Raw genomic sequence first — 144,179 nt, forward strand, 5'->3', positions numbered from 1 at the left:
CTTCCATGTCCTTCTGCAATCATTTTTGTGCCTCCTCCCATTCTGTGGACGGGTGATTTATTTTTCTCCCCTGACATACGTCTCCACTCTCTTTCAAGTTTGTTTTCAATCCTCTTATTTCCAAAGTTCCTATTCTTAGATCATTTAGGGCATTACATTCAGAACATCTCTATGATCAGACTGTTTCAATACTCTTGTAAGTCAGAAAGAGCTCTGCTGTCAACATATTCTTTTCTTGCTGATAGTGAAATATCAAATGCAAATTCATGTTTTCTCCAATTCTCCTGCTACTACAGCTGTGCACTGAAAGGTGGCAACGCAATAAAAAACCCAACATTGCTTCTTTTCCCACAAAACTTGGTTAGAATTCCAACATTTAAAAATAGGAACTCTGAGGTGACTGTGAAGAACAACTGCTGCATCAGTATCAGGATGCACTGCTGGTTTAGAAACTTAGCATCAAACTTCAGGTTTCCCTAATCCAGGCTCAGGCTCTAATTCCATAAACTGCACAACAAAGGACATTTTAAAAGGAAGCAAGAATTATACAGTATAAGGAAGGGCACTTTCCAATATCAATCAGAACATTACCATGAAGACTTTAAAAAAACCCAGAAACTATCTTCAGTAAATCTAACTTCCTCTAAATTTGTGTTCTCATTCTTTTTGTACCAGGCTCCTATATTACTGTTGACCCAAAAAAGGAGAAAAATCAAAGATCACTCATTTGGAATACTGCTCAATTAAAAGTTAACTTATGGCACTGTACTAGCCCATTTAAAGTTTAGCATCAAGAACAACATGTGTCAGCATATTTGTGTATATGTTTGTATCTGACATTTTCCAATACTTGCAAACAAGGTACCGATTATGTTTTTTGGAAGGCATTCTTATAGCTCACCATTGAATTTACATGCATTATATTATAAACACACAGGAATTATATTACTATAGGGACACAGACACACGTGCCTACATGGACTGCCCTCTTGTCTCCCCCATCCTACTTCAGACAGGAAGTTTCTCTGTTGTTAATTTCTCGTAGGTAAATACTATATAGCATCAAATACTACAACTACCATCACATCCTGAAATATGATTATACTTAAGTCTGTGCTTCTGAAACTTCACTTACAAAGGACATCATTAAAAATTCCACCTGAAATGACTGCAATAATTGGAAAAGAACACCTCCAGTATTAGTAAATCCAATTAGTGCACATTTGAAAAAATCTCCACCATTTCATAAACAATGGCCTGCTCCGCAAGACACTTTTCAAAGACTTCTGTAGGAATCCTGCATGGAACTTGCCTGCAGAGAGGAAAAAGTATGAAGAACTGCAAAAATATTAAGTAATAGCAAAAGCCTTTTAAGTAACAAACACTGAACAGATTTACTAAAATTCTAGCCTACAAAAGCAGTGAAACCGAACACGGAACACCTGACAGAAAACACTACTTCTCCTTTCTTGAACAAGACTGAGAAAATTGAGAACTCACAATTCAAAGGAGAAAGGCCAACACACATGTAGGTGGCAGTCATACTGAAGAAGGGAGAGTTGTTGGCTGTAGCATGAAACAAAACCGGCACCCTCCTTTATTTAATACTGCACTGGTACGTATTGGGAATTGGTTTAAGAGGAGCTATGGGTTGATACTTTATCGTACAGAGCGCCTGTAAAATGAATCAGTCAACACTTAAAGCTCACACAATATTTAACAATGGGGCCATAAATTCCTGTGCCTACCACAAATTCCAATTTGGAATAATTACAGGCTATCTACCTACATTCTCCTGACATTTTCAAATATGTACACTTTTTGAACTGTTCTGCAACGTTGCTTTGCACTTTTGGGCTATCTGCCACATTTAAAGCTGTCCCACAGGCTATACTTAATGGAATGGGAACCTTTTGCTATAATTTACTGCAGGCATCAGTTTGGATGATAAATACTCAAGAGTCTGCTGCATTAAATGTTAGCAGCTTAAAGATGTGTCTTCAAACATGGTTTGATGGCCTGTTACAAAACTTCTAAATTAAAAAATAAATGATCAGAGCAAAACAATTTTATGCAAAATAAAATTCAATATGCTAATTCAGGTATTGTGGTCTGAAGGTCGGTATTAGGATATATTTACTTTTACAAAATTCATGAGAATTTTATATGATAAATACTCTAAATGCCAATCTGTTTTCAGAAAGAATGTTCTGATAGCTTCTCTAAGAAATTCTTAAACTTTTATATTAGCATTTTCATCTCCATTCCTCTCAGAGACATTTATTTTAATTTCTCTCTAGACATAAGAAGGTTACACATTTGTAAATGATCACTTAAAAAAATTGCTTATGGCTTTTTCATTTCTTATTACCTCCTTTCCTAGAGGAATCTAGAGGTTCAACACAAACATGGCCTTCGGACAATCTTTTATACACTTCAATAAATACTAAATTTTCATTTGCAACCTTCTTAGTTATGTACCTCCATTTCACATCATTCAATCACCAAAAAAATAATAGTATCAATTTTAATTGAAAAGCCTCATATTAATACAATATTATATCATAGCTTGCTTATTTTTCCATGTAATACAAAAGCCCTGAAGTTCCTTTCATTATTTTATAAACAGAAACAAGAAAAATGACTTTCCTCCTTCGAGTGCCGGAGACTGAAGGTGGTATTAGTAAATAGTGGTATGATCCCGAATGAAAGCAACTTCTGAGTTTTCATAGCAATGCAATATATATATTTCTACACGGATCGATGTTCTGCATCCTTCTTTCAACTGAAAAGCAGCTTTTCCAATCACAGTCTAACACCACAATAATACATATGGAATAATCTACAGTAATTCAGTTTCATACTGAGGTCAGGGATCTATCTTGCATGAAGCACTGTACAAAACAGAGCCTTACTGCCCAGGTTTGTACAGCATTACTGTGAAAAAAAGTTTCCGACTGATTTATTCTAAATTTCCCAAAATAATTAAAATCTAATCCAAATCACTGTCCACATTAGCATGCTATCCTGTATCAGAAAGCAACACAAACAACACCAGGTGTTTTATCTATTAAATCTCAGTCAACTAAAATGCTTAAACACACATTTACAAGTTTCATACCACTCTTTTCAAACCTGCTGTCAAAGACTCTACACCCTTGAAAGGATACAACCAGCTAAACTTTAATGCATGCTTATGTTTGATTTTCTTTTCCTCATCTTTTTGCTTTGAATATCAGACTTATTTTAGTCACGGCAGAATAGTGCAGCTATAAAGAATACATGGATTTGAACCGGCAGCTTGGAAAGAAATATAGATCAGATAATATGTCATTAAAGTTATTATATAAATCAGACATGCTTTACGGTGTACTCAGTTATTATGTCACCTCGGTTAAAAGACTACTTATTCTTTCTTTTAAAGAGCATGGATGGATTTTTGACAACCAAGAGCTCTGTAATTGCAAGGGCAGACCTCATAAAGACTCAAAATTCAGTTTCCAAGCTATTTTAATTAAATCCCAAGTCCAAAAAGTCTCCACAACAAAGCAGACAGGAAGAATATTAGCTGGAAATATGAAGCTCTATGACACTAATACCAGAGATGAACCTACAGTGCTTTAATGGCTGAAGAACAGGCTTTTGTTTCAAACTCTTAAAAAGATGGAACAGCTACGAAGTAAATCTCCCTAAAAGTTCACGTTGTTTAGAACCTCTGTCTCCAGTTTCAGGTTCACCTCTGATAAATATTAGTACTTTCTCTTAATTACCCATACATATACAAAATTGTAAGTTTTCACACAAAAGGAGCAAGAACCAATAATCAAGAATACACGTAGCAGTCCGTACAGTTGTGGGGGACTGGGTTGGAACACCATCAAAATGACTCTCTGAAGTATCAAGAGATGCTTTTTCCAGCATGTTTTAAAATGAAATACAAATGTCCTCAAGTCTCCCTCACCTTTGACTTATGTCTCAGATAATACACAATTTATAGGAAAAAAGTCCCTTCCATTGTGAATCTGTCAGCTTTCTCACATGCTCTCATTTCAGGAGGAAAGCGCTAATCTTAGTTATCGTTTTAAAGCTATTATACTTTTTAAATAACTGTTTGAAATAGTAAAATCTGAGTAAGAATTTTAACAGAACATTCTTACACGCAAGTTTTTTACAGATTCAGCATTCCAATAATCTAAATATTGCAAGATGAATTCTAACTTGAGTGGTGTTCACAATACTTTCTTCAGTATTGAGCTTACATCAACCCACTGCATTCATATGTTTCTAGCTCCACTGTTTGTAAAGTGAAAACAGAGATTCCTACTGTACCATTACTTGCTATTATGACACTGAAACAGTGATTTCATTGTCACGGGTGATGGGATTGAGAATGTCTGTGTAACTCCGCTCCCCTAACAGGTACAGTAATAAGCTGTTAGTTCTTTAGGCAAAAGACGTGAATCTGTTGAATAAAGGCTTCATTCTCTGCCGGTAATCAGTAACTTGAGGGCCTTCTGTAGATTCTGCACAGCAGTGCTCACATCTTCATATTGCAAAGCACTGCCAGCATATTTGCAATATTTTTGAGCTCTGGCAAAGTCCTCTGGAGTCAAACGGACTTCCCCTGCAAAAACATAAGTATTACCAAGTTACTATAAAAGAAATCTGACTGAGGCTTTCTTTCACGTGATTTCTGTGTTTTACTTATATTTGCGATAATATTATGAAAACCAGGCAAATATTTGTGGTAATATTACAAAGACCAAGCTACAGGGTTTCTTCTATTCATTTTTCTTCCCATTCGCATAATGCTTAACTTCTTTGCTGCTGGCATTTGAAAAATATAAGAGGATCTTTCTAAACACTGGTATTTGTATGCCCAGTGCCTTTCAAAAGTAAGTCAATACCTTTGAGAAAGATCTGCTCTTCATCTAAGGCAGCAAAGGAGAGCTTTTCAACAACAATAAGTTAGCTGTAATCATACTACAACCCGCAAGAAACAAGGACAGTGTTTTTTGTGTTAACAGTATCGTTACTTTGCCCTTTTCTTCAGGAATGATACATAGTTAGAAACTGTTCCTTCTCAACCGGAACAACCTTTCAAAACGTAGAAGCATTTCTCACTGGCATGTTTGTGCACATTTTATATTTCTCTTTTATCCAAGTAATGTTTATATTTCCAATTTTATGTAAGGTGACTGAGAACAACATTGATCTCATTAAATGTGCCCATTTTTGTAATACCAGAGAACACTAGCAAAAAATATTTTCACAATATACTATAAAACCATTAACTGTTACTTGTTAATCAGAATATTTTCTTGACATAAGTTAAAAAATTGGGAATTCTGTAATGCTCAAACACCTGCATTCAGTCTTATAGAAAGCACAGAAGGGACTTATGCCCTAACTGGCAGAAGATTTAATATATGAATAGCATCACTGATGTGTGCATAAAATAAAGCAGCTATGTTACTGTCCCGCCTTCCACCCACAAATTCACTGGGAATTTTAAGACTAATCCCATGCCACCCCAATAATCTATGGATAAATTATAAAACCTTTACTTGTGTTCTTTCAGAACAACTTAACTTGTAAAAGACTGATTTTTATGGACATGGATAAATAATTATATGCAATACTAAAGAATTATGTATTTATTTAATAGGCTTCCCCACAGTATCTTATAAGCAATGAACAGATTTCACAGATAAAGGAAAAAAAAATGCATTTTATAATGCACCATAGATTTCATATAAAATTGGTTAAACAAAGATTTAGCTCTCTAAGTACAGCTTTCTAATTTTAAGCAAGGACATGAATATACTTAAATGCATTTTTGTTACAATTTCAGTTAGCTGGATCCCTTTCTTTCAAAATAAAACCGTGGCTAGCAATACTGTGAGAATTTTTACTAAGGAATCTCAGTTCTTATCAGAAAATGTCTATTATATTTGCTTTTCCTTTTCCCACTCTTATTATTTAAGAACAGCTTTTAAACAAATAAAACGGAAAACCTGGGAATATTAAAAACTTGACTGGTCTGCTGTTTTTCAAAACAACCCTACCCCAATAAAAAGCAGAAAGGTAGGTGCTCTTAACATAAATTTTATCGATTTTTAAAATATAATCTACAAGTCTACTTATTTTCCCTTCAATAAATAAGTATAACCACAAAATAACTGTTGAATATTGAGGCACATGACAACCTAGTGGGCTCATTATCATTGCAATGTGTATTAGTTTACTGTCGAATAAGTCAAGTCACATTAAATCTCTCAAAATACATCTGTGAGTATGTGAGTAAATACACGTGAGAGTGTACAAACACAAGCACACACCTAAGTTATTTTGTAACCTAAATAAAGCCACAGACTAAAAGCAGCTGGGGTCAATCTGCGACCACATTACTGAACATCTTTAAGAAATTAAAAAGACCAAGTTCCCCTCAAAGTGGCTTTATGCTCTGATGCCAAAAGAAACTACAAAATCATTCTTTAAAAACTGGCCAAGGCATCAGTCCAGTATTCAACTGATTTATTGGAAGGAAGCCTAAATTCACCAGTCTAATCTTATTTTTACAGTATCAGCTCCATTAATGTTTTGCTGGCATGAAGCCTTATTTATTATGAAATCTACTTCAGATGCTATTATGACATAACTTGAGGGGAAAAAAGTTAACAATTTTAAATTTATAAACCAAAGTTTACACAGTAAGGGTGTTGATCGTTTGATGTGCTCAGTGGCCTCAGCTCCTATTGAAGTCAGCACCTCACAATGGACAAGCAGAATAGAAATAAAACAGCTCTGTGTTCTTAAGTTTTCAAAATAGTGTGAAACTTAACTGTAATGTCTGTACTTACATCAAAGGTACAACCACAAAAGTTAGTAACTGACTTCAATTTACATATTCTAGGGGTTAAGCAGCTTTGGAGAAAAGGAAAGCAGCTTTGCAGAAAAAAAACTGGGTGTCCTGGTGGACATAATTTCTCCATGAGCCAACGATCTGCCCTTGTGGCGAAGGGGGCTAATGGCATCCTGGGCTGCATTAGGAAGAGCGTTGCCAGCAGGTGGAGGGATGTTCAGCGCTAGTGAGGCCAAAGGTGGAGTACTGTGTCCAATTGTGGGCTCCTCAGTGCAAGAGAGAGACTGACATCCTGGAGAGCGTTCAGTGAAGGGCCAAAGATGATGAAGGGACTGGAACACCTTACATAATGAGGAAAGGCCAAGAGAGCTGGGACTGTTCAGCCTGGAGAATAGAAGGCTCAGGGGGATGTCATCAATGTATATAAATACCTGAAGGAAGGGTGCATAGAGGATGGAGCCTGGCTCTTCAGTGGTGCTCAGTGACAGGACCAGAGGTGGTGGGCACAAACTGAAACACAGGAGGGTCCTGTCTGAACACCAGGAAACATTTTTTACTGCGAGGGTGACTGAGCATTGGCACAGGTTGCCCAGAGATGTTTTGGAGTCTCCTTCCTGGGAAAGATTCAAAAGCTGTCTTGGTGCTGCAAATTAAACCATGGGGAAAGAGCAGGGGCAGGGGGAGACACAAAGGACTTGGTCCAGAGCAACCGGTTTTGCTTGAGCAGAGGGGTTAGAACAGGTGATCTCCAGAGATCCCTTCCAACCTCAACCACCCTGTGATTCTCAGCTCTAAAAAGCACAACACTGAGATGGGAAAAGTATACTGTATTTATCCTGAAACAAACCTGCTTCTGTGTTAATCTGAAATTATTAGCCCAATAGTTAAAGAATAGAATAATAGAATGGTTTGGGTTGGAAGGGACCTTTGAAAGTCACCTAGTCCAGCTGCCCCTGCAATGACCAGGGACATCTTCAACTAGATCAGGTTGCTCAGAGCCCTAACCAACTGACCTTGAATGTTCCCAGGGATCAGGCATCTACCACCTCTCTGAGCAACCTGTGCCAGTGTTTCACCACCCTTATTGTAAAAAATTTCTTCCTTGTATCTAGTCTAAATTTACATTCTTTATTTTAAAGCTATTACCCTTTGGCCTATCACAACAGGCTCTGCTAAAGAGTTTGTGCCCATCTTTCCTGTAGCCCCCTTTACGTACTGGAAGGTGGCTGTAAGGTCTCCCTGGAGCCTTCTCTTCTCCAGGCTGAACAACCTCATCTCTCTCAGCCTGTCCTCATAGGAGAGGTGCTCCAGCCCCCTTATCATCTTCGTGGCCCTCCTCTAGACCTGCTCCAACAGGTCCATGTCTTTCCTGTGCTGAGGGCTCCAGAGCTGGATGCAGTACTCCAGGTGGGGTCTCACTAGAATAGAGTAGAGGGTCAGAATCACCTTCCTCGACCTGCTGGCCACGCTTCATTTGATACAGCCCAGAATATGGTTGGCTTTCTGGGCTGCAAGTGCACATTGTTGGCTCATGTCCAGTTTTTCATCCGCCAGTACCCCCAAGTCCTTCTCCGCGTGGCTAATCTCAATCCCTTCATCCCCCAGGCTATATTGATGCTGGGGATTGCCCTGACCCAGGTGCAGGACCCTGCACCTCACCTTGTTGAACCTCATGAGGTTCACACAGGCCATTATTACTGAAATGTGACAAGCATAAGGAATATGTAACTAATGTCAACAAGCATGACTCTTTTAGTTTAAGAGGAACACAAAGTGAAAACCAAAAGGTGATTTGACTAGAGATGCTGAAAATCATGCTGGGGAAAAAAAGCAGTTTTAGAATAAAAATAATGTGTATTTTACAAGATATATCTGCTTCTCCCTGGTATCCCTTTTCTATCCATCAGATGTTTTTCCTTTTTATGAAGCTGCCCACATACAAGGCAACTGATTTAAGAACATTTTAACAATGCAACTTGGTATATAAAAACAGTGATAGCAAAGGTAACTGAAATGATTTTTGAAACAAGATGCTCTTTTTTTCCCCCATTAAGGCACTTAAGATATTTGAAATATATATCCTCAAAGATTTCTTCTTAAAATCATGAAAACATCTAGAATGTCAAATTATTATTTCTACTTTGTGTGTAGAAAACCAAACATTATTATACACACAACTAGAATGGACAAATGGTTTCTCTATACCATGCCACCTGTGGAAGGGAGCATACGGTAACATAAGAAGATTTTACAATAACTCTGTGTAGCACAACCATAAATGGATTTAGTGTTAGCAAAATCTAGCGGTAATACATTTTTTAAGGGAACTACAGCAGAGCAGTGCACGCACACATTATACAAAGTTGCTGTGTAACTCTACATCCTGTTGTCAGAGACGTTAACCAATGCTTAATTGCATAAGCTTTGACGCTTTCAAAAGTCAATGTTAAACTCTGAAACCTGTTCCCACAGGACAGGACAGGACAATTATTGGAGGATTCACCCTCATTAAAATCAAAGGAACACTGTTACTTTAATGTAATTCTCTTTTGATAAAATATTCCACTCTTCTCCACAGAAAGTTTCTCTCCCATCATAGCATTAATCAAATTGCTTCTCCCATGTTATGGGAAGGAAAGAAAATATATAATTTATTTTAAAAATATACATTTGATCTTCTACTAGAAAGAGTCTTGCAGGAATACGTGGAATATCCTGTTTGGTTATGACTATACTAGTACATTCAACAGTGCCAGGGAATTCGTCTCAGCACTCAAACTTGACTGTCTACACTGTCAAACTGCTGGAACAGACTCCTGTATGGTTTTGGCCCACGCAAACCAGCACTTTCCCAAACAATTCCTGGGCACGACTTGTGGTTAGAGCAGGCTAGAGACCATTCAATATTGGCAGCCTTCATAAAATACCTTGTTTAGAAGGTTTAAAAGTTTAATAGTATGGATGCGAGTGGTTCTGTGCCAGCTGTTCTCAGTGGCAAATATTTACAGGCATGTTTAATTTATTAGTATAGACACAGACATCGTGTCTAAATCATGGAGCAAGTGTACTTTACACTGTGCTAGCTCTATGGATCTACTGGGGGGCAACACCGATCCCTCCTTTCCATCCAAAAGAAACTTCAGTTCCATAGGAATAGTGCATACCAAAGTCTAACCTCAATATACAGCCAGGATCTAGCCCGAATATACATATTGCAACTCAGGAATGGAGGAGAGCTCTTGGGTCCCACAGTTCAGTACATCCATTGTGAGGTACAGGCATTTCTACATCTCCTTAGAGGTCAGGGAACAAGGCTACTGTGGAACAGAGTACTGTTGGCATGAAAAGGACTCCTCAGCAGCATGAGTAGGAGAACGGTATTTGCTGTTACTCTTACACGTAGAGCTGAAGGGACGATGTTTTGGGTAATGACCAGGCATGCATGACAGGATGGTGACAGGCAAGACAAACCCTTTCCATTTCTCTTAAGCTTCTTAATTCTATGTATGCAAACAAAACTGTTACTATATCTCTGCTGACTGACATACCCCTTACGCCCTCTCAAACTCCTGCGTAACTGACAGCGTATTTTCTAAGCTTTCAGAACCGAGCACCTGTATGAGCCGTAGCACTTCTCAGGGTGTGCTTCTGCAAAACTCCCTCACACTTTAAGCTGTTACAAGACCCAAACTTGTAGTGACACAACAGATGTGCAGAGGAGGAATGCAGGTATGCAAATACTCAGGTTAGATCAAGTTAGAGATTCATCACTGTGCTAGCAAGGGTCTTAATCTCTTAATTACATGATAGTAGTTATTATGAATTCTCACAAACACGGGGTACCTTAATTCGCTCCATTCCTTTTTATTTATATTTATATACTTACTAAATCAGGTTATCACAGGTAAGTGGCTAGAGGGAGCAATGCACAGACATTATCCAGATACTGAACAATGGAATTTCTACTACTTGATGAAAAATTATCTTTTAAATCAAAATTATGACATTTTTGACAACTAGAATTAAACATTCAATCCAAGAAACAATGATGACTAGAATTTTCAGAGTAGTTATCCAAAAACCTTGCATGAGACATTATAGTAACATGCCAGACAAACAACAGGTGTGCCTTTTGTTCTTCAAGAGAAGACTAAAGGTTAATCTGTCTCTATCAAAGATAAATTTTGTTATTTTTATTTTTTTAAGACATCTACAAAAAAGGCTTCCTGATATATTAAGAGAGACACAGCCCCCAGGCATTCTTATGACAGCAGACTAAAGTCAAGCTAAACACTGAATTCCTATTATAGCATTCAATTGAATAAAAAATGCTTTTTCAATAAAGGTGGTATTTTAATATAGACATCCTCTTCAACAACATAATAAACAAAAATATCTAACTATTTTTAAGTTACAATATACACAAATATACCTATCTAAACTTGGTAGTCGTAACAGGCAACATTGGACTGTATCTAGTACTGGAACTTAAAACATGAATTACATATACTATTAGCTTTCCCTGGTGAGGATAAACTGTAGGGTAGAACGTGAACAGATTTCACACCAGGACTTCTAGACCTCTTCCTCACTCAACATACATGTTGCCAACAAAAATCTGATTACTACAAATAGGTATAACTTATCTTTTTATTATCTCTATTCCACAGTCAGAAAAATTCCTAGAAAACAGTTAATAATTTGTCCAAATTAGAATCTAGGATGATTCCAGCTTTATTGTCAGTCACTACTCTTTCCCAGGCCATGGTTTCTCTAAGGTAAGCATTTATGTGTGCACTTCAAAGCATGATATATGCAAGCAGACATAAAATACATGTAATATAGGTTATCAGTGATTTTAACATCAAAGACAGATGGCATTTTAAAAGATAAAAGCCTTGATTACATGGTACATCAAAATGACATCATTAGCAGTACCTTATAAATTATTTAATTTAATACAGGTACTACTTAGAATCAACAAGCACACATAACAATTATGCTGCTACAGAAAACACCACTGGAATGGTTTGATTATTTAATGAATTAAATAAATAACTTATAATTTCTTATACAGGGTCAGTACGTAAGTAAAGGGAATGTGTATTACCAAAAATATAATTTAGCAAGGCCATCATAGGCTTTGCTACGTATATCGGAACCTCATCTGAGAAGCAAGAACATAATAAAATAAAAAGCCTAACACGGTCTTGCTGGTTCGAAAAAGTCAGACAACACTAATCATACACTGTGGCAAAGCTTTCAGAAACTGTTAAACTCTTAGCAACACAATGTTTAGATTATGTCCATTCTTTTTAGGATTTCTGCATTAGTAGCGTTCAGATAGTAACAACGTTATTTCTCAAACTTCTTCCTTCAGTACAGGGGAGACGCACAGGACACAGCACATCCATGTCCAGACAATACAAATGCCACCACCTTACCTGCAGATTGAGCACTGTAAAGGGAAGGATCGACTAGAGGAATATTCTGAGGAGCAGGCTGAATGGTGTTACTTGTCACTCCTGCAAATCAATGCAAAAAATTGGACTTAGGTTATTTGTATTTATAGACTTTAAAAATAAGCAGACAAAATACGAAAACAGAACAGGTAAACCTAATGACTCAATGATTTTTAAGTTAAGCATCTGACAGCTTCCCAATTCTGAAAGTTTGTAACAAATAATTTTAAAGTCCTCACTTCAGACTATGAAAGTTTTACAAAATAATGCAGAAGAATTTACATGCTGTCATTCATTTTATCAGTACAGCATTTCACAGAAATTTAATTTCAAGCATTAAAAAAAAAATAAAAAAAGAACATATTAGTCCAATAGCCACTGGTTATCCTAGAGTGCTGAGGAAAATCTGTTAAAGAAGAGTAGGAGTAAACTTATATTTGAAGCCTAAATTCTGCCTTCTAATATCAGAGAGAGTCTCCGTTATTGTATTTTTAAAGACCCATGCCTGCCATCTCACATCTGCAAACTATGTCCTTTCTAATTCCTTCGATAACAGTTGCTGAGAATAAAAAAGCTAGCTGGATTTTAAAGGGAAATGGTGATGCTAGAAAAAGAAACAGCACTTTACGCTGTGAAGCATTCTTGTATCCGTGTTCACGTTTTAGACACTCTCATTTGCATTGATCCAAAACTATATTTTTGCAGTATGTCCAGAATACGCCAGACTAACCTAAAGTTATTTCTACAACATCTGCTACGTAGAAAGATGGTATAACCACTTTTCTAAATTATCTGTTATTTCATGGAATGACTGATGGGCTTAAAACTATGTAATGCAAAGAATTCTTGTATTCCAACAAGGTACATATTCCATAATTTTCAGATCTGGTAAAAACAAAGAGCTAAGCATTTAGCGAGGCTGAATGCAAAAACAACACTCTCCCCCTCCCAGACCCAAAAAACCCCACCTATCTGAAGGATTTCCCTTTGATAAAGCTGAAAAAAAGAGCATCCTGAACTTTTCATAGGGTGAGGCATTTCTAAAATGAGAAATCAAAAGAAAAGGAGGAGCTGTGTGACAAAAACATCTCATATGTTCTATAATAAAAAAAAGTATCTGAAAAATCAAATGATCATCAGGATTGAAATCAAGAGCTTTTAATTTTTTAGTCTTACGAAAAATCATTGTAAAAAGGTAGAATGAAAAGAAAAAGTTCTATTCACAAATAATATAACTTTTTTATTATTATTTTTTTTTATAAATACAGCAACTGGGAAGAAGTATGGATTTTTAAGAACTTGGGTTTGGTCCAAAAATGACAAAGAAGAAGAAGAAGGATGTAGGGGCCAATATGTTTAGCAGTAGGGACAAAATTTCTATTATTACTATTGTTTGAGGTCAATCACACTACTGTGCTTGCATGGGAAAAGGAGCATAAACTACAAACGGTACATCAGGCATGACTGTTATAGTGTTGTTGTAACGGTTCCGACCCCATGTCAGATACGTTCCCACATAAAGAGCAGCAGTCTATCTGCATAGGGAAAGCTAAATATGGATGAAGCAATATAATTTCATCTATCAAGTGAAAGATTCAAATGGTGCTTCACAGTACGGATGTTGTAATGCATGATTCTAGGGAAGAAAAAAAACATTCTGTCTGCAGGAACACCCACTCTTTCAGTCCATATATCTCTTCTGGCAAAATGCTCAAAAGTATGAATTACATACTTTAAAAAGCATAAAAACATAAAAAATATTTCTGATGGCATTTTTACAATGTTAATTTATGAAGTTGCCTCTGCCATAGAATAGCTATATTATTTTACTTTGTAGTGGAAAGAGGGCTAGAATTCGCCTCTCAATAAAGGCATGAATTTTTTGGGTGTGATATGGACATACCTGTGTTATGAGGTACTTCAGCTGGAGTGTTGGCTGGTGCATGGGCACCTGGTGGTATATGTATGCCAGTGTAATTACTAGTTGGTATGTTGTTAGCTTCATACGTGGATGATGATGCTGGTTGAGTTGTTCCACTATGGAGAGAAGATGACCCTGCTTCTTCCCTTTCAACATCTGCTAAGATGACACAAAAGAGGAGTTACTGCAACTCTTCTGTACAAACATTTGAAAACTTAGGCTTTCTTCCACCTTCCAAATTTTTGTTAGTAGAAAAATTACAACCACAGTGTGACATAAAACACTTATCAACCCAAACCACATACGGTTGATTTGACAAACTAAAAAAGCAATATACCATAGGAAAGAGATCTAGAAACTCGCATATGTTCAAAGATCTCTTCTGTTTAAACTGAAGGATCATCTCATTATTGGTCTGAATATAAGCACTTTGTCTCATAAGTACAATTCTTTATACTTCTGTGTACTGCATCCACATTAGCTGACCCAAGATAATACAAACATGAAGTAATCTATATTTTAATACATACATGAACCAGAATATGAAAAACTGTATTTGCCTTGCAAACTCTTCATAAAAAGAAAGACAGTGCCAATCCTTTAGCCTATATCAATTAAGCAAACCACAAATAAATAACAAAAAAGAGGTACTCTGGGAAAGTAATACCAAGCAAGAAAATGAAATGCAGCTTAGCTGAGTCATAACTGTATATAGAACAGTTAGAGTACACAATGCACTACAAGAATAACGAGATTCAATATATCCCATAGCATGTACAAAGAACATACACACTATTTTTCAATCTAGTCACGTTCCTAAGGTTCTGGTCTAGTTTAGTCAATGTTGCTTTGAAGACTGCAAAAGTAATGGTCCAATTTTATTATGTTAACAATGTAGATAATTTAGAATATGGTTGATTTCTGCTCCTTAATTTGAACCATAGAATACATGAATTCAGTTCAATTTAAAAAAGTTAATTTTCTTTTACAGCGTATGTGTTTATCTCCATCAATAATGTCAGGTGGAAAGAGCAGAGTTTTGGGAATGGCTTTGTTAACAGTCATTTTTTGAAAGGGAGCAAAACGAATATGGGAGCACAAAACTTGTATGTGTCTAGAGCCAGCAAAATAGATATTTTTTCTTTATGAAATCCACACTGATCTTCAACTATACAAGATTATGTTATGCAAACACCTCTACTGCTTAATAATTAAACAGGCTACTATTACAAATATCAGAATTTTTCTTGTGTAAGGTCCTCTTCCCCCCCAAAAAAGTTCAGTTACTACCTTTACCAAAAACGACTAAACACCTTCTGATTCACAATATGATTTACTACAATAAAAGGCTATAATGCAGAGTAAAATCAACGGTATTGTCATTAGGGCTTTTCACTGGACTTTAATAAATACACAGTTAAAGAATATATTTTTATTTTATATTGCAAAGTTGTACTTTCATTCAGAACATCCAAGTACAAATAAATTCACAAATCCCCCAAATACACAGTCCAAAACCAAGAATCTTTATTTAAAAGTATTAAAAAGTAAAGAAACCTAGAAGCAAAGTTCTGTCACGAGTGTCAAGAACTGCTAGCAAAATTAATACAAAAACACAGAACACTGTAAAATGTATGTTATTCTTGTGAAAGTGACTTTCACTTGCTGCAACCAGTAACTCAGGCTGTGGTTTTATGAAGCTATTTCTGACATATGCAAACAAACATTTGGCAGATTTCTGGAAGGCAAAGGATATCTTAAGGTGCCAGATTTTTCCTTTGCTGTATTTTCTGCTAATATCTCATACTGCAATATCATGTGGCTAATGTGCATGGAAGTAAAATTAAACGTGTTAAAGCTGGCAAAAAAACAGTGAGATTCAAAAGTAAACACCAGATATGCTACCTTTTAAATAATAATGTAATAATAGGAATAAGCCATTGGTCAAATGCTATATTTTTCTGTGGTGTTGGTGTTAATCAAAAAAATTATTTTAAGAGTTTCAGAAAATAAAATTTAGTTTAACGAAATCCCAGAGACTTAATACACGTAAGATTAAGGAAATAGGTACGCAAAACACTCATCATGCTGTCTGAAGACAAGGCTACCCAAATTTACTTGTACCACTGTTATCAATTATTTATAGCTTGGTCAAATTGTAGCCATAAAGATGGATTTTCCATGTTGGGTGTCTGCCTGAAGCAAGTATTTTGGGAAAGCTGTTGTAAAAATTGCTAAGCCACTTTTGAGAATGAGGGAGCAGGAGAAAACACGCTCTCATTGTACTTAGTATCTCAATTAAGAGAAATTACCTGTAAGTTCTTGCCCAGGCTTAAACTGTTAATGCATTTATTCCTTTATTCTGCTCCCTGCAGCTTCCTGTTGCCCTGATCTGGCTCTTCAGTCCCATTCCGATTTCTCTCTGTACCAGGACTTCATATCCCGTATCTGCAACCCCATGCCCCATACTTGGGTCTGTCTTGCACTGTCTCCCAATCTTCTTGACAACACATTCCCAGATTCAGCTTCAAACTTCCTCACTGGGCAGTTCATGGTTTCTAGTCACTCCTATAAAAGTGCAATGCTGTAGGCAACACTGGTCATGGATGATATGAACTCAAACAGTTAAAGTCTGGTAATATTATAAACAAAAAAACCAACCCCAAAAAAGTGCTAGAAGTGCTGACCACCCTTAATAACAGTGCCTGTAAGAGGCAAACTCACAAAAAGGTGATATACTTTTTAATCAGGTATATGTAGCAAAAGATCAGGCTCAACTGTTTGGTTTGCTCATTATGCAATTGCCAAATGCTAAACTGTATTAAACATAAAAGTTGCTTTGTTTAAATTAACTCTTCTGAGGTGTTTAAAGTGCCCAAATGTCATCAAAGCATTGTAACTATTCTTTCTGCAAAGTAAATATTTAAAATATTTGTTATCAAAGATTAAAGTATTAGAACCATTTTTGAGATATGTGCTTGCAGTATTTGTGAAGAGTTTTAACAGTAGTGCTAAATAAAAGGATTTCAGGCTGCTGAAAAAGAACTTTTAAGTCAACAAACTGTTTTTAAGCTCTGTGGTTAGAACATCCGTAACATTACTGGAAAACAATTCTTTTCCATGGAATGGGAATGAATGCTAGAAAAATTAAGCGAATTAATTTCTCATAAAGCAGTAATAACCTAGAATTTAAAGTTCCTTGCCATTTGCTTAAGAATGCTGAAATAGTGGGCTGTGAAACAGGGACACAATTGTTTCACATTCAGTTTCAGCTCCAGCTGAGTTTCTTGTCTTGGAACCTCATCAGCCTTTGTGCTTGGATCCCAGCATAATGAATCCATGTGCTCTTTAGATTTTCCTCAGAGATATAGTATACCCAGACTAACTGTTTGGTTGTTTGTTTTAAATTATTATTTATTTATTGAAGGCAAGACTTTGTGGAATAAGGCTGTCCAAAGATACTTTCACATAAATAGAGAACTGTTAAGGCTTAATGGCCTTGTCTAGTGTAAGGAAGCACCAATTATGACTGAACTTCAGCAGCCCACAGCACTAAATTTAAACTAGCAAAATTTTTATTTTTAAGGAGTCTAGACTGCTCCAATTCTCTGGACCCCTATTTTTAGGGAATCCAGAAAATTAAAAAGGTAATCTATTAATTATAATTTTAAAATATTTTCTTTTTCTCATTCTGCTGCACTGCTTCCCTTTAGCTTGAGATGTTGCTAAAAGATGTACAATGTAAGGTTGTATTGGAGCTGCTTTTTTAAAAAAAAAAAAAAAGTATATTTTTTTCCACAATATTGAGAAATGGACCCAAAAATCCATCAACTTATCATACACTCTTCTTTCTACTAGTTGGAACTATAAAGGTTTCCTGGAATTACAAAATATAAATGTAGAAGACATATCATATATTGCAATGAAAGTGGTGACATTTAATGTATTTTACTATGGCTATACCATGACCATTTAGGAACTTTTTCATATTTGAAATTATATTTTTAATTTTTTTCCATTAGTATAAAATCTTGCTGGATGACCTAGGGCTACTGCTAAGTGACCTTTATGTGTACTCTAAGACTTGTATTCTAACTGCATTAATAAATCAAGCATGTCATTTTAATGTTTCCATGGTGGCATCCTGACAAAAGCATCCATAAATCCAACAGCAGAACTACATAACGCATGCCTATGTTACTGTAAAAACATCTCCAAGAGTTACAGTATGGTTTTCAAGAATCACAAAGAAAATAACACTTTGGAAAAAAATGGTAATTTGTCAAGCTACAGAGACCTAGTTTCACTCTGTTTAAACAGACTTTTTCCACTTGCGAGGGGAGGAAGAAAATGAGCAAGCAGAAAGGAATGGGGAAGGTTCAGTCGTACATTCAAACAATGCTGCTTTTCTTCTTATGATGCACAAAGCAAGAATTGACACTTTTTTTAACTATTCTTCTAATAAAAATTAATTTGCATAAAAATTTTGTCCTGGTTGTGTAAAGCATTATGGACACCTACACTATGGAGTTAATTTCCAAAAATAATCATCAAAAAGTATTTTTCATTTTGTTGCTGAGAAAATCAGAGTGCGAAAAATTCTCTTACTACATGAAATAAAATTCAACAAATAAAAATATATTGCCAAATTATAGATATTGCAGGCTCCCTATCAATAAGGATGCTGAAATTTTGGCTCACTCATCATTTGCATCCCTTAGAAGTTGCAGACATAACTTGCTAATGAAAGCAACAGTCTTCACCTATTCACACGACTGCTTGTAATGACCTGCAACAAATACTAAGGATTCGAATTAAGTCTGAATTCTACTTTCCCTCCTACAAGAGTTTCTTTTGCAGTCTTGAGCAAGTCGGTTACCTTTGCCTCCACATTAATAAAATGAAGAAAGAGACTATTTGTTGCTGCTGAGGAACAATTACTGTTTCTACACAAGCTGCGTATACAGAATTTTAGCAAAAGCTCTGTAATCACACAGTCAGATGAGCTTTGTAAACATTACCGCACTATGAGACAGAGCACTAAAGCGCAGTCATTTAAAGCTAGAAATATTTAATTGGGCTATTTATTACATTCACTATAACAAAAGATATTTTCCCATAGGTTGTCTTCTCCATTGAATTATCAAACTGGTGTAATTTGACTTACAAAGATGTGGTGATGTTTGCAGCTGGAGTTGCATAGAATCATAGAATGCTTTGGGTTGGAAGGGACCTTAAAGATCATCTAGTTCCAAGCCCCCTGCCATGGGCAGGGACACCTCCCACTAGACCAGGTTGCCCAAAGCCCCATCCATCCTGGCCTTGAACACCTCCAGGGATGGCACATCCACAAATTCTCCAAGTAAACTGTTTCGGTGTCTCATCACCCTCACAGTAAAGAATTTCTTACTAATATCTGACCTAAATCTGCCCTCTTCCAGTTCGAAGCCATCACCCCTTGTCTTATCACTAGACTCCCTGAAAAACAGTCCCTCCCCATCTTTCCTGTAGGTACTGGAAGGTACCTTTAGGTACCTTTAGGTACTGGAAGGCCACTGTAAGGTCTCCCCCGAGCCTTCTCTTCTCCAGGCTGAACAACCCCAGCTCTCTCAGCCTGTCTTCATAGGAGAGATGCTCCAGCCCTCTGATCACCCTAAGTTTCTCTTGCTACAGCTGCACCAGCAGTTAAGAAAACTGCCTTGAAAAAGGTGGTACGTTGAAGAAGAAATCAGTTTGTTAATGCTCCACTTCAAATATAGCTGTGCCTAGACTGGAGCTTATTTCAGTGGGTAAGGTAGCCATTCCAGTGCTTAAGTCTGTAGGGCATCTTCAGGTAAGAAAAACATTATAACAAGAATAAACCAGTAGCTTGGAAATCAAGTTGTATTGTGCTCATTATTTGTTCACAAATATTTGAATTTACTTATGTTGTAGTATTTCTAGGGTATTAATACCCAAACAGTATTTCATCCAGAAATAATAACTGGCACCCAGGCTTTTAGACACTTTTGTTTACTTTTAACAGAAATTAGTAATTTTTGCATATCTTCTGCTTTTATCAATAACTGAAAAGCACGATCAGTTTATACACAGAACAGTAATACTATTATCTGTTTCAGCAGTTTAAACTCAGCACATATCTGAAGTCTGTGGATCTATACTTTACAAACTGGGTGACATTAGTAAGTTTAGAAATAATATGGCAGCTCTGATTCGATTGTTTAAATTATTTTTAGTAAATATACACATGATGAAATAACAGAACGGAGCTGTCTTTCTCGGAATAGGTTAGGCTGTGACCTATGTGCTCTTGTAAGAGAGAGTCTGCTTAGTATGTGTTCTGTTACTTCATGGAGAGGCTGGCTTGTGTTTGCTCACAGTGGCAATGTTTGTTTTTAAAAAGCTCCACATGAGAAAGGTTTGTATATCCCTGATGTTTCTTACTAAAGAGCTACGACTTTTAAATTAGCAGCAGAGTTTAGACAGGTCTGAATGCATTAAATAGAAGAGAGTAAAATTTACAATTTGCGAGGTTTAAAACAACCTGTTCTGATACACATTCATTCTGGTAAGCGGGTGTCCTTGGAAATCAATTTTTAGCTAATGCTTAAGGAGGTAACGTCGAGGAATCCAGTAGAGGAAAGTCAGGTAGCCAGAAGAACACAGGGAGTGACTAAAAACACGAGGAAAAAGGGGATGAGTGACGAAGTGGCAGGAAATCCAATCTAAAAAGAATAGGCCATAAATCTGTTTTGAAAACCACATTTTTATACAGGAGGAAGGGGCTGTCACACAGTCATGTGTTTGCTTTAAAGCTGAATTCACCTACAATCAAACCATTTTTGACTCCTATTTAACTTCTGAGAGAGGATCAACTGGCAAAGGGATTCTAACTTCACAGAACATATTTCAAAGGAGGACTGTGGGTAGTGTTAAAGAAATGCATGATCCTGGCCTAAAGGTGACAATGCCTTCTTAGACAGTATCTGTATTCAAAATAGTAATCTCCACTACAGAGGAAAGAAAAAAAAAATATTTAATAAATAAGTTAATCAAATAGCAAGGTCCAATAAAAATAACAGTAGGAGAAGCAGAAAATAAAAAGCAGAAGGCAGCCCATCGTGAATGGAACATTAAACAGGGAAGCTGTGCTTCCTGTGGGGTGCTCCCTGCAGTACTGTGCATACCACGATTTTGGTTTTGGCTCAGCCCTCTGCTCTTCTAAAAAGAAAAGGGAAACACATACCAAAGCTCTCTCCTTCCATTCCAATCGGCCCCGGCTGAGGAGTCTCTCCATTCTTCAAGCAGTTATGAATGTATGCTGCCTTCCACCTGGCGTACTTCCTGTGCTGGGCGTTCTGGGGAAGGGAAAAGGCCAGTCATTTTAACTACTCACATTAATGCATTCAAAACAGAAATATAAGCAGGTTTTTCACCCCGAGATTATAAAACTAAGCTGCTTTCTCTACTACCATTAGACACCAGTTTAAAGATAAACAACACATGTGAAATTAATTGGTGAATTTAAAAATAATATAAAAAGAAAAGAAGAGCTCAAACAGGATCTCAGCATGAAAGGAAAACGTGGCAATCTTCAATTAGTGCAGCATGTCAGGAAAAGGAAATAAATTACACCAGGACCACCTTGTGTGAAAGACTGAGCACTGTGTAGTAATTACTGATGTGAAATAATAACGAAAACTTCTATCACCTTAAAACTTAGATGATTATTTACTTTATATATACGTATCTGAAACCTAAAATGCTACTCCTGCTGACCAATAATATAATTTTTCTCATAACATTATTTTAAATTTTAAAAATGTATTTAAAAGCATGAATACAGAAAAGGTGCTGTAGTTGCAGATTAATGTATTTTCAGTTTCTGGGGAAAAGGAATTGAGGAAAAGCATTTCACTTGCGTTTTCATAGATTCTTCTTTTCGCAAAACATGAGTGATTGAAATAAATGTCAGAATCTCAACTATTTTGAGATTTTCCATTTCACTTTTTAAAATAAACTTTACTGTTCCCAGCTACAAGTTTAATATGTCAAAACATGAAATGAAGATTGGCCACTTTTTATCTCCCAGGACTGTTACAATAGTGTTTTTTTTTTAATCCAGGACGAGTTCTCAATTGTTATGAAAAATCTTAAACTGATTATGCAAATCAACTACTTTGTAAAAAGTGGAAAGAGAAATAACCAAATCTGATAGTCATGAGGAAATATATTTCAAGGAGGAAGGCTGATAATAAACAGAGAAGAGAAATGTGGAAGGATGAGTGGAATAATTTGGTCAAGTGACCAATGACGGTTGATACCATGTTTCACATCAGCATCATCACCTCCAATAAAGTGAAATTCCAAATTGTACTTCACAAAGTCTATCACACTGTCATCTAGAATAGGGTAGAGAGCGACAGTATAATGGATATCTCTAGCTTGCTATTGTAAGCATGGTACCCTATAACACTCAAGCATGTGAGAAAGAAAATAATATTCATAGACTACCTGTGTGGATTTAGGTGTCCTGAGACATATTCAGCACCTACGTGATCAGCACTTCCTGATTTTGTCTCAGATTGTTTAGCATCGTTGCTGTTTCTTATTTGTTTTTCCAGGTATTTCAACCTCTCTTTAACAATGTTTGAAACTTTTCTTCACGAGCCAGTAGCACCTTTTGCCATTTTTTTTTTCTTTGCCAGTAGTTATGATCTATATCATTACGTTTTCAAAATGAGCTTCTCATTCATTAATTTAACAATTTCACAAGGAAACCTCACTTTTAATTTTGAGAACAAGGAGTACTTTATTAAGAGTACCTGCTCCTCTATATCTGAGATTTGGGGCATGAATAATAAAGAGCAGCTGACCATGCACCTAATAGAAAAGTTTGTTTTAAAACAGACCAAGAGATTATTCTACTGTGTTCCTTAATAAAAGTAATCATGTCCTTGTTCAGTCAACTCTGGAATACTTGTTTCATTTAAAGATTTCCTGCCACAAAGAGCAATGTGTTAGTTACTTCAGTAGATAATTTTTTGAATTAAAACATCCATGTCCTAATGGCCAGACAGCAAGCCATTTTTCATTAAGTAAATTCATATTCTTCCAACTTAACATATCACCTTTTAAAAGTGGGGTTTGTTGCAAACCCAAAAATATTTATTCTAACTAAAACTGTACACAATTCCACCTCGACTACTAGCACTAAAGTTCTGGCTTGCAGGGTGAAAAAAGCGAAGGTGGAAAAAGCCAGGAACCTTGCATCATTTTTCCCTATAATCATTCCTACTTGCTCAATGTAATGCTATGTTTTCCATAGTAATAATCAGACTTTGAATTTCTAACTGATATTTAAGTCATGAAGCATCTGCTAAAAGATAACAGTTATCTAGTATTTCACATATAATTTATTTGAAATACTTAGCACAATTCCTTATGACTTACTAACATGTATTTGGCTACACAATTAGAATCTGTGTTCTTTGAAGTTCATGTTCACAAATTATAAAAACAACTTTACAGAACTAAACCAGTAATTTGCACCTGTGCTAGGAAAAGCAATCAGATAATACACTGATACCCCTAACACCTACCTCTTCAGAGAGCTCCCCAAATACTGTCAGAACGTCTATCAGGAGACTTGCAGTATAAAAGGATTTTATCATATTTCTGTAAAAAAGAAAACATGTCATTAACTTTGTAATGTCAGTCACTCGGGATCACACTTTAGAAGTTGGCATTTTAGCTCATACCGGCTTATTTCAAGATAATCATCACTAACTTTTTTTCTTTTAATCTGATGTTACAGAACTTACTTCACAATGTTTAAATTTAGCAATATATTGACTAGTCTCCTGACTACTATGCAGAAAGTTTTCAGTATTTTTTAAAGCTGGTCATGTGTTCTGCACCTAGTTTCTAGTTTAGAATGTTCAATATAGGACATAGGACATCCTATATTATCTTAGAAAAAGCCTAGCAAAGTCATCAACATGCTGTAGTAATTGCTGTAAGTCAAACCACATAATGTATCATAACAACTATTTTAATATCACTGGACAGTAGAAATTATAACTTGCTTGATGTCAAGCTCAATATTAGCCTGGGGTTTTAGAAGGCTTGCCCAGTAGGTGAGCAACCTCTTAAAGAACACAAGGAGGAGGATACCAGTTAACATGTGAAGTTAAAGACATAGAAGTAGTAACATATCAAGTTTTCTGAAACAGAAATTAATGCATTAAAGCCCAATTCTTGTTTCTAGTCAAATGAAAGACAGTTTGGTTATTCAAATTTCCTGACCGGTATCTTAATTCAGATAAAAAACCCCAAGATTTTCACCTACTTATGAAATTGCCCGGCTCTGTCTTCATTGTCTGCATACAAAAACATTTTCAAAGCATAATTCTCCACATGAGCAGAACCAACAATTTCCTGAGTAATTGCTTCATTATCACCAAATTGCTTTTTCATCTGAAAAAAGTTGAAAAAAATACATTAATTACCTTATTAGACCCTAGCAATTCTGCAGTCTAGTTCAAACACAAAAAGAAGCTGCTAATTTAGACATAGCCAAACACAATTTAAAAAAGAAACAACATACATTTTACAAATCTCCAGCTTCTGACATAACAAATGCTATAAGTAACACACTAAAGAGAAAACACGTTCGTTTGGAAGGAGAAATATTATGAATAAGTAGCTCTGAATACCATCCTCAATCACAAAATACTTAAAAAAACCCAAACCAAACAAACCCATTAAAAATAAACACAACTACAACATTGTGAAGGAATAGCTACAGATATTTTTCCCCTTACTATCCGAAAGACCCAGCATTCTGAAGCCTGTGTCGGGATTCAATACAGTTGAATTGATAAAATAATGCATGCTTTATAAAGATACTGTAGGTCAGAGCGAATATGTATCTTCTCTCTTGTAAGGTTATTTCACTGCAGTTCATTACATCTTTCAAAGCGTTTGAACCCTACCATGACTGGTTTAGTGACCTATGGACTTACTGGAATTTTCAGTGTAAGCAGTGTACTGCGATTCAAAGACCTCTTTTCAAAGACGTTAGAGTACAAGAATCCTCAGGTTTCCTAATAAAAATCAGTAAAGCAAATAACTCTCTAACACTTACAACAGGTGGATTTACAGCTTCTGAATAGGGCTACTGTTGGCACATAAGGAAACCTCAGGTTATCCTTAGAGAACAAAAACAGGAACACTGCATGATACTAACCTGCAGCCTTTATTTTGCCAAAAGATTTAAAAACAATCTCTGAATAGCAGTTATTTTTCATTGTGCGTGTGAAGAAAATTTAATCGTGCAGGCTGCATTTCCGTATTTTTTACATTGCTGCCAATTTTTTAACACATAGAATGTTGCCAGAAAAATTACTTGATTTCAGTAGTGAAATACAAACTTTCTAAATAGAACTATAAATTTGAAGACTTTTGTCAAACACATACTCTACATAGTTTTCAAAAATATTTGCATTTTACAAAGTGTAATTGGTTTTTTTGGGAGCATATCACAATTTGTAAGTTGCAAGATATAGAACTGGAATGAAACACTGAAGCTGACGAAGAAAATGATTTTTTATATATATATATATATATATTTCATCAGCCTATAAATACATCTTACACTCAGAAAATAACTTATTACTATACTTGATCTGATGTTCAATGGAGATTTCAAATTCACAAATCATAGAATGGTTTGGGTTGGAAGGGACCTTAAAGATCATCTAGTTCCAACCCCCCTTCCATGGGCAGGGACAACGACAAATGACAGCCAGTTACGTAAGCTTCTAAAAATATTAAAGTTAAAAAAGTTTTTTACTTTTGTAACTACCCATCACTCTGTGATTCAGTACAGCATGTTTTAAATGACGATTCATAATGTGAACGTAAAATCAAGCAAATTTGGTTTAACTTTACTAAAAACATTTAAATGAACCAGTTACCTATTGGAAAAGAAAAATAACATAATCATATATAAAAATATTTCTGACAGAAACATGCATTTTTGGATACAAAATCACTGTATTTGATTAATTCACATATTTGGAATATTATGAAATTTCTTGCAAAGAAGACACCTGGTAATTTCCGGATATATCCACACTTTTATTCTTTGCTACTATAAAGTTCAGGATTGTTTGTAAGCTTCAGTCTAAACCTTTAAAATAATCAGTTGGGGCAACATACAGAACGCTGTAAGAAACACTTAGCAGAGCCCTGCAGCACCCCTTTGTGCCCCCTGCTGGTTAAGGGCAGACTGAAAATGGCTGCTGCTATCGAATTACTGCAGAGTAGTGAATTACTGCAACTTCTCAATATACCCAAGCTTCCTAGCCCCCCAAAATGCTGTATTAGACCTGCTCAGAACTGCTCTCCCCATCCTTCCACCACTTGGCTACGTAGAAGGAACTTCAATACCTAAGCATCAGTTGTCACGCAGACTACCTTACCAGCAACTGAAAGATGAAACCATGGACTTTTGATGGTTTTCTAGTCTTTTCAAATTTGAAACAAAAAGGGCAGCTGAACACTGCAGGCAAATTAGTTGCTGCAGTACCACAAGGGTATTTTTAACAATTTTAACAACTCTTAGGGAATGAAGAGGAAAATCTGGAGTTTTAATGTCATCTGTCCTGCCACCTCTCTTTCCTTCTGAGCATGGAAATCTCATGCTCATGCTTCGCGCATTATAGATGTTAAAATTTTATGAAATAACACACCAATAACACACTGGATTTTCCATTGCTAAAAAATGAGAGATAAAACATAGCAAGATTCACAAAGTATGAATAAAAGACAAATGGTTCATATTTCATTTTTTTTCCCTGAAGAGTTGAAGGCTGTTGCACTAGTTTCACGCAAGCTCTACAGGCATTGTTATGGCTAGATTTTGGATGGAATCCTTAATGCTAAACACAAAAAGAACTGATGCTTCATTTTTCAATGTTACTTTCTGCTTCCAAATGAGCACTTAAAGTCCACACACTACTTCCTTTGAGACTATTGAAAACTACAGCATATGAACACAAACAGCTCCTAGAACTTTGACCATCTGTACAATGACTTTACCTTTCTTTAACTCTGTTCTATTCAAGGTTGTTCGCTTTTTAATACTATCAGGTCCACTCAAAAGAGCATGGCACAGCTATCCCTTACCCACACAGTTAAGACTATGCTTACAAAAATTCCTAGTATAGAACTCCCAATCTCTAACAGAGGATATGATCAAAAGTACCTTTATGTTTCAGATAATGTTTTAAAAAACTGCCTGGGTACAACAGTTTAGGTCAAAAATTTCAAAAGCACCAAGAACTAGGCTAGCCAGTCCTATAGCAGTGAAAATAACTCACAATCTTCAAGGAAGCAAGGAAAAATCAATAAAAAAAGTCTTCTAGAACTCCTGCATTTATTTCATAATGAATTATGATTTCTCATGAGAATATGTATGAATAAAGTATTGCAATTCGTGTTGTCTAGACAAAACCTTAGGGCAAATGTCTACTGTATGAAATTTCAGTTATGTTTGTGCATGCATACATACATATAAACATAAATACACATATAGCTTGATCTCCTTTCAGTCCTTCTGCCAATTTATTATACACAGCTTCATTCATACGCTATGCCTGCATACAGAATAGCTGCATCAATGACTGATGACAGAGGAAAGATAGTATTTTCAGAAGCTTAGATAAAAATTAAAGTAACATCATGAATCATTTTAGAGAAGAGCAATACATTCTACTTACAGCTTCCAATTGATCCATAAGTTTAGATAAAAATTTACGGCATTCTGGGGTTTTACTATCAATCTTCATCCCTGTTTGCATTGCATACAAACGACCTTTAAAGCACACAAAGCACACAAAAAAATCAGAAGTTATTATTTAAGACAAAACCCATAAGCAAACAAAGCAATGCCACCCCCAACACATCTGAACGACAAACTCATCTTGTGGTTTAACAATGTACTGCTACAGTACTAATAAGCAATGACAGCGAAATCTAGATACATTCAATATACAAGCAGATATTTTTCTAAGATTTATGCTTTATTTTTCTCAGACAGTACTTCTGCTGATTACAGGTTGACGCATGCACCACTATGATGCAATATTAAGTGCTTTTGTAAATAATCACCATCCTCATTTGCAATTCTCGAATAGGAACAAATTGATTTTTATCCCTAATTATGCATGAATAATTTTCATATGATTTACATATATGTATAGAGTGTATGGATATATCTCAGAAATGGAACTTAATGTAGCAGGAATTTATGTAGCTTAAAAACTCCACTTTAACAAATAGAATTAAGCACCTATTATATCCATGTATATGCATACATATAATCAAAAGACACAAGACACAAACCTGATCTTTAAATCAGACAAGACAGACTTTACTAAACTTTTCATGCAAGTAAAGTTGCCAGTTTTTCATATTATCTTGAAAATGAATGATTAACATCTTCTGATTAAAAATTATCTTTTTAATACCAAAAATCTATGGATATTTGATATGCACGTGGCAGAACTTTATACGCTTCAGGAAATTGTGGGTAAAACCAAACAACTATTATTTACTAGGATTAACACACACACAGAAGGGAAAATGGACAAAACCATTCAGAAACAAAATGCAGAACGTTTTTCATAAAAAAAACAAACATTCCACTAACTCTCACTCCTGACCCTCAAGGGAGTCCTATAAAACACCTTCAAATGCAGAGCTTAAGAACTAAAAGCTGTAACTCTACCAAATACTATCATGAGATAGTTACTATGGCATACCCCAATGCCCTTCCTCCTGCAGGACACAGAATTCTCTGCAAGAGATCCTTACTTGCTTCACAGCTTTACTATCTCTCTCCTTCCAAGCATCTCTTCATGCACTAGAGATAGCCTTTCCCTTCAAATTGTCTCAGTAAATATGAATATAACACAGCTTCTCTGCCTTTTCCATCTATTATCAGTCTGTCTAATAAAAGTAGAAAACTTACTTTACTCTCTAGAAAACTTACCTAGGTTCTGCTGGTGAGCATCATAACTAATTTTTCTGGATTTTAAAAGTAATATTTCACTTTTCACATACAATTGATTATTCAGACCAGACAGAGTGTATATTCTTTATTTGGGACTGCAAAGCTGCCGAATTATTTAATGTTAAAGCTGTTGGGCTGCCCAACCATTTAAAGACTCCCAAAAATAAAACACTTGTGCCCTCCAACACCTCTCTACTTCTACATTTACAATTTATAAAACAACCTAGCACCTTTGTATTCAAGTTTTCAGCAAAGAATAACCAAATAAAAGTCTACTCTGAGCGAAACTACAGGAATGAATAAATGCTATGAACACAGGCACCCTGGCGGTAGAAGACACAGAGAAGGCAGTACTGAATGCCTTCTTTGCTTCAGTCTTCACTGCTAAAGCTGTCCCTCATGAATCCCAGGCCCTGGAGGCAAGGGGGAAGGTCTGGAGAGAGGAAGAGTTTTCCCCAGAAGAGGAAGATCAGGTTAGAGACCACTTGGCCAAACTGGACATCCGTAAAGTCCACGGGCCCTGATGAGATGCACCCGCGAGTGCTGAGAGAGCTGGCAGATGTTATTGTTTGGCCAATCTCCATCATCTTTGAAAGGTCGTGGAGAACAGCAGAGGTGCCTGAGGATTGGAAGAAGGCCAATATCACTCCAGTCTTCAAAAAGGCCAAGAAGGTGGACCCAGGGAACTACAGACTGGTTACTCTCACCTCCATCCCTGGGAAAGTAATGGAGTGACTCGTTCTGGATGTCATATCCAAGCATGTTCAGCAGCAGGAAGTTATTGGAAGTGGTCAACATGGATTTACCAAGAGTAAATCAGGCTTGACCAATCTCATAGCCTTCTATGATATAACCAGTTGGCTGGATGAGGGCAGAGCAGCAGATGTCATCTACCTTGACTTCATCAAGGCTTTTGACACTGTCTCTCATAACATCCTCCTTAGGAAACTGAGGAAGTGTGGACTAGACGAAGTGACAGTGAGGTGGATTGAGAGCTGGCTGTGTGACAGAACTCAGAGGGTTGTGATTAATGGAGCAGGGTCAAGTCGGAGTTGGAGGCCTGTAACCAGTGATGTCCCCCAGGGGTCAATACTTGGACCAGTATTGTTTAACACATTCATCAACGACCTGGACGAGGGTACAGAGTGTATCCTCAGCAAGTTCGCTGATGATACCAAACTGGGTGGGGTGGCTGACACCTCAGAGGGCCGTGCTGCCATCCAGCGTGACCTAGACAGGCTGGAGAGCTGGGCTGAGAAGAACCTAATGAGGTTCAAACAAGGACAAGTGTAGAGTCCTGCACCTGGGGAGGAAAAATGTCAGGGACTAATAGAGGTTAGGGGTGGACCTGCTGGAAAACAGTTCTGAAGAAAAGGATCTGGGGGTCTTGGTAGACAGTAAATTATCCATGAGTAAGCAATGCGCCCTTGTCGCCAAGAAGGCCAACAGAATTCTGGGCTGCACAGGGAAGAGTGTGGCCAGCAGGTCAAGGGAGGTCATCCTCCCCCTCTACTCTGCACTGGTGAGGCCACAACTGGAATACTGTGTCCAGTTCTGGGCTCCCCAGTTCAAGAGAGACATTGAGGGACTGGAGCATCTCCCTTATGAGGAAAGGCTGAGAGAGCTGGGACTCTTTAGCCTGGAGAAGAGAAGGCTGAGCGGAGACCTTATTAATGTTTACAGGTATCTAAAGGGTGGGTCTAAGGAGGATGGAGCCAGACTCTTTTCAGTGGTTCCCCGTAACCCCAGGACGAGGGGTAACAGGCACAAGCTGGAACACAGGAAGTTCCAATCAAACATAAGAAAAAACTTCTTTATGATGAGGGTGACAGAGCACTGGAACAGGCTGCTCTAAGCAATCCTGCTTTAGCAGGGAAGTTGGACTAGATGATCTCTAGAGGTCCCTTCCAACTCTGAAATTCTGTGAAATTCAGTGAAACTACAACAACTGACCATGACAAATGAAAGACAGCAAGTTTAACAAAAATTGCTATGTAGGTTCTACGCTATGTAGGTTTCATCAAGTGACAAAACTAATATTAAGCTAATTACTGATATGTACTTTCAAGCTCACCTTATTTACCTTCAGGATGTTGACATGTTAATATTAAAAATTAGGAAAACAGTACATGCAAACTTGAAATTATGCTTCAAAGGAATCCAAACACAGAAAAATACAGAGATTTTTTATCTAAGGCACTCAAATTAATTTAAGTCTGCTGCCTATTAAAGTACCACAATCCCATGAGTTAATACTTACATTCTTCATTTAAACTGACTTTTAAAGACATACTTGATTGTAAGCTTCCCTGAACAGATTTCATGGTATGATTTAATAATGTAAAATGTAGGAATTAACATAATGGATGCTAGACCTACAGGCCCATCCAGATCAGTTATTTCTTTTTGACAGATGCAAATATCAGACATTTTCAGAGGAAAGTAAATTAATTTTAGACTGATACGAGCTAGGGCAACATAAATTCAGAATACCCTTGGTCATTACTGGATATAGATTTATCCTACTTGCTGAAGTATGCATATTCATATATCTTCCAAAATTCATTTACATAAAAAGAATTCTGTTTCCATATAAATGGAAATCTTGCAAATGTATTTACTCTTCAGGATCAGATCTGCTTATTTGTTATCTGCTTAATTGTTACTATTCTGTTACCTATACGTGGCTTTTTTCCGCATTCATTGCAAATACATTCATTTAAATAGTGAAAGCAAGATTTTTGTTCCTCAATAATATCCAAATGGGTGTATTTACAGGACTGTGACATTTGTATGCTTTGTAGGCAGCCCTAAAAAGCCAGCCCTCTCCCCTCTTTGCATTTCACAGACGGAGAAAAACTCAAAGACTCCTTCAGGCATTCCAATGAATAAATACAGAAGTCTTGAACACACAGACGATACAGGTCAAAGAACAATAGTAACAGATAAGAAACATGTTTTTCTTGTCTAGATATAAATTTACACTGTGGGTAACATCAAACAGTGTTCCATACCAACACTGCTTTTCTGCTAACAAAAGACTCTAGGACCGAGGTGCCCAAGAGTCCTCAGGTCATTCAAGATCAAAGGACTATTATCCAAACGTACTGACCCTCAAGAAAACATGAAGGTGCTCTAGCAGCAGATATTAAGAACAGAGACATCCTACAGACCGACCATTAACGTCACCTGAACTAAGATTAAACGTGTTGCACCTGTCACAGCAATTACATCTCTGTACCACACAACTGACAATATGAGACAGTTACCACACCTAGCCGTCAAACCCCGATTTGTATCAACATCTATATAAATTGGAAAGGAGATTTCCTGCATGATCTTATTAACTAGTAAAAAGTCAAAGCACACTTAAGTTACCCTAACAACAGAGTCTACTGCAATCTGTAAGAATTTTCAAAGTTCAGACTTTGTGCACGCTCACTTCTTCAATAACGTGTTCAAAAGGAGTACTGAATAAAAAAACCTGCCCAGAGACAGGCCTCTGATGAGGCAATTATTGAGGTAAGGGCAAAAGCTATTGCTTCTTTCTCAAGTAAGTGGTGATCAAGGAAAAGTATGATGTTTGTGAAAACTACTATTGACAGAGAATGACTACCTAATAGCATTCAGTACTGAAAGGGAGTCTTGACTCAAATACCTTTGATAAAACAACCTGATTGCAATGAAGAACTAGGCAACCTGCAGGTCAGAAAATGCAAACCATATCCTATCAGTCAAAATCTCCTGGAACGTCAATTTCAACTGATGAACTGAAGATACAGAAGGAGAGTATACTCTCCAGTGTGTGAAACTCATCAGTGACAAACAAAATGTTGTTAAGTACATTTAGGCACACTTAGTGGGGCTTGGGGGTTGAAAACCTCTATCCACAATCATTAAACTTATCAAGCAGACAGCAAGTGAAATAGTTGAAAAATGAAAGAACTAGGGATTTCTCTGACAGAAACAGAATAGGAAAAAGAGAAAATAATTTGGTATTTGCCTCTACAGACACAACTGAAATAAAAATAATATTCTTTTAATGTTTTGAAATTTTGCTTTTGAAATTATCTGTATGAAGAACAGTATGTGAGTGAATCTGAAAACAGTAAGTAATCCCTTGCCTTATTACAGACAACAGGAGAAAGCGTCTATTAGTTCTACTCTTTGCATTATTTTTTTTTAATTATTATTACATCTCATTCCTATGGCAAAGAATCTTAACTTATTTCCAAACACAAGTTTTTCCATGTCTACATCTTTTGTCATCCTTCTCTCTGCTCTCTCTAATTTTGAAATGTCACAAGTATTCTATATGAAGGTTGATTTGTGTTGGTTTTGCCAACCACCTTTGCCAATTAAGGTGTCAGAAGTCTCTTACATATCTTTTAGTTTTGTGTGTAGTTTATCACACAAATATTACTTACAGTAAGGATACCTGATAGTAACTGAAAGATATGTTTTGGTCTAGTCAAGGAGATATATTATGTCCTTTTCCTTGCAGAAAACTCAGTTTGTTACTGAATTTTCAGCAGCAATGAGCAAAACATAATTTCCCTGTGTTAATATCATCAGCGAAATTTTGAACTGGCCAACAGTCAAAGAGCTTTGGTCAAAGAACTGGCCTCCATGTTTATGTTGACAGGTAATCTCAGTAGCAAAGAATTCATAAGCAAGAGGCCAAAAGTTCACAGCCTCCAACATCTCTGTTGAGAAAGCCTAATGTAACATGAGTTCAGTTTCCCCTCCCATATATCTGAAAGAAAACAGAGTAATTATGTACATTCCTTTAAATACAGCTGTTTTGGATTCTATAATATTGTAAAAGCAGTGGAATGTATTATTACTGTGCTTGCTAAGTCACAAAAATTTTGCTTTAATGCAAGTGGTTCAATTTCTAATAAGTAGGTTAATCTCCTGAATGGTACGAACACTACAGAAAGAAAACTTCTCAGTGTTCTGTATTACAATTGCACTATTACACCTTTTAAAAATACTGCGCTTGAGATGTCATTTTACATCAAAATTATTTCAGAGCTCATCTCTTCAGAACTTCTCTCTACACACTGAAAAATGTTTAAAGTGCACGCCCCTAACGACCACAGAAATATACCGTAAAACTAAGCAACTAGGCTTGCAGGAGACATTTATTTGGTAACTTTTCACAAAAAAATTCCCCTAGGAAAAGCCAAGCTACTGAAAATTCTGACACAAAAAGGCAACTAAAGCCATACATTGTTCCTGCAAAAGTTTTCAAGTTTTTAAAGCCTAAATGAAGTATTAGAAGAATGTAGACAATCTTGGAAATAAGCGACCTGTAATTCTCATGATGAAGATCTGGAATACCTGGAAACAAATAGGTGAATGCCATTATTGGTTCTTTTTAAGCTTGTTTTGTGTACTTGGCTTCATCACAGATAAAACCTACATTTTCTGCCCCCTTTATCCAAATCAAGCAGCAAAAAGGATTTTTGTGTGGCCAACAACAGTAGTATACACATAAAGTAAAGCACTAAGGAGGCAAAGGAGGCTACACAGAGCTAATGTCTACATATTAATTAATATTGAAAGTAGAGCTCAAGTCACTTGTAATCTTTTATGCACAAAGACAGAACTGTTTTGCCAATTATTAACTAAAAGAGGGTTTGCTCTCAGTTTGCGGACAGGACATTTATCTTCAAATTTATAAAGACTTGGCAAGTAATCATTCTCAGAAAAATGTTTTGCCAAGACAACTACAAAATTTATGTCCCGATTTGTTGCCCTTAATCTTTGTTCAGCAAATACTAAGTGTGGGTGTGCTGGAAGGAATTATACAGTAAGCTTTACAGAAACTTCTCTGCTTTTATTTATGTCACGTAATACCACGTTATTTTTCCTTTGCTAATACACAGCACGATTTCAGAGTGAGTATTTTGTCTTTAGTACATGCCAGACATTCATTCCTAATACGTAGCAAGTTATTCCAGATTTATGTTTGGATAACAACTGGAACTCCCCTCACTCCCATTTTAAACTAACTCCGTGCCAAGTAAAAATACTGGAGAACAAAAGTTCCAGCCAGCAAGCATGCACAATAGGTTGATTCTATCTTCTAAATTCTGTCCTACTATCCATCTTTTTTTCTTGGTCTAACAGGATCAAAAGATTACAGTTCTTTTTCCCCATGAGTATTTAATTCTCTAGTATAGAAAAAAAATTGTTAGGAACTGGAATATTTTTGACATTTAATAGTAACAAATTGACATTAAATAGTAACAAAAAACATCGCCGTAAACTTTAGCCATATTTTGATTCTGATTAAGGGATGAAAGCTTTTTCAGGCTGTAATTTATTACTTACTCACATTCTACACCTTCCTCTTCCCTTTGTCAGAACACTGCCAGAAAAACGTTTGTTAACTGCTTGGTACAGAAAGACAACAGTTGGAATACAAATGTGGGAAGCAAGGAATACAAAAACATGAAATGGGATTGTACTCAAACTACTGCAAATATATTTTCATAAAGAATGCATCTGCAAACAAAACTAAAAAAATAATGCTTGCTTTCATGAACACTAATGTGTCATACTTCACGTAATTTCTGCATGCAGATCATAAATATATGCTATTCTACACGGCTCAGCCTAAGTTGTCTAAATTCCAGGACTTTTAAAAACAGATTCAAAAGCACTGACAAACAAACTTTGAAAAGCCTTATACTTCTTTTTCATTATGTGATGCTGAAGGAAACTGGCAAAAGACAAGGTAAGTATTAGGCTAGAATCATTAATTAAAAATCGGGAATTTTACCGAGAAAAAAAATTATTTTAAATACTTCTTTTTGGGTAAAATTAGTTTAAGGAGAAATGCAAGAAAAAAAATAATCTGAGATAAAAGTGGGAGGGAGGAAGGAAGGCTACACACAAATTTAATTAAGCAACTCAAAACCAAAAAAGCATAGTATCAAGATCCCTTCTTCCCATCAGAATCTTTCATAGTATTCTAACTCCTACAGAGGAAAATGGATTGATAACTGTATATTTCAAGGTCATGTTACATGCCAGACAAACTTTGTCAAGTAAAAACTATCTCAAATTAAATACATCTTACTTAAAATTACTGAAAGCTACAGTAAATTACATTAGAATTCACTGTTATTTGAATAGGAACTCGTAAACAAACTGAATCGGTGAAACAAAATTTGCAGTTACAAACAAGAGTGGTAATTACTAAGGTTAGATGATAAAACAAGTAATCGAATATCTATTATGAATCCTAGGAAATCACTCAGTATTCTACACTGCCATTCTTCAGTGCAGTTTAAGAACCAAGTTTGGTCTTGTAAAATTTGAGTAAGAGATCTGTAAGTGGAATTCATAGGTTTCTAAGCTCTGGCACAGTATTTTAACCAGCAGTATTTTTCAAAGCTTGTCTCTATAGTCTAATAAAGAAAGTGATACATTTCTAATTAAAACAGAAAAACTACCTTAACTGTAGGATTTATAGTAATTGAGATCTCAAGAAGGCAAAAGGAGAAGGCAGCTACTCTGGATTAGTTATGGTCAAGTCATGCAGATAAAACAGGTTGTAGTGATTAGAGCACAAATTTGAAGCACTCCTGTGGAACACCCTCCAGTTTAGTTTAAACTGGAAGAAACCTATTTCATGCTCACAAACTCTTCTGTGAGGTGAACCAAAGCACCCTTGATGGGCATGACCATGAGGTAAGTTCCCGAAGTGTACTCCTGACCTTAACTGCTAACAGCTTCCAGGGCTGCATTAGGAGACACATTGCCAGTAGGTTGAGGGAGGTGATCTTTCCCTTCTACTCAGCACTGGTGTGACACTCCTGCAGTGCTGGGTCCAATTCTGGGCTCCCAGTATGAGAGACATGGGAAAGGCCACAAAGATAACAAAGGGCTAGGGACATCTGTCATACCAGGAGACAAAGAGAGCTGGGACTGTTTAGTCTTTAAAAGAGAAGGCCCAATGAGTCTTACTAATGTGCATAAATACCTGATGTGGGTAGGGGGGGCGGTGAGGAGTGAAGACAAAGCCAGACCCATCTCAGTGGTGCACAGGGACAGGACAAGAGGCAATGAGCACAAAATGAAATACAGGAAATCCCATTTAAACATAAGGAAAATTTTCTCCTGTGAGGATAATCACACACTGGAATAGGTTGCTCCCAGCAGCTGTGGACTCTCCATCCCGTCCTTGGGAATATTCAGAACTTGCCTGGACATAGTCCTGACCAACCTGCACTAGTGATCATGCTTTGAGCAGGGGATTGGACTAGATGATGTACAAAGTTCCCTTCAACCTCAACGATACTGTGATTCTGCAAATTAGAATGCTGATATTGATGCATCCCTTCTTCAGAAGCAGCAGCAAACCTCAGGCAGGCAAATGTAGTTCTTAATTCTACTTCCAGAGGTTCAAGTTGAACAAAGATCCTCCAAAAAACTGTGAATTATCTGGTGGAAAAATGCATGATAGTACATTTACACTGTACAATTGAAGTTTAGGAGTTTTATACAAATACAAGTACCTCAGAAATAAAGTTTCAATCTCTGAAGTACCCTTGGTTCTATTTTATGTTCTCATTCCTAGCTCTGTCAGAGCAGATTATTTTTAATTACCACCTATGTAATCAAAGCAAGCGCCCAAAATTCTACAAAACAGTTAACATCATCTTTAATTTTTGCTTTTTATGTATTTATCACAGAATGGTAGGGGTTGGAAGGGACCTCTGGAGATCATCTAGTCCAACCCCCCTGCCACAGCAGGGTCACCTAGAGTAGGTTGCACAGGAATGCGTCCAGGCGGGTTTTGAATGTCTCCAGAAATGGAGACTCCACCACCTCTCTGGGCAGCCTGTTCTGGTGCTTTGCCACCCTCAAAGGAAAGAAGTTCCTCCTCATGTTTAGGTGGAACTTCCAATGCTCAAGTTTGTGCCCATTACCTCTTGCCCTGTGGCCGGGCATCACTGAAGAGCCTGGCCCCATCCTCCTCACACCCACCCTTTAAGTATTTATACGTGTTGATAAGATCCCCCCGCAGACGTCTTTTTTCCAGACTGAAGAGACCCAAATCCCTCAGTCTTTCTTCATAAGGGAGGTGTTCCAGTTCCCTAATCATCTTGGTAGCCCTTTGCTGCACCCTCTCCAGCAGTTCCCTGTCCTTCTTGACCCAGGGAGCCCAGAACTGGACACAGTACTCCAGATGCGGCCTCACCAGGGCAGAGTAGAGGGGGAGGATGACCTCCCTCGACCTGCTGGCCATGCTCTTCCTGATGCACCCCAGGATGCCATTGGCCTTCTTGGCCACAAGGGCACATTGCTGGCTCATGGTCATCCTGTTGTCCACCAGGACTCCCAGGTCTCTTTCCACTGAGCTGCTCTCCAGCAGGTCAGCCCCCAACCTGTACTGGTGCATGGGGTTATTCCTCCCCAGGTGCTTTGTTATTCTTTGTTATAATCTTTGTTATTCCAATCACTTCTCACTGTTTGTCTCTCTACACAGAAAAAACAGAGTTTTAAGAGTACAGTTTTCCCACTTACAAATCTTTGAAAAAAAATCAGAGCAAACAAGCTAAGAGAGAAAACAGAAAAAAAAGAAAGCACAGCGGGGAAAAAAAAAATTGAAAAATATTTTGTTTATACTCACAGCACAATCAAAACAAGTCTCATAATACCCTATGAAATGGATATCTATTTCTTAAATATTTGACTATTTCAACTAATTTATCCTGAATAAAGAACAGATTAAACCTATTCTTCAGTATGTAATCTCTAATAACAGGCTTTAAATGGTGTAGTATTGTTGGTAGCACACAAAACAGTTTTCTGCCACCACCAAGAACAGAATATGGAAAATGTACTTTTACAAATGGATTATATAAAACTAGTACAAAACCCCCGAATATTTAAACTGGAAAGCTCAGGAATATTATCTTATTAGATAAGGAATGTTATAAGAACATTATTTTATGCATTTCAATTCTACAATGTCCCAGTTAAATGAATTCAGTAAGCACATGCAGAACCTCCGCAGTGAAATACTGCAAATACCAGCTGCTTTTATTTCCATTAATACTTCTGAATTACATGCATCTTGTAAATTAGTAATTCAGAATTCATCATGATACAATAAGAAGTTGAATAAATTAAAAGCTCATTTAAAATATTTGTCCGTTATTAGTTCTCTGCTTTGAGGAAGGCTCAGTAAAAGATTAACAGTATTTCAGTTGAAAAATTACACGGTAACTACATTTCCCAAGTTCTGAGTCAGGCCATTAACTTTATTTGTTGTCTTCTTTCTTTTTTTTTTAGAAAAAAAAAGTCTTATAATTGGTATGCGGTGAGAAGCTTGCTTCACTGATGTCTGACTAAGCTTGAAAGTAAAAAGCCAGTCACATTTAACAGATGGGTATTTCTGTTAAAAGCTGAATGACACTTGATTCAAGAGGTTGTCAACTAATTGAGGGAAAAAAAACGTCTCTTGCTTTTCTCTTCTGCTTGATCCCACAGAAACAGAAATGTCAACACAATAGTGAGATGCTTCAGGAGGATTTCGCTGATGCTTTTTTATGTCAAGAATTTGAGAATTGTAGATTTTCTTCGTACCTTTTTTAAACAGATCAAGTCTACTGATCTCACATGAATGTTTTCTGATGTTAAGCAGACTGTAAAGCAAAAACCATCACAGCCTTGCTTTTCGAAAGTTACTAGAACCATAATTTTTCATGTTGCATTCACTGGATATCCAAATACTGGTGGGTGTTAGGATGTTATATATCACGAAACATACATGCTTTTCTGGCAACTCACTGGTATTCTCTCAATACTTTCGAATTAGAACATCAACGGCCAGTAGGTACATAAGTATAAAATAAACTACCAATCATCTTTGAAAAGAGCTTAACACCACTACTGAAAGGCTGAAACAACAGCTATTAAGGAAAATCTTGCTTTAAACACTAAACCAGAAGCTTTCAGAAGACAAAACTACCTCTCAAACCTTGCAATTTTTCAAAAAATAACTTCTCAGTCAAATTGCCTGTGGCACAGTTAGAGATACAATTTCTTTAGTTATTACACAGGCCAGATTTTTTTTTTATCAAAGCCTGCCTCCTTGTGTTTGCAGAATAACATCTCAAAGTAGTCAAACAGGCAGACTCATGTAAGTTTTTAACATAAGGAATCACCAAACACTTATTTTCCTTTTGCTAGGCAATCAATGTAGCATCCTTTACTGGTATTCCCTTCTATCTATTGAATCGGACAACCTTTACTGAACCTAAAATAGCTACATACTTAACGACAATTTAACAAAATAATATGAAATGTGAGAAAAAGTATCATATGGGGAGGTAAGCATTTTAAAAGAAGGTGGTAGGTTACCGCAGTGCTGAACAATTACATTAAAATGTCTAATCCCTTTAAAAGGAGAATTATTTTGTGAGATCACGTCCTGTACAACTTAAAAAAAAAACCCCAGCAACTTGGTTTCTTTATTTCTCTGCAGTCTACTTAGACTGTAGAGAATTTTAGAACGAAGTAAACTTATGGCACATTACCAACAAAACTGTACAAATTTTACAACCAAGTAAACTTACGGCACATACTGTCAGGAAGTAAATGTATTTTAATTGCTTCAACCAATTATGTCCATCTACTAAGAGTGGCCAGGGCTAAAAAAATTAACAGTTTACAAACAACATATAAAGCTACTGATTATAGGCTGCTTTGAATTTGAATACCTAAAAATGGAGTTAAGCCTGAAGGCTTTGTAAGGAATACACAGCACTACCAGAACTAAAACCATTTTTTAATTTTTGCAATGTTTCTAGCAAGTACCACAACAAAAAGCATCTGTGATGTGTTATGGTACACGAGAGCATCAACGTTGCTCTTCAGTGGTACACGGCAGTTGAAAAACACAAATCATCCCTGCTGTAGCTATCCATATTATGTAAAACAGAGATTAATGTTAATCAAATTACAGATTCTTTAAATCAACATATGCCAGCAATACCAAAAAAGCAGGAGTCCTGACTTCACCCCAAGCCACTGCGTCTTGTTCCTTGTCTTTGTCTGTATGGGAACACAGCTGTTTAAGCGGTAGTGAATTGGCCTGGCTGAAAAATAGCTTATTGTTGGTTTTCATCATACGATTACATCAATGTTTGCTTCTGAAGCACATTAGGGTTGGGAATGAGAGGCTAGAGAAGGACTACAGTATCTTCTTTAGGTGGCAGTGCTGATTTATGCTAGTTTAACACTTCATATCAACTACACTCAAAAAACATGAGAAAAAATTTTAAAATGGTGTATACAATGTGCAACTGTCATTCAAATTCCCAGCTCTGAGAGCATACCTCTGGCACCAGTGGATGCTGATGAGAGACAAAAATATTAACGCGAGGAGTAAGTAGTTCCTCCCAACAATTTTATTGCTAAGCTATAGAAAGTAATATTTTAGGTTGCAAACACACCTTACCAGAGTTCACTTGCATCTGATATTCAAATTAGTTTGTGTTGCAGCTCTTATTATCAGAAATATACAAGTGAAATTGAACTAAAATGCACATAAATCAAAACCTAGCAAACATACATCCATGCTGAAAACTACCGTGCAGTGGAAACATTAATATTAGGACTAAAGTTTTTTTTCTAGTGATGAATCACTTCTGGCAACATTCCAAAGTTATAAACATTTTACTCTTTTCTTCAAATTGGTAGTTACATCCATCATAAGACCAAAATTCAGATGTTCCCCCTCACGCAGTGGCTGTGCAAGCAGACCTGTGACAAAACACGCAGCACTCTCCCATCAGATCACCTTTCACTGCAGGGTCCACTTGGCGGGCTGCTGTGCCACGCCACCCTCCTGGTCCCATCACATGTGCAGTGCCAGGCACAGGCCTGCAGACGTGGCTGGCAGAGGAGCACAGGCACAGAGAACACAACATGTTCCGGCACACACCAAGCTTTCCTCACACTATTCCTTCCACAAAATACATTATAGCAAATGTACAGAGTTCCTCAAACACATTTCAAAGGCTCAACAAAGAGATGTTTAGGTTTTTTCCATCGACACACCTAATGAGAAACATTGCTTTCAAATACTGAAAAGTATCCTGAAAATTTTTTGTATACTCAGACTTACACTTTAAATAACCTACGTTTTTAGGAAAGCTTTTATTATTGATAGCATGCAAGAAGTATGTACAGTATATTTTTTGACAGTAGCAATATTAATACTTCAGGATTCCACACAATTTTTCCAAACCCACAATGTTCAAAATTAATGGTTCATAAACCTTATTTTTGCTTTAAAGCCAGAATTAAACTAACAAAAAAATTCCTATGAAACAGGAATTCCGCATTTTAGTCAATCCAGACAAAGTCATCAACCATGGGAGAAAGTAAGTGTCATCAGAGGAACAGTGGTGAAAATTAATTCTTCTCCTTTGTGCATTTAAAAGAACAAAGGATCCAAGCAAGACCTGTCTTGTAAAAGAAGTGTCACTGCTTTTTACTTTATCTAATGAGAAAAGTATCTCTAGAACAGTCTTCACTACACTCAGTAATGAATCGGACGTGCTGAAGTACTCAAATGAAAAAATAAGATATGCAAATTTTCAGGCTAATGAGGACAGAGAATGAAAAGGACTTTACAGAAAACGGTAATTATTCAACACAGTTATTTTTTTCCTGTACACTAAGGCTTACATTAAGTTGCAGAATGTAAAAGACATTAAGAAAAATAGAGATCAGCCACCAAAACATTTCTGTTTTAAAATATAGACTTGTATTTTGTTACCTACACTAAATGCTAGCTTTTATTGTACAGCCAGACAGGGCTTCACATCCAGAAAAAAAACCCACAGAAATAAAGAAAAATAAGAAAACAGTGCAATTTGACCTAGCTGGTGCTTCCTGCCACAAAAAGTCCTGTGATTTTCCAGTAAAAAAAAGCAAGTATGACTGAGAACATCCAGTGTTCTAATATGTGGCTATCCTACTTCTCTGGTGTCACTTTTCCACATTAGCACGGTATTCCTGCATAACACCTAAAAATTAAAATTATTCTTGTGACACTGAGCTGACAGTTTTTTCAGAGCTTTCTGAAGTCTGAATTTCATGAGTTCATCCTTCTAAACTTAAGATTCCCTTACAAATTAAACTACCAGTTCTACCTCTATTTTTTTACCTATTTTTGAAGACAAACTATTGCCAAGTGAACTCCCCAAACAACGTCCTCATATATCAATACAAACAAAAAAATAAAAATAAACACACATTCCTGCTGATCTGCTTAGAAGTCTTAGAAGTTTTCCGAGTGTGGCGATTAACTGTGACAGGAATTTAAGACTACTAACAGGCTTGCATTTCTTAATTAACCATGGAAAAATCTTTTAGAAAGGCTCATAGACCATCCTAACCCCATAAGTTAGCTTGAAAAATTTACATATTAATTTGAAAGATTTACAGTAAGATTTAGCTGTGTTCATTTCAATGAAACAAACAAAAAACGAGCCACCCGCTCTGCTCCTTAAGAGAACCCTAAGAAGTGACAGCGCTTCACAAAAAAATAAAATCAACGCTATTAAAAGAATTAAAAACTCTCAAACCCAAATTGCTTACTCGGGTACAGGACAGAAAGAAGGTCTTTTCAGCAGGAGAAAAACTCTGAAAAGACTCTCCAATGTTAGCCTTTTGTGACGCTTATTAGGACTATCCCAACGCAGAAGCCCTGACTTTACACACGCGCGTACAATCACGTTTTTAGGCTGCTGGCATATCCACCACGACTGCAAAGAGGCTTAACTCTGCAAAAATAGAGCCCACGAGAGACGGGCTGGGGCTCGCAGCTGAAGCAGCCCACAGGGAAGACCGTGAACACCCCGTACCGCCCCAAGAGGTGGGGCTTCCCCCCTACCTCCCCCCGCTCCCACTTCTCAGTACAGCCGACGGGCGCTCGGCGCAACCCAACAACCCAGCCGGACGGCGGGAGGGGCGCGCGGCGACTGCTGGCCGGGGGGGCAAGTAGCAGGGCAGGGCAGGGCAGGGCAGGACGGGCCGGGCCGCGACGGGCCGGGCTCGGGGTCCAGCGGGGCGGGGCAGCGCTGCGGCCGCCTCACTCACAGTAATACGCCACCACCGGCTCTCGCTTGTCCAGCTCCTGCGCGGTTCGCAGATGGTGCTGGATGCTCTTGAACTGCGGCGGCAGCGGGGGAAGCGCCGTGGCCGCCATCACGGGGGCGACAACACGCAACGGCAACAACAGGCGGCCGACAGCGACTCCGGCTCCCGAGCCTGGCGCCGGCCGCTTCCGCTTCCGGCAGGGGACGCCAGGGCGCCTGCGCGGTGGGCGGGCGGCCGCCTGTGGCGGGGCGCTCTGGGAAGAGCGCCCCCTGCTGAGCGGGAGGGGTGGGGGACGGAGCCGGGGTCCGGGCGGCTTCGCCGGGCAGGTTGGCCCGTCGCCGCGACAGCCTCCCCGTCTCTGGGGCCGTACAGCCTCACGCGTCTCCTGCGTGGCTCGTCAGTGTTGGAAGCGTGTCCCACAGCCGCCGCGCGGAGGGGACTGCAGACCCCGGAGGCGGCCCGGGCTTCCCCGGGCCCTGCCGGCGGAATGGCGGCCTGGCCCCGCTTCTGTGGCCGCCCCAGCCCTCCTCTGCCCATTCCTTTGGCACGTCAGCCCAAAGAGCCGTGGGGACCTTGCCCTTGGAGGTGGAGCTGCAAGAAAAATCCCTTTTTCAGGTTGAAAAACCTTCCCCTTGAGCTGCCCCGAGGCTCGCCAGAGGTACGGGAGGGCCCGAAGCGCCGAAGCCCACCTCTGCTCCTGGGCCTCAGCCCTTCCTCCCGCTGCCACTCGCTGGAGAAGCCTTGTCCCCCCGTGGCCTGGCTAATAGCGTGTTCACCGGGCTGCGCCGCTTCCCGGCAGCGAGTCCCCTAACCTGGGAAAGCACATCTTGCAGGATCACCGCTTCCCACAAAACTTTCTCAGAGGAACCTCCCAAGGATTTCTCTTTGTGCTGGGAGGGGATAGGAACAGCAAAAGAAATGGGAGCAGCTGAAGCAAAATGGTTTCAAATGGATCTCAAAATTTGCAAAATTACTATTATTATTGCAGTGTTGTCATGGTTTAGGCTGGTTTGGCCACTAAATGAACAACAGGTGCTCTCGTTAACCTCTCCCTTCCCAGAAGAGAAGGGAGAGAGAGTAAGACAGATTTACGGATTGAAAAAGAAACTAAACAACTTTAATGAAATATTAATAATAAAAAAAATATTAAAATAATGAAATACGTATGATATATACAAAACCAGTATCAAGCTCCCAGGTTGACGATCACATCACCAGCAGGCACTGGGAAAGTTTCAGGCTGGACTCAGTGATAGAGGGGATCTGGATTCAGGAATGCACGGATTAGGATCAAAGACAGATGAACAGAGTCCTCCTCAGACACTGGCCATTGAAGAATGAGGCTGACCCCTTTGATCCCTCAGCTTTATACCAAGCATGAGGCAGTTGGGATGGAATACCCTGTTGGTCAGTTTTTGGTCACTTGTCTTGTCCTCTCCTCCCCACAGGTGCAACCCCTCTACGCTTTTCTGCTTCCACCACTCCAACTTGATACCTCACAAAGTCAGCTGACCTTGGTTGTTAGAGCAATAAGTGTAAGCAGGAGCCTCTTCATACCATTCCTTGGTATTAACTATAAACATCTGAGGTTATCTGCTAGAAGCAGACACTGTCTGAAAAATACACTGTTAATTTTAGGGAGTTAGTTAGTTAGAAGAGACTTAACTGAAAAGTAGAATTACTGAAAAGAAAATTGGTTCTGTTTTACCTCAAACCAGGACAAGTGTCTGTCATCTTCTCATTCTGACAGCATAGTTAAATGATTTTTTAATTTCTTTTAAATGGCCCTGTTGCCAAACCTCCGCCTCATCTCAAAATGGCTGTCTACAAGACAGGAGAATGTCAATGCTCCAAGGCATAAAGAAAGATGCGTGTTGGAGGGAGGCACGGGGTAGGACAGGTGGTTGCGTTGTCTCATTGCTATCATGGGAGAGTGCTGAAAAGAGAACAGGAGGGAAATGATGGCTGAACAGAAGAAAGGAATACAAGAAAGGAACAGAACAAGGAGTGGTTATAGGACTGGGATGTTGTGGTGGTGTACTAGAAGTTGGCTGGCCCAGAGCAGCTATACCTTTGATGTAAAGGCAATCTCATCACTTACTGGGTGTATTTAGCCTGTTTCATTGAAGATGATGGAGGGAACAATTAACGGCTCTTTGTTAAGTGAGAACTTAAATGGGCATGATGACTGGCTAGAGACAAAACTGACTGTAAATGCATGAGCTGGGGATTGCTTTGAGTGCAAAATGAGGCAGCTAGAGTATGGTGGAAAACAATGACAAAGTCAAAGAAGCACTTATAACGTGACCCTGATGTAAGCAACAAAAATACTTCCTACTGTGTTCAGGGAGACAGGACTTCGCGTTCGCTGTGTAAAGAAATAGAATTGAATCAAAGAATCCCCAAGTGTGTTACATAATTCCTTTCACAATGGCAAAAAAAGCCTTCAGGATCATCTCAAATATTTGCTCAGCATTTGAGCTAAAATCAGTGCAACACTGAGAAATGCACGCAGGCATGTTATAAATCTCAGAGGGAGTAAGGGTGGAAGGAAGCTGATAGAAAGTAATGTAAATGAGGACAATAGTGGTGGGAGTTTGGAAGACTAAGAGAAAGAAAAATTTACAGACACTTGAGAATACAATGAGTGCCAGGAAAAAAAATGGCAAATCTAGGAAAGAGAAGTGTTGACAACCATGGGGAAATGGTTTCTTTACATGGACATAATATCTCCATCAACGTGTTCCAGAAACCAATGACGGAATCAGTCACAGAAAAACATTTGCACTAAAAGGCAATAATACGCATTTTTTTTTTAAATGAAAAACTGAAACTGAGGAATTTGACAATTTTAATTTCATAGAAATTGCAGAAAAAATCTGCATTGTATCTGATTAGGAAGAAGAACACATTTTGATTGGTCCAGGTTTTGACTGCCAAGGGAAAGGGCATGGTGGTGGGTAATCCAGCCCCTAGAGCACCCCCTCCCAGGGATCCTCAGACAGTCCCATGCCAGTCCTGGCTCTGCAAGGCTCTTGATGGCAATAGGGAAGTCCCCTGAGGGGCTGGGGGTTTTGGCACTCCTCTGACCTTGCTGAAGTGTTTTGAAATCTGCAGAACAACAAGCGATGCAAATATTAAGCACCAGGGAAAATACTGACAAGGTTGTGGTGAAGTTATTTTATTATTATACAAACATCTGATTAAGTGTGATTTGAGTACAGTTGGTCATGACTATACCTAGCACATGGAAGTAAATTCTTTTTAGTAGTAATATATATATTGTATGTTATGTATAAATAAAAAGATGGGGTTTTTTTACCTGAGATTTAGAAGTTTAAATTGCAAAGAATAATTCCAGATAGAGCATAGAATTCTAGAATTGTTTTGGTTGGAAGAGACCTTTAAGATCATCAAGTCCAATTAACACTGCCAAGTTACCACTGGACCATGTCCCTCAACACTACATCTACATACTGATGTATACAACAGAAAATTAAGCATTTATTAGGCAAAGTACATGGCATGTTATGCAACCAAGAAGTTAGCACAGTGATTCTTATTCCATTTGTAATGCTTGCAAATACCAAATAACTAGTTTAATATTGCACAAATCTGATAGTATTGACTGGACATAGGTTTAAGACAACATAACATATTCTGCAGGGAAAAAATAACACAACATTAATGCTTTAATACAGTGAATGTATTGAAATTTATAATTTTCTTCTTGATTGGCATATTAAAAAAATCACACATCTAGTTATGACCCACTTTGATTTAAATGGCCCAGAATCAATCAAATCCAAGACACCTAAGTCATGCAGCTCCATTTATGTCATGAGGACTGCTTTTTTGGGTAAGGATTACAAAGTTCCTATAACTCAGCCTTGTTTGGGATGGCTTAACTAGTGGTTGGTGCTAAAAGATTTTGTAGTAATTTTTCTAGAATTTTCCAAGTATTCCTGGAAGGACCCAAACTTAATTCAAGAAGCAAAGATGTTCTTCCCTTTAGTGTTAGAGGCCTCAAACTGTGTCCAAAGATGCTGATGGATTCCTCTTGACTTTGCTGATTCCTGGATCACTGTTAGAGGAGTGATGAGTCTGAGTCTCTCATTTCACTGAGATTCGGAACAGAAGTTGTTCAATTTAGTAGCTGTAGAAAATGCTGAAAGAGGAAGACACCTTTTTTTTTTTTTCCTAGAAATTTATGAGAATTGAAAAACAAATGGAAAAAAGCTAATTGTTATGATTGCTATTTGTACATATTTTATACAGTAAACTACCTCCTCCTTTCTTTCCAGTTCTGAAATCTTTTTTTTTGCCATTACCTCACTTCAGCACAAAGAATTAAATAATTTCTAAGTTTAAGATGTCTGCTAGTCCTTAAGAAGAAACCGTCGCACAGAAAAACATCTGATATCTATATAAAGTTCAAGACCTAACCTATACAAATACACTTATTGCATGGAATAATTTTAGTATGCAGACATCTTTTTAACTGTTATTCTAGCAACTTTAGTCAGAGCAATCAGAAGTTAGATGTGACACACACAGCAAAAAATTCTGTGGGCCCAATTCCGCAGTCACACACAAGCAAAACTCTCACTGAAATCAAGGCATGACTGGACCCAGAAAAGGCTTTTCTTCAAGATTTTCTTTTGATACTACCCTGCAGCGGTAATCATGAGTGCAGTTCTCTTCTGCAATCATTGTTATAAAACTGCAGGTGGGCAGGGTGGTAAATTACTAGGAGTGATTGACATCATTGAGTTTTTAAGAAACCTAGCCTTCTACATGAGATCTCAAAAATTTCGGCAACACACAAGACCACTGTAATCACAGTAAATGTGTACATCGCAATAAGAAAAATTGTCTTTTCGAAGTGCTCTGGCACCATGCACCGGGTAATGTTAAACTTTTTTTCAAATGCTCCCATATCACACATGTAGATTGCATTCACTTTGAAACCAAAGAGCTGAATCTGAAGCCAAAAAGCCACAGCTTCAAGGATAACCCTTAAGAAAACAGAGAAGACATAAAAACTGCTGTAGAATGACTTTTGGAGGATATCTTCTTGTTTGATGCTCTTACACGCAGCATAAAGGTGAAAAAAGGCTCCGGGTACCAGCACAATCACCAGCTGTAACGCCCAGAATACCTAAAATGTAGCAGAAACGTAGCTGTCAGGTCATTTACAACTGCATCAGGACAGCTAAAACATGCACATATTGGAACATTTTGCAAGTCTGTTTTTATATGTGTATCAAATGTATAGACACTTAGACGACAATAAAGGTAAAAATCACTGTTATGTTTTAATTGGAAAAGTTCAGTTGGTTTCTGAAAAGTGAGGGTTGTTGGTATGATGGATAGAAAGCACAACTCCTTATTTAGTCACAGATGAAAGGTTATTAAAAAGAAAATATTAATGAAAAAGCTAAGTGATAATTAGCCCAATCAGTTGCTACTTCTTATATGGAACAATTATGTTTAATTTTTTCGGTTCGTTTTCTTAACATTGGATTTCTACAATAAAAAAAAAAAAAAAGAGAATTACCTGAGGAGTTATAGGCCTGAACTGGTTGTAACAGAAAAGATTAACCTCTCTCTTGTCTGGGTCACAGCTGAAATGCAAGGCCTCATTTCCATAAACAGCAAAGCCCAAAACGCCAAGGAAAAACATGCGGACTGAGCCAAAGAAAAGAGTATGGAATTGGCCAATTACCGTTGGTGGCCTGAGCTGCAAATCACAGGGTTATTCAACATGAAAACAAAAATGAACAGCATTACTGTTGGAGGCCTACTTGCTCTTTTTCATTATCCAAAATATTTATTTCATTCTCTTTGTTTGAAAAGCAGTTTGCCTATGAAGGCTGCAGTAGCTTTCTAAAATAATAATGGCTTAGAGCACTTTATTGTTGCTACTAATTTTATAAAAAACATTCATCTGTCTAGCACTTAGCAGTTAATTTCTTTCGCTGCCTTTATCTGTGTTCTGCTGTGGCAGAATGCACCCAATGGAGCTCATCGCTTGGACGGAAAGTCCGTTCATTTTGCTGTTGTATCGATTTGCGTGATGTCAGATGACGGCAACATAAGGACCACCATGTCGTTAACCGTCGTTAACGCTAATTAGGCTTGCAAATTAAATTTCAGCTTCCCCAAAGGGGCATTGCTGGCGCCCAGGCAGGCCTCTTTCGGTGGCCGTCGAGTCCCTCCCGGGGAGCCCCAGCGGCCGAGCGGGCCGTGACGGGCGGAAGACATCCCGCACCGCCGCTCGGGGATGGGGGACGCGGAGCCGCTCCCTGCCGCTTTGAGGCCGGACCCCTCGCTCCCGGCTCCGGCCCCGGGGCCGCCCCGGCGTACTCACACATCCCTCCGAGAAGCTCCGCATATAGTTGGGGGACATGTCCGGGGAAGGCGCCCTGAGCCGGCGGCGGCGGCCGGACCCAGCCCCCGGCCCCGGATCGCTCCGCCCTTTGCCGCCGGGCGGTCCCCGGCTCTCGGGCAGGGAGCGGGCTCGGCGACAGCGGGGCCGCCGGCGCCGGGCGGTAATCCCCGGCCAGCACCGTCAGCAGCGGCGGCCGCCGCCTCCGCCGCGCCGCCGCCGGGTGCTCCCCTGCCCCTGCCCCGCCGCCTTCACCCCCCCCTCGGGGAGCACGCTGTACCCACCGGCCCGGCCCCGGCAGCAGGGCCGCCCCCCGCGTTGCCTCTCTCCCGCCCCGGTCCCTGTCCCGGCCCCGGGCGGGGGTAACCGGCATCCGCACACCCGCCACGGAGCTCTCGGGGCTGCTGCCGGCGGAAGAAGCCGGGTCCCCGCCAGCCGGGGCACAGCGGCAGCCTCCTGGGCTGCTGACAGGTTCAATTTGCACCATCTAGAGCTTAATAACTTATTTTTAGCTGAGTCCAATAAAAAGTAAAGATGCAGCCAAACTTGGAAGCTGCAGGAACAAAATTCTGAATTCAAAGAAGTAACAGCAATTCAATTAAAACGAATAATGCTAACCACTCCAATACAGGTACAAATAACTTAATGGCAATAATTGCTATTAATAATTTGCCAGCCTACAACATATGCGCAGTTGAAAGGAATCCAGAAGACCTGTGCGTGAGACCTCATGCATGCGCCAGGGACTCCTGCTGGGAAACAGCTGCAGGGACCTACATTGGGTTTGAACCTAGTGGGAGTTTTCGGAGAAGGTGGAGAGAGAAAGGATGGGGATGGGAAACCAGAGGAGGGGAAGAGGCAGCTCATCATTCAGGCACTGCTGCGCGGTAGCTTATTCAGTGTTCTGAAGAGGATGCACAGGAAAGTGAAATCCACCAAATCTAAGAGGGACATTTAGTCTTTTGCCTCCAAACTCAGGAGAGATCCTCCCTTGGAATTGGTTGCAGCATGACTTCAAGCTGATGTAACAAGAAGTATTGCCCCTGCTGTGATGTATGCTCATAGGCATGGAAACATAGGCAGGAGGAGGGAAGAGATGGGAATCAGGGCTCATTTTATGTGTGGCTTTAGCTGCTGTGGCAGTAAAAGGTACCACAATGACTGTATTAATGCCATGATTAGAGTAACTGTTGCAAGACATCAGAATACCCTTTGTAAGGGGAACCTGCCCTGCATCTGCTGAAGTAGCTCGAGTACAAAGGTGAAATGCCCTTCAGTAAGTGTGTCTTATTTACTACAGCTCCTTTTTCAGGCAGTTAATTAAATGTCTATTTATCTCCTGGAGGCCTGTAAAAGGTGCTGTATTAGTAGCACGGAGACTGGGTTTCTAAGCATTTTTTAATGCAAACTGCCACTCCACTGCATGGAGAGAATGCTGAGCTTTGTATGTATTGAATGAACTGAAAGCAATAATGTCTCATGGTGGTATGTAATCTGCAATAAAATACTGGGGTTCTCAGGATGTGTGACTAACCTTCACAAAAAAGCAATAATTGTGGTTACAGTGAGTTGTTTTTCTTCTGCTTGTAATACATATGGAGCTTAATTATCATCCAAACCCAATTTTTAATGTTCCCACAATACTATAAAATTACTAAATTACCTCAGCATGCTGGACAGATGTTTAATATCAGTAATATTTTAATCATTTAATTCTTTTAAAATGTGAATTGCTGTTGAAAACCTACTGTTGAAGGTACTTCAAGAACACTTGTATTGGCATTTTTTATGATCTCTTTAAACAGAAATGTTTAAAAGGCAATAATGGGAAAACTGAAAAGCTCCTGGTTTCTAACCTGAGATAAATCTTTCAATACTTTTCATTATGCTTAGTATCATAGCAATTATTTTTACGTTAACTGATCAACATGAACCCACAATAATCATTAAGTTTGGTCAGAAAGCATTTGATTTTGCTATAGGTAGAAAAAATATTTAAGAACACATTTTAGGTAAAAAGCTTCACTATACAAATGCTACTTTGTATCTTCTTATTGTTAAGTGAGGATAACATAATTACTTACCTGACCAGATCGTCTAATCTAACACAATCTCTGTATGACCTCGGTAACATTATGGATACTTGAATTCCTGTCCTGTGATAAAAATGCTAAAATAAGAGTTAGCTGTCAATGCTCTGCTTTAGTTCTGGGAACACATAAGGGATACAACTGCACTGAAATAAAAACCGAATTCTGGAGAGGTTGTCAAATAAACCCAATACAAACCCCATGGGTGTCTGCACCCAAACCCCACTGAGTGTGATGAATGGCCCCACAATAAAAGTGTTGGTTTCTTTGAAGTGGCTCAGTACCTGTCCTGTGAGCTGAAGCACAGGAAGGCCATTATCTTTGCATGAGGAGGAACTAATAGCAATGTTTTTCTTTTGTCATGTGTGTTCAATAGTGTGCTTCGTAACACCACATTAAGAGGATGACTTGAGTAGAGTAAGCTGGCATTGTGCATTCCTTTTGAATGCAGTCTGCTAAGGCAACTCAAGCTGTTCCTTGGGACTTTCTTGACAGAAAATCATTATTTGTTTTGAGTCTGCAGGAGTGGCTGTCTGTTGGTTTCCTCTCATGCGCAAATGCAATGGAAGATGTTGATATCACACTTGCTTCTAAGTGAGTCCTAAGCCTGGCTTTCAGCTCAAGGTTGCAACTGAGCAGTGCGCTCTTTAACCTTTTAATGAGTTGAAGTTCTACTAAGTAATCACAGTTAAACAAATGGAAAATAAATACATGCATGAAGATGCACTTGTGCTTAGTGGGATGAGCGGCGTGTTTAACAGTAAGCACCCTGATCATTGCTTAACTAGTGTGGTTAAATGTAGTGGCACCTATTATACTTGGGTCATGAAAATGGCACAAAATGAAATGGCACAAAAAACGAACTGCTGTCAATACGGTAAGTTTTTGTCTGCCAAAAGACAGCTTGCATGCCTAAATCTTGGAGAACAACCTCTTCTGCCAGCTTTTCAGGAAGCACCTGAATTTCCCTTTTGGTTTGCAGAGTTCCCCACGTCGAAGCTTAGGCCCAGTAAAGGCCTCTAATAGCTGCAGACTGGTGCCTCCACTGCAATTTGCACCTGAGATGGAGGTTGCCTCACCTTCAGCTAGGGCAGGTGGCGTGGGAGGCAAGTGCCTTCCACAGATCCTCCTGGCTGCCTGATGGTTTGTTTATGTTTAGCACAAAGAGTGGCGGGCGGGATGCAAAATCTGGGAGTTGAGAAGGATGGACTAAAGAAAGTCTGGGTTTATGGCACAGGGGTATGGGCTCAGTCATGGTGCTCAGTGTGGGGAGATGAGTGTCACACATAAAGCTTCTTCACCACTTCTTTGTGGTTTTTTTTGTTGTTTTGGTCTTGGTTTTGGTTTTGTTTTTGTTTTGCTTGTTTGGGTTTGATTTTTTTTTTAATTACTGCAAAGTCTGTTCAATGTAAAAAGCATATTTTGAAAAATTAAGAAATAGGCATGATGAATCACTTTAGCTTTCTTTTCTAGAGTCACGCTGTCCAGTCATGCAGACTTAATGAAGAGGAATTTCCATATTGGTGTTCATGGCAGCTTTACCAGGCCTGGGAGGCCACAAACTCCTGCTTGCAGCCACTGCTCCAAGGACATTGTACTGCTGGTGGACACAGCTCAGCTCTGACCACAGAATGAAGCTACTTCTTCTGTTATCTGGAGTCTAGAAGGGGAAAGGGCTGCATGATGTCTTTTCTATTGGTTGGCTGCTGCTTAGAAGTAATCCCTGAGCAGCTGTGGTTGAACTCAGCATTTCATTTTTTAAGATATCTAGTTTGCTATCTTATGTCATTTGTGACATTCTCTACACAAATCCACAACAGTTCTTCTTTTTAGATTAATTCTGCTCATATCAATTTCTCCTAGGGAATGCATTAGCAGTGCCTATGAGCTGATTAACTTTCAGTGCTATTTTACTAGTAAGAGTCATAGAGGTTTGATGTCAAGATGTCTAACCTTAGAGTCTGAGGTCTGGCCTAAGAGATGTGGTCTTAGCAGCTGAACATTTGTCCTCCTTGGAGGCTCCACGACATGGAGTGTTTCATACCCAGGTAGACAACCCTCCTTTCTCCAACTCTGCCTGCTGTTCCCAGCTGCTTCTTGAGTCCACTTCCAGCTACCCACATAGTAGCAACAGCAAATCCTATTATGTATTCTGAAATGAGGGGATAGGGGAAATGATCTGTTTCTGTATTCTCTTGTCCTTTAAATAGAGCGCCTGACTCAAGAAGCTGAAAGGAATGGAGGTCTCTGCCTAAAACCCCCTCCACCAAATTAAGAAAGCCTGTATTCAAGTAACAACAAAGAAGACACGACTTACTTAAGATTATTGTACATCTAACTGTCTGGGGGAAGTCACTCTCTCGTACAATGCATCTTCACTTTTTCCAACTGTATCTGCTGGTCTAATGTGTGATACTACAAGAATTTCTCTCAGGTTTGTTTCCTAATGCTCAGTTTTTAAAATCAAATAGTATTTGTTCCTTTTTTGTTGCCTTGTTTCTTTTTAATGCATGACTGATATCAGGCCTTCAAACATGATTACTTTCAGGGTTGCATTTGAACACAGTTCTCCTTTAGTTTGCAAGCACGCATACTTAATTAAAGGCTACTTACTGCAGGTAATTTTTGTGGCAGATATGCTTGGCTCTTCATGGGACTACACAAAGTTTGTCGTGATGTGCAAATCTGGAATTAGCCCTGGAATTATCAAGTGCCTTGAGCTGCACAAACACGTGAAAGGAGCCTTTTCCCCTCTTAGAAGCAGTTCTCGGTAGAGGGCGTTTGTGAGATGAGTGGAATTCCTCATTCCTACACAGACTGGTATTTCCTTCCTACATTTGGGAATTACCGATGAGGCAGATTTGCCTCCCACCTTTCCAAGTTGTTGCAGTCCCTGCCCTGTGGCGCTACACTCCCAGACGCGCTCCGTCTGCGCTGGCTGATTTCAGCCTATGCACGTTTTCTTTCCCATCAAGGAGACTTACCTGTGGCGCTCGCGCTCCTTTGCTCTTGTGCTAAGTACTGTGTCACGTCTCTAGACTATACTCTGAAATAACATCCAAAGAGTTGGATGGATTCTTTTGGAAAAGAGAATGTTTGAAAAGAGAATGACGAACAGTTTGTATGTGAGAATCGGAATTCCGTCTGGTTTATGTCAGGGTCTGTGGATCTTTTCCCTCTCCTTTTTGCCTCTGCAGGAAATTGTATTGATGCAGTTTGAGTATATTCCCTTGTCTTTACACAGACATCTGTTGAATGACATTAGGAGCGTAATGTAACTTTCTATTTCCTTTGAGATGGAGACACTCATAGTCTCCAAAGCTTATTTCCTCATTGTTCAGAGTTATGAAAATATAAAGTAGATAAAATCAAGTAATGACAAAAAACCAGGAACATAAATTCCCACTTAATATGTTCCTAATTCCTCAACCTTAGGAATTCCATCCTTTGGACTAAAGGGCAGGTAAAAATTATTAGGATAGAAGAAATTCTTATGTGTGTTGTGTAACAGAAAGCAGTGGTGGTGTGGTATGAAACAGAAAGCAAGTGGTCTCACCTTCCTCCACGCAAACTGCAAGGAGTTTATGCCAATAGAAGCTTTTGAAGTGTTCTCTTCCGAACAAAAAGACTCATCTTCTTGATGTCTCAGGTAAATGAATATTAAAGACATGCTGACTTTAAACTATTCTCCCAATGGGAATCATATTGATTGTTCACATATAAACCCATTTTCAAATAAATTAGTGAAAGAGCTATACTCTGAGATCAGTGTTAAAGACACATATTGAATCCAACCAATGGGAATCAAAAAGACTGATTCGGACTGTTTGCAGAAATCTGAATATTGATGGTCTTAGACAAGTTTGTGTACACTCAGCGAAGTAGAAGGTACCAGCAATTGTGATAAATACCCAGACTGACACTAAGGCTGCCTTAGAGGGAAAGTAGTTGAATTTATGGAGGAAACTTTATCAGTAACAAGAATCACTTCCAGAGGATCTCTGTGGGAATTCTGATCTGCTACCTAGTGGTAAAGGTGAAGTCTCTAGCCTGATCATTTCTGAGGACTGGCACTGGCTGGGTGTTCTAATAACTAATCAACATTATATGAATAAGTAATTTACACAACTGTAACACATTTATAAATTCAGGGAAGTGAGAAGAGTCGCAAAGATCAATCAATACTTGCAGCAAGGTGTGATTTTTAAGAAGCAATAATACTTTTTGATTGATAATCTTAGTAAAAGGTTATTTAAAATAAATCGCTCATGTCTTTTAAATTTAATTCCTACACTGAACAGCATGCCATGGACGGGCTATGTATTGCTGCACACATGACCTGCTTTGCTTCTGGTATTTCAGTGGCCAAACTCTTTCTCCCATTTCAGCAAGTCCACCATGCATTCATTTGCTTTCTCCATACACCTGCCATACACATAAGCCTATAGGGCTTCAAGCACTGTTTTAAAAGTATGAACAAGCAAGTTCACTCATACATCCTCCTTTTTGAGAAGAGGAAGGAAAAGAGTCAGTCTGCAGAGAATGTTACTGGCAAATGCTGTTATTCCTCTGCCTGAACCCTCTATCTTGAAAACTTCAGTCCAGTAGGTCTGCCTCTCTTTCAGCATATTTGCACTGCTACCTACATTCATGGCTTCTTCTGGAAACAGATGGGGCTGTTTGGAAAGCCTACACATATGCGCACACTAGGAAGTAAAAGGTATTACCTCACCGAAAAGCAAGAAACAGCAGGGACAAATGCTACACTTCAAAGGGGCAAACAGTGTTTATTCTACACTCTGTTACACCATTTGCATAGTGAGACATGGATAAAAACACACCACCTGTCCCCATTTCATAGTCGAGACTAATGTGAGATGCAACTTCGCAAATTAAACCATAAAACTTTAAAGGCAGCTGATGTCTTTGAGCAGTGTCTATTCAGAACCCACAGCTGTATGACAGGAATAAAATCTCTTCATCTCCAAGTCCCTCGCTCCCTGTCACCCTGTACTTCAAAGGGTATTTCTCACCCTTCACCTGGGTAAGACGCTGGAACCCGGGGGTTTCCCGGAGGCGACCCCACCTCCGCCCGACGTGGGGGACAGCTCTCCGGTTTGCCGGGCAGCGCCTCTCGGGGGGCTGCTTGCGGAGGGCAGCGGCGGGAGGAGAAACCCCCCTCAACCCCCTACCCCCGCCCCCAGCCGCCCTCATGGCTCTCAGCGGCTGGGACCCCGCGGGACGGCGGCGGCTCCGCGCTCCGCGCCTCCCCTCCGCGCAAGAGCCGCCCGGGCTTCTCGGGGCTGGGGCGAAGACACAAGCGCTTGCAGAAGGAGAGGCGGGAGAGGCTCCTCCCAGCGCCAGGTATAAATCGGGGCTGCGGAGTGAGGAGCGGAGCTTGCTCTGCTCCTCGCCCCCGGTTCTGCTCCGGCTCCGGCTCCGGCGCCGCCCGCAGCCGCGGGCCGAGCAGCACCGGCGCCGCTGGACAGCGCCGGCGGCCCCGCGGCAGCGCCCGCCCGGCACCGGCACCGGAGGGCGCGGGGAGGCGGCCGGACCCCCCCGAGGGCGCTGCCGGGGGCGAGCGAGGGCAGGCTGCGGTCCCGATGGCCGCTGATGCCCCCCGAGGCTGGGGATCTCGCCCTCCTGCCCCCGGGAGAGGGTTTGTGCAAAGGGCTGAGAGGGATTTTTTTACCCCCCCACCCCCGCGGCGGACAGCGCTTCCTCTGCTTTTTTGAGGGGAGAAACCTCGGCAGAGAAAAAGGGGGAGAAGAAAGGCAGGAGGGAAAGAGGAGAAAGTTAGCTGACTCGCAGAGAGGTGAAGCTTTCCAGTGGTTCCCACCGCACTTTGCATTGAAGACTTCCGGTCTGCACGAAGCTGGAGGATGGAGGCAGAGCTGCCATCCGAGCTCACAGCAATGTCCCTCGGGGGAAATGGAAGCTCCCAGCTGGTGCCAGACACAGCCCTGATGCCCCCATCACGGGGTACAGCCATGTTCATTATCCGTTGTGTGATCCCTTCGCTTTACCTGCTCATCATCACTGTGGGCTTGCTGGGCAACATCACCCTCATGAAGATCTTCATCTCCAACAGTGCCATGAGGAGCGTGCCCAACATCTTCATCTCTAGCCTCGCTGCTGGCGATCTGCTGCTGCTAGTGACCTGTGTGCCCGTGGACGCCTCCCGGTATTTCTCTGAGGAGTGGCTCTTTGGGGAGGTGGGCTGCAAACTCATCCCTGCTATTCAGCTCACTTCTGTTGGTGTCTCTGTCTTCACCCTCACCACCCTCAGTGCCGACAGGTAGGAAAGCTGGGCTGCCCCTTCGCAGGTCTCTGCAGCTTGGGCTGAGGCTAGCCAGAGCTGGCATGAAAGGTGAAGCACCCCTCTGATAAGTTATCCCTCATTTGCCATCCCCTTATTCCAACTTGTGAGCTGCCCATACTTCTTTCCTCACTGACTGGTGGCAAGTCTGGTTGGTACTAACTTAAGTTAAAGGGTTTCTGAAGATGGGTGAGCCTGGGCCTCCAACTTCCAGGGTGCCAGCTGCAAGAACAGGGTTTAGTCCCGGCTTCTGCACCTCCAGGATGGTCCTGTAACAACCCATGTATTGGAATAGGTTTTAGACCCTAAATATAATCTATGACAAACCACAGGGATATGTGAACAGGCAGCGAGCAGCTTAAACCAAGTCAAGCACAGAGGTGTTTTTAATAGATTTGTTTCTTTCTGCTGAGAAAGTAAGTGCGTGTGTGTGTGTGTGTTTGTGCCCTAGTAGAAGAGCAGGTTACCAGAGGTGACTGCCGGAACTAGTTCAGCCTCTGGGAATTCAGAGGTACCAAACTGTTCTGTTGTGATTGTTAGTCTTAAACTTTTGGTTCAAACTACTCATTTTGGCTTCTTTTGAATTTATAGAAAAAGAAGAAAAAAAAAAAAGCCCCCAAAACAAACTAGAAAGAAACGCTGCCATCTCTAGTACTTGTCAAATTAGGAAGAAACAAAAAGCTGGACCCCAAGCTTTTCCTTTCAACTTGTATAAATGGATACTTAAGGGATTTATAGCAACTGTGTGGCTGTGGACTGTGCTTCAGGCTCTGAAAGACAAAATCTTGCAGGGTAATTGGCAACTTTTAATTAAATGAAATTATCTTCTTTCCCTTAGCTAAACCCTTTCTTTTTTTCCAGCCAAAAATGAAAATGTTTAATTCCTTCTCCATAGGAAATACTCCATTTTCTTTTGTTGGATTTTAAGTCAAACAAGAGCATTACATTGGTGCATGATGTAAAGGCTTGAGTTCAGTAATGTATCTTCACACTTCTAATAACATTTCTTTAAAACTTTTAATCTTTTTTTTTTTTTAAGAGTATAACTGCAATTAATTTCTTTTTTTTTAGCCAATTCAGTAAATCATTTGATTCCACCTGAGAGTAGTCTTCAGTGGCCATCAATTTCAGTGGTGTTTGAATTAGGACCTAAAATACTTGTGTATAAAGACTTTGTAGCATATGAAAATGGACTATATTTTTGAAGAAGAGCTTGACAATCATAAAGTGAACTCCTCTGACTCCCTGATTACCTCAGTTAAAGAGTATGTTAAAAACTGTCTTTGCAGAGTCAACCAAACCTTGCAGTTTTCTTTCTGCTCTATTTCCACTGTTTAAAAGTGAAATTGTGGTATTTTATTTGAAAAGGGAAGAAGTTATTTGCAGAGGAGATCATATCTCTAGTGAATTATAATGTGAGGGAATGCTGGTCATTTAATGTTTAAGGAGTCATTTACTTTTCATATAGCTTTGGAGCATTCATTTTTTTGCTTTTTCCATATAATTTTATAGCCTTCTTTTAATATCAGTAAAGATTCAAGAAGTAATAATGCTGAATCTGTTTACACTGAACGCATTTAGAATTACACATCCTAGAAAACAGCTACAGATGGTGTGCTGTGACCACATAAGCTCATAATAAATAGGTTTCTACAGCATTTTGGAGTCCACAGTATTTGCAAATATCAGAAATGGCTATAGTAAGAATACTCTGTTTCTTTAACCTCTTATATTTTCTATATATATGGAATATATATATAGAATATATATAACTACTATAATATATATATTATAGTAGTTATATTTTCAGTTACTGAGAACAAAACCCATCTCTTTTTCAGTCAGAAGAGCACCCACTGGCTTCAGAGACCCGTGCCTTATCTGCTAGGGACCCAAGTCACCTCTGAGTGACGCTGGCTGGACTCTCAGTGGAGTTCAGGTTCGACTCAGGTCTACTTTTTTGTATGACACTTGAATTGAACCAAAGGGGTGTCACTAGTGTGGAGAGGTTTTTGTCACACTGATTTGTAGCCAGATCCTAATGTCTGTCATCTCGACTAGATTCCGTTACAGGGAAGGGGAAACTGTACGTGTAATTACTCTGGCAGATCAGAAGTGGTGGCAGCATCCTGCACCTAAGAGGTGCTGAGGAGGTGAGGCCTGGCTGGGGGCAGTGTTTTCTCCAGATAAGCAAATCTAGCATTGCATGTTAGCAGTGTGGAGCAGTGATATCGCTAAAAAGGCTCCAGTATAATCCAGAGCCTTTTTGGTCTGGTATACAATGTCTTCTCAGCGACCCCTTCTTTCAGAGGTAATACTTAAAGTATGTTTTAATATATGATCATTAAAGCTTTTCCTGCTTTTTACTCCCTATTACTACAGGACTGTATAGAACTCCAGACACTGATTACACTAAGGAACATATTTATAAATATTTATAAATATATTCTAAATATTTTTTTAGAGTTCTTTATAATGTGCCTACATTAATTAGGATAAGGGAGGTTGCCTTGGTTTCCACAGTGTAATTAGCACTTATTGTTTATGTGGAAATTTTGCATGGCAAATTACACGTATATGATACATTTAACAACAACAGCTACAGAAGCAATAAACTCTGAATGATCGTTACTTACAAACTGAAGTTTTAAGGAAGAAAAAGTAGTGTTCATTGCATATATATCTTTTCCAAAGTTGCTTTTTTTCGTATGGCTTTTTGTCACAGAAGTCCCTCTCAGCATCACTAGTGCTTTCAGTGTGACAAATGTGCACCTTCTACCTGGAAGCTTCATTATCTAGTACTGACATTATTTGAGTTTTGGTTTGTAGGTTTTTTGTGTCTTTTTTTTTTTTTTTTTGTGTGTACAAACATGATATGTAATTTGTAACAGTGCTTCCCAGACTTCCCTAGAGTACACGAGTACACGTGCAGATTGAAATTGGCAGCACACAGCGGATCTGCCCAAGATCTGCCCATCCCCATCCCCAGAACAGCAGCTGGTCCCATCAAACAGCCCTTCCCACCCTGGAGCTGCTGTGGGTCTGGCTGCCAGGGGTGGGCGGCGGTGCCCTGCTGCAACCCCACACATTTTGGGGCAGAGAGGGGTGGGATGTCAGCAGCAGTGGTGGGGACGGTGGCAGCAGTGGTGCCACTGGTTGCACAGAGTGTTGGCATCAGAGGAGGGTTCAATCTCTCTCTCCTCTGGGGTGCAGAGGACAGGACAGCACAGGACCAGTGGTGCTGAGCCAGCCGGCGCCTCTCACTGCCAGGCAGGAGATGCACAGGGACAGCACCCCTGCCCCTCATGGCCACTGCTCCTATTGATTTTCCTCTATTGTGGAGAAACTGGACCGCCTCTAGAAACCTTAATGCTTCTCTGGTTTAAAAAACCAAGAGAAAACAGAGGGTGGATTACAGAAAGAGAAAACCTAATAATTTCAGTGGATGACAAATGAAAAAAGGAAAGGGGGCGAGGGACAAAAACGTACAAAACAACAAAAAAAAGGAACTAGGTAGGCCATAAGGCAGAACACCCCCAATAGCACCCAGCACACCTTGAAAGTGCCCGCAGAGCTGGTGCATGATGGCCAGGGGTGCACTTCTTAGAGTGCACTCTTGACAGGACAAGGAATTAAAAACGGGTCCCCTGTCGAGCTTGCTTTTCCAGGGGCCATGGACTGCATGCCATGGAAAGTTTTGGCCATGGCTAATGGATGTTGATGAGAAAGTCCCAGGACTTGGTGTAGTCTTGGATAAGGAGGGTAAAAATAAAGAGGTGAGAGAAGTGTAGCCAGAGGGACTGCAGCATGGCACACATGAAGAAAAGGTGCCAGCATCTCCTCGCTGTAGAAAAGGCAGAAGCCAGGGATGAATCTGACTTGAACTATGCCTGACTTGAACCATCCCATGAACTTGTTCACTGCTTCAGGGAGGGTTTTTCCAATTTACCTCCATGGTGGGCCATGCAGTTATCTCGGAATGCAAACTAGGCCCATGGGGCTCCTCACTCTCTTCTCAGGGTGAGAGAACTTGTCATTTTGTGCCTGGGAAGGAATTTAGGGTAAGGAAGTGGAGCACAAGTACAGAAAGGTGTTTCCAAGATGCCTTTCAGAGCCAGAGGGTTGGATAAACTATGTTGTGGAGAGGTGGCTGGAGAAGCTCAGGGGGCAACAGATGCCACAGCGTGCATCTCTGACCATCACGGCATTATTATGTATGCTGATGAAAAGCAATTGTACCCACAAAATGCCAAGAGACCTGGGGTCTGAAGGAATAAATGGCAGCCCCTTAAAACAACTTTAGATTTGTCTCACATAGTCTTTCCTTTTCTCTGTGGCCGTCATTTATGCCTGATTTTTTTGTGTGATCTGTAGAAATAGGATTAAATTTAATTCTGCTACTTATTCTAGATTGAATTTTCTTTCTAGTGAAGGGTTTAAATGTGTTAGCTCACATACAGTCCTGCTGCACTCTAATGAAGACAGTGAAGCTGAGCAGTGGAACAACTGGCCCTACTACAATTGAAATAGCATCTTCTTTGTATTCTTCCTAAAAATGTGACAGAAAGACACCATTGCTGAGACAAATACTTGCTTAACCAGGTAACAAAGTTATTTTTCATTAGTGCCATTCCTTTTAATAATTCTTAATAACAAAGGACTTCGAAAATTTACATTCATACTTAAATAACTAAATACAGTGCCTAACCAAGATGCTTAAAATATAGTCTATAGATTTGCATAGCTGAACTGTTTGATCCTTTTTTTGTTTGTTTGTTTTACTTCTTTATTTATTTACTTTGATTTTTGAAGATTGCAATCTATATTTTAAAAAGTGTAAAAAGAGTCAAAAACATTTTGTGCAGGTTTATATCTATGTGCTGACTTCTAACTACAACTGATAACAGCCGTTCTGGCTCAGTTTGCGTGCCTACTGTCTCCTACTTTTTTGGAAACTCAGGAAATGTTTTGAAGACATTCACAAGTGTGAAAAGGTGCCCTAGTAACTACTTTAGGATTTTTCATTATTAAGGTGACCCTTAATAAAAATTTCTTATTTACTTTTCTTCAGAATTTATTTAAAGCTTCTTCTTTTGTTATGTCAGGTGCTGATTCAGGCTGAAATGCAGTGATTGGAGACCTCTAAAATCCTCGTTTCTTATTACATGTAGTGGAGTAGGTGAAGCCGGGAAGTGGACATGATTTCCTTTTGAGCTTTGATAGCTGTCATTCAGGCACTAAAGAGCCTTGACAAAGAAAGTAGTATTAAATGACATCCTGAAAATTACCTATAATTAACCAAAGAACAAAGAAAAAATAATCAAAAGTAAAATGAAAGACTGCCTGTATAAAAGAAAAACAATGCCTTTACTGTATATAGTAGATGGGAAAACAAAATTATATGGAACCAGTAGAACTATGAAATCTATACGTATATATCTTAGAAACCCTAACACTTGAGGTAAAGCTATTGAATGAGTGACTTACTGAAGTACTTTAAAAGAAATGATGGTCTAGATGTTTCTCTCACTGTAGGCTGTAGCAATATGGTTATAATTATGTGATAGCAGGCAAAGTAAAAGACATTTAAGAGAGATTGGGCAGGCTTTGTCTCTCATGTTTTTTTCAGCTCATCCTTTACTTTGTATGTGCAAACTTGACTCACAAAATAAAGCTTGCCAGAAAGCTTGTCTTGATGAAACTCTGACATATTTTGTCAGAAGCAATCCTTTTTGCCAAGTGAAACAGTGAATCCTGTTCTCACCTGTCCCCACCCCAAAATGTTCTAGTTCGTTTGTAATCATTCCTACAGCTAAAAGGAATATGATGGAAAATACTCCAGAAAGAAAAAAAGGATGGGGAAAAAACCCCACAGGAGGAATTGTATGTCTGGAGTAGATGAAGGGATTATCTATTTTAGGGTAAATTTGCCCAAGTCCAGGAATTCAAATTAACTGTTGGAGAAGTTCCTCTTGTGGCCATCTTTCCACAGCTGAAAGTGATTTCTCAGCAAATAACATTTCACTGCCAAGTTAGGCAAATTTTTCTCTATCTTCATACAGACACGTGCCTCTGTTAAACTCCTGCCTTTGTCCGTGTGTCCTGTGTGTGCTCGTCAACTCATAAGGAAACAGCTTAGTCCTGAGGATGGTGAAGTGAGAAATGGCTGCGGTGCTTGACTTAGCCAGTGATAGATGCAATGCCTGTGTTGTGCTGGCAGCAGCCAACTTTGCTTTGATTAAAGCAAATGCCCGCGTCCGATAGCCTTTCGTAGGTTGTAACCTAAACTCTAAGAAACTTACAAAACTGTTCCTCCTGTTTCCTGTTTCTTTGATCTGTTCAGTAAAAGCCTGTGCCTGTGGCAGGCAAAAAAGCTGCTAAATAGCAGATCCAACTGAATTCTTACCAAGCAGGCCTGAACATAAATCTTCATACGTTTATTTTGTTTGTCTGTCCCCATAACATGATTTAAGTGCAAAATTACAACGGAAGTTGCAAATGAAATTGAACAGGAAACAAGTTTGAAGGTGACAGAGTGAAGCGTTCTAAGATGATAATTGTCATGGTTTGGGCTGGTCTGGCCACTAGAATTTATACTGAAGCAAATAAATGAAGTTGCAGATTTTTGAATTTAGAAATTAGAGATTTTGGATGTAGATTCTCAAATGGCAAAATCTAAGTCTCTTCCAGATACATTAACAGAGGTTTGGTTATTTAATTCTTCCCGGCTTGAAACATTTCTGAAAATCATCTGACCACGTAATGTTCTCAATAGTTATGTTGTCTGCCATGGCATGGACTATTACTGATTTCATAAAGGAAATGGGAGGAATGATTTTGTAACAGCAACAATTTTATAAAGGTAAACTGTCACTGAGCATATTTTACACTCGGTATTTCTGCTTCCAGGCACTTTAGTTTCTGTAAATGATATTTTTATTGACCTTCTGCTCTAGCAGTGATGATTTTATGAAATCTTCTTCATTCAAACATGCATGGATATAATTGCTGGAAGACATGCAGTAAATATATGGCAGATATGCAGACAAGCATGCATTTCTGTCTCATCAGTCTAAAGGCAGGGATATCAATGGGGTTTGGATCAAGGCCATTTGAGGAAATGTTTCTCTTTCCTGAAACTCCTTTGGACCTTCAAGGTTCAAAATACGAGCTCTGAAAGAATAAGACAAGACTAGGTGTGGTTTTCTAAGATTTTTTCTTACAATAGGATTATAGTGAGGAAGAAGTAATACGACTAATGGAGAGCAGAGCACTAGGGAACAAAGTCAAACAGTACATAAGCTCGTCTAGGCTACATGTTGCAATGCTTACCCTCTAACCTAAGTGTTGACTTTCCCTCCTCCTGTCCACCCATCCTGAGCAGAATGCAAAATCCAGAATTCCAAATTAGTGTGGGAATGATGTAAAAGCTCCAGAAAGGCAATAAAAGCAAAGTGAATACTCATGCTGAGCTTCTTTTTACTTCCCGGTGGGAAATGCTACATCCAAGTGTTACGACGCAGCCCAGTAAGAATAAGATTCTCTCTTCATTGATGAAATGTTAATTTTGAGCCACTGTCTAGCAGGCCTGGGCAATGACCAGGCTGAATGAATGCTTTATTTTTTTCTTGGTGATGAAGGTACAAGAGCTGCCTTTGCCACAAGTGCTTTGTGAAGGCTAATGACTTCAGTGTGCTCCAGCCATTACTTAAACACAGCTTTGAGATCAGGCTCCTCAGCTTTGCAGTGCTTAGTTTCAGGATCCAAATGAAGCCTACATGCAAACTGAGTCGGTCTGGTCAGGGGAGCTCCAGGCATGCACACCAGGGGAAATACAGCGACTTGCATAATTTAAAAGTCAAGAAAGAAGGGGCACAGTGGGCTGGGATAGGCCAGCCATTGCACAAGGCTTATGGGTGGTGTTCTTGGGACCAGGCACCTGAAAATGTGTGGTTTTTGCTATGCACATGTGTTCATATACATATATATATTCACTCATATATGTTTCATATATGTATGCACAAAAACATATTCAGCAGTGCTAAAACATAGGCCTGAGCATGGGACGTCAACCACTTGTCAAATTGTTATTAGAGCAGCCCACGGTATGGTTTTGACCTGATTCAATAAATATTCTCCTAAACAATTTCTAGACATGATTCAGCATTAAACACATGAAACATTAAATCATTAAAGGTTATGAACAGAAGTGTTGTTTTGATGTGGTGGTCTTGTATTGGGAGGTTAAAGAGTTTAATGGGATGGTCACGGTTGTCCAGCCAATGCCAACTGGCCTCCAGGTTGAAGAATAGAGACTGGCACTGTTTAGTTTGCTAATATACACTTAGCATACATTTTTTGTTAGATTTAGCTCCTGATCCCCTTCCCTTCCCTTCCCTTCCCTTCCCTTCCCTTCCCTTCCCTTCCCTTCCCTTCCCTTCCCTTCCCTTCCCTTCCCTTCCCTTCCCTTCCCTTCCCTTCCCTTCCCTTCCCTTCCCTTCCCTTCCCTTCCCTTCCCTTCCCTTCCCTTCCCTTCCCTTCCCTTCCCTTCCCTTCCCTTCCCTTCCCTTCCCTTCCCTTCCCTTCCTTTCCCTTCCCTTCCCTTCCCTGACATATTTGTCTGTCCTAAAATATGTAAAAATATGTTCATCAGTGACTCTTGGCATTATCCAACTTATATATAAATCTACTGGGAATACTGACATAAATGAATGCTTCTGAATAGCAGTCAGTGAAACAATTTACTATTATTGCTCTCGGGAGGAGAATTGAACAAATTAATTATGGTACTTTTAACTAGTGCAGTTATAAGTAAATGGGCTTAGGCAAGTAGAACTAAAAAGCCAGATTGCAGGCAGTGAGTTGCCATTGCAAGATTTGTACTAGCTTGTAAGAAATACAGTTAGCTAATGTGAGATGAACAGCAAGAGAAAAAGTAGCAAGAGAATTAAAAATGACAAAGAAAAAGAAATTTTCTCCTCTGAAATGCTGGGTAGACAGGACAGGTTATATATTTCCTGTGGGGAAAAAAAACCAAACCCTAGGAAAATTTTCTTTTTATTCTTTTTAGGGAGGAGAAATCATCATCCAAAAGACTAAAACTTTTTTGTTGAAGCCTTATTGATAGTTTTTGGCTCAACAGAGCATATTTCTATAGAGTGGAAAACTTTTTCCACTTTGGAAAATCTTAGGATTTCCCCCCTGAGAAACACAGAACACATACCATCGACATTCAGTTACTTCTGTTTACACATGGTCTGCTAGTTCATTATATTCAGCTATCTGACATCTGAGATGCTCGTTCCTGGTAAATGCAGTTTTCTGCATAAGACAGAAGCATAGAACAAAAATGTTGTGACTAACTATATAAAGAAAGAAGAAATCTACTTTAAATTGAATGAATTTAGAGGAATAAAATACAATAAATGCAAATCAGACTATTTGTGTGTTGTGAAAGAAGTTTCCACAACACCGGACATCAAAAGATTCCACATTGTTCTCAGCTAGATAAATTGTTCTCCTCTTGATGATACAACTGGAACTGAGTCAACAGTGCCGCCTATACAAGGAAAAGGGATTTGGCCCCATTCAAAATTTCATTCCACTTCAGTGGAGTAGACTACACCTGGACACGATATTAGTATTTTTAACAAATATTGACCACACAGCCATGTTTCCTATTCAGATATATTTTGATCCTTCTATATTGTGAGGCTAAATGCTGTCTTTTTGTGTTTGAAATCTTCATGCAATGACACAATAAAATGCTAGCATAGAAATGGTTTTAATAAATGACTCCAGTTTGCAGGAAATGCAGTACTGTGACACAGTAACACCACTTAAAACAGACGCTTATGATAAAGCCAATGATACCAACCCCTCCAGATCCAGGATTAAATGCAAATTAAATCAAGTAGTATGGAGTTGCCTTGCCTGAATTAGGCCTTTGCTTGTTTTATGATACTTCATTATTATATTTATCTATTTGCATTGTGATGGCATGTAGGAAACTGGGTGATAAATTAGGGTCCTGTTTGTGGTAGGTGCTATATGAACAGGAACAAGAAGGAAGTGCATGACCAAAAAGGTTCTTAAGTAGACGCAACACAAGATACAGGAACAGAAGTGCAAGGGAATATTGAGACAATTCTGCTTAGAATGGTAGGCTGTAATCATAGTCCAATGGCTGCCTAAGTATTTTCTGGTCATTTTGGTTTTTCTCTTTAATTTGTTTTTGAAGGGCATCACAACAAATTACTCTAGACAAAGAGGTAGCACTGCAATGGAGGGGCAGCTTAGGAGTAATCACGAATCAGCTTCTTTTGAAATCAAGTGTGTGGGAGGGGAATAGCATTGGAGACTCAGCAGAGACAGGAGCAGAGCTTCCCATACCAATTGTGAGCTGAGAAATACCTTTACAAAGGCCTTTGAAAACAAAGACTGGGAGGACCAGATAAGCTATACTGGAGTTTATAAGGTAACAGCAGGTTATAACTCTGGAGGAAGAGGGTGTTCTTTCTTTCGTCAATTTTTTGGGTTGTATGGAAGGGAGGAGATTGCTTTATAATGAAAATACACTATAAAACCAAAACCAATATCTGCAGAACGGGCACCTTTGTGCTTGTTTCTGTTGGCAGAAACCACAGCTTTAAAGAAAGGAAACTTGTTATGAAAGTATTTCCTGAGTTGGGGTGCCTTTGTCAGCAGTGATAATGATAGAGGACGTAGGAAGACAGAATTTACATGAGGGCTTTTAATTAAAACCAAATGCAATTTATAATTATTTCCTGATCTTCATGGCAACCTATAATTTTCTTTTTTTCATCAGGGAAGTAACAGAAAAGATGAATTTTGCTTACAAATTTGACTAAATAATTTGCCCCTTTACTCTGATTCACCAGTGTTCTTTTACTGACAGAAAATATGCACTTTGTCATTTGAAGGGTTGGTTGTATGTTTTAGCCTTACACTGGTTTTATACAAAGGAAGAGGCTGGGTGTTCATTTTGGCAACACTTCTAATTTCACTCAGTTTACATTTGATTTTATCTGTAGCCTGTCTCTTTTTACTCTATATCTTTTCAGAGGTATAAACAAGATGACAGATTTTGTAAAAGCACTTTTAGTGCCTTTTCCTTCCCATTGATGCTGAGTACTGTGCAGGGCTGAGTCCTAGAAAGAAGAGTGCCACCTTGCAATCAGCTGAAGTAGCAAGTAGAATTTTGATAAGATTAAGGAAGAAGTTTTTTGGGCTGATCCCAGCTGTTTTTGTGAAAAAGGGTGCTCTGCTCCAATGCCTTCCAACTTGGAGTCAGTCGTAGCTCAGGGGAAAGCATGCTATTTGCTGAAACAGCAATACGTGCCAAGGCACAAATATATGCCACATTTTCTGCTAATGTAAAACCTTCCGAAAAGATCTCCCATTTAGATATTAATCAAATCAGGCTTTGCGAAAACAATGAATTGTGCATGACATGGTGACTGTCTTGGGTGATAGGGCTGTGGTCAAAATATTTTAAAACACTGCAGTGGGAAAAGAGAGGAAAAAAAATCCGTAGTACAAAATGTAATTTTTACTCAATTCCCCCCTCCCTGCCCCATAAAGTCCCCAAACCAGCTCTTCCCCAGCAATATAGAGTCTTAAAGAAATGAGCAGATGTAAGGACTTGACGTCACCTCAGCTGAATGAAATGAAATAGAAGGTCTGTCTTTATCTAATGAAATCAAGGCAGACAGCAATAGGAAGCAAATTATTGAATAATAAGGTCACAGTTTGTGCTTGGGAGCATTCATGCTTTGTGCAAAATCTTCTATCCTTCCCATGGCAGCATAAAGGATTTCTTTACACGTTGGTGTCCAGGGAGTTTCTCATCATGTGTTAGAAGAAATGGTAAACATAAATTAGTAACGACAGTTTACTGAGTTTAATTTTCTACTCCATAATAAGGGTGAAGACACAGTAAAAATCCTCTCCCTGAATTCGGAGAGGATATCAACATAAATAGCCATTATTTTTAATTATTTAGTGATAAGACAATTTATCACTGTCCTGAGAAAGAGGACTTCAAGGCACATTTCAACTCAAATATTCTCTGAAGAAAGCATTTGCTAGGGTATCAAGGCAGTGCTCTGCTCCAGACATTTTCATGGCATAGCCATTTCCACTGTCGGTTTCCAGCAAACTCACTTCTTGCTGCGTGGGGATATGGCTTTTATCCGCAGTTCCTCAAACATCTGCTCAAGGTTTTGAGAGGTTATGACGTACCTATTGGGACCTGCAAATCAGCCATAAAGGGTATTTGGGATCACAGCTCCATTCTCAGGATTCCCTTCAGCAACTCTGTTATATTCAGCCATAACCTAACTCCAGGTATGTATTTAGACACCTGTTAATACCCAGGCATGTTTATATTTGTATATGCATGTATATGTATCTACATGCATACCTAAGGATTTTTATCACTAAGTAGAGACATCTAAGTTACAGTTCTTCTCGCTCGAAGCTCATTGTATAGCTAACAGAGAAAAATAGACACCTCAGAGGGTGATTTAATGCACTTAAACTTGATTCACCCTTTGAAAGAACATCTCCACTGACTAGAAAGAACCTAACATGAATAAAGTTATGTACCTGGAGCATGAATATCTCCTAATTCCCTTCTTCCTATTACACTTTAGATGTTACAGAAAAATCATTTTTCCATTCCTCAAAACCTCTGCAATTTCCAAAAAAACCCCTGCCCATCTCAAATCAGATCAAAACTAGACACAAAAAATCAAGGAAGAAAAAAAAAAAAAAGAACATCAGAACATCAGATAAAGCAAACTTCAAAATTACAACTTGGACAAACTGAAACGTTTTGTTCAATGTTCAGTTTTTAATAAAAACATTAAAACATGTGCTGCTTAGGGACATAGTTTAGTGGTGGACTTGGCATTGTTAGGCTAACGGTTAGACTCGATGATCTTAAAGGTCTTTTCCAACCTGAATGATTCTGTGATTCTATGATTCTATAATTCACATACATTTTGAAAATAAATGTTTTCAAAATAAATTAAAACTCTAAGCAAAACATTTGGGTATCCTTGAAACATTTTTCTCAAAGTATATCTGTCCTTCTAAACCTGACCTTTTCTTGTGGTAAGTTTCACTTTGTATCACCTTCTGCAACGATTTTTTTTCTTTTTAACAAAATAATTCCTAACCAGAGGCTACTTCTACTCATTTATTTTACTTTGCTGTAGTGTGATATTTACATTCTCTGCAATACTTCCTGTTTTCATTATAATGGTTATGAAATTATCAATTCTGCAAAGGTTTATATGTAACTATGTATTATGAGACAGTTTCCCAAAACACGGTATAGAGCAGCGGCCTCCAATTGTTTATGTGGAAATGTTTACTCTTTTTAAGAGTTTAATAGTTCTGCATAGGCCATTGGGAATCATTCCTGCCCGACTTTATGAAGATGCTTATATTCTAGGCGTTAGCGTCAGGACAGCATATCAGTGTGCAGAAAGGTGCTGGGGTGGAAAGGCAAGAGCCTCCGTAGCAGTGGTTGGTGCTGGTTTGGCAAGAGGTGGTTAATGCTGGTTATTGCCCCACGCTCCCAGGGGGGTGGTGGAGCCTGAGAGTAGGAAAGCCCATGGTGGTGGGCAGGAAGGAGTCCTGGGCTCTGGGAGACGAGGAGGAAAACAAACTCTAGTGTGCCTGTGCTGGTATGAGAGTGAGGTGGAAGTATTTAGGTAGAATGTGCATTTGTGGGTTTGCTGGGAGGATTTGGGGAAAGAAAGAGTGGAGTCAGGGCTGCTTCTGTGTTCTCACCAGGCTGGCACAGAACAGGCACCTACAGCTACAGGTTGTATCCGGGGCTCCTTTTGCCATCTCTGGTGGGTGTATATGCAGATGAAGCTAGAGATCTAGAGAATACAAATCTAAGAAAGATTACAAACCCATTGACATTTCAAATAAGAACAAAATATGACATTATTTTAATCAAAGGTATGCAGTGGCCTTATGAATCGCACGTTGCATTTGAAAAGATACCTTTTAATTTGCCTCTGCATTTTGATCAATTTCAGGTACAAAGCAATTGTAAATCCCATGGACATCCAGACCTCCAGTGCAGTGCTATGGACCTGTGTGAAAGCCATTGCCATCTGGGTAGTCTCCATGCTCCTAGCAGTTCCTGAAGCAGTGTTCTCCGAACTGGCGCACATCAATGACACGGACAATGCCACTTTCACAGCGTGCATACCATACCCCATGACGGACGACATGCACCCGAAGATCCATTCTGTGATGATTTTCCTTGTGTATTTTCTTATCCCTCTGGCAATTATTAGTATCTACTACTATCATATTGCAAAGAGTTTAATAAAAAGTGCTCACAACATCCCTGGAGAATACAGTGAACATTCCAAAAGACAGGTAAGCATTTTGCTTTTTACATCCTCATGAAAGATTTGTGTGCTGTATACGCTTATAAATTAAAGTACAGGAACTACACTATCCAAATTGTTGGATTTCGTAGAGGATTAGTTCAGTTTCCACATGCATGAATTAAGCTGAGGATTATCTCAAAAATCTTGTTTTCACTATTACTCAGCATTAAACCCAGTGTGTAAATGAATATGAGGAAGGAAAAATATAAATTCAATACCATCAATGCATATTCCTAACAAGAAATGGGATTGGTATGTGTGTTTGTATGTGTTGTTACTGTAACCATTACTTGCATTCTTACTGGGGAACAATGTTTTTGTAGTTAATGCTGGTGGCTTCACCTGTCTCTATAGGCAGCCATTTTGGGAAGAAATCTTACATGAACTTTTTGAGAATTCTCCCTGTTTCACTGGTGCTTGGAAATGAAAAACCTGACATAGGCAGGGAAAATTTTTCTTAGGGGATCTAGGTGTGCCCATTGACAGGTCAAGGGGTAATGGGCACAAACTTGAGCATAGGAAGTTCCACCTAAACATGAGGAGAAACTTCTTTCCTTTGAGGGTGGCAGAGCACTGGAACCGGCTGCCCAGAGAGGTGGTGGAGTCTCCAACTCTGGAGACATTCAAAACCCGCCTGGACGCGTTCCTGTGCAACCTGCTCTAGGTGAACCTGCTCTGGCAGGGGGGTTGGACTAGATGATCTCCAGAGGTCCCTTCCAACCCCTACCATTCTGTGATTCTGTATGTTTCTTCTCAGACTGAGGAGTGATGAAAATATGAACACAGAGCATCAGCTGATTCTTTTTTCGCTTTCTCAGTAGCTCTTTCTCGGATACAATCCTGAACTTGCACTTTTCTAATACTCTTTATATTATAGCTTCTGTCAAACTTCTGGTATAGGTTCTGTATAACTTTGAGACAAAGCATTTTAAAAGGCCGGACAAAGCCAGCTTCCCTGTAAGGCATAGGAAGCAGTACGATAGCAACAGGCTGTTCATTAGCAGGAACATTTATATACACAAACAACAGCTCTTGCAGAAAAAGTGCCTCAGCTACTTTACAAAAGCATTAGTATTTATAGAGGAAAATAATTGTGCCCATTAAAACAATTCAGAAGGTTTTTCTCTGTTAATATTTTAGAAAATACCTTTATACTCACTGAAATCTCCTTGCATAAGTAGCATGTGCATATTCTTCTAAAAAGAAAGACCACATTCCCTCATGTCCTTTTTGCTCAGCACTTCATTTCTACTCTAGCCTGTTTCTTCTCAAAAATGCATACATATTAGCACTTCATGTATTATTTTATTTTCCTGTGAAATATATAAAGCCTTTGGCTGAACCCTCAGGGTGGAAACAATATATAATTTATATCACATTTCTGAACCCACATGTATTTTCAAAGTAAGAACATATTTTTTCATACTACGTAGTTTTTTTTTTTCTTTTTGTCAATCTATGAGGCTCTGAAGAATAGAAAATTCCGATGTACTTACATAACTCCCAGCAAGAGGAAGTAAATTCATACTGTCACTATCAACTCACATTTCTTTAGGCCATAGCACAGAAGTGTAGTATTCATCCTATACCTCCGTATGTTTTTGTCTGCCTTTGCAATTTGTCTAAGTGCAAATCCTACCAAATTGGAATGGTAGAGTTTTCGCATCTTTTGTGAATTCTCCACTGGTTTTGGTTTAGATGGAGCCAAGAAATCTACTTACAGATTTATTTCACAGATTTTGAAACACTGTTAGAATAAATCCCCTTGATTTTTTCAGTTTAAAATTGATAGAAAATAGAGCAAAGCCAGAAAACTTTCCTGCCTCTGCAAATTTTCGTGCTTGACATACATAATAAATATTTTGGGAGGAAAATGCAGAAAGATTCTGGTTCCCTTTTGGTGCCTTCTACCTGGCCAGTTTCTCTCCCTCTCTCAGTGTGGAATCACTGTGTAGGCTGTATCCTGTCAACTTTTCAGCCACTCTCAATATCTACTTTGTAATCCAATTATACTTTAGCACTGCAATTAAGGTATATTTCTTTCATGTCATCTTTGAAGATTAACTGAACCTTTTACCTTACCCTGGAATTACAGTGCTTCAGACTGTGCAATGCAGTTTTGGTGATTTGTCAAGGAGAGAGGTGCAAGCTGAGGCAGTTGAGGCAAAATATGGGGATGTAAGTACCGTTGTATAGCTAACACCCTAGCAATCTCTCTACATTTCATTCAAAATGCCTCTCCGTTTCAAAGGCAATGGTTTCTAAATAGCTTTCTAACTAAAGCTAACTTTCAAGCCGAGCGCTGAGATCTCTTCAGAAAAGGTTATGTTTCATGGCATCCTTTGGTGCGTGCTTTCAGGCTAAAAGCCAATGTTTACTTGGGTCACGAATCACTCATGCTGCGTAGGTCATATAGAAAGAGCAACCTTCTGTAACTGCAAACAGATAGGATCTTTCACTGAAAGTAAACTGAAAGGGGGAAAGGAAAGTAAATGAGATAGAAAATGTAATTCAGGCCCTGAAGGAAGCATTTTTACTGGCCTTACTTATGATTGTTGTTAAAGCTAACATAAAATAAAATGCTACATGTTTTAATTAAGTCTGTCATGTGGAGTAGTTCTCTTTGTTGTTGTTCATTTGGGTTCTCTTCATCTTTTTAGATGGAAACTCGGAAACGCCTGGCAAAAATTGTCCTAGTTTTCGTTGGCTTCTTTGCTATCTGCTGGTTTCCTAACCACGTGCTATACATGTACCGATCGTTTAATTACAACGAGATTGATCCGTCGACAGGACATATGGTGGTTACCTTAGTGGCCCGAGTGCTAAGCTTCTGCAACTCTTGTGTCAACCCATTTGCACTGTATTTTCTCAGTGAGAGTTTTAGAAGACATTTCAACAACCAGCTTTGCTGCAGGAAGAAAGCTCAGCAAGAGAGATCTGCCAGCTACTTGCGCAACTCTTCTGCCATTCAAATGAGTTCCCTGAAAAGCAATACCAGGAACACAGTGACTAGCATGACACAACTGAACGGGCACAACTTGAAACAGGAAATGTCATTATGATGTAATAGGTGTGATTTTTGACTGTGGAACAAATTTGAACTTTTTCTTTGCAGTTTGTAACTCATTTTTGGCTATCACACGCTTAGACCATCTGAGTCCTCAGAACAGAGGATCTGTTAAAGTCTGGCCAATCTGAGGTTATTTCACACCTAGTCTTACTTTTAGGTAGAAGTGAAGAGTACGTTTTATTGAGAAAACAAAACTGACTGGCTTCATATTGTACTTTAAAGGAAATGCTAACGTATGCTTAACATATAAGAAAGAAAAATAATGGTGTGAATATTAGTGTAGCTGATCTCACATTGCTTTAAAAAGTATAGATTTTTGGACCTGAAAAATATGTATTTTTAACTGAATATTGATCCAGGCTTGTGTCTTACTCTAATAGATTTTGCATGATTTTAGCTGTGCTGTGTGTACAAGCATTGTTCATTAAGAGTGGTAGGCATTTTTTGAACCAGTTAAGGAGCCATTGTGGTGCATAGATTCTAATGCCAGACAAAAAAATATTCAAGTATCAAGTGTCAGATATTTACCTCATTTAAATCCACCTCATTTTTCACTTTGGCAGGTGTACAGATGAGAAATTACTTTTTTGGGGATTCTGTTTGCTGTTGAGGTCAGCAGTTTATCCGCTAAAATGACATTCTTTTCATGATTTGTTAACCAAATTTCTCAAAAGAAAAATGTTGTGGGCAATGTGCAGGTTTTCTAGAACTTAGTGTCTGAAAGCTCATTTCTCTGATTTGTTAAGTTTATGATATCTTTGCTTTAGAGTGTCTACATGCTTTATATTTGCTAATACTAACTGATCTTGCTGATATCAGTACACAGCTAAGAAGGATGCTAAGTGTAATGGGATGACTGAACATTCAAAGAAGTGAAGTTCTGAGTGGCTTTTTCAGAGAGGATCTGTGGCAAGGCTTCCTTCGGCTCAGGGCAGTCTCTGAGTGCAGAACCCATATTACTAACAGAAAAAAGCCAAACATGAAGGATGCCGCGCAGGAGCACACCTAACATACTCTGATCACTAATGGTCATGCAGCCCATGGGACCAGTATAAAATAACTCCCCAGTGATGATATACAGGTAGCTGGCATTTGAGGCTCAGTACCAGCTGTTTTACTGTCTATATCTACTACTCCTCTTGCACACACTGTTTACCAGTCTAAACAGAGCCTAAGTACTGTTGAAAATCTCAATTTTAAAAGACACTTTTTCTTTTCCTGAAGGCCCTTGTGCATAAAGTCAGTACACTTCTGAAAATCCTATCTGGGCTGACTAAAAGTATTATCAAATGCTTTGGGTTTTTTTTTTTGAGACATCCCAGTGCCACGGACAGTGCACAGGTCTTTGTCAGTATTCCCAGGAGAACATTTTCAGCATACATGACCAGTGCAGAGCTGGGATTAAAACAGCAGGGAATGGTGGGTGAGGCTGTAGCTGCCAAATGCTATCCTGTCCAGAATAAATTTACTAGAAGGGCTTACTGCTCTCTCTTTTCATTCACACTCCGCTGCGGGGGATAATTTATACAAGGCTTGCAAAGACCACAAGAAAGAAAGTAGTTCAGCTTTACGATGCCTCATTTTGTTTCATTTTTTTTGACTCTTTTTTCCTTTCCATTTTTTTTTTTTTCTTTTTAAAAATCAGTTCACGTGTCAACACAGGTAGTCAAATAGACACAATGACTGAAGCTTGTTGCTGTGAAAACTTATGTAAGGCCACCCATATAAAAGTTTCTAATCTGTTCCAGGGCTGCACCAGCTTTTGCTGAAAGAGCTGATGGGATCACAGTTGATTTCCCCCTTACACAGCTGTCTGCTGTCAGACTAACCATTCCCCAAGCCAGGTGAGAGGTTAACCGGGGCAGGGTCTGAGCTCTAGAGAGGAGATAGATACTCACTGTGTCCTTCCTTAGGAGAAGGGGCAGTGGTTGCAGACAATGGCACCTTGTGGAAGTAGTTTTTTCTGGCCAGGTCATGAGACAAATGTAATTTTAAATAGCTCTTTCTTGCAAATTGAGTGGAACTGCTCCAGCACAGATCTGTCTCTGTCACAACACTGTAGCCTGTACTTCTGCAGTGACTTCTCTAAGGTGAACAATAGAAAGTACACTAGAAATTTAGATTGGATTTCAGAATTAGTTGCTAGTTTTATAATTTCAAGATCTGAAGTGATAATACCGTGTAGCAGTTTATAGTTCCTTTTGTCCTTATTGATGCACTTGCTCTTAATTTAGTTCTATTTGTAACTCTGTGTAACCAGCTGAAGTTCAAAATTTCTTTCCCAGTTCACGTACCTTCAAGGCTAGAACCTTACCCCGATTTTTAAAGCAAGAAGTTACATTGATAGAATCGGTACATGATTTTAGCTAAGTACCTGAAAAAAATCCCCAGTTGTTAGCACTCAACAGCAGATTTAAGCAGCAGATTTGCGGTCTGAATGTCAGTCAGCGTGGTCCAGCTGGTGAGACCTATAGTATGTAATGTAAAGTTGTGTGCGGCATTCAAATGACAAAATTTGTGAAGTTCAGCGTGGACTAGCTCCATCATGCCTGCCCTAGCTGACTGCAGTAGCCCTGTGGCTTCAGTGGCTCCTTGGAAGACTTAACACAAAGGAGCAGATTGCCATGATCTTGTAAACCTATCTGTAATTGTTTAGGAAGTTGTCATCCATAACTGCCTAAAGCTGCCTCATCCCCTTTTTTCTCCATTTTGTCTCCTCTTCTACCCCTCCATGCCTTAATTCCATGTGAGCCCACAAGTTCTCAGAACTCCTCTTTAATTTTACTCCACTAATTCCTCCTGGATGCCAGCCAGAGTTTTAGATTCCTCTGCTCTGATCAGTCTTGAAAAATTTTTACTCCTGGATATTTTACACCCACAAAACACAAAACTTAAGGCCTTCCTTTCTCAGTTCTCAATGGTGATCATTGACTGTGATCAAGTTGCCCTTTTATTTCTGCTTTTTTTTTTTTTCTGGCTCCCTGCTTCTCATTTTGTTTGGCAATCTCTCTACACAGCATAACATTTCAGAGGCCTTCTAAATCCATTGTATTTGCTATTTCCTGAAGGCATTTGTCTGATGTGGACATTACCAGATGATACAGGTACCCTACTGGAAAAATAATAATCTAATTTATAGTAGATGTGATGCTTGTGTTTGATTTACGCTCTTCTCCCAGTGTCTTAAATTGCTATGTGTGGTATGGACAGCATGAGCCTGCCTTCTGGCAGAAGTGCAAGCTACAGCCTGTTCTTTTTCGTTGTGTGGGAAAGTATTCCCAGGTAGACAATAACTCCCTCTTGTCAGGAAATCTGCACAATTTTGGTTCATTTCCCAGGCCTAATACTCAAAGCCTGTTTTGTGTAAGTAACCTAAATTGTATATGCCTCCTCTCAAATTCTTGTAGCATGGTGCAAGGGAATTAGTTAATCTGTGCGGAGCTTTATGTTGCTAACCCAATATGCACATTTTGGAAGTGTCTGTTACTGTTCACATTGTATACAAGTACAGCTGTACGTATGATGCTATTTCCAAACAACACTGCTTGCTAGCAATTAAAAAAAATGATTGTAGAATCCATTATATGAAGTATTTTCTTTGAACTCTGTAGTCAAAGAAACAAAGAGAATCTGTAAATGAGTGTGTCAACTTTTCAAGTACTACATTGAGATCTATGCCAAAACGATTGTTAAAATGCCATTTGATTATTTTTTTTTCTGTTGTGAAAACTTTCTTATTTCAGAAACTTCAGTTCTTTTCTATCACTCTCTTCTGACTTTGAGTTGGTTTCTTTCAATAATATTTTTGCAACTATTGAGAAAACTACCGTCTCTTCTCACAGTCTCTGAAAAATGAGAGAATAGAGGTAATTACTGCTTCCTCTGTGTAAAACTTCTTATTTTCAAGACTAGAACTAGCACAAAATAAGTCTGATAGCATCTTGTCACCCCACTCTGCCTGTAAAAGAAACGTTACAATGCTGAATCCTGAAGTGTCAGTATGTTTGAATTCTCAACAGACTTGAAGTACCTCATTTAGCATTACAGTGTGAAGTGATAGTTGTCTTCAACAAAGACACTTTGGTTACAATACAGAACAATGTCTTTACTTTTCACAACACACCTGCCCCATGGATATTTTTCTTAACTCAGACAAAAGAGACTCACAGAAATATAAGCACAGGAAGAGTCAATTTAGGAGTAAGAGAGAAAAATGCTTTCTCATAATTTAAACAGTTTTACATTAAGTTGAAGATTTGCAGTGTTGATTTCCAGTACCCGTTTCTTTCTTCACTTATTTCTAAAATAAGAGTCTGTTGCACAATAGTCAACTTTTCAATGAAATCACAACTCAACCTCACAAAATCACCAGATGCCTTTGAAAACCCACCTACATATTTGCAGTACTTGTAACAATCACAGGGCTCTACACAGACGCTCGCTGTTACCTGCTACTGGCTTCTTGCTTCTTTCTGGTACCGTGATGAATATTCTCGTCCTTCTGCCTGTGTGAGGCTAGAGGGGCCCCGTCCGCTGTGCCAGAAGCGGGTATGGGAGGAGGAAGAATGAGAACAAGGACAGACCAAAAAGGTGTGTCTTCAAATGGTCTTTGCTGGCTCAAAGATTGCCAGCATGACTGCATTTTGGCAAACAGGGTCTGAAAACATAGACGTTTTAGTAGGGCAGGGGTCCCTTGGGATCTGGATGAGAGAGAAAGACATCTGAAAATGTGCATGCTATAGCTCAAGAGCTGTAGCTTCCCAAAGAAGTTTTCTATTTCAAGCCATAGAAATATACAACAGCGGTAGAACCAAGTACAATTCACAAGTACATTCAGACACTTCTGGGGTTGGTCCTGCTCCAGAGGAGGGAAGGGGGAAGTCTGACTGAAGTATTTGGCTCTGTGTATTTACATTATGACACATTTTGCAGCCATTAAACTGGTGGGTTGGCACCAAAAGTATGTTGCTTAGACACACCTGCTTTTGATTTTTCACTTAATTTAGAAAATTGTCTAATTCAATTTTGTAAAGTTGCCTTAATTTCTAATTGTTTCTGACTCCCAATAATACTATTGCTGTCTTAGTGACTAGCAACAACGTAGAAGAATTGTGTTTGCTTTTAACAAACATCTATTAATGACTTTTATGACCTAAGTCAACAGGAAAATAGCAATATACTGGAGATGAATATGTTCTTTTTTCTTTTAGAGAGTATAGTTGAGGATTGTCAGTATAGAAGGCAAATTAAAGAAGTTTGGATTTTGTATTACAACATCATACAGTTAGTAAATTTCTATAGCATTGATTTCAAACCAAGAAGATCTAATACATGGCCATGCTTAACTAATCTGGTGAATTGTTTTTAATCTATGAGGAGAGAGATTTTATTACTTCATTCTTAAAACGGGGGGAGTAATTTGTGAGTCAGAAGCTCTGTGTCGTTTCTGTCTCAGTGCACTACAAATTCACTTTGCCGTGCATGTTTGATTCAGAAAAGACACTTCTATCCAGTGAACACAAGAAGGTATTAATGCTCTCTCTCTCCCGAGAGAGATGGTACCGTAGCATAGCTGTTTTTAACCCTTCCGGATTTTGAGCTGCTCCATGAACCAGTCTATTACTGCTTCCCAGTGCCTACAGACTGTGTTTCCCATCCATCTCCAGCAGTCTACCTCCAGCAGACCTAGCGTGTGGGTGGGCTGCAACTGCTGCCTTAGCTACCGTAAAGCTGGAGGGTCCCGTCTCCATGGCATCTGAGCCAATATATCCTTGTTGACATTAACAATTTTGCAACACCTTGCTCTATAGCAGGCAGCCCTTCCAGCATTTGTACCAGGTAGTACTTACCTGCCTGTCACATAAGGCCCTTCTCATTTCTGTCCTCTCAGCATCTTCTCATTTCATGCCCGTGGCAAGTAGCAGCCACCTTCTCACAGTATCTGGGGACTGGAAAGGGAGAGACAGGAAAAGGATGAGAAAGAGGTGTTTCAGATGTACCCTATAGATGCTTGTCCAATCAGCTCCACCACAGGTGAACATCTTTGGAAAGCTAGCTGTGCTTTATACAGCTGACTCTGGTCCATCTGAACTACTAATAAAAACATCATATATATTTTAGGCATAAAAGGTAAGTGCCTGAGAGCCCCTTGTGCCTTCTGTCCATGCATTGCAACTGTCATTCCTCTCGCTGCAAACCCCAGACTTACACGAAACCTGTAAGCACATCCCAAGATTTGTCTCCTATTGCTGAAACTCTGCAGCACCTGGCCTGGACAACTAGCCCTTGCCTGAGTGCCATGACTGTTGTTGTCAGAGCACCCCTATTCCCAGCAGCATGTACAGCCTTTTTGCAGAGATCTGCACGGCTGTGCACAGCCTTTTGCCCGGGCTGAGCTGGGGGGTGCATTCCAACCTTAAGTTATGCATAGCCTAGGACTATTTCTGTATTTCAAGAGCTGTGGGAGTCTGGAGTTATACTTAGAGCTAAGGGTAGATGATCTCAAGACAATGAAATAAAATCAATATGATCTAAAAGCATTGCCAGTTCTAAAATGGCAAAGTACCCGTACCTTCAAGCATCGCAATATCTGAAACTAAATGCTGCCCAAGCCCCCATAGGCTTTGCTGGTCCGGGAGCAGAGTTATCTAATTTCTGTAACAGTGCAGCCATTTCAGAAAAGCACAGCACGTATTTGGGTGGGCTCGTGAGCCTACAGCAGCTTCTCCGATCTGATCCTGTAGCTGCAGGGAATGGAGCCGTCAGCAGCAGGGGAAGTATCCGTAGGAGAGAATGCCAGCAATGGCAAATATTACTGTGCACTGTCTCAGTTAAATGCTTCTCCCATGTCTAGACACTGTTTGCATTCATTACCTCTCCAGGCAAAGACAGATGCGTGCGCCATGTTTCATCATGACCATGTTCCTATAGATTCAACAAAGAAAACCCAGGGACTGCAGCAGTGCTCCACTCAGTGAAGGAATGACACTGTCCTAAACCACCTTTGAACCGCCGGGCATCTGTATAGTCTCCTGTGCCTCAATTTAACATTATATCAGTGGTTGCTCTAATAGCCTGGCTCAGTTGCTGGACATGAGCACTGACAAAGAAGGGAAAGCTAAAATGTGAGCTAAAAAAGTGAGTGCCTCTCACTTGTTTTTTTGGGTGAGACATCATTGAGGTTGTTGTTACTTGTAGGACCACAAACTCTTCCACTCCCACAGGACTTCTCTTTATTCATTGCGCAGGGCGGGAGCTACAGATAGCAAGGGTCACTGTATATCCAGCATTTCCTAACTTTGGAGAGCTTTGCTTTGCTACTTAAATGAAGACCTTTTACTATGATTTTCTTGAATCTTCTATGTGATGTTTACAGAGCAAGAGTGTTTTTGTGGGTTTAGCCTTTATTGAAACAAAGTGGTTGGGTCACCCTGACAGCTTGTATCACAAGAAATCAGGCTGCATTTTCCAGCATACTGGCCAATACTAACAGCAGGCTCAAGAACACATTTCAATTAAACATCAAAGCTTCAAATCAGCTTATACCTGGACAGGATTTAGCAGCGCCTGACCAGAAAAGCAACTAATAAAGATGCATTTCTGAATAATATTATTAAAACCTGAGCAGATGCAAATTCACGGTTTGGCTCTTTTGCCCACAAATGCAATAGAGAACAGAGACTACGTGCGGAGGAGAGGAAATGGTCCTTTACACAGTATGTACGGGAGGTCCAGTGAGCTGATGATCACATGCTGCGAGTGTCCCAAATGGGCAAGTACGTGCTCGGAAGTTAATCCACTTCTCAACTCCTTTTCAAAGATGTAAAGATGTCTTATGATGACTTTATAATGACAGTAGCAGCCTGAATTGGGTTTAAAAAAAGAGCACATTGCTATAGATTTCTCCACCTTTCAACAGCATGTAATCAAGCATTGAAAGCTGCAAATCAACGATCGCATGGGAGGTCGTAGAGTCCTGCCTTCTCTTAGCAACACCCATCAGCTTTCTGTGGCAGTGCTCGGGTTGTGGATGCAAGTGTGATCTGAGAAGTTATGTGGTGATGTATCAGCATACAGTGACAGCATTCAGTGACATTTAACACTGAATTTAGGTATCATTTCGGTATCAGCATTCAGCGACATTCAGCTGCCAACAAGCAGAACTGCTGGCAATTCCCACGGTGTTGTCAGATCTGCAATCAGACTGCGTAACAGGAGAAAATAGATACAATAAAAGTATTTTTAAGCCTCTTGTACATAAGAAAATAAGAGGAAATAAGAGGAGCTTTCGGTTACAAAAAAGAAAAAGTTTTTTTAGGTCTCAACAGAACACTTATTTAGTACACTAACTTGGTGTCTTCCTGCCGTTTGGCTAGCCTGCAAAACCTGATCATCATACTGCTCAAACAGAAAATTGTTTTTTTAAAAAGTAGGTTGCTACCTTACAGAAACCATTTTGAAAATGCAAGACGACCTCTGGCGAAAATATCTTGATCTTAACAAGCTAGTTTAAGTCCACATCAAAATTATCTTGTAGGAAGTGCTAGTTGTGTAAGTAACCAATTATCATTTAATCATTAACATATCCCATTAGACATTAAAAGATAAGAAATTGCAGCTATTTCTGACTTGAAATTTGACCAAAAATTAGTTAGAGCATGAGTCAAAAATCGCCATTTCCTCAGACTAGCTGGTTCCTTTACTGTTTTTTACCCTGCTGATTTTCTTGTACCTTATGTTGTCCCTTAGCTAGAGAGAGTGTGAAGATGCTTTCTGCTCTAAGTTCTGGTCATGTAATTAGTAATCTCAGATACAAGCCCTTTAAAAGTGTCAGGAATTCACTGAGAGAAAAATGATGGAGGGTAAGAAAATGGTCTGGCAAAATATCTCTGTGTGTTTTGTTTGTTTGTTTGCTTGCTTGTTTGTTTGTTTGTTTAACTGTTATGTTATGGTTAGCCGTATAACTTAGAGAAGTTTGTTAGACCTCATTTTAAGTCTGGAATAACTACAAATCATGAGTTCAGAAACATTATTTTGGGCTCATATTGGTGTAAGTGGGTATAAGTAGGAAACCTTACTCTGTATTTTCTAGCAAGGGTTTTCTGTACTAAAGAATTAAGGTTATACTGATGTTTCTAAAAGATTCACTTACTTTACTCTTTCCCTTTTCAACAGGAACTTTAAGGTTCTGAAATTTCACATGAATTTATGCATGTTTATTCTTGGCAGCGTAAAGCCATAGTAAATATACAGTAAAATAAATATTCTTATATTACTTTATTTAAAAATCTTCTCAAATATATGCAAACCAGCCATACAATTCCTATATTAATAGGGAATACATTAATATAGAGAGGACAATAAGGTAGCTCTTCAAAGTGCTTATGGATTATAAATCAGATCATATGGGACAGACTATTCATTGCACTACCTCAGCACTACTTCACTTTCAGTATAACTGGGTTCTAATTAAATTTTACTTTTGGAGAAAGGCTGCTAAAAATTAAATCTTAAAAGCTTTATTTTTCAAGCTGAGAACATTGTAATAAGCCTGGTAAAAATCCATTTATTCATCTCATTTAGCCTCTATAACTCCCACAGAAACAAAACCCAACAAAGAAGAACTGAAAACCAAACTCAGGCGTCCCAAGTGATGGTTTTCACTAGGATTGTCTGCAAAATGAAAATTCTTCCCAAGAAAAGAATTCATATGAAAAATCTCAACACTTTTTTCTTTAATGAGTCACATTTTATGTGAAAAAAGTAACTTAAAATCAGTTAAGAATAATGACAGTCCTGTTTGAATCTGAGCAAAAAGCAAAGAAAAATCAGAATTTGTACTTAATGACAGAGATTTTCTGGTTTTGAGGAGCAGAAGAACCCAAATTGCCCAATTCAAACTCTCTGGCATTACTTTTAAATCTGGGAAACTGTTTGACAGTCCCCATGCAGCAGTGGTATGTGCAAAAGGTCAAGTTTTAAAGGATCTGTCCCCTCTACAGACAATTTTTACCACAAATTCCCCTTTATATTTAACTAAATTACATACGACTTTTATTTCATGTGAAAGATATTGATATGAACAAGCACAACACAGTAATTTGACTGAAAGGCAGAAAGTAAAAATGACTATTCCATCAGTCTATCAAGTGAAAATAAAGATATTTTCTGACAAAGTCTTATATCCGACGCTGCACAAGTGAAGCCATGGCGCATCAGAACCCTTCAGCGTGTTCCCAGAGCTTGCACAATGGCAGAACCAAGTGAAAATTTTAATGCAAAAGCCGTTTCTCTTCTTACTGAAGCAAAAATGGACACAGAAGATATAGCCCTTGAGTACACTCTTGAGTCATGTCAAATAGATTAAAATCTTTCTTTTTTTTGTAAATCGTCTTTCATAAATCGTGTTGGATCAGTGACTGTGCACAATGCTCATAAAGAACAAGATAAAATGTCAAGTCTGTGACTTTAATTCTCCTGTGTTTTCAAAAATATCACAAATGAAGTGTGACAAGTGAGTAGAAAACACTATGGGTGTTGTAAACAATGGGAGAATGCTGATTTTGCAGTGCATCTGTTTTGCGCTTTCTTTGCTAAGAGGCAAATAGGTTTAGAAAGATACAAAACCCTCACAAGCCATAAATACATAGCAGAGAACCAGAATAATTTACATACTTGATACTGTTGAGTAGAGACTCATGTAGGTCTGCTGAGGACTTCTGTACCCTTCAGAGAGTGTGTTGCCTCATGGCATTTGTCAGAAGTGGGGGCAGCTGACAGCACAGGACTCATCAGGAAGATGGACGTGACAAAACCCCATGAAACCAGACTGGTATCAGTCTTTAGATAAATCAATGAAGATATTAAATACCAATTTAATGTAAATAAATTTAATGTAAATATTAACAGTGTGCTTCATCTGGCTGTAAGTAAATATACGCTAGACACATCTTCCAAAACTGGTGCTCATTTTAATCATCTAAATATAAGCTAGACACATCTTCCAGAATTGGTGCTCATTTTAATTGCAGTCCACTCCTCCTAGTACAGATGTGTACTTAACCTTCTACGGAGTGTGTTGCACTTTAGATGTCTATGTCGTCATATAGAGTAATGTACAGCCTGAATGCCCCGATGCTTATACAGTCATGCATCTAAAAAGAAGGTGTTTGTTGGGCAGTCACAAACGAGCACACTCTGGGTTCTGCACATGGTCATTCTTTCTCATCACAATCATCATAACTGTTGCAAAATAAACATGGAAATCCTTCCTGTTTTTCAAGACTCAACAACAGAACCCCATAATCTGCAAATAATGGTGTTCTGCCAGGAGAGAAAGGCATAACCTCTGTAAGACCAATGCTGAAAGCAGAAGTGATCGAGTATCTCAGAGAACGCTGTACCACGACTATAGTGCCTGCTTCGCTGACTGCCCTAAACAATAGCCCCCTTCCCTGGCTCGAAAAGACAGCTTGATCAACTCTGATCAGTCCCCAACTCAATAGCTACTCATCATGCACAACAAATTGGGCATTACATATGCTCTTACCTGGACACTACAGTAATATGTTCACCCAGAAGGAGGAGTTCCTCTGACAGGATGGGGAAATAACAGGGAAGAGAATAGGAAGGTACCGAGGAAGAAGCTCCTAAGGTTTCCCAAAGCAGGAGACATTACTCCGGAAACCTGAGTTGGTTTCATCCTGGGACTTACCATCCAGGGGGAAGCAGACATGTACTTCAAGGACCTCATGTATTTTCTCAGGGTATGGGGGACTAGAACAGGTCAATGCCATATAGGTATTCATACATCTTCCTGGTAGCAGAGCCCTTTCTATAGGAAGATGCACAGGTACAGTGTGGCATGAACAAAGAGTAGGAATCTGGCAATACATCCCTCATCAGAGATTTCGGACAGAGGTGGAGCTTCTCTTGCTCCCTTTAAGCTGTCACTTCTAATTGTGTGTGCAGCATCATGGACACACAAGGATTTTCTGTTCTATCAGGTATTCTGATAGTTTGCACCATGAGAAACATCTGGATAATTTCACATGCTGCAGTTTGTGCTATAGCAGTTAAGAGAGATATTTTTTTCTTTTCCTATTTAAATTCAGTGAGTTTTTCAGCTCCACAAGAGAAAGAAAAAAAACCCCAAAGCCAGAAATTAATCTTTCATATAGTAATATCATGATAGAAATGCCTTAAAAGAAAAAAGGAGTAATGTGATATTCTCAGTCTGTTTTTACGCCCCCAGGTTATGGTGATAAATAACATTTTGCTTTTCTTTTCCTTCCCCATTCCTGTGGCAGTGTTAGTGTTGTTCCTTCTGGAAAAACTCCATGGTGCAAATAACAAAATAAAACCACTTTCGCCATGGTGGGAGTTGAAGATGGAACATTAACTTGAGAAATCAATGGTCCTCATAAGATTATAGTTTTATGGAGTGGGGAAAAGAGACATCTGAGACCAGCCTTTAAGTCTTAGGAGGTAATATATGAGACTTCACAGACTACGCAGTGCTAACTTTACCTACAGAAAGTTTATGGTGCTTAGGAAGGCAAATTACTTAAGCTGTCTACAGACTACTGTCTGTGATGTGCTGGGGAATGTAGCATGTGCCAGGGTCTTGTGCTGATATGAAGCTGGGATATAGGTAGGGCATTCTTTGAGACCTGAAAATTGGAAAGTGTCTAGTAATACAGACATATTCTTTCAGGAAGAAAAAATACAACATCAATGAGGCTGGTCTCTAAAACAATTGCCACATATATGGAGTCTTAGTAAAAAAGAAACTTCTCTTTTTTGTGGTTATCTTAAAAAGAATGGCAGGCCTTTGTGGTAGGACCCTTACTGTGATGTGGATGAACACTTCATTAGAAGTACAGCAGAGAGAGAGGAAAGTAGCTGAGAAGGTAGGTAAAAGGACCATGAAATACTATTATTTACTTTTAAAAGTAAATCCCAGAATTCTGTATTGACAGAAGAGATCTTATATTTGCTTTAAAAGCCTTACTGAAATAGGACGCTGCTACCTTATCCCAAGCAGATAAAGGAAATTTTAAGGGCAGATCACATCTGGAATAATTCCCAAACTATTGCAGAGAGCAAAAGCTATCTCCATATCTTCTTTCTGGTGTTTAAATTCAAAAACTGCCTGGTTCTGAGGCCCCACAAAAGACTGTGGAGTGTCACGCTTCTGTTGCATGAACACACCTTTTGTGCTGACCGAGCCAGCCTGACTTTGCTCCAAAAAAAACAGTCTTGGAAAAATTGGGAAACACAGTACATATCCCATTGTGGCCACCATCTGGGCACTCTGGCATGAGGGGCAGCTTGTGCTCAGGGCACTCAAGGTTTGAAGACAGCAACACAGTGGTTCTCTGGGCCCTCCCAGGGCTGTGTGGGCAGGCTGAGTAGCCCTTACACTCCCTACAAACATCTGTATCTTGTCTTATGCATAGAATGGAAACTGCTGATGGATATGCTACATCTCCCTTAACTCCCTTATACATAGACACCTGACATTGACAGGCTTCCTTTCCTATCTCTGGGTACAGTGCAGGAAAACAGAATCATGGCCCATGACAAGAGTCCAAACATGCCCTTAACACACGCAAACACACACACACACACACATACACACACCACACACACACAAGTACCGGTAAGATTTAACATGAAATGGATTGTCCTGCTAAAATTATGAATAGTCCTGCTAAAATTATGATCAGCAGTAAATCTAGTAAGAGATGTTAATTTTAAATATTTATGCTTTGGCTCTATGTGTTTGTATAACTGCACTCTCTTAGTCATGTATCCAGCCTCAGGCAGGTTTAGGTGTGTTACAGTGTATGTCACTGCTGAGATGTTCCACTGGTCCAGCATGATGAACACAGACATGACAATCACAGTGGTGCAGTCTTTTCCTGGCCACGATGTGTTTTAAGATGAATGGTCCTCCATTTCATTTCCTCTTATTTCACTGGCTTATCTATTTATCGTGTAAATATCTGTCTATGCAGTACCTTTGAAGGTGCCGACTCTTTATTGGTGTTTTAGGCATTAGCATAATGAAACCAATGCTAATAAAAATAATATCACATTATCTGTTTCTGAAGTCTGGGTTCAATGTTAGACAAATGTTTTCTTTACATTCTACTCAAAATATCTACTTCGTAGTTCTTATTCTTCTCTGTAAATGTTGAGATATAAAATGTTCACTTTTTGTATACTCTATGACCCTCCATGGTTTACCATTCGTGACAATGACTGTGGGGTTTGAGAGCCTGAATTTTACCCATTTCATGCTTTATTTTATAAACTCAGACTTAATGTCTCCTGTACTCAGCAGACAAGTAGATATATCATTAAATTATATAGACATTAGTTTACTTTTCTTTTCTGGTGTGAAATATTTTCCTTTTTTCTTTTTCCCCCTGTCTCAGCATGATAAATACAATCTCACTTAGAACGAGCAATGTTGGTCTCAACTATGCATCTTAGCTCCCATTTGAAAGTATTTTTGATAAAACTGACAAAAAGTGTGTTTCTTGATTCCTCATTCCCTCTCTCTAAAACTGTTTCATCCAGCTGTTAAAAAAGATAAGACTATGCACAAAGTTCATTATTATGTGAAAAAGAAGGGGAAAAATATCTGAAGCCTAATCACTAGTCTTAGTCAAACACTATGCTTCTCCCCTAACGGCAATATTCAGTACCTAGACCATATAATAAATAATTCATCTCAGGTGGACCTCCTTTTTCCAAAAACTGTCAGCAGCTGCCTGATTCCCAGACTTCATGTTCTTTCAGCTGTCGGCATATCTCTAATGACTGCCAAGAAGAGTGTTGATTAGTGCGTACTGTGGTAGCTTTTCTAATCAAGGCTTTTCTCTCCAAGGGTGTGAATTTCACGTTTTGGTAGAAAGCCACAATGGATTAGGCTCTTTGTTGACACAGCTGAATGGAATTTGAGGTTACTTAATTGCCTAATGACTGGCCCCTCAAACTTTTGCCAGCTCACTTGCCCAGAATACTGTTTCATAATAGGCAACCTCAAACCTCATTTGTTCAGAAGTTTTCAACATAGTACTTTTAAGCAGGGTTGTTACCTTGTACTAGTTCTTGGCAGGTATTCCGGCTCTGCATAAAATATAATCTGTTTTGATGCAGGATTTCCAAAGGAGTTGTGTGTTTGGAATTGACCAAATAGGTATCCAACTATATATTTCTCCCTCAAATAATTAATCCTCTAGCTGTGTGCTTAAAGCCAACTATTTTGTTATGCTGATGATGTTTCATCAATATAAGCACCGAGAAGACTTAAGCTTCTTGTGAGGAAAAAATGGAGCTGAAAAATCAACCTTGCAAAAAGAGAAAAATTCTCCTTCTTGGGCAAAGGGGTGTTCTTTTGGTGTGCCTACAGCAATGCGACTGACTGTAAGTAGCAACGGCTCAGTCCACCACTCATGAAGTGGCTGAAATTCTGCAAGCCACACACAAAAGGATGGTCTTGAGAGGAAATATTCCTTGTGTGCCAAGTTTTAAAAATCAGGAAAGCATCAGAATGAGTACTAATGAGGTAAGCAGACAAGGAGTTGAAACCTATGAGGTGACTTTCAACCTCTAAATCTTATTTATTAGTATGCCCTACCAACCTACCACTTTCTCTGGGGATTCACAATGAGTTTAAGTTTGGTAATTCTCCAGATAGACTTCTGATTAACATGCACAGGATATGCTGATATCCTGTCTTCCATCTGAGTCCCATTTATCTGCCAGGGAAGCCAGTAATCCTAGCAGAATGTGGACCACCAGTAGTTTCCATATGCTGTAGTGAATGGTGGATCCTAAATTTGAAACAAGACTTATCCATTGGAACAAAGGTGACAGTCTGCTCATGACTGCCTTGGCTTTTGAGTAAATGAGAGCAAATGGGAAGAGGAGGGAGAAAATGATTAATTTGTTTGCCAGCATTACCTAGAGCAGAGTACGTGTTAGAAAACAGACTAGCTGTGGAGAGTAGGGGATGTCAAGAGGCTGTCCTATGGTAATGGGGATGTGAGAAGACACACAGGAAAGGCTGGGATGGGTGGATGAGACCAAGCAGTGCCTTGGGCTTGGATATAAGGCTCTGCGGGGGGAAGAGGCAGCAGGAACCTGGGAAGCAGGGAGCTGGGTGAGGGGAAGGTGAAGCTACTCAGTATGTTTGTCAGTAGGCTGCTGTCACACGTACCTCTTAGCCGTACAGAAGCTCTCATAGCTTCAAGGAAGACAGCTGAGCTAAGAGATGATGGCTCAGTGATAAAACTCTGCAGCACCTGTGGGACTTCTTCTGGCAGCTGCTGTAACAGCTTTATTTGTTTTCAATTTGCTGTATATTGTTTTCTGTGAAAAAAGTCTAGCTGAGAAGCAAGGAGGAAGGTTGCTTATTTCTAGGCGATGCTGCCTGGCTCCTGTGGCACTCTCTGGAGGCTTCCTCTCCTGAAAGCCACTGGATAACGTCAGGAAATAAAATTTCTGCATGGCCAGATGGGTCAGGCAAGCAGACTGCTGTTAGAAAGTAACTCCTGGAAGGAGTGAGGGGACCATTTTATGGTAGAATGCAGACACATAAATGTCAAAGAGAAAGAAATTCAAGGGACCAGAGGGAAACCATGGAAGTTGCTGGAGAAAAGATCTTGTCCTTTAAGGAAAGTGTAGGAAGGGAGGAAACTTGCAGACTGAGCCCAAATCACTATTCCTTAATTACCCTAAGGTAATTAAGAATGTTGTTTTTAGCATCAGGGATATTGGCTTCTCCCAGTACACGACCAGTGAAAACCACCAGGTTCAAATCCTCCAGGATCCATACTCCAGGGAATATCCATGTATTTTCTGCAACAGCTTACATGACACAAACAAACTGTATCTGAGAATTCCCCTTGGAGAGGCAGGTTCAAATAATGAATTGGATGGAAGCCTTGTGTGCCTTTGCTGAAAGCTCCAGATCCTGGCTCACTGGAAGCTGCTCGCTATCACTGCAAGTTGCAAAGTCACCGGTTATTTAGATAGAACAAATTGGTTGGCCTTGTACGTGTGTCTGCCTAAAAAACACTTGCCAGGCAGCTAGCTAATTGCTAGCTAATAACCTTCAGACAGTGTGTTGCAGGGTCTCTTTTCTATTTCAGTTAATTTTTTGAGGCAGTACAAATTAGAAGAAAGCTGCTTCAAATGAAAAATTAGTTTAAAGCTTCTCTAGGTCGCATCCCTGTCACTGTCATTTGCAGTGAAGGAAGGGTCCAGCACAGAAAGGCAGTGTAGTTGTGTCCTCCCAGTTCTTACCTGATATAACCTCAAGGCCAGCTGAGATCAGCTCCTAGCAGCAGGAAGCCATAAATGATACCTTATAGCTTCTAGTCATCTTTCCCTGAATAAACACTTTTCTGTGCTAGAGGAAAAAAATTGTGCTAAACATAAGTGTCAGGAAATAATTATTACTAAAGTATGTAGCATATACTAACAACAACCCAACAACGGTTGTTTTCTGTTGCTTAAGCTAAAAGTATGACAAAGACAGAATTATTTTCAAGGTTCAGCAAAATTCAGTTCACTAATTAAATAACAGGTTATACAAACGATGGCGTAACTACTGTGATAATGAAAATTTCTAGCTACCAAGTGTCGATAGGATATTGTTTTCTGTGTATCTGCTGTGTTGAAACCATTCAGTCCAAAGCTGGAGGGTGGTGTCATTGACCATGACAGTCTCATAAAGATAATACGCAGGTAGAACCATTCTGAAGAGAAGGTAAGTAGCTGGTTGACAGAACTAAGGATCCTTACTTACTTATCCCAGAGGTGTATTAATGATTTTGCAAGGAACCCTTGCTGCCTTCTTGGGACATGGACTTCATCTTCTAGTAACAGAGAAAATACATTTTCTTGCTCTATTTCACTCTAGCTATTTGATTTATTTACTATGGTGGACACTTGATTATGACCTAAGGCAAAACCTCCAGTTGTTAATGATGGCGGCTGAAAAGCGTGGGATAACATAGGTGTCACGTGAGTAGTTCTTACCAGGATATCAGCTCAGGGTATATGCTTGGTTTCCTATCATTCTTTACTACATTCTGCTAAGTCATGCGACAGCTAGAAGGTCACTTTTCCTTCACTAGGATTGGTTGCTCTGTTTCAGCTGCCACACTGTGAAAATACCTCTTCCTCCTGATGGGAGCAAGGCCCAAGGAACCAGTAACTCAAAGAAGAGAATTTAGGCATTCTTTCCTCACCGAATTGCTTGCAAATGATGATAGAAAGATGGTCAGGCTCATTTTCAGTAATGTGATAAGAGCGAGCTGAATTAATGGATATGCAATTAGGGAAAAGAGGGGATGATTATAAATGAAATATCTTTCATTTAGGTCTGAATATGTAGATCTGCTTTGATCAGTTAACAAAACGTATTACCTTTTCAGCACAATATTGGTTCTTAATAATATTAAAGGCGTTTGATTTCTTTGGCTGGGAAGAAGGCCAATCCTAATCACTGGCACCGTAAATATTAGTCTAATCCCTTTTTCTGTTTTATCTCCCACATATTAGTTCAACAACATTTCTGCGTGTCTAATCATTTATGTGCATTGGTAACACAGCACAGTCCTCTAGAAGGTACGTTATTTTATTCTGCAAATGCTCAAAAATGGTTGCTGCAATCACTTTTTTAACCACCTTATTCATCACATAGACACCATGTTGTTTTTGAAAGATAATGTTGCTATTACTCACTACAATTATTGTAGCCAGGAGTGAACAGAAAAAGAAGAAAGAAAGGGCAAGAATAGCCAGAAAAAGATAGAGAGTGAAACAGATGATCATTGTAATGAAAGGAAAATAAATTCATTTTTAAAAATCTGTTTTATCTATTTTACCTATTCATTGTAGCTCCGTCGCAGATAATTGATTTGTATCATTTTACGGGAATTCAGGCATAAGGTTAAATCACAAGGAAGAATGATTTGCTTAAATACATTTAATGAACTTTCCTAGCTTCCAGAATGATTTGTATTGTCAGGAAATCTCAAACATAGACTTTTCCCAGGCTGAAACAGTACTGTTTCTCTCTTGGGGTGAAAGGAGAGCTGGACAGGAGAAGACTTAAATAACATGACTTGAAAAGAATTTTAAAGGCCTGCTCAGACAGTTCTCTATAACTGCAAGTTTAATCAGCAATATTTTGTCTCTGATAGAGAGTTATGAAGTCTAGCTTCAAATAAAAGGATAATTCTACTCATTGTGATTCCATAATTTGCCTTTCCAATGAGTACCATTGACCTGATGTTTGATACGCTGACATTATTGAGCTTTCCTCCTAAACTTTCACTTTCCTATTTCTTCTGTATATTTAAAAAGACAGTAACTTATTTTCTCCTCTGAAGTAACTAGAATAGCTGGTTCCTGTCCTAAAGTGCTGATTTACATGACCTTTGTCACAATTGTGTCTCATTCATTTTTTTCTAATAAAGGATTAAGTCAGAGAAGTGTCACTAAAAAAAAAACCCTCTGAGCCCTTTGTCACTCCTTAGGAAATTAGTGTTAGCTTTCTGAGTTATATTCATTAAAATGTTGGCTTAGGCTCCTCTTCTATCTTCTAGCATTTAACTGAAAAAAAGAAGATAGTTCAGAGGAAATTTAAAAAAATAATCTTATCATGATGTAGTTTGGTTTTCACACTGGACGATTGCAAAGTAGTTTTCATTTTAATTTTCTAGAAGTCACTCTTATGAGTAGCTGAAGTGCAGCTAGGAGCAGAGTCTAAGCCATTAAACATTTTTACATGCCATGGGAAGTGTGTCACCCCGTGCCACAGCCCCAGGCAGGTCTCCCAGAGGAGACATACTTTTGCAAAGAAAAAAAGCTTTAAACTGAAAACACCTCACTGCACTGACAGAGGAGTGTCCTGTTGAATGTCCTTCCATTCCTCAGGGCTTCTTTCATTGTAGTTGCAGATACAATTGTATCCTGTAAAACCTTATATCTCCTTGTACAAATCTGCTGCTGGCTATTTGCACAACGAATCTGAGACCATGGAAATGGGATTCTGAGGAGCTGCATGTTCAGGAGAAAAGAAAATTAAGGCACAGGAAATTATCTGAATCAATCATTATTTTCTGTGTCTCGGATGGTAAAAGGGAAGCCATCATGGACTTCACATACATTTGTCATCTTACATTAAACCTAAACAACATTTGTAAGGATCCAAATGGTAACTGCACAGGGAAACACTGCATCCCGTGGTGTTCATGTCCCAGGCCAGCCAGTTTCCAGTTGGTTTCACGGTGGCGCACATCTAATGCCACCTAAATGAGGTCGGAAATGAAGTTGTCTGTACTAGTGCCTAGATTATATCAAAATAAAATATAAATATTCTGCCCGCTTAGCATAGGAAAGAGGAAAAATTATTTGCCATGTTTTTTTTAAGGCATATGGCTTATCTTCTTTTATTCTCAAGTCTTGTTATCTTTTAAAAAGCAGGCTTTGCTCACATCACCATGTTAAATATGAAGATAAAACAAATTATTTGACTGCTCTTTCTGCTCTGTTCTCAAAATCTGTGACTTTCTGAGACACTTATGCTAGAATATGTTAGGGCACCAATGAAAATAGTATTCTATCCAATACGTTCAGCATTTGTGTTTGTCTCTATAATGAAAACAACTATGTTTTTTATCCCACTGGGAGTCAGTACCTTCAGCAGCAAAATACCTTCTAATCTTTTTTAGGGAATATGTTTGTGTGCAGCTTCTTACAAAATAAAACTGTGAATAATACCTAATGCCAACTCACTCAGACTGCAAGACTGCATGCTGGATTACACTTAATTACATTAATCAGTGCAGTTCTATTACTGTCTCTACTAATGACAAAATCTTGACTTATCTGCTTGAATAATTGCTAGCTGTGATCAGGCATCTGACTGAGCTTTTGAAGAAGAATGCCCTTTTACATGAAGCTAAAGTGGATGTTTGCTTTTACTGATGCTTGTGTAAAGTTCATCTCATGAACATGTGCTCGCTGGTTTGCTTTCTGAGAAGAGAATTGGTCTTAGGCACAACTGTCTAGCAAGGCTTTCTAATACTGTAGGGCTTGCAGGTGTTATGAACCGAAGTCTAGCCTTGGAAATTAATTTCAATATCTCACATGGCTGATTTAGTTATCAGCTTTTCTCATTTTGTGTCTGAAGATAGCACTATCTTCTGATGGCTAGGCCTGGAATAATAAGCAGCTTCAAAGGTACTAGGCAGAAGCTATCAAGGATTATTTTTAACATTTTGAACATTTTGGAATGCACTATTATCTCCCAAATTATGTTTAGAATTGTTTCATTTCTCCCTATTGTTAAAAAGTACCATTTAGTAATTCAGCCCTTCCTTTGGGGAGATCCCTGCGGCATCCTGTTTACTTTCTTCTGCATGATGGCCTGTAGGAAATAACTTTTATCTCCCCTTTGACAAAAGTTGCAGCTCCACATGCTAGCATGAGGACCTGTTAACACCTGGAACAGTGCTGTCATTTTACCTTGTGACTACCTGGTCCTTGCTTCACTCGCCCCAGAAGAGGAAGGAGGAGGGAAGGGGAGTGCAGTGGAAGTGGGCACCTGTCGCTCCAAACTCCATGTTTCATTAAGGCAGGGAGTTTAAACTCTTCCTTTCTGCTTTGAAAAGCAAAAGAGAATGGTTATCTCACATCTTCTTCCTCCTACTGTTACTCCCATCACTTTAGGTGCAACTGCAGTATGTGCTGGCACATTTAGGGATTAGAATGTGAATGGAAGAGGTGTGGCTTCAACATGGCTTGAAATCTGTAGTTGTAAAAATGTTCCTCATTTGTGGGGCAGTATTTTGGGCTAATACAGTAGTGGAGATTTGTATGTATGAAACATACTAACAGAATCTTACCTAAAGTATTATTTTCACCAAATATAGTTCCTTCTCTGAAAGTAACTTATTACAAACTACACCTAATATATGCTAAAGTGCAGGCATGTTAATTTGCACAGTCAAAATATGATTAAACATTAAAAAGCGAATGCAATTCCTTAGAGCGTGTCAGTCAATTCTGTTAATTCCATGTCTGAATGTCTATACATCTGCCTGCTGTTTTAGACAGCATAAAACGGAGAAGCTATGCTTTTATTCAATACGTACACGTAGCCACAGTTATGTACTACTTTTGACTAAGTTCTCATATGCTAAATTATAAAAGCCCTTGAAGTAAAAAAAGAACCACACAGACATTGCGGCAAATAAATAATGGTACATCCACTGATTAACTGGAATGAAGCCTTAGCAATATGAGGCTCAACCTCGATCCAGCTCAAAGACAGAGGTTTAGTCCCATTTGCACCTCTACCGTTACTGGAATTACTAGTACGTCAAGCTGACATTTGCCATACTTTTGTGTCTGTAAATTGCCTTAAGTTACACTAGCAACAACACTCCAGTATGTGTGGCTGTATGAACAGAAAACTCAGAGCGTCCTATGGGCTCAAGTTCCAAATTTGGTCCTCTCTCTGCTCCTGTGAGGAGGAACAAGTGATATATCCGCACCATACACAGATGCCTTTGCATCCTCACCTGGATCCTGGCAGCGAGCACAATTTATACTCCTGGGGTGCCGCGCTTTCATACTAGACTGACACAGTGCTCTGTAGCAAAATTGTATTCCTCTATTTTCAATAGCACCTCAAAGCACCACCTCTTTTTGCAATTACAGTGTCTGTTCTTTTATATATATATATATAAAAATACAATCAGTTCAGAAGATGTAGACATTTTGCAAGTGTTATTCTCTAATCCATGAATTAAGCACTTCAGTTAGTTTATATCAGTATTAAGTACATCAGATAGTAACACAAAATGCTGTCTTACAAAATTAGCATAGAAAAAGCAACCTATTTTTGCTTTTTGCACAATTTTAGTGTGAAAACCTAAAGTATTTGAAGGTTTTCTTTGGTATCTGACTGACTTTTTTCTAATAGTGAAATACAAAAATAAAATAAATTTAAAAGTTTCTGTATTTCTTTGCACCTTTTCCACTACCTTAGTTCCTTTATTCTTGTTTCTATCTGTAAAGAAAAAAAATAGGAGAAAACTGAGTTTGAGGTGTTCTTTTTTTATACACCTTTATAATAAACTGCTGTTAAGTAGTGTCCTGAGTTCTGTTTGATTCTTCTTGGTTTTGTTAACTTGATGAAATAATCTTTGTTAAATTTCAACACAGCATTTTGATACGGAAAAGTGTTTGTTTTAAAAATGTATTTTTTTACATAATACATAAACTTGTAATTTTTTTTTTTGTTATTGCCATCTCATATACGGCCATAATTCTCTGAGATTTTAAGAAAATGTTCTCAGCAAGAGACTGAAATAGAGCAAAGAATAATCTCCTGGTGAGAAGAAGTGAAAGACAGATTTCTCTCAGCAAAATGCAAATTATTTTCAAGGGCTTTTGCACAGCATAACAAAGGGAACCATGGCAACACAAGTAAACATATACATTCAAAACCTGTAATTGACTGATAGGGTTGAGACAAAATTAAAGAACAAAATCACTGGTGTTCAAAGTTTGCAAGCAAAGACGTGATGATACTTCAAGTTTTGTGTTTGGATTCAGAGTTCGTACAAATTCAGGGATAAAGGTCACGGATAAGTGAAATTGAAATCTCTGGATTGCATTTCTACTGGTATGACAAATTTTAGTAACTAGAAGGGTGCCTTGTGAAACGCAAGGCTTTGTGCGGTGTGTAGGATGTTTGGTGGTAACTTCCCCAGTTCCTGGAGGTTCAGTGAATTAGAAAGATAATCTGCCATGCTGGCTGTTATTGCTTATATTACACCAATCGACAATCCTGATCTTTTCCTGTAGGCAGCCTGTCATGACACCAGCATCAAATGCTGTTTTACTCCTCCTGCAGACCAGACATTATTTTGCTTGGAGAGTCACAGTCTGCTTAACAGAACTGGATTCAATCCATAAAGAAGTAGAGAGAATATTATTAATGGCGGCCACTGTAACTTCCTATGGGGGAAAAACAAACCACCCCTGCAGAAAGTGAAAAAAAATCCCCAACACATGGCATAGCTGTTTTACAATATATATCATCATTTTAAATTGAGATAATGAGTTTAGTTAATAAAGGCTCTATAAAACATAAAGCCTTTGATAAGCAGTTTGATTTGTACTTTATGACCTTTGAATGACCTTCAAAACTGGCATTTATGCACATGGCAATGAGATGAGAGCTGGCCTAGAGCTCTCAAACCTTGTCATTAATAAGAAATAATAGGTGAATGGAGTTTCTAGTGCTGGAGATTCCATTGAGGACTTTCAAGGAGTGGTTTTCAGTGTAGCATGACTCAATATTTTCATCAGTAATCAAGAACCAGATTTTTTAAAAAATAAAAAATTAATACCAATGTACACATTACACAAAGGTGCCACTGAGTGGCAAATAATGAAGGCCAGATAGTTATACTTACAAGTTTTGGTACATCCATTTCCAAAGAAACGGATGCATGAACATTGCCAGACCCAAATACAGAAATTTGGCTGCTGTACTTCTGTAATGGCAAAATGCATTTTCCAAAGAGGTAAGTCACCAAGAATAAAATCACAATGTTATGTTGTAGCACAGAGTCTCACGCCACCCTTATTTATAGAGGGAGGGAATAGAAACATGACTTTAGCTCTCTAAGTGGCTTTTTTCCTACAGAAGAAACATACCAAATCCTATGGCTATCCACATTTTTAGAAGGATGATGAAAAATTGCACATAGGGAGCTGCAAGGACTAAAAATGATGCAAGGTCTGTAACACATGGCTTTCTTTTAAAGAATAAAAGGGTTCACTTTGTTTAGAAAGGAAGAGTGAGAGGAAATGTGATTTGGTTATAAAAGTATCTTCAGGAGGAAAAAGACTAGCTTCACAAAAATTTTTTTCAGATCACTAAATAACAAAATGTGATGAAAGTCAACGATCTGGAATTAAAACTGAATAATTTAGATGAGAAATTAAGTGCATTTTTACAAAAGCCATAATTACTCAATTATACAAACTACCAAGATAAGCAGTAAGTATTAATAAGAACATTATTTTTGTTATCACAGTTATTATTAATTAAGGTCTTCAAACGAAGTTTGAATTATTTCTGGGAAAACATGTTGGCCAAATTCGAATTACTGAGGTTAATATGAGAATAACTGAGAGAAATTCAAGGCACATTAGAAGTCAAAGAAATTGCTAGTTTTTCCCCATTTTCAGGTTTTGCATTTCCAGGTTTATCTTTTAAACCAATATACTGTATATATAGCGGCAGTGCATGGAACAGAAATAAGGGATACGTGTAAGGAAAAGAGTAGTGGTGGAAAGGGAAAATGGACTTCTGTACATCTCCTGCAATCCCTTTCTCTTTCCTCTCTTTCTCCCGAACTCTCAGGGTAGTTTCCTGACAGTAAGCTTGCACAGAGAAGGATTTATCTTAGAAGGATAAAAAAGCTATACGGAGAGAATACTTAGCAAAACTCTTTTATGTCTGAACTACCAATAGCACTTGCCAGTTCAATTGATACATTTCTAAAACATATTGAGGCAGATGGGGTGAGGCTATTTCACGTATCCATTCAAAACCAGCTGTGATATCTAATATAATCTGGAGAGTGACAATAAACCCCACTGTTCCTAATTTCTGCTCCAAAATGCAGTAAAATGTAATTTTTAGAACCAAAAACTGAGCAGATGGACAGTCAGAACACTGTAGCTGACATCAGGACCTTGCTTATAGCACTGTAATTCTGTGACTGTGGCTTGCTAATCAAAATATTTGCAATGCAGAGTTAGCCTTTATTCCCTCAGATAATGCTTTTAGATCAGCCTTGGAATTTTATTTATTTTATTTTTTAAGCAAAATTACAACATCCTGAGGCGCTGATTATCAAAACGACAGCCTAGGATTAGAAAACAGTCCTAGTCAAGCAAATATTCCTTCACACAGAAGGTTACCTAATTGCTTTATTTACTGAAGGTTTTGTACAAGAAGGGCAGTCATTTTGCAATGGGCAAGTCTCCTCAGCAGACCGGCAGCAGCCAGGAGTACCTAGCATGTGTGCGTGGTTGTGATGAAACCTCCTGACTAATTTAGCATCTTCAGCAGCAGTAGATAGCATCGAATATTAATGCTCAGGATGTCTGAGAGCATGCCCGCAGTACAAATGGAGACCGAGACAGAAAGTCCCTAATTTAACATTGGACACAAGTCCGCGCGGTGGGGCAGAAATGGCTTGCAGGGGCAGGAGGTGGGATCCAGGCACGGTCAGGAGGTGCTGCTGTCTCCAGGTGGGGCATGTTAGCTCAGAGGCAGCCTTAGGTGAACACAGCTTCCAGGAGTAGCTGTGGTGGACTGAGTAATGGTAGCAATAGTCCGAGGGGTCTGTTGGCAAGAAAGTCTTCTGGAAAATTTTACCTCAGCAGTGTACTATGTGGAAGCATTAGCTTCAGTAATATACCACCTACAATCTTGAGAATTATGCTGAAATTTCCCTCTTAAATGCCCATACAAGTAAAATGGATTGTTTATGATGTAGCTTTTACATGAGAATGCCTTGTCTTTATCATGTGCTCTGTAATATATGTTTTTTCTTTTCAGATCAGAACAGACGTTATTTTTGTAAGCTAATTTTCCTTGCTCGCCTTATTTTTCCTGCCTGTTTATCCATGACAGAGCCACTCCCAAGCTGTTTGAAGTCAGCAGAAAGACTGCTAGAGACTTCAAAGGATCCTGAACGTGGTTTTAAGAACATTTCAGAAGGAGCCTTCTCCTGTGCTGAAGGGTCATTTAACCAAGGGGAACGTGAAGTGCAAGCAGAGACACCACCAGGCTCTGTCATACCCCAAAGGAAAGGATAGTTCTTCCAAGCAGAGCAGCTAATTTGTGCAGATTACCTGGTGTGTTTGGGGAGGTACGGTTAGGATGGTATGGAGTAGTCTAAGAAGAGAGAAACCATTTTCATTTGTGACTGGTGACAAGGCACAGTTAGTTTACAAAATTAAAAATCTGCTGGTGGAAATGGCTATACATCTTGTTCCTAACACATCTTTGCACTGAAAATGTATCCTGAATTAAATCTGATTCGATCTGATTTTAGTGAATCTGCTAGTGTTAATTTGCCTATTCCAGAGTCCCACGCTTTCCCCCATACAGCCGGATTGATTTCTAAAGCAGACACAATACGTTTTTCTTTACTACTGACCCATTTGGTAAGCCAAGTCAACTTAGTCATGATGTCTTAACGTGAAATTTTTACTAAGCAGAGGTTCTGATTGCCACATCTGGAATGGAAAGAATTTTTGCCAGAACAGGTTTACATTTTTTTAAATTAAATTTACCGTACCAAGAATGATGACTACTTACCTCTATTTGCTTTATATTTTGTTAGAGTATCCAGATGTAACAGCTGGGTACTGTACATCTTTTTTTTTTCTTTCATAAGAGTAAATGCTCTACTAGTCCTCTGCAAAACACATCTAGATTAATCCTCTCTGCAAGGCTAAAATTCATGAACTTAGTGGCTTCGGTTGATTGTCAACAAAAAACAACTAAATATATCCACATTTTTTGGTGCTTATTTTTCTATCAATTCTGACTGATATAATTAGCTTTGCAGTTTTTTCATTGTAACTGCCTTATCACTTGCCATTTATCCTGTCTTATGCAGTAGAATACATTTGCTACTTAGACTTACAAATGGTTTATGAAGCAAGATCCCGTTAAATCTGTGTGCATGCTGGTTTCCTCTTTTGTTCTTATCATGCCTCCATCTTATGACAAAAGGGCACCGACACTGCTGAGGGAACGACTATTGCAATTACAGGTACCTGAAGATGAATAAAACCTTTTTCTTTATCCACATGGGAGAAACTTCCCTCTTTTGAGCATGCCTAGGAACTTCTACTGAAAGGACAGTTTAGGCCAAGTTAGTGATTATTTCTGTTGTGAACAGGATCTAAATGATACATACAGAAGCACAATAATATGCTTGAGCAATTAGCCTGAGGCTAATGTGCTTCCCTGACTGGCAAAGTGACTCTGTGCGCTCTGTGTTTTAAATAATATTATCCATATAATTAATATGGATTGAGGAGATGTCCAGAATTATAATGAATATGGTAACTCTTGTGCTAAACAGATAATTATATCAGGAGGAAAGAATTAGCCAAATTGTGTTGGGTTTTGGCAGACACTAACATTGGATAACTATGTTCGACCTCATTTGTCCCCAGTTGATACAGGCAATCCAGTCTCCAGAGATGAACAGATGTACATAGGTCACTCTGTCAACTGGTTCACCAGCTTATGTCTTGTGTTTTCTCTATGGCAACAAGCTGCTCCTGGCAGAAATTTGGCGCAGAGGCTTGGGAGTGAAGCATATAAGCATCTATCTGAACACACAGAAAGCTTTTGAATTATTGCAATTTTTTAAAAGGTTCCCTTTTTCCTCTTACTGTATGTGCATTTTAACAAATCAAAGGTCTCTGAAGCCAAAGCACTAAGGGCCAGCAGAAGCTCATTATTCTGTAATCAGCTACTAGAATTTTAGCCTCTTGGAGACAGTTAAAATTACTGTAAGTGCTCTTGTTTTGGAAACCCTTTGATGCCAATAGTCTGCCTGGTGTCTCTCATTTTGGTATTGGCAGTTTCAAAGTGCACACCAGTTTACTCCTTGCTTGTGTGCCAAGTAACTAAAGATTATCACCAGTGATAATGTTAATTAAAATTATTTTTTGAAGCTATGCCAAAAATGTTCCTCGTTTGCCAAAGAGAGTGTGCATAGAAGTTATGAAAACATAAAAGTCTCTCTCAACATTATAAAAACATCACAAAATCCCCAGAAACAGGGATTCTATACAGGGCCAAGTCTTTTCCAAATAAAAGTCTTTGATCAAGATTTCATAGACGGTCAAACCAAAACGAAGGCCAAGACATCAAATGTTCCAAATGCAGCATATATATGTATGACCCTCTCTCTCTCTATCTGTCCATATGTTACATTATAGCATATTATTTATTTGTAGTTTGTTATATATGATGTAATATAATCAAATTATATGCATATATGGGTATAAACATGTGCATGTTTGTGTATGTTATACGTGTACACTTTTTGTATAAATTATAATATGTACAATATATACAAATAAATATACCCATATATAATATTACGAACAAAGCACTAGGCCCTGAATATTTTTAAGATTTCCTAAGTTTTTTGACTGCTTCCTTCTTACTTCTATTATTTCCTGACTTTATTCAGAATCTCTTATGGAGCCGTGTTGACTATGGGGTGCAAATATAGGCCTGGAAAAAAATATTTGTGCTCTATTCGCCTTAGTTGTCTTCTGTTTCCACTTTCACACCTTGTTTGGTAAATTAAAGGAGAACTTTCATGGTGCTAATTTTCCTGTAAGCACTTTTATATTTTCCCTCGCAATGACTCACATCTCTGTTCATAGTGTGAGACGATGTGTCCTACAACTTCCTCACTCTAGGGAATTGCTTTTTTTGTGGATTCATAACACTCATGCCACTAGTGACTAACCAAAAAGTATAGAGATACTCTGACTGAAAATAGAGACAAAATTAGAAGAATTTTGCATTTGGTGTGTGTAAAGAGTCATTTACTTGGCAGTTGTTAACGGGAACTGTACAATAAAACCTTAAACATGAGCCATGCTTGTGGCGTCCTGTTTTTATTAGGTTTCTATCAGAGTGGCGTATATTTACGTTCTATAGGAGAAACAATGTGAACTCTACTTTTTCTTGAAGAGCCTTCATCTTATTAAAGTTGTGCAAAGAGAAAAAAAGAGAGCATTCCCATTTTTTTCATACTCAAGGAATATTAAGAGTTATCATTCCGAACAATAAACACAGTTTTATTACACTTTTTTCCAGAACTAAAATTACTTCATCAAGTTATCAAACCTTTTTGTATTTAATACCGTTCTGACATCTCTCACGTTACAGTCTCATCCAACTGTAGTGTTGCAGGTAAGCGAGAGTCATGAGTTAAACCATTGTGTAGACCAAAAAGTACTCTCTTTCAGGAAAGTACCACAGGGCTCTTATTGAGTGTTAATGCTACTGAACAAATTGCGTCTTAGAGATTGAAATTCTGTGCTTTCAGAAAATCTATGTATGTGACCCAAGTAACAAGAGGTTCAATTTTGCCTTTTAAATGTAAAGCACGTGTGTATAAATTAATGCTCACAAGTTATAATTCAGTAGTTAGGAATGTTCTGCAAGATGAATGTAGATTATACTGTCAAGATATAGACCGGTCATTTAATTTTTCTTTACCATTGTATTACATAGTAAGATATTATACAACATTAAAACCATAAAACAGATTTATAAGAATCATTTTTCAAATTTGTAGAACAAAATTCTTTCACCTGTTCCTTACTGAGCATAAAAAGAATCTTTTATATCACAGATTTTAGAGTGAAGTCTTGTAAATTATACTTACCTTTCTCATACAAGTAGCTTTTGTATTGGTGAAAAATGTCGTCAATATAAAGAAGTAGATGTCAAGTCCAGACTCAATATACATTTATGAAAATTTGTGAAGTAGTTGTATATTTAACCTGCTTACTTAGATGCTGTAAGAGGTCCTGTTTTCTTTATACAGAAAAAATATTTAATAAGTAACAGTTATAATTTTTTATGAGCTGTCATCAGGCATAGCATGTTCAAGTGCACATCTGAAGTTTTATATCTGATATTCACCTAAAAATTTACAGTACACAAATGATTAAAAATAAATTATTGGATTCACCACAATTCTTTGGCAGTTCCAGGCATCATGAGCATAGCTTAACTACACAACTAAAGTGAGTTTCCGTTGTCAATAGATCATAATGGATTGTGAGTAGATAGAATTTAATCTTTAGTGAGTTTCTGTCTATTAAAAAAGACATCGACCAAATCCTTAATCAAAATGTAAGAGTACTGAGTTCAGACGCACTTGCCAAGATACTGGTTTTTTTGCAGTCTTTACAAGCACACTTAGCAAGAAAAGAGGGAGAAAAGGAAGGTTTCTAAAAAAATAATTTGTGCAACAGGGATTGTGTCTGCAGAGCACTGAAAACTAGTTTGATTTTTTCCAAAACATACTTTTCCAAATTTAAGAATGGAAGATGTGAAAGTTGTGCATTTCAAAGTAAAGGCAGGAATGGGATTGAGCGTAGTGATTCAAGTTGTCAGTCCTAGGAACATATTTGATTGAACCCACTGGAGAGATCAGAAGATTTGTGACACTCATATTTCTATTAATGTGTTTCATGTCCTTAAGCCCAAACACATTTGTATCAAAGGTTAGCTTTACTCTCTTTTGGAAGCTTGTGGCACGATGGTGTCCACTACACTAACTCCCCCTTTCACTTCCCTCCTGGAATGCACTGACTCTCCCACCAAACATGGAAGTTGGGCAATTCAAACAATTGCATATGTTTAGTGATTTGGTATCCAAATCCATTCAACCTTCGTCCTGTCACTTGGTCTTAAACCATGATACTCATTAAAACTTCCTACTGATTTTAATGACCTTTGAATCAAACCCCTGGAGTTCTGCTGGCTTTGAATTTGACTAACTACCACTGTTTCAGAGCATTTTCAGCAAACAAAACCAAACCTCCAAATACACAGGAAAATCCCAGTAAGGTTCTCCACTGGGACATGAAATTTATATATAGTCTATCAGTTTAACTACTTCATGACTCATAGAATGGCATGCATGATGAATTTATAAAATTAAACTTGTAGCAAAGAGGCCAAATGGGAGGTTTAATTACTAAGCCAATAATTGTAATCCCTACACATTGTTCTGTTTGTGCAAAGTATTTGTGTCATCTTTCCATTACATAATTATACTAAATAGAATTATTAGCTTAATGAACTCCCAGAGTATCTCATTGATTTCCAGTGGCTTTCACCACTGATGATGTTCAAACACCCTCAGAGCTGGTAGTTAAATAAATAATGCAAAAACCTTTGCATTTATGCATGAGTAAAAATCTTTAGTGGCTAAGGTGTTCCACAGAAAAATAGTAGTGCTTGAACTTCGTATCTTGTTATCTTTATGAAGTAAACTCAAGAATCTGCTGGGACTGAGTGGCGGTCTAGCTTAAAATTCACAATATTCTTTGGGACAGATTGTTTGGTTCTATAATGAACTTGTAATATTACACACAGGTTAAGGCTCCAGTACTCCAGACAGGGTGAGTTTAGGGCCAACGCATCCTTTGAAGAAGACAGCTCAGTGTCATTACAGTGTAATCAGTATAAGGGATAGATGATATCCCTTCTATCCCAAGTAAAGAGAAAATGGTCATCTATATATTCTTTATGTCTTTATTTCTATGTTCTTTATTCCTTTTAAACAGAAAATATTTTCAATTTATTTTTAAAAAAAAATCTACAATAGACAAAAATTCAGCATTATGTCAGTCTGTGGTTTGTAATTAAGTAGAAAAATTTCAGTCCCTCCCTGTTCTTTTCTTGTATACACATTGCAATCACATCACATCTTTCCCTCATTTTCATGCCAAAATTGTAGGGGAAATGAAGCAGAAGAAACTCATCATGTCTTGCTTGTCAAGCATGACTAGTAGGAGGTTCTACAGTCTGTATGAATTATCTGCCATTACGCTGTGGGCAGGAAATTAATTTGCAACTGCTTTTAAAATTTCTAGTTGTTCATCAAAATAAGTTAACATTCAGAAGTACTGAAGTACAATGAAATAGAAAAAGAAACCCTACACTTCCTATCCTCTTTTGCACTAGTTGCAGTCTTATCTCTGACAAAGTCCTAGCAAGAAGGAGAAATATTGATTTTAGCTGATACTGACTGAGTGCTCAGTTCTTGAATATAAAGGTTAGAGTGTCTTTTGTAAGTTTTCCAGTGTTGCTAGAGAATTAAAATCTAAAACTTGAACAAATTGTCTGCCTTGAGTCTCTGTCCCGCTGACCTGAGTCTCTGTCCATTTACTCTGACCCTAAAATCAAAGCCAAGAACTAAAAGACCTGTGGGCGTCAAGGCATTCACTGATATCAGACTCATTAGCCTGTCCTTGGCTCAGCTGCTCCCAAAGCTGAGAATCTGTGCTACTTGGCAATCTTTTGTCACCAGAATCTCATTGCTAGTTGTGTGACTTTGCCGTGGAGTGGGAGCTGCTCTGGAGCCGCTCGCAAGCTGCAGGAGATTAAAGGGCCACCGATCAGCTGTCTTGCACCGCATCACTTAGTGGCCCTAAATCTTATCTACATCTGCTTTACTTGGTGACTGTTAACGGGAAAAGGGAGTGTTTCATTCCAAACCCTCACTTGATGTAAGTCAGTGTCACTGATGTGAGTAGAGCTGTAGCAGTGTATGTTGGCCCACTGTGTTCTGCTCCTCAGAATGCACTTTTCTTACATTAAATTTTAGGGACACTTACCCCTCAAAAGTGTTGCTATACTATACCTTACCAAAAGCATGTTTTATTCATGTGTTAATAATGTCCTATATAATTTAATATAATGTATCCTTAACTTGCTATTTAATGCAAATAACATAACTACCATAAAGAAGCACACATAATTTTATGCAAAGAGCATTCTAGCTGTCTGTTCTTAGTATCCACATGAAAAGCTGTTAGTATGATATATCTTCTGGCCTAAATGTTGTTGTACATTACAGAGCTACTTAATTGTACAAAAAAAGAACAAGGAAATATATTTGCTAAATTTAGCCCAATCACAAAGTTTTTTCTTGAAATGTTTTATCTCAGAAGATACAGAGAATTTGTGCTATTTGGTATTTCAAGAAAAAAGAGTGGTCTCTAGAAACTTTATCTCCCTTTGTTGTTTTCATTTGTAAACCTACTGTGTATCTTGAAAACATTGTTCTGGTTGTACAGGAAATTATTAATTTCCTCTGTCTGTTTCCATTTTTCATGCTCTTGGTCTGTGATTTTCAGGCTCTGTTACTTCCTTTTAGTTGCTCTATCACTTGCAGGAGAGAGGGGAAAAAGGCTCCCTCTTTTTATTATATACTTCACTTCCATTATCTCTGCCCTGTTACACTTTTACAACTCCTGTGTCACCTGTTTCACGCTATTTTCTCTCAGAATTTCATTGATACAAATTTTAAGAGAGTCTTTTCAATATTTCTTTTCTTAAAACATGTTTAATGTATTGTAATAATTTTATGAGTGAAGGAACAGATTTAATAAAGAGGATCTAATCTTCAAACATATTTCTAATGAAAGTATAAGACTGAGGGCAACATCCTCTGGCAAAAGCAGTGATGTTGACCTGCACTTGCATCTCGCTACCAATACTATTGCAAAAGAATGGGAAAGGAAGGGATAGTTTAACGTATTTCCATTTACCCGATCCCACTTTCTGCTACAGAGGTGTCCTGGAGCCGATCTTCAGAAAACTGATGGGAATGGGGGATAAATTAAGTCAGGAATCCTGACTGAAGGTACTAAGGTGCAGAGCGTTGGGTCACACTGAGCAGACATGGAAAGGTCTTGTACCAGGCCTCCAGTTGCATTTTAAATGCCTGCACATGGGGAAATGTATCAAACCATCAAGGACGAGGTCAGAGTATCTGATTTCAGTTCAACCATGTCAACAGAGTTGGATAATGCTGACAATCCTATGTAGCTGTGAGCGCTTTGTGCTTTACTCCATATTGCACTTATGTGAACTACAACTCTTTATTGAGAAACCATTTCAAGAAGCAGAAAGAAATTACCTTTGCTGAATTTGACTGATAAGGCAAATGTTTCACTTTGTATCTGTTAGCAGAGAAAAAATTCTGAGCACACTTGGGAAGTTTTGCTTTGCTGGGTATTGCAAGGCAAGAGGCGTATTAGGGATACTGACTCAAAGAAACCGCCCCTGTAAGATCCACATCACAAGGAAAACTCAGAATTAGTTGTAGTTTCAGAGCAATTCAAAAGGACATTTACATATAGGTAATCAGAGAAAATGTGTTAACACTTACCTCATATACAGGAGTAAATAAGGAATAAATAAGTAACATTTGCAAATGTTACACTCCAAAATTTTCAGGAAATAAAAAAACCTCAAAACCTGTTCCAAATCTCCTTTCAAAGGTCAGACATCACAAATGAGAAGTAATTCCTGTTTCTTAACATGTTGAGTTATATTTCACTCTGGGACATGGGTAATGTCAGAGGTGTGGCTGTTAATTAAGGTATATTGAGGTCCACCCCCACAAAGAGCTTTATATCCCTTGGTCAAATCTTTCTAAATGTTTCACTCCTGGCCCTGCCAGCCCTTAGCCAGCCCACTATATATTTAAAGATGGTCCAGTACTGAGATAGTTTCTTATCATGCCTGGGCTGTCTGGCCAATGATATTCATCAAAGACAACATAAAATTTAGTGGGAATGATGAAAAATTGGTAGGCACAGGCAATAGTCAGTAACGTATCATAAACTGTCAGAAGGTACCTCAAAGAGTCCAAGCTACCCAAAAATGAATCCTTCAGGAAAAGTTGGTATTTAGTTCATATGATGCCTCTTATGAAACATTTCTTAGTTTGGGGGGTGGGGTTTGTTTTTCTGTTTGTTTTTAATATTTCCTCTGCTTTACCATCCTCTGTTTGTAATGGACCTGAGGGAATGTCTGCATGCTACAGATTTGCCTGGGGTTTTTTTTGCTGCAGGACATATTGTTCAGGTATGGTGAGATACAAATGTCCTCATCTGTAGTGATAACAGCTTATCTTGTAAGGATATTGGTTCAGGGCCAAGGCTCGTTTGTAATAAAAGAGAGTTTAAATTATTGCAGTTACCCAAACCATCACAGCTGTGTCTCTTTTCCTTAAAACAATCTCGTAGGAAAAAACTGGGAGCTTGGGCAGAATTTAGATGGTAAAATGAAAAAAAAAAAAAAGTTAGGAAGTTTCAGTTTACAACTAATTCAAAAACAGCTTTAATGCTCAGTCTTAAGAAGGACATAGCTACTTCTGAATGTGCTGGTTACTGTATTTGCTAGAGCCAGTAGCGAGCAGTGGTACTCCACATCAGTGCCACAGTCTTACTGCAGCACTTTGCTATGAGAGCAGTCAGTACTCCGACAGGTGCTGATATTGAGTCATCTTGATATTTCCTAACACATTTCCAGAACTGTCACCAGATGGTCAAACCTATGCATATGATTTCTTCCTTCCAGCGAGCGCTCCACCAGCTATTGTCACAGCTGTGCTTGCATGGCACCAGAGAACTGCGAGTGTCATCTGTGGGATACTTCCATCTTGTACCAAAGATGAAAACTTGTTACCCTGTCCTGTATATGTGGAACTGGAAAATGTTGTAACTTTATAGATCTCCCTGTCTTCTCATCAAAATGCACTCTTTTGTTGTACAACTTATACTAGGATTAATAAGTGTTTGACTATTAAGAACAGTCAAAATTTGTAATGTGTATAAGCAGTCATTAAACCCACTATACTTTTTAAATCCGGTTGTAACTCACAAATTTATCTTGGCTTCCTTGTAATTGCTGTGAAATAGAGTTTCAGATTATTATTTACCTGCTGTGTTACAATTAGCGTGTTCCTAATAGCTTCAAAATGGAAAACTAAAGCTGAACATCTGAGCCTAATTAACAGTTCATGTCACACATTACACAAACTGATACTTGTTGCTTTTGGCAGAGTTAAAAGCAAATAGAATAGCATGCATAATGGTCATATTAGGGTGCCGAGTTTAGAAATGTAATCAGTAAAAAATGGATATAATTTGATTTCTGGAGAGAAAGCTATCTGAGGAGGAGGCGGATGTTACATTATGTTTGGGTGTCTCATGAAAAGGAGAGAAAATGAGTTTGTATTCTTCATAGCGCAAATTCAAAACCAGTAGAAACCTGATTCATTTTCATCAGCATTATTAAGTATAAAGATCACACAGAAGGTATATCAAGGGAGCATGAAAAAACTATCATTTGGATTTCTGCAGCTATAATCTCACATAGTCTCTCATCATATGCATAGGGAATGATGATACGGATGTCCCCTGTATAAAGTACTTTGGCAACAACAAGTGGCTTCCAGGTAGCATTGGCAGTCAGGTGTGGAATAATTACTAAATTGGCCAAGAATACAAAAATACAGCATTGTTCACACATTAAGGAAAGTCATAAAATCAAGAGGCTTCTGAGGTAGAATACAGCCGCAGCTAGCACACGAAGAATGCAACATCTGTGATTCCCTGTACAAGGTTGTTTGCGAAACTACACGAGGGATGGAACGGAACACGCTTGTTCCGCGGCCTTCCCTTGTGACGAATAGCAGATATGGGGACGAGATGGTACTACGGAACTGATAAGCGGCCTACACGCTACCCGAGCCAACATTTCATCAAATGTTGATGAAATGCTGTCCTTTTGTGCGAACTTCGCTCACCACAATGTACCAAAACACACCTCCATCCCAGAGGCTGTCCGCCCCCGAGGTGTGAACACTCCTCCTTGAATACATTAATCATAATAAAAGTACGTATGACTAAAGTCACTCAAACTCCACTTTGAAGATAAAAAAATAATATAAAAATAGCCCAAGAGAGAGGGGATGTCAGGGAAGACACCATCGCGAAGAATTCCACCGCTGATTTCCGGGATCAGTCGACGGGCTGAGCCTCTCTTCCCCCCCATAGGGACGCCTTTGGGTAAGACTTCGATTACACCGAGCGCTTTCTCGGGGACTTAGGAATTTCTCTAGAGAATCTCTACCCTACATTTATAGCCAGGCTGTATCGTTTATAATTTTGTCGCGCGTTTGTATACTTAGCAATATCTTTATTTGCACGTGCTTTGCAGACAGTGTATTTATCACCGGCAATCCAAAAGAACCTGTATATCTGTTGTTTAAATAAACTGCACAGTTTAAGTAGCTAGCCGTTTCGCTTTCTCACTGAACGCGACCAAAACTTGAGAGAGGCCGTGCTAGTTCAGGAGCACGACTAGACTGAAGGTGCAGTCCACTATTAGTGTATCCAAATCGTAATAGTTTAATACATGTTAAACGCGATTGGACTGATAGTGCTGAATTGGGCATCACTCAGAATTTAAACCTAGCCGCACCTAGCCTCCCACCTCGGTGAGGAGTGTTAGAACGCAAGGGGGTTTATCTTCTGCCAAAACCGCTTGGCCCCGTTTCACGCAACATCAGGCACAAAAATCCTGTTTCTTACTTCTCTCAGGAATTCCTTGAAGGGTTAATTAAACAATATCACTGACGACCACCTGAATCTCTGTCTGGGAATTGTCAGTCTTGTTCAAATTAAATAGGAGCCTTGGAAGAATATTTGTCTTGAAATTTATTACAATGAGTGAATTCTTCATTCCCTGTCATAAATAGGTGTTCTTGCCCCTGGCTGAAATACTTCCTTCCTGGACCTCCTCTGGTAATAGACCTATGTTTCTTCCCATAAATCTGCCTGTTCCTGACATTGGTATTAGCCTTCTGTCCTGCTCTTGCCATTCTTCTTCCTGTATGTGTTTTAAAAAAAATGTTTTCTTTTATTTCATAGTTTCCATATGGTATCCTTGGATTCGTGTGTCTGCCTGCTTCACTGACTTTTTTTTGGGGGGGGGGAAGGGAGCAGGGGGCTAACTAGCATTTTATTTTTTACCTTACTACCATGTTTTTTTCCTATCAGCCATATGAGAAATGTTGTTTCAAGGTTCCTATTCAATTAGATACAGGGTCACTATTCCCAGACAGAGATTCAGGTGATCTTTGGTGGTATTCTCTTGTAGTTAAAGACAGGCAATGAAAGTGGTAAAGAATGATGGGATGGTTTAAGTATCAGGAGTATGAGGGAGGTTTTGGTGTTCAACACTGGACTATGTTCACAGTGGGAACTACCCTAAGCAATGAACACTGCGTGAGTGCTGGAACAAGATCCTTTCAGATCTGACATGATTATAGGGGAGTTCTACTAAAGTAAGAAGTTGGAATCTTATGTTGATACCTGAGAAGAGGAAAATCAGATATGCAAGAAACATTAATGCATGAAAGAGTAACAAACAACAGGGAAAAAAAAAAACTAACCAGAAAAAAAGTGCAAATCTTCATCAGAGTAGTAGAAATCTGAATAATAGAATTAGCTACATGACTTTTCCTGTAGAGATTAAAAAAGGCATAATGATCAATAAAATACAGCTGCAATGCTTCTAAATTTGCTTCATAAAACAAGACACTAATTTAGAGTAAATCAAAATATTTCTGAAAAATACAGAACCTACACCAATCTACATGTCACTGAAGACAACACATGATTTGTATGTATTGGCCAATGAGTTTATGTTGTAAAACAGCAGAAGGTTTCTAATTGCCAAAGAAGTTGACCTTCATTTTGGTATAGAGATGCAAAGTCTTCAAATGTTTTACGACGTAACTCAATCCATTCACCAAAAGTGTTATTGCTGTAGCTGCTTGCAACAGGAACTGTCTGGGACTTGTTCTATTTTTGTTGTTGTTGTTTCCCACAAATGCACATCAAGTCCCCAGTCATTAAAATTAACAATTGGAAACCCACCAGATTTTTCAGGTACATGCCCGGGAAACTCCAAGTTTATCACTTAGCACATATTTGATCTTGGTCTCAAGTCTAGACTCTCCAGTCATTCACACATTTACGCATAAGCAATGGTCTGGCACAAACTTCAGTAGATTTTTTTTTTTTTTGTGGATATAAGTGAGCTTGGCTTGCCAGGGACCAGCTATCTGCCACTCTTCATGAGCACAGGGTGAACATTTTAATCCTGACCTATAGACATGTCATCAGCGTGAAAAACAGGTCACTTGAGGAAGCAGGTCCACTCTTGACCTGACAGCTCTAGACAACCTCTTTCCCTCCAGAGTTATTTTGACCTTAAGCTGCTATTCCAGACTATCTGTCTCCAACTCATACACTTGCCCCTCTATTCACTCCATCTATCCTCCCACTGTTGCAGCTTGGCAAATCCATAAACCCACAAGGCTTATCTCAGACATACCACGCAGATTAATGCACTGACCTACCTATTCATTGTGCTTACTATATTAAGGAGACCTAACTGCTCCATCTCCTGAGCCAAAAACACAATTCTCTTGTGTTTGTTGGGTTGAGTCTCTAATCCTCATAGATTCTTGGATCGCAGTCAGTAGCAGCATTCAGTACAGTACTATTTGTAGAGAAGTTTCCTTTCTCCCACTTTTTTCCATGAAGGCAGCTCGTTAGGATTTCTACAAAAAACCAAACCAAAACAAACACCCCTGAAAACAGTTTAAATATCCATTGTTACTTCATTTGTAAATCTACGCAGATTGGCAAAATGGATTAGAAGAGCACATTTCAGTTCAAATAGCACCTAGACAAAATTGGAGTTATTCCAAGCCCCCTGTCTTTCCTGGCACACACGGCACTTCTGCCTGACAGCTTCCACTAACTTATTTTTAATTCTTCCCCAACTGTTGTGAAAAACTCTAAAGACTGAACTGCTTTTTCTGGGTTACACTTGCAAAACTTTTTAGCAGAACTGCTCTATCAAAAAAACCCCAAACAAATAAGGCAGTTGACAATGGTGATTTCTCTCCATAATCAATAAGTTTTATCCTCTACCGAAACAACCATGGCCACCTTTTGTGAAATTACTGCTAACCAGTAACAGCAACTAAAGGAAAGATGGTACGTCAGTAACTTTAATGTGGATGCCATTAAACAGGTCTAGTTTGATACTGGACATGAAATACACAGAGGGAATGGAGACAGTGGAGCGAGCGACTTGTAGTTCAGCTATAAATGGCAGAGAGATGGGATTTGGTCCAGTCATTGCAGAGATGTAACATGTAAGCGACCGCTGGAGGGCTGCACCCCCAGGCATCTCCAGTGGGAGAGCCACACTGAGACCGCAGAGACCCTGCTCTGGCTTTCTCTCCCTGCATAGACTCAGACTGGCACAGTAAGGTGGCTGCTACGTACATCCTTAATCTGCAAACGAGTGTGTCATTTGCTGTCTATGCAATTAGCGTGGTCTGTTCGCAAGGTTTATGTGATTTCTCCCCTTAACGTTAATTCACTTCTCAGCGGTGCTCTCTAGCTTGGCAACCAACCTCGCAATCCTTTCAAGTCTCCTCCTTCACTGTAACGTTATGTTGCACAAGAAGTATGCAACAGTGTTCTAAATCACGACAAGTAAAATCTGTTGTTTCTATACTCTTTTTCAGGATTAAAGGGCTCCTCTTTTCAGTGTGGTTTTCCTAACTGTCCCAAACACATTTCCGCTGTTTCTGAATCACGCTGTTATAAAACACCATTGTTTCATAGCAAAAACGAGTTATTCTCTGGGTGAAAGAAAGGCAGCATTGTAACACTGTCGGAGAAGAGCCTGGGGTAGAGCCAGAGCATCCCAGCGCTGTGCCAAGGTGAAGCAGACTTCTCTTCACACCTCTCTGGAGTTAAAGGCACGCTGCACTGTTAGTGAGAGGGAAGGGCAGGAGAGACAATCTGTTTTTATGAAACAACAAAAAAAGGCCCCTGTATTTCTTATTTTTCCTCAGTTTCTTTATAATTACTTTGCTGAATATCCCCTCTGAGCTCTTTCTTTGAGTGAAGCTGTTCAGTTCGAGAGGCCTCTTATAGAACATGCTGTGTCTGCTGTCCAGATGTAAGAATATACTGCTTACTCCTCACCTCAGGGTTGAAAAGCAGCTGAGAGATCACTGCAAAACACATTATTCTTTGCCTTTGAGTATATGAAGTTATCACTGTACCTTTTTCCATAATGGAATCCACTGAGGAGATCTTTTTTACAAGATGACTGGTGTCATGGTTTGGCCCGGGGTGGCCACTGAAGTGAATGACAGATGCTCTCCCCCACTACCACAAATTATGCAGTCGAGTTGTGGTGGCAAAACTGTCTTGTGATACTTCCTTGATACAGGAAGTATCACTTTTCTGATAATTTTTTAAAGGTTTTTTGGCAATTCAGTATGCCTGAGTTAGTTCCATGACTTAGAACAACACACAATGTGATTTCACGGGTAGAACTGCCTTTTAGAAAAATAAATCCTTGTACAATGAACAGTAGATCCGTCAACTTTGCTGAGATCCACCTTACATGTATGTGAGCTGAGTAAGACATTTCTGCTTGATCTGGCCTTGCCCCTGGAAAGCAGCCAAACTGTATGTTGTCATTGCAAATTTTGAATGACAGTAATGTACTGTGTAATATAGGTCCCCATTTTGACTGAATGAATACAATTTTCAGAATAATTATTGTAGGTGGCAAAGAACATACTCAATGTATTTTCTTATGTTATAAATCCTTTTCATACCTTATAAGGCTACTGAAGTCTTTAGTTAGAGTATTGAATGAGCCCTAATACACATAGGATAAACTAAGATCGTATAGATCACCTTCAATTTTTGTAAGATATTGTTTGGTAAGATTAAATTTCTGTGATAATTCTAGCAAAAGATAGTTTGAAAACTGTCCTTGGAACGTGACTTCTCAGAGAGCAGTGAAGATATTGAGTAGAAATCATCTAAGGCAGTAAATTTGTCTCTCTTCTCTTCTTGTGTAGCGTGGTACAGCAGCACGCACACAAAAATGCTTCAGGCTAGAGGCTATGTACTTGCAGATGCGTGATGACAGGTTAGCAGGTACTACACAAACATATACTGTATCCAGACCAGAGCTAAGGTTTTTGCTGTTTTTTCTTAGTCACTTATTTGGACATCTGAAAGAATCACTGCGTTTAATAATCCATGAATACTACAAACCTCTTCATTTCCATTTTGATTGTCTTCCACAACATGGACTTGTATAAATTTTGGGCAGTTAGAATGATTTCATTGCATGTGTCATCATGATTACACAATTTTTCTCTAATCTTTTAATTAACACAGATACAATTACTGATAGTGCATTTATTTTCATTTTGTTGAGAGTGATGCACGTGATTTCCTGAGCGACCCAGACAGTTTAATGGAACAGCTAAATTTTGTAGTTTTAACCTAATAATGGAGTTGTTCTGCAGCTATCTAGCTGGGTTTATTTTAAATAGATTTTAAGCAAATTTTACTTCCAGATAAGAATTTACTTCAAATAACAACTGCAAATAAATACATAGTCCAACATCGCATTCCCAACAGATTTTCTGTTTGGCCAATATCTCATTAAGAAGTTCCAGTTCTGCTTAAAATTTGCTACCTACCTCTGACAAGTATCTGCCTCATATGCTGGGAATATAATCCTTGGCCCCAGTACAGAAAGCAACATCTGCTTAGCTTTTGACTAACACAAGCACAGCCAGAACGTTTGTTGATGTCAAGGAGGGGACTTTAAAACTTTAAAAGGCACAATAATGTCAGTCTTGCAGCCGTTTCCCATGTTAGCTTGCAATTCTCTGAGCTTCGCAGGGATCTATGCACATCTATTTAAACCACAGGCAGAAAATAGAAGTGAAGATGACCTTTCATCGCACTAAATGGATCTTCAAAGAAGTTCTTGCAGATTGCAATGGTTACATAAAGTATTGCTCCAATAAACCTAGGCCACAACATGAAATTATAAAGACTATGCTACTAGGCATCAGTGAGAACGCTTTTCATTAGCTTTCAGCTGACTCTGTACTTCTATATACAGTGTTATAATAATTTCCTTATTTTTTTCTTGAACAAAAGCATTGCTGATGTATTGAATAGCTAATTAACTAACTACATATGAGACCTAAAACCACTTATGCTTTATCCTTTTTTTATACCAATTCAACTTGAAAGGTTAATTTTAAAAAGTAATTATAACATTATATTTCTTACTTCACCAATTTAGCCATATATATCATTATAAACTGAGAGTGGCAAAGTAATAAAGCCACTTGTGGAAAGCAATGCCAGTATGGATCACTATCACAGATCATTTAGTTACTAAACTACTGAACTCAATCAAAGTAGATAATCAAATATTCCAGTGAGCCAGTATATCCTTACTGTATGTATTACGGTAGCCAAATCATTGAGGTCTTATGGTGTATTGGTGCACCTTGGCAGTACGCCAAGGTCCCATTGCGCTGAGAAAGAGAGAAGTGGAGATGTAGAAACAGTCACTGCTCTACTAGAGCTTCCAGACTGAACTACAGTTAAATCTACATGTGCTGAATAGGAGAAAGGTAACAATCAAATGCAAACATCAGTATTATTTAAAAAAAGCATAAAGTTGTAGTATTATTCCCTTGAAACTTGAAAAAAGCACCACAGGCTGTATAACTTTCCATATGGAAATTCATGGGAAGGATACCAATATTTTCCAGGTTTCCATAGTATCTTCAGCACATCAGAATGCCAAAATGTAAATTCAGCTGTAAAGTCAGTTTCCATCACGGATCAGATAGTACACTCTTTCTGTCTATCGTTCTCATTTAAAATGTAATTCAATGAAATTATTTCAATATCAAAAGGAAGAAATTGAAAAAGCCCTGAAATAATCTGTTATACCTTCATAAAAAAATCAGATGATTTTGAATTAAATGGTTCATATATGTATGAAGAGCAAAAAAACCTCTGAGGTAGAAGAACTGAGGTATATCATTTTAGCAGAAGAAAGAGGACTTGTATGATGATAAGTAGGGTTAAACAAATATCTATTGCCATTTGAGCAGGTTAATAAAAATTAACAAGGCCATTTTTTTTTATACTTATTTTTTGTCCTTCGAGTGTCTAAAATCCCCCATATTTCCATATTTTCTATTTCACATTTCCCCCTTCATCTTGGTTCTCAGGACAGACAAGAAACATACACATAAATCAAGATATTCAGCAATTAAAAAAAATATGCCTTTTTGAAAATACATACAACACAACAAGATTTCTTTGATCTAGTTTTATACTGTAACCATTCAATGAGAGTTTTGCAGTGTGGTGGTGAAAACAAACATGGTTCACAAAATTCCAGTGGAAAGATGCGATACACGTGCAGTTTTACAAAATGTGCACACTGAAATGTTATTAGTGCATACTGATCATTGAATTGCCGGGATTATTGAAGGCAACGTTACTCTACTGCTCAATATAGTGAGATGTAGACATACCTACTCACTGAACCTATGAAAAGGCAAGAAGGTCTATTTAAGGCAAAAAAACAACACTGCAGGGTGATGGCAAATTTTAGTGTGAATGGTCCCTAGCACCTCCTTCACTATCTGGCTTTAGGAGGGATCAGTTCCACATCATGATCTGCTTGCATGCTTTTGAAGGAGAGCTCTCCCAGATGCTCAAGCAACATGCAGAACAACCAGCGTCAGGATAGCAGGTACTATTGTTATGGTTTGAGGAACTCACAGTGATTTATCGTTGTTTAGACAATTATTTGATGACCTGATGACCCTTCTCCATCCGGTAAAGGTAATTGGTGAAAAACAAGGAAACATGAAGGTTGAAATACAAATAAATTTAATAGGATAAGACTAAATAATTAACATTAATAATATTAAAGAACCAGTATTGATCCTGTTACCAATATAAAATATAGAAGGAATATACTCAGTAGGAAGCTGTCCACTCCCAGCAGTGAACAGCAAACGTCAGATGCTGCGAGCACTACCGCTTCGGGAGGAGGGGAAGGGCTCAGCAGTCCGGCAACAGGGCAAGAAGTTCTCTGGACTGCCGCCATCACGGGAGACAGTGAGAGAGCACTTCATAGCAAACTTTCTAATTTATATTGAGTGTGACGATGGTATGAAATAATCCTGTTGACCAGCGTGGGTCAAGAGCCCAGGTCTCGCTCCTCCTCATCCCTGCACCTGGTGAGCTTGAAAACACTGGGATCCTAAAAGTGCAGTTTTCCCAGGCATTACAAGAGAAATCAGTCCTGTGTCGCTCAAACCAGGACAGTATTAAAAACACTAGAGCTGATTAAAGTGAGCAACCAGTGCTGGAGCTGATAACTATGGGTTGCTAGCATAATAATGGTCAGGCTAAAGAAGACAACTGATAAGAAAAGGTGAAATGCATTTGTAGGTTGTATCAAGCTCCTCACCAGCTTTAAACACAAAGTCATGAAACATAACCAGATTGTCCTGGGAGGGACAAGTGTTTCAGTGCAGGCATTTTCAAGGACCGGTTCTCCTTTCAATAGTAAACTAAATGGAGTAGTAGAAGGAGGCATCAGCACCAGACCAGGCATTAAAAATTTAACTATACAATATTGAGGGAAAGGCTGCACTGTATGCCTTGTGCACTGGACAGGAACTAAGATGAGATCTACCACAAAGGAAGGGTAAAATTCCACACTGAAAAGCAAAAAGAAACAATTTTGTGCAGAATGACCTTGAGATCTTAAGATGCTCATCATTTATTGCAGAAGGGACAATAGATTACCTGAATTGCTGTTTTTTTGAATGAGGCTGACTTGTTAAAAAAGTTACCCCCATGCTGAGTTCATCCCACTATATTTAGCTAGAACTTTTCTTAAACAACAGACAGTCTTGTCTAAGGATAACAAGGGACAGAAGTTGCAGTATTACCCTTGGTATATGATTTTCATGGTTTAATCACAGTCACAGGAAATAATGCTTAATTTTTAATTTTAATTTGTTTTTTTCAATCATTCTTTTTATTATGCCTTTCTTCACTAGAGCTGTTTAGTTACTGGTAGTTTCCCCCTATAAAGAAATATACACATTGTAAACAAATATCGTCATCTTCCTTTTTAATTTTAAAGACATATGTACTTCCTCCAATTTTTCATTAATTTTTCTAGGCTATTCTCAGCATTATCTCATTTCTACCAGCCTTCTAAGTTTATGGGAACCACAAGTAGATATATTACTCTACTGTTGTCTCATTGAAGTTCTGATTTTGCAGAAGTAATGCTACATGTTAACAGTATGCTGCTTTCTAGGACACAGAATACTGTTCCTGTTATAAATCTATTACTTTGCATTTGCTATACCGAAACGTTGTGCTTAAGCAAGTTTTGTTTGCCAAGCAATTTATAGCAATCTCTGGTTGCTATCTCCTTGTCAGTATTTACCACTTTGTCAGCTCTGTGTCATCTGCAAATATTGTTGAATTGCCTTTATGTGGTTCTCATCACTGAGGTACTGAGAGCTTTCAGTCTATTATCATACTCTGTAAATGCTAGAAAAACATCTATTTTATGAAGATTCCCCCCTGAGAATGGCATTTTGTCATACATTAAATGTATAAATTTTAATCCATTAAGTTTACGCTTCAGATTGCTGTGTCTACTCCTCATTTTTTAATCAGACTGTTGCACAGCACTCAGATGAATGTCTTGCTTCAGCCTATATTGTAACTCTATTATGCCTTTATCCACTGTAAGTGAAATGTCTTCCAAAGATATCACATTTGTTTGGCAAAATCTTGTTTCCATAAGATTGTGCTGACTCGTGTTCATCATATACTTTCTCTCTAACTCTTTATGAGATAATTTTAATTCTTGGATCTTTTACAGGCTTGATGGCTGGACCAACAGGCTTACAGACTGACTGCACAATGCTTGAAAAGAGCTCATAAATATTGCCTATTCCAGCTTCAGCTGCTGCAAGGGCTGGATCTGGGTTTTCTCAGTAGAGAATCCCATACCAGCAGTCGTCACCCCCAAGACCAAGTCCCCTTTAGACAGCAGCAGCACATTGTGTCGCTCTTGAAGTTTGGCATGTAGTTACCTGGGGAGTGTTGGCTGCTTGGGAACCTAACGATGCTTGACAGCCTGAGTTCTCTTTCCTTTCCTGAGAAAAAGCACTGGCCCAGATGGAAGTAATTCATGGGTCAATCTGGATCAGAACTGCTGAATAAACTCCTAATTCTGGCCAGAAAGTTGCCCAGTATTCCAGACTTCACTAAAAATAGGCATCAGCAAACTTGCTGTCTCCTCAGCCAATGCTTTTGCTACTCTGGATAACCTGTCTGGGTGCCCTTATTTCTCCACCACCCACATAGGGGATCAAAGCTTTCCTTAATTATTAATATAATGAAAAGTACTTCAACATTCAGCGTAATACAAAATCTCCTTGCTTCTTTCCAAGTACAAATCAGAAATATTTTTTAAACACCCCACACCTTTCTATTTACTGTTGTTATGCCTACTGATTCCTTATTCAGATACTCTGGCTTTTTTTTCTCCTTTCAAGCAATAAATCTGCAGTGTACTATAGATATCTACTAATTAAGTGTTTGCCTATGTATACATGGTATCAGTCTGAAACAGTGCTGCTTGTGTTTGCCTATTGTTATATTTTTCTTATTTTAATTGCTACTTCCAAATCTGTAATAAAAATATAACTGGTAATAACTATCATTGTAATTCTCCCTGGATGTGGAGTGAACACTTTTATCCTGAAACATTAGGAATATTCATTTTTAGAGAGTTCCTTCCTCAAAACACAACAAGCCTGATTTTCATTTGGCTCACATTGCAAGAAAAGGAAGAATCAGGTATGTTATCCCTGCTCTATGTCTTTCCTTCACAGCATGTATCCAGACACAGTAAACTACATTCCCTGTAAGTTTTATACCATTCTCTTTCAGGTGGGAGGGCAAAAGATGCATTCATGGATACTTTCTGGATGTTGTTAATAAGGTGGATCTGAAAACATGCAGAGAGACCAGAGCAAGAGCCAGATTGGTGTCTCTTTTGTGCAAATCTTCCTGTGGCAAGTACTCTGGCATGTCATCCCATGTCTGCTGTTGGGTACAGAAGGGACCCTGAGCACACTGTGCAAGAGCAGTGTTTATTTGTGCAGCTGTATCTCCGTAGCTAGAAAGATGCCCTTTCTGCCCTAAGTGTTACTCTTGACTCAGAGTAAAGGACATGATATTATCTCTATTTGCATTCTTCTACATACAAATGTCTGTAACAAATGAGGACAGTGTCCTTGGCAAGGAGGAGAGCATGAAGCTTAATGCCTCTCAGGTTGAATCAGTTGGGTCAAAGGAGTTTGACCACAGAGAATTTAATTCTGATAGTTTGTGCAGCACTGAGGCCACTGCTGCTGCAGAAGGATATTACTTTTTATTTATTCATTTTAGAAGTATTTCTGTTGGAGAAGATGACCAAAAGCTTTAGAAGTAATGAAACAGTGAGGCTGTGACCCCGTGGGAAGCCTGCACTGGAGCAGGCTCCTGGCAGGACATGTGGCGGGAGGAGCCCATGCAGGAGCAGGTTTGCTGGCAGGACTTGTGACCCCATGGGGGACCCACGCTGGAGCAGTTCATGACGAACTGCAGCCTGTGGGAAGGACTCACTTTGGAGAACTTTGTGGAGGACTGTCTCTGCTGGGAGGGACCCCACGCTGAAGCACGGGAAGAGTGTGAGGAGTCTTCCCCCTGAGGCGGAAGGAGTGGCAGAGACAACGTGTGATCAACTGCCTGCAACCCCCATTCCCTGTCCCCCTGTGCCGCTCTGGGGGAGGAGGTAGAGCAGGGGAAGAAGGGAGGGGTGAGGGAAACGTGCTTTTAAGATTTGGTTTTATTTGTCATTATCCTACTCTGTTTTTGCTTGGTAATAAATCATACCAATTTCCCCAAGGTGAGTCTGTTTTCCTGTGATGGTAATTGCTGAGTAATCTCTCCCTGTCCTTATCTTGACCCACGAGACTTTCGTTATATTTTCTCTCCCCTGTCCAGTTGAGGAGGTGAAGTGATAGAGTGGCTTTGCTGGGCACCTGGCGTACAGCCAGGGTCAACCCACCACACCAGCACGTCCTTCCATGTTCTGATCTCTTCAAGAAACTTGTTACACAGCCGTAGCTGCTTTATTTTCAACACTTTCTGTTCCCTGGGCTTTGTAAGCTGCCCTGCCAAAAGCATTAAAACCTCATCTGAAATAAAATGCAATGAGTGAGTATAAAAGAACAAAAAATGGGAAAAGGAACTTAACACAAATGGCTTTCTTGAGCTCTGATTAAACTGAGGTATTTCAGTCAGTCTCTTTGAAAGCCTGTTCTTCATCATATTTAGAACTATGCAGAGGAGAACAGAAATAATTTAAAAGTACTTAATGTTTTATGCAGAATTTTTCGTATCTGGAAAGGAAAGGAAAAATGTATTATCTAAAAATAGCTAAAATGGCTGTTTATATTGCACTGCTTATATTACACTGGTAATACACTACTGTTACTTTACGCTTGGAGCATTTCTATATTATTTCAAAATGAACACAGATGTTGAGATGAAGTAGCTGGAGATAAATATTCTTCAAAGTTTTTGATGTTAATGTGCATACGAATACAGGAGTGCTGAAGAAGTTCAGTGTAAAGTAAATCTTTTTTTCTTATTTGTAAAAGCCTGAATACCTGAAACTGAGCCAAGGTATTCCCAAAGCTTATTTTGAGGAAGTTTGTGAGTGGACATTGTATATTGTATTCTGCTTCTCAAGCCTTTTGAACCTTCTCTAACCTTCTGAAGCATTAGGGGACTGTAGATTTTGATAAGGGCATCAATAAAAATATCTTAGTCTGTCCCTTGGATGACTTTTTTGGGGAAGGTTGAATGTATTTTACATTTACAGTTTTACATAAAAAATGGACATTGGAGTATTGGTGCTCCAGAACACAGAGAAATTGTTATGGATGTTCAGGTATGTTGAAATGCATGTACTTTGGCTTAACTGAGACTGATGGTAATTTGTTTCTCCTGGAGTAAATTTCATAGCACTATGCAATCAGTAATAATACCCATCTGGTGTTTTATCCTGTGTAAAGATACCACTGATCCAAGTTACCCCCAGCTAATGTTAATCCATTTTTCTCCTATGAACTGCTGGTGTTTCAGTTGTGAGACTGCAAGTATTATGACCTAAAAATCAAGAGCTGCCTTGTTTACATGTTGCATGTAGTAGTAGAATAATGATTATTAACTGAAGCCTGGGAAATCTCACAAGGACTTGCCTACATTAAAGAGTACCATGAAAAAAAACCCCTTCCTTAATACCAGACCAGAAACAAACAAAAAGAGAGTGCAAGTGCTAAAAATTGTCATCACTTTAAAGCTGCGGAAACAAGGAAAAGAAGTTAAAGAATTTGGCGCCCAGATCCTACTGAAATTCAACAGGAATTGAACTTCTCAGACGCAGCTAGAAATCTTAAATTTGGGGCCAGATTTTGAAAAGATTTTACTTACTGAATGCAGATGTGCTTGTAGTAATGTTCTCAGAAGCACGCTGGCTGCCTAGCATGGTGACATGCCCACAGCAGTGAAAACTTTGATATCCAAATATGAAATATTTTGAATTAGTCACATGTTCCTATAGCTGGAGCCAAGCAATACCAAAGTAGGTTAAATGTTTGAAACATTTTTCTTATATATTTTTCACTGTCAATGAAATTTTCTGTCCATTTAAGAGTAGTTTGCAGTTATATTTATTCTTAGTCAGGAGATAAAATACCTGATTGTGGTCCTGAGACTACTACAGTAATCCCGGGCAATCTTACTTATCCCAATTCTCCCGAAGCACTTTTCACAGGGATTAAAGTGAAAATCTTCCTTTACAACAGTTGCAGGGATTTAATTAAATCTTTCTTTATCAATAGTAATGATAAAAATATATTTCTAATCCTTTACTGATTAAGTAAAAGACAGTGTTTTAAAGCTTTTAAGATGCTTATTTTTGAAAGCTTCACACAAGTGACTTCAGAGACCATTGATAACAGAAGTGTTTTTCAATTAAAACAGTTCCTATAGAGGCCAAAATAAAAGACTCCATTATTTTTATAATCCAATAATGTTAGCTACGTTTGAAAGTAATCTTTTTCTAAGTAGGGCTTGAAATAAAACAGTAGGCACAGTTATAGGTTGTATGTATACAAACAGCATACAGCAGTAGAGGTTGTATGAAGAATTTAACAGAAAAAGAAACTATAATCCTGACAAAAGAACTTTGTGTAGTAAAAAGAAGATTAATTTACCAACTTCTATTCCCAGCTGAGAGGAAAGCAGAGAGACACCAAATTAAAAATCCTAGGAGTTATGAGTCCACAGGCAGAGTGACATACCTGAAGTCCCCATGGTTATTTTTTTCCCCTTGATAGAATTCTAAGTTCTAACTATCTCCTAAAATATAAGGATTAACTTCAGGCTAAAAGAGTTGCATTAATAATAAATTAAGTTCTGTCATAGTCCGTAAGATTATTATTTCCTCTATGCTTTTTGTTTCTCTCATAAATTCAGCTGGTCGCCTCATTTTAACTATGGGGAGACACCACCCTTCTGCAGAGACCTTGCAAAGCCCACCACTGTGCAGAGCAGCCACGCAGCTCCTCATGTAAAAATGATGCAGGGACACTATTACTCTGTGTCGTTGCAGTCAGAAAAGGACCTCAAACTAGGGAAGGAAAATAACTTCCTAAGTTTGGAAATGCCTTACCCTTGCTATACTGAGCAAGACCCTTCCAACGTGCCAGTGAGGGTAGGAAGGTGCTCTTGCTGACTGCTGGGCAGAGGCTACAGCAACAATCAGGGAGTGGTCACGGAGGGACACACAGAGGGAAAATGGGGACCAGGGAGCCTGGGAGACCTGCTTGGGAGAGCCGGTTCAGAACTGGCCCCTCTCAGGCCCAACGAACCTGGTGTCAGGACTCTGCTGAAAAGGGAGGAAAGAACTTGAGAAAATGGGTGTTGTCTGCTGACTGCAAAGGAAGGGAGGAAAAGAGATGTCAAAATTAAAAAAACTGTAGTAATCCCAGCATGAAGACTCCCAGTTAAAGCAGTTTCCATAATCTACTTCCCAGACCCAACACTTTTCCAGCAATAATTTTATAATCTCTCTGACTTGTAAATTCATTGAGTTCTTTTCTATATTAGTCAAAAATTTCCTCACTTGGCTCCCAATAGATGCAGTAAAAGACAGTGATCACGGTAAAAAAAATGACTTAATAACACTCCTGCCTCTTCCCAGAGACCGTCAAAAGGCTCCTTACCACATGATCCCACTGCGGTGGCAGCTGCCTCATTAAAATTCTGTGCAGCTATTTGAAAGTGGAGCATGTTTATCTTAAGATGATGTGTGATCTATTTTAATGCATTGTCTTACTCTGTTCTTTACTGAATGTTGCATCTGTTTGAAAACTACAATGCCATATGTAATTGCTAACAGTCTCATGATGCCTAATGAGCATATTCAGTTACTCCTGATCTATACATTTTTCTTGGAAACTACTAGGAGTGCATTTCAGTGTTGTAGCTACATCTAGCAATTGTGCACTGATAGATAACTTCTTGTTTAGAGAAAATGGTGTGGAGGCTGCCTTGTCATCTGACATGGCAGTTTTGCACAAAGCATCCCGAGCAATTGGTCAGACATTGCGCAGGCAGGAAAATGTTATGCTGCATCTATCACAGGAGCTTCGTGCTGCAAAGAAAATGAGACAAGCATGGCAAACAGATCCGTGCTCCCCTGTGCTAGTATTAATGGAAACCATCTGAAAAACATACACTGTGGCTTTCCCATAAGTATGAGCAGAGATCTGTAGGGAATTGTGCCTCTATTTGACATATAATGACTTCCAATGACAGAACTCTTGATTGTTATCTCTGCCCTTGGTGCTTAATCTGTCCTATCATGAATGAAGCACCGGGGGGTGGAACTTCAGCAATGTATTGTTTTGAGCCTTATTGCCACAGAATAAGATCACAAGCATCTTTCAAGTGTCATTCTAGAAATCTAAGACAAGGGTCTTAAATCATCGGTTCCCCATAAACTGTAGCATCCCCGAAACTTCAATGCTTCACAGAGCTTTTTCTTACAAAATACATATTTAAACAAAGCATACTTCACTGCTTCTCTATATAGCAAGTAGCATATGGTTAAATTGCCTTTAGGATATCCATTTCATTGTACAGATAGATATTATCAATTTTTCTTTTACTGTTCCTTTTCCTCACCCTTTGTGCCATTAATTATGACCGTAAAGTAGTCAATTAGTTGAGACTAAAGATTTGGTTACAGACATGACCCCTGACAGTATGATTTCACTCAGCTTTAAGTTTATCTTTCTGCAATCTTTTTTAAAGCTAAAGCCTTTGCTGGAGTTGAAGTAATAACATAATTGTAACTAAATCCAAAAGCGTTTCAGAGAAGAGGTAAAAATAAAGGTCCTGAATCTATCAGGTTGAGAACAGAGTAAATGTTTTACAGATATTGTCATGAGATTAAAAAAAAATAAAACAGGGAAATGTTAATTGAAAAAAAGAAGAAATAGCATCTGTTTGGGAAAGATCTAAATCAACAGCAGCTAATCTCTTCCAGTAGGTAACCAGCAGGTAGTTTCTTTCAGTATTGAAGCTTGCCAGGAATAATCACATAATATTGAACAATTCAGAGGTCTATTTAGACTGTAGTCTCTTTGACACAGAGACTGTTTGTTCTGTGTTTGTACAGTGCTTGGTCTACTCTATTACTCTCTTTTACTCTATTACTCTCTTTTACTCTATTACTTTCTATTACAGAGCAATAAATACTGTGTCTTCCCCAGTTAAGGTACACTTTTAGCACTGTAAACTTGTTGGTTCCTGTAGCAGAAATCAGTAATAAAGAAAAAGTCCTACACCTTTATCTTTCTTCCAGATGTCCACTACTAGAATACAATTAAAATGTAATCATTACTTGAATTAGAACCTTGACTAAACATATAAACGTAACATAAAAATATGCAAACATATAATTTTTATATGATTTATATATATATCATATATAAGGTTTATGTAAATATATTACAAATATAACTTTACCTTAATATATATAAACCTGATTTAGAAAGTCAATAATTTGATTGTACAGTGTGACTTACTGCCATTTTTAAGGTAGTTTTTATATGAATATGTGGCTTAATACAGATAGTATTGTGCAGGAGTGAATGGCTAAGGGAGATTAAAAGTCTGAGATACTCTTCATGTTGTATTAATGATAGTTCAGTGCTATTTCTCATGCAATTGTCTGGACAGGGCTATTACTTTCAGAAATTAAAAACCAATCAACTAAAGTGCTTTTTTTTAGGCTTTTTGTTTGTTTGTTTGTTTGTTTTTTGAGCCTAGCAGTAAAGCTGGATTTGGTTTGTACTGAAGTGCTGCTCACAGTTTTAGTAATTTTAAAATGCAATTTGTGTTACACTTAACTGGCTCATTATAGGAAGCCTTGATAGTTTGACATTTAGTTCTATTAATGTTAAAGGAGGATAGTTTGACATTTAGCTCTTTGCTCAAGGAGGAATGTTCAAGGAGGAATACAACCAGCCTTTTCACATGTCCATGATCAACAATTACAAACAAGGAAAACAGGGCAATTTTTAGAATAAAGTAAAGTATTCAATTGTAACTGAATAATGTACATTTGGACCATACTGCTGTGATGAAGTCTGGATGCAGGAAGGGAAGTCAATGACCTACTTATCTTCTGTGTGAGTACCAGGTTTAGACATTGGTCAGGTGTTGGTCATAGTCTCCAGTGGTCCAAATGGTGATTACAGGACCTAGACACGTGGTATTGAATTAAGGACATTGTTGCATTTTTGGTTTAACATTTTTCGTTGCCATCGGGGAACCTCACCCATATGAGCTCTCGTACTTTCAATTGCTTAGTGAGAAAAACAGGAGAAAAAAACAGCATGAAAGGGTGCTAAACATCACAGCGTATCATTTCATCTTTCTGGGACTGCAAACTTAAGTGAAATTATAAAGCTGTTTACAGAGGACACAAAAATACCCACTGGAATTCTGGCAGTATCTTAAAATCTGTAAGTTTGTTGTGAGGATATTATGAGGGACAGCACAGCCGTAGTAGATATTTCCAGTCAGTTTTTTGTCTTAAAATTTCTATTGTTGGAAACAACCTCTTATTAACTTTCAGACAGGAAATCACTTGAGAATAACAACATTAGGAACATCTCTTTGTAATAAAGTGATGGCATACATACAGTTTAGTGTCATGACTACGCATGAATTATGGTCAGAAACTGGTTGTCTTCAGAAGGCAGATTTAATATAGTTCAGAGGTTTAAAACCTGCATGAAAAGCTAGTGACAGTATCCTACACAAGGTAGTCTCTGAGGCTTTGCTGTGAGATGATGTCTACCTGTGATGTGAAGAATTATCTTTACAGCAAATTTTGGCATGTTGAATTTGGCAATTCCTGAAAATTTTCTTGATATTACTGGCTATTGTTCAGCCTCAGATCATTCTTATTATATTCAGCAAGAGCTAAACTTGGTGTAACTAGCAGTTGGTGTGCAAGACCACATTTGTATCTGATCTGACTAGATGATGTGAAACAGAGGCAAAGCATAAAGTATGTCTGGGCCTTCCTATTTACACAGTCATCCCTAAGGTAAATTCCTCATGTGAGTAGCAGGGTTCACAATATTACGATGCGTAAGTCTGGCTTCAGAGGCTAACTCTAGTTTGCTTAATTGATAGTTTGGACATAATGCTAATGGCCTTCAGAACAGCTCCATATTACACGTTACAGGAACATTACAATACAACTCAGGTGAATATAGACAAGGCTGTGTTTCCAAGAAACACTTTCAGCTTCTGATCAGAGAATACGGCACTTTCATAGAGCCACAGGATGGTGTGAAGTGTTGGAAGGGACCAGCAGAGGCCATCTAGTCCATCCTGCTCAACGCAAGTCCAATTAGAGCAGGCTATGTAATGCCCAGTGTGAAGGTCTCCTATAAACTTCCCTTTTGATTAATACAAATGATCAGTGAAATCAAAACAAACAAACAAATTTTTTTCCATGCAGACCTCCTCCTTAGTTGAAATTCAGCACTGTGGTCTGACCCAGCCCAGTCTGAACCACAGGCACAAACCTTCATCTCTCAGTTCTATACCAGGCTTTGAATGTTGAAGTATTGTTTTATCTTTCAATGTTGTTTTTCTTCTTCCATTTTCTCCAGGGCTTTCTCTTAACCCTGTGAGATATTTGGTGAAAGGATTGCACTCTGCTATGCAAGTAGAAAGAGCCTAGCACATTGGGGTCCTCCTCACCTTGGCTTCCTGGATCCTAGTTTAGTATAAGACTGCAAAGGCAGATTCACAGAGGCACAGTGAAAAGCTGACTCTAATGAGGCATCAGATCACTGCATGGGGCAAAGCACAGGACCATTTTTAAATACTAAGTCCCCCTTCACATCAAATAAGATGACAGGCAAATGTATTTTTTTAAAGTAAATAGTTTTACACTAATTAAGTGCATGTCGAAAGCTAAACAACATGAAATAATGACAGAAAACCTCAGAATTTCTTTTAAGAGTGGAAGTATAATAATACAGGTTAAAGCAGCTCAAATGTTCTTCTGTAACACACATTTTGAGATAACTAAGCTGGTAGGGACAGTGTGTGACTTTTAGTCTTTGATACGGATGACAAATTTTTTATCTTACATTTGCAGCTTTCTTATAAGAAGGGAGAACTGGAGAAGGAGAATTAGAAATAGGAGGGGTCTTGACAGTCTTCCTTTTGTTCTAGGGGAACAAAGGTTAAAAAAATAACAGCTGGCAAAAAGTTTAGAAAAGTGGAAACAAAATGAGTAAGAGAAATACAAACAGAAAAAAAAGGAGAGGGTTAAACTGAAAATATATTGGGAAAGGAGAAGAGGGAGGACTCAGACAAATGGGGAAGAAAACAGTAAATGTGATCACTGAATGCCACGTGAGGGAATACAGAAAGTAGAGAGCAATGAGTCATCAATCCATCACAAGGGGCCCTGACACACCACCCCACTTACTAGGCAAATTTGCATGAATATTCCTGTAGACAACTAAAATGTTGCAATTTGAAGAAGAAAGGATTTATGTAAATATATTAATGCTGTTAATGTTTCTAGGCAATTGATTGATCATTATAGCCCCGACTGAGGTCAGTGGAAATTTTGCCATTATTTCTTGGTAATCTATTTTTCATCTTCAAAGTGTTAATGTTAAAGTGAAATATGAAAGACAAAAATTATCTGTGGTGCAAGTGATGATCTCAGATGGGTGGGGGATTACCCGGAAGACTTAAGGTTGAGGATACATTTTTGAAAACCTTGATGTAAAAGATGTGTTTTGTAACACAAAATAGTTCTGGTAATAGCCACATTGCATTCAGAATAACTGAGAAGATGGATTTTATTCCAGTAGAAATAAGTGTCAGGATAAACCAATATGAGAAGGCTGGCCAAAGCAGAAGGGCAGTGAAAAAACCCTAAGAAGTTAGCTCAGCATTCCTGATAATGAATAGTCACTGCTATGCTATATGTACCTTAAACAAACATCACGTTGTGTGTTACAGCTTCACATACAAATCAGGACTCATACCCAGAAAGTTAACATGGGATGGGAGCTCCAGGACGCCTTTTCTCCTGTGAAAAAAGTGGTTCACCATCATGTATTCCACAAGCATTATTATCCCACTGGATAAAGAGGATACTCTTCGCAAGTTTAGTGTAGCTGATAAGCTAGCTGTTTGGAAAAAATCTGTGGATTTTTTTAATAAAGTAAAAAATACTAAGTATTGTTAAAAAAAATCTACTAAATATTATCAACAGGAAAACCATGCTGGCTCAAAAACTATACATAGTTATAATCCCATTTAAAAAACCCTAAGTTCTTTCCTTTTAAGATTTTTTCACATTTGTGATCAGTAAATCTTCATTAATTCCTTTCCAATTCATACCATCTGGGCTGTGTTATTTATTTGGTTGATTTCTATTCCGAACAGGTAGTGTAATTTTAGTGAGAACAGCACATTTCTAATACTGTGTTAAATTCTGTCAGTTTGTATGACAAACTTGACCCACTTCTGCTACAGAGTCATAAAGGAATTTTTCCTGTTTCTTTCTGAAAATTAAAATATATTCATGTTGTTCATCAGTTGGACAGTGACACAGTCACATGCACGAACATTATAGATTGAAATTGCAGGTGTGCACTCAGATATATGTCTTGTATTTATCAGAAAAGGAAACTGATTTAGGGTTTCAGAGGCACCTCCAATTTAACAAATACTAGAGCTGAGTTGTCTGGCTTGTAACTCCCATTGAGTGAATTATCTCCCAATTGAGTGAATAAAGACTTCTGAAGCCTTTTCAACAAGCTTCAAGGGCTAGTGGTAGCTACGTATGAAAAAAAAGGAACTGGAGATCCATTGAAATGGTATATTGTTAAAAAACAAATTCTCAAGAAATCAGTTTTGTATATGAAGCTGTGAAATTTGGTTTTGTCCTTGTCTGGAACAGACGTAGCTGCCTTCCAGGCCTAGATTCAGCATGTGTAGCTTATTTTGCTCCATAAATTATCGAAGTTACTTGAGGCATCTTAGCTCTGTTCATTTCCTGCTATTCTTTTTCTTCTCACACTTCCATGAAAAATATAGACCCAAAGGATTTCTACAGACACATCAGGCCTTATGACTCAGGAGGTCAAACATGGCATACATAAATGTAGACATGGAAAATTCACAGAGAGGAATGCCCACTGTCAGCACATGATCCCCAGTGCTTCTGTAGGACACACACTCAGTTGATTCACTGTCTTAAAAAGAGCCACAATGAACTGCTGAATTAATAGTTTGGTTGACTCCCTCCCCTCTGTTTTACGCGAACGTACCTACCTGCAGTGTGTTGTGAAAGACCTACACTAATTGTTCAGCTTGTGCAGTTCCAGTGACTTAATAATAAGTGTTGAGTCATTTGCAAAATAGCAATTAATAAAACATGCTGTCTGAAAAAAAACCCCAAAACTCTAAGCATTTTTGAACATGTTTTCCTATTTGGAAATACACAAGTTGGCAAATCATATTAGAAATGTCTGGTTGCAGCAACGAGAAACATGATCTCTGCTTTTGTACAATTGTCCCTTTGTAAGTGGTTTTTAAAAGAAAGCTAGCAATTAAAATGGAAAGACTTGCTTGTTCTTGTTTTCTGAATTATGAAATGATACATTAAAAATATTTAGTAGGTGCAGTTCATTATTGAAAATGAATGTAATTATTCTGTTCTTAAATAAAACATTGACTAAATTACTGTGGAATTGAGTAATTAATACAAAGCACCTAGATGTTGCTACCGTAATTGCAAAGTAAGCAGACATTTGATTATATTGCTTTAGAAGTGAAGGGAAGTGAAATTGCTGATATTTCTCAATAATTACAGGTTCTGTAGGTATTTTCTTCTCCCTAAAAATGAGGAGTAAACAAATGCTGTGAGTCATTACATTTCCATAATGACTTGCAAAGTTTAGCACTAGGAAACTTTTAGGAAACATTGTTGGTTAAATGAGCATAAGTGATCAAATACACTGCATGTTTAATGAAAATCCATTCTAGAATGTAATTAGGAAATGAAAAGATTTATTGAGATTACGTTTTTTAATTTTGGTTCTAAATCCAGAAAATCTTATTACTTGGATTTATGTTTGTTCAATCCCTATTGGTTTGAATGAAGAGCTCTGACTCAATAGTGGTTTGGATCCACTCTACATAGTTGCAAGGCTACAGCAGACAATTTAGGACACTGAAATTTTGCAAACAACTACCCTCAGTAACAGTACTGGGTTTTAACACAGAAGGTAATTTTCAAGGAAAACATAACAAAATACCATAGCTGTAAATGAAATGGGCTTGCAGCCTTAAAATGTCATTGTAAGGAGTCCATTTATAAGGATTTAACTTCAAAACAAAACTAAAGTTAAGTAGTAACTTACATACAGCACAGTTTATATGAAAATGTATAGATTATACCATAAGAATATGTAATATGCAAATTTCTGGATTCAGTTTTCACCTGTTATTTGTACAACTATTTAACTTCTATTTCTTTTAAGAATAATGAAAACATCACATTAAACATCTAATAAGCAATACTTTCTATGCAGTGCTGAAGGGCCAGCACAAAATACTTAAAGGCTTTGGGACAAAAAGTATGTATTACATACCCGAATGAACTTGAGTTTCTGTAGGTAAAAGAAATGTTACAGAAAAAAAATTGTTACTGCTTTCAGTTTGATAGATATTCTCAACTAGATTTTTCTAACTTGCAGTCAAAAGTAATTTTCAAAGATTAAAGCAGCATACTATGTAATCCAAAGTGCAACATGGGAAGCTGGAAAGTTTCAAATACTTTCAAATACCATCAGTAGTTGGATTGCAAGATTTAGCAGACATTTCAGGGATGTGCAAGCCAACACAGATTAACCAACCAAGAAATATATAAATGACAAATCATATCACAGAATAAAGATTTCCTCTTATTTTACCTGAGGTAGAGCTTCCTAACAGGTACCTGTGATAGGGAACAGACTGGCTTACTGCTCATTGCTAGTCTTTCCCTTTAGGATGAACTGACGTAAAGAGTCAACAATTATGCAATAGACAACTTAAGGCAATGGAAGGAGTCATCTCAAAGTCAAAGACTAAGTAAAGCTCATCCAGACATATTATTAGCTTCCTTTTCCTGACACTAGAAATGAGATTGTTCTCTATAATAATTTCCTAAAATAGCAGCAATTTATATATTTTGAGAAGTGAGCCCGCGTGAACCTCATGAAGTTCAACAAGGCCAAGTGCAGGGTCCTGCATCTGGATCAGGGCAATCCCCAGTATCAATACAGGCTTGGGGGATGAAGGGATTGTCTCAATCTTCAGTCTGGCTGAGAAGGACTTGGTAGCATTGGTGGATGAAAAGCTGGACATGAGCCAGCAATGTGCGCTCACAAACCAGAAAGCCAACCAGTAGGTCGAGGGAGGTGCTTCTGTTCCTCTGCTCTGCTCTCTTGAGACCCCACCTGGAGTACTGTGTCCAGCTCTGGAGCCCTCAGCACAAAAAAGACATGGACCTGTTGGAGCGAGTCCAGAGGAGGGCCACAAAAATGATCAGAGGGCTGGAGCAGCTCTCCTATGAGGACAGGCTGAGAGAGATGAGGTTGTTCAGCCTGGACAAGAGAAGGCTCTGGGGACACCTTATTATGGTCTTTCAGTACTTAAAGGGGATAAGACAGGGAAACTTTTCTGGCAAACTTTTTAGCAGGGCCTATTGCGATAGGACAAGGGGTTTTAAACTAAAAGAGGAAAGATTTAGACCAGATATAAGGAAGAAATTTTTACAATGAAGGTCGTGACACATGGGAACAGGTTGCCCGGAGAGGTGGTAGATGCTCCATCCCTAGAAACATTGAAGGTCAGTTTGGATGGGGCTCTGAGCAACCTGATCTAGTTGAAGATGTCCCTGCTCATTGCAGGGGAGGTTGGACTAGATGACCTTTAAAGGTCCCTTCCAACCCAAACTATTCTATGATTCTATGAACTGCATGCACAAGCTTCTGATTTTCCATACTTTCACAGTCAGCTACAAAAACTTTCCCACGTGGGAACAGGAATAATCTGCTTCTAACATCCAGACAAGGCTCAGGTTCATAACACAAAACAATCAAAAAATCCAGTCCTTTCTGATAGCCTATTTTGAAGTGTTACACAATCCCAGATAAACTCTGTTTTAAAGGCATGAGAATCATGTGGAGATGTTGGAAATGTGAATGTGAGATAATAAGCGGTCAGCTGATTTCTTTCCACAGGTCAGGCTCCAGCTGTCCACATGGTGCTTTGGAAGGGCAGGGTTATCCATTCATGTCATGAATGTAGCACAGGCGGACCTGCCCGTGCCCAGCCCGTCCAGCCCTTGGGAAGATGCTGAGCATCTCTGTGCTCTCAAGGGCAATCTGGCTGATTTCCAGAGGGCTTCTTACATGTGCATTGGTTATAGATGGTGACTTGCTGGCTAAACCAATAGACCTAAGATTAGAACAAAAGTTTTTAGTTTTGTGCGTTGTTTTATTTTTCATAAGAAAAACTGGAGGTGAAAGGAGGGATGTAGCCCTGATGGAGAGAGAAATGGGAGCCACTGGGTTGAAGGGGAAGGTCTGAAGGAACATTTCCCAGTAATTCTTAGTCTCAAAATCCCATAAACCCAATTTATGTGAAGTTACCCCAGGAAAATATTTATACTTGCTTCAGGACTTTGCCTAAGAATAGTACAAATGAATACCAGTTGTGTTCCATTTTTATTTTCCTTTTCTCAAGTTTTATCAACTATAATCCTTGCTGGTTTAGCTGAATTGTTTAAAATTCCTCTTATCAAGCAATGGAAAGTTTCTTAGGCTAACTTAAAAGAATTCACAAGGATTTGGGTTTTTTGCTGCTCAAATTGGACTTTCATTAGATTTGGGTCTATTACTTTGATGTTTGGGGAAAATACACAGTGATTTTCTCACTGTGTCTAACCACAGGAAGATTAAAAATTTTCTCATGTAACTACTGTCTGTAGTTACACACAGATAACAAAGCATTCAGAGGTCACCAAGTCAAAAACTCTTAAAACGCCCCAAGAATATTTCTCATTTTTCTGCAAGGCGGTGATTACCTGGTATTATGGCTATTTTAGAACTGCTAAACCTTTACTGGGGAACCTAAAGTGTAGATCCAGCCTAACCCAACCAGGAAACATTATGCAGTAGGATTAGTAGCAAAGTAAAATACAAACAGGTTTTATATCCTGGGGATTACCCACTTGTGAAGTGTGCAGCATGACATAACCAAAAGGTTTTTTTCCAGTATAAGTCACTAATATTTTTTCTTTGTTTTACATCCTGGGTGTGTCAAAAGAAGAATAAAACCTGATGAAAGGTTGAAGCTTGAGAAAGTATCTTGGCAGACACCAAATAAGTCACTTTTCTAGGACACATAGTAGTTCTTACAATTTTTGACGTGAAGACTGAAAAAGAGAGAGGACTTCTAGCTGTGCACTTTCTTCTTCTTTTCTGATGGAATAAGGAGCTCAGTATGCCTTCATCTGTGTTTCAGAACCAGGCCCATTTCCCATTTTTGAACAGCACGGAAATGATTTCTGGAATCCATTGTCAGCAGATAGTCAAGGCCACGTTGGATGAGGCTTTGAGCAACCTGGTCTAGTGGGAGGTGTCCCTGCCCATGGCAGGGGGGTTGGAACTAGGTGATATTTAAGGTCCCTTCCAACCTAAACCATTCTATGATTCTATGACTCCTGAGGTCAGCTGCTTAGTCTGAATAAAAGTGAACTTAAAATTTCTATGTGTAATTAAATACCCAGTCTTATGTAAAGAATGTGGAACTACGAAGTAATAATACCTCTTTAGTTTGAGGTATAAGATTATGGCAGAAATCACTGAGAGGGGAAAAGAAATTTTCCCTTTGGGCGGGCTATTCCATGGTGAGGTTTCCTGTGTCTTTCTTTCACTTAAACATCTGCTGTACTAGATATTCATTTTTATGTCTCCCAGTGTAAAACTTTCGTTGCACACCACAGCAGACGTAATTTATAAAACACAATCCACAATCACATTTTACACATCATTTATTCAAGGTCTTACATATCAGGCCCAGTGCTAGTGAACGAACACCGCAAATTTCATTTCTCACCTGCCACATCTAGCTCCCTATCAGTACGGAGGCTGGTTAAAGCCACCCGAGGCATATGTATCGCCCACATACATTTGCCATAGAAGTTACAAGGGCAGAACCTCTGCCCCAGTCGTACTTACTTACAGGGCCTGGAGCAATGCTTCCTCCCATAGCATGTGACATGGCCACCAATTTGCAGCTCCTGCACCCAAAGAGGGGTTAAGTCTTCTTCTGCGTTCAAAATGTGTTGGCAGTACACATTTCCACTAATCCACCCAGCTTTAAATTATGTTTTATACAGTGAGAAATAGGCACTCAAAGTTTCCTGAAGGAATCTCTCCTCTCCCATTCATTTATGAGCAAATAATTGGGCACACAGGGAACAGATGAGTCTATCAAAGCAGTCAGTGTTTGAGCCCCTATACCGATGCAGCACATTTTTTTGGCAAGTTTTGTTTCTGAGTAGATTTAGTGTGATCCCCTGGACCAAACATTCCCATCAGGTGTGTGGTTTGAAGTCAGTCAGACCACCACCATCAGGAGCTGGAGGCAAAGCTTCTGGTACCTTAAAATACATTTGAGCTGTATTCTAGCATTGCTCTCTGTTTTGTGTTTCTTGGATATTTTTCAATGCATGTTTGGGGACTTACTCCACTCCCAAATCACAGTTTTACTAAACAGGAAAAAGTTTCTCTGCTAAACCACAGGTAAATCAGAAAGAAGAACAGAAATGAAGTTGCCACCTACTATTAAACTGAAGCTTAACTCTGTGTGATTTGACTCTGATGCAGAGAAGTAATTAATCTTGTGCGTACATGTGTGAGCACTGGATGTAACTGTTTACTCTGGAGTTACTTATACCTCCTGCAGCAGTGAGACAACAGGCTCTCTAGTGGGAATGAAATCAGGATGCAATCCCAGATCTATGACTTTCAGGAGTCTGCAAACTTCATTCATCTGCCAATAAAATATTTCCCAAGCTAACATATTCCAAACTGGGATTATCTTTTAGATCATACAATGTCTAATGAAACTCTATTAACACAAATGCAGAGACCAGCTGGACATTTTTATGCAGTTTATCATCCAGTATGTGTAAAAGTGAAGGGACTGTTAAATCTAACAAACCTTTGTTCTGGCACACTGCAGCTGGGCCTGTTGGACCCACCCGCATCTGGGAGTGATTTGGAAAAGGTAAGCTATGAAATTTGATATTGAGGAATCAACTGGTAAAATTAATGTGTTTAACATGCAAATCTTACCCTTTTCCTGCTTTTATGTAGAGCGATGGCGTGGCCTTGAGTTCTGTCTGGTGAAGAGCACCCTTGGTGTAGGAAGTGTGGAGGCAAGCACAACTCTTTTCCAAAGGAGCCTTGTAGGTCCAAATGTGTGGGTATATTGAAGGCATTATCCAGCAGTTTTGCCTTATCTTGGGCATAATCGTGGAGAGGAATCAGCACATCCAGATCTCTTGATCTGTCATTGTGGCCAAGCTACCTGGGTTTCCAAAAATTACCAAATCCCACTTTGATTTGAAGTCTGTAGCAGGTGATCTGTATTTTGAAAATCATGCAGCCCAATGTCCTCAGATCTGCCCCATAATCTTTATTCCAGTCCGAGGGTGAAGGGAGGGCTCCAAGTCTCACAGAAATAAGAATGGGAAGGAAAGAATAAATCTTCATGCTAAATCTCCTAGTAAACTGGAAGAGCATATAAGGAAGGGACTCTGACCATAACTCTGCAAGGCATGATGAGGCTCATGAAGATCTAACATTTTCTCCATCATCTCCGTGAGATTTTTTCAAATGAAAGAGAACATCTACTGAGTACCTGAAACTATACCTGTGAGAAATCTGACTGGCTCCACCTGTGGCAGCGTATTTCTGCTATCCTTTCAGTGCGCCTGTAACAGGGCACCTGCTTCTGGCTTACTGCTGTCTCATCAAACTTATTTTCTCCAGGGTCTTAGTGCTTCCTCACAGGGCTTCAGGACAGCGCTGGCAGAGACACTTGTGCTGTCTTCTCAAAATGCGTTTTTCAATAAGACAACTTGAATATCAGCTGAGCTCCACACTAGGTTTCCCGTCCTGAAAACACAATAGTCAACTAAACAATTTTTAATAACCCATAGTCTACCTACTAGTCAAATTATTCTTTCTTATTAAAAAAACCCGTCTTTTATGAATTAAAGAAATTCTCTTGTAATTACTATAGATGAAAATATGTAAAATATTTATTAGTAGTTTACTTTCTCAACATCTGTATGTATAAACATATATATTTTTACACATCTAGGCACAGGAAATATTTTTTTTTTTTAATCACTTGTAGATCCCTTACATTTGAAAATTGGAAGACACTGCAGCTTGTTTTATTTCTGCATGTCTGAAAAGTCTCTGTAGCTATCAGCTTGCTAAGTCCATTTGATATCTTTTGTGGTATGGGGTGGCTCTCAACTTCACAAAATTTGTCTTATTATCATCCATCACTACTCCAGTCAAATCACACTGGAGGCAAGAGAACATAAGACACAACATAAGTTTGATTACACTGAAAAAAAAAACAAAAAGAGGCTGTGGATTTCTATGCAGTCTTTGTCAACAGTCTGTAGGAAACACTATTTTTTCCGGCAAAATTATATTCTTTTTCTGATGTCATATTTCTTTTTTCTATTAATGAAGTGGAACAGAGAGCTAAGTTGAAAATGAATCACCATATAAATGATTTGAGAGTAAAACTGAAGCATAAGCAATATTGTTTATGATTTTGTATGCAAATAATCCTCTATGCAGCTGTTACAATAACACATTGTTTATCAATTCAAATTCTCTCATATGGTAATAGTACCTATATCATATCACTTAAAGAGTAAT

The 144,179-nt window shown here is 38.8% G+C and overlaps 3 protein-coding genes across 4 annotated transcripts; 1 reads left to right on the plus strand and 2 right to left on the minus strand.

Annotated features, from left to right (window-relative positions):
* Nucleotides 1-3,492: 3,492 nt before the first annotated feature.
* Nucleotides 3,493-44,660, minus strand: VTA1 (vesicle trafficking 1). Of its 2 annotated transcripts, none has more exons than XM_063329457.1 (8): nucleotides 44,469-44,660; nucleotides 28,036-28,130; nucleotides 24,600-24,727; nucleotides 23,851-23,926; nucleotides 21,495-21,606; nucleotides 14,231-14,404; nucleotides 12,310-12,390; nucleotides 3,493-4,624 (listed from the first exon to the last, which is right to left on the minus strand). In XM_063329457.1, exons 1-8 carry the CDS (start codon nucleotides 44,575-44,577, stop codon nucleotides 4,479-4,481), a joined length of 921 nt encoding a protein of 306 aa, XP_063185527.1. In that variant the 5' UTR covers nucleotides 44,578-44,660; the 3' UTR covers nucleotides 3,493-4,478. The 2 variants fall into 2 exon arrangements, with proteins under 2 accessions (XP_063185527.1, XP_063185526.1); XM_063329456.1 differs by having other exon boundaries at nucleotides 14,231-14,407.
* Nucleotides 44,661-47,785: 3,125 nt separating this feature from the next.
* Nucleotides 47,786-51,027, minus strand: GJE1 (gap junction protein epsilon 1). Its single transcript, XM_063331050.1, has 3 exons — nucleotides 50,842-51,027; nucleotides 50,029-50,211; nucleotides 47,786-49,629 (listed from the first exon to the last, which is right to left on the minus strand). The coding sequence occupies exons 1-3, from the start codon at nucleotides 50,878-50,880 to the stop codon at nucleotides 49,234-49,236; spliced, it is 618 nt and encodes a 205-aa protein (XP_063187120.1). The 5' UTR covers nucleotides 50,881-51,027; the 3' UTR covers nucleotides 47,786-49,233.
* A 7,642-nt stretch (nucleotides 51,028-58,669) lies between these two features.
* NMBR (neuromedin B receptor) lies at nucleotides 58,670-80,350 on the plus strand. Its single transcript, XM_063329458.1, has 3 exons — nucleotides 58,670-59,247; nucleotides 73,350-73,698; nucleotides 76,373-80,350. Exons 1-3 carry the CDS (start codon nucleotides 58,832-58,834, stop codon nucleotides 76,772-76,774), a joined length of 1,167 nt encoding a protein of 388 aa, XP_063185528.1. The 5' UTR covers nucleotides 58,670-58,831; the 3' UTR covers nucleotides 76,775-80,350.
* The last annotated feature ends 63,829 nt before the right edge of the window (nucleotides 80,351-144,179 follow it).

The sequence above is a fragment of the Chroicocephalus ridibundus genome, chromosome 3 (genome assembly GCF_963924245.1).
Source record: "Chroicocephalus ridibundus chromosome 3, bChrRid1.1, whole genome shotgun sequence".
NCBI lineage: Eukaryota > Metazoa > Chordata > Aves > Charadriiformes > Laridae > Chroicocephalus > Chroicocephalus ridibundus.

What these genes read in the sequence shown, in the direction of transcription:
- VTA1 (XM_063329456.1), bottom strand. Translation starts at nt 44,577, where the DNA reads ATGGCGGCCACGGCGCTTCCCCCGCTGCCGCCGCAGTTCAAGAGCATC. An exon ending in GCCGGTGGTGGCGTATTACT is followed by an intron (nt 28,131 to 44,468) that starts GTGAGTGAGGCG and finishes TGTGCTTTAAAG; the next exon opens with GTCGTTTGTATGCAATGCAA. An exon ending in TTACAGTGCTCAATCTGCAG is followed by an intron (nt 4,625 to 12,309) that starts GTAAGGTGGTGG and finishes ATGTTTTTGCAG; the next exon opens with GGGAAGTCCGTTTGACTCCA.
- GJE1 (XM_063331050.1), bottom strand. Translation starts at nt 50,880, where the DNA reads ATGTCCCCCAACTATATGCGGAGCTTCTCGGAGGGATGT. An exon ending in GGAGCTTCTCGGAGGGATGT is followed by an intron (nt 50,212 to 50,841) that starts GTGAGTACGCCG and finishes TGTGATTTGCAG; the next exon opens with CTCAGGCCACCAACGGTAAT. An exon ending in TCAGGCCTATAACTCCTCAG is followed by an intron (nt 49,630 to 50,028) that starts GTAATTCTCTTT and finishes GCTACATTTTAG; the next exon opens with GTATTCTGGGCGTTACAGCT.
- NMBR (XM_063329458.1), top strand. Translation starts at nt 58,832, where the DNA reads ATGGAGGCAGAGCTGCCATCCGAGCTCACAGCAATGTCCCTCGGGGGA. An exon ending in ACCACCCTCAGTGCCGACAG is followed by an intron (nt 59,248 to 73,349) that starts GTAGGAAAGCTG and finishes GATCAATTTCAG; the next exon opens with GTACAAAGCAATTGTAAATC. An exon ending in GTGAACATTCCAAAAGACAG is followed by an intron (nt 73,699 to 76,372) that starts GTAAGCATTTTG and finishes TCATCTTTTTAG; the next exon opens with ATGGAAACTCGGAAACGCCT.